Raw genomic sequence first — 144,179 nt, 5'->3', positions numbered from 1 at the left:
ATGGTTGTTGGAGGATGATCCAGATTGCTTCCATGAGCATTATGCAGCTTGTCCATCACATGTGCTTGTGGATTGCATAAATGCAGTGCAGTCTTTGGTCAGACAGGCTACGTGTAAGCTGAGCTTTGTTCAACCGGTATTACAGATATGGTCAGATTTTTTACACCCAGCCTCAGTCAGCTTGCAAAAATCCAGTCCTGCTTCTAATCTATTTTTTCAAAGCTCTATTCCTGCATTTCCGACAGCACCTCCAGCTCCAGCCCAGTACACCCTCCTATCAACCACATGTTAGTTCCCTGCTCCCACTTGCTGCACCTATCCTGCCTTTAACCCTGTAAAGAAGTCCTGTGTAGCAACTGCTCCCTCCCCTGTTCCATCCTCTGGCTCTTCTCTGTCTTCAGCTGCTCCATCCGTTTACAGACCTGCATTTACTTACAGTGCTTCAGTAACTAAACCCAAGAAGAAGTGAAAATTCTTTCCAACCAGTACCATCCTGCCAGTATCCAAACCGGTCAGCCTGCTGTCTGAGAACCCGCCTTCCGTTGTCCAGCCTGGTGCCCCGGTACCCGCTGTTCAGCCTGATGCCCTGATGCCTGATGACCTGGTGTACGCTATAAGCTACCCAGCCTGATGACCCGACCCAGCCTGATGATCCTATCCAGCTTGATGATCTGGTGCCCGCTACCCAGCCTGATGACCCGACCCAGCCTGATGACCCAACCCAGCCTGTTGACCTGACCCAGCCTGATGATCCTATCCAGCTTGGTGATCTGGTGCCCGCTACCCAGCCTGATGACCCGACTCAGCTTGATGACCCGACCCAGCCTGATGAACCGACCCAGCCTGATGATCCTATCCAGCTTGATGATCTGTTGCCCGCTACCCAGCCGGGTGACCCAAGCCAGCTGGATGACCCTAACCAGCCGGATGACCTGATCCAGCCTGGTGCCCCGGTGCCCATGGTCCAGTCTGGTGTCTCGGTGCCCGCTGTCCTGTCTGATGACTCAGTGCCTGCTGTCGAGCTTGGTGACCCGGTGCCCGCTGTCGTGCCAGATGACTCGGTGCCCGCTGTCATGCCAGATGACTCGGTGCCCGCTGTCAAGCTTGGTGACCCGGTGCCCGTTGTTCTGCCAGATGACTCGGTGCCCGTTGTTCTGCCAGATGACTCGGTGCCCGCTGTTCTGCCAGATAACTCGGTGCTTGCCGTCGTGCCAGATGACTCAGTGCCCGCTGTCGCGCAGGTGATTCGGTGCCCACTGCCCAGCCTGATGTCCCGGTGCCCGCTGTCCAGCCTGATGTGCCCGCTGCCCAGCCTGATGTCCCAGTGCCTGCTGCCCAGCCTGACGTCCCGGTGCCCACTGCCCAGCCTGACGTGCCTCTGTCCGCTGCCCAGTCTGCTTCTGGAACTCCTGTGTCCAGCAACCTGCCTTCCTGCGGTCTCCTGCAAAAAGATAGGCCTATCAGCAGGAGACCCAGTCAGTTGCTTAATTCCGACAGTGGGATGTCCAGCCAGTTACCGGACCCAGGCGGTGGAACATTTGTGCCATTACGGACTGTTTGGAGCGTCCTGAGGCCGCTCCTTGAGGGGGGGGGACTGTCAGGAATGGGCTCAGCACAGGTGGTGCTGGGTCTCACCTGCCTTGTTGGCTGCAGTACCAGTGCTGGCCAGTGAGTGCTCTCAGCAGCCAGAATCTCACTCCTGCAATCAAGCCATCACCTGAGGCTGATTGCAGGAGGTGTATTTAAGCAATGGCCAGGCCTGCAGTCAGTGCCTTGGTGTTTGTTCCCCATGAGCCCCTGTGCCTGAACCTGATCCTGTCGTCTGCCTGCCTGCCTACCTTCCTTCCTGATCGCTCTGCCTGACTCCTGACATTGATAGAACTCTGCCTGCTCAGACCCCGGATATTCCTGACCACTCTCCTGCCTGCTCCTCTGGTATCTTGTCTGCCTGATTGTTGCTGACCCAACCCGTCTGACTACGCTCTGCCTCCTCCTTTGTACCTTGTCTGCCTGATGGTTCCTGACCCGGCCTGCCTGACCACTCCACCTCACCAGCCCTGACTACTCTTGTCTGTGTGCTTGTATATTCTGTTATCAGTTGGAGGTTTGGTTTTGTTTACATTGTGCATTTATATTTTGGTATAGCCTTTAATAAATTATATTGTTTACACCATACTTGAGCCTGTGTTTCCCTGTGTCAGTCCATACATCTCTGGTCATACCTGGATCTCTGACATTACACCAAGGTCAATCCTGACCAGAAGTGGCTGCACAGGGAAGCCATCTTGGCTTGTTGTTGTGAAGGATGCATCCTTAGGAGGTTGTGTACTTGTCGCTGTTAGTCTTAGAAGACAGAGAATATGGCAATCAGATTCTGAAGGAGTATACCAGGGATCAGCTGCTAGAGTGCATGCAAGTTGCTCATTCCCTAGTAGATCAGGGCACGGAGTTTTCTGAGGTGCAGCCATTGATCCAGGTTTGTGCTGAGTTGGCTCTGTCCTGTACCCCTGAAAGCAGGAATTACTTTTTTCCCCCATTTAGTGCAGATCAATTAGAGTCACTGGTATGGTTGTTGGAGGATGATCCAGATTGCTTCCATGAGCATTATGCAGCTTGTCCATCACATGTGCTTGTGGATTGTATAAATGCAGTGCAGTCTTTGGTCAGACAGGCTACGTGTAAGCTGAGCTTTGTTCAACCGGTATTACAGATATGGTCAGATTTTTTACACCCAGCCTCAGTCAGCTTGCAAAAACCCAGTCCTGCTTCTAATCTATTTTTTCAAAGCTCTATTCCTGCATTTCCGACAGCACCTCCAGTTACAGCCCAGTATACCCTCCTATCAACCACATGTCAGTCCCCTGTTCCCACTCGCTGCACCTATCCTGCCTTTAACCCTGTAAAGAAGTCCTGTGTAGCAACTGCTCCCTCCTCTGTTCCATCCTCCAGCTCTTCTCTGTCTTCAGCTGCTCCATCCATTTACAGACCTGCATTTACTTACAGTACTTCAGTAACTAAACCCAAGAAGAAGTGAAATTTCTTTCCAACCAGTACCATCCTGCCAGTATCCAAACCAGTCAGTCTGCTGTCTGAGAACCCGCCTTCCGTTGTCCAACCTGGTGCCCCGGTACCCGCTGTTCAGCCTGATGCCCTGATGCCTGATGACCTGGTGTACGCTATACGCTACCCAGCCTGATGACCCGACCCAGCCTGATGATCCTATCCAGCTTGATGATCTGGTGCCCGCTACCCAGCCTGATGACCCGACCCAGCCTGATGACCCGACCCAGCCTGATGACCTGACCCAGCCTGATGATCCTATCCAGCTTGATGATCTGTTGCCCGCTACCCAGCCGGGTGACCCAAGCCAGCCGGATGATCCTAACCAGCTGGATGACCCGATCCAGCCTGGCGCCCCGGTGCCCATGGTCCAGTCTGGTGCCCCGGTGCCCGCTTTCCTGTCTGATGACTCGGTGCCCGCTGTCGAGCTTGGTGACCCGGTGTCCGCTGTCGTGCCAGATGACTAGGTGCCCGCTGTCGTGCCAGATGACTCGGTGCCCGCTGTCAAGCTTAGTGACCCGTGCCCGTTGTTCTGCTAGATGACTCGGTGCCCACTGTTCTGCCAGATGACTCGGTGCCCGCCGTCGTGCCAGATGACTCGTTGCCCGCCGTCGTGCCAGGTGACTCGTTACCCACCGTTGTGCCAGGTGACTCGGTGCACGCTGTCGTGCAGGTGACTCGGTGCCCACCGCCCAGCCTGATGTCCCGGTGCCCGCTGTCCAGCCTGATGTGCCCCGCTGCCCAGCCTGATGTGCCAGTGCCCGCTGCCCAGCCTGATGTGCCGGTGCCTGCTGCCCAGCCTGATGTGCCGGTGCCTGCTGCCCAGCCTGACGTCCCGGTGCCCACTGCCCAGCCGGACATGCCTCTGTCCGCTGCCCAGCCTGACGTGCCTCTGTCCGCTGCCCACTCTGCTTCTGGAACTCCTGTGTCCAGCAACCTGCCTTCCTGCGGTCTCCTGCAAAAAGATAGGCCTATCAGCAGGAGACCCAGTCAGTCGCTTGATTCCGACAGTGGGATGTCCAGCCAGTTACCGGACCCAGGCGGTGGAACATTTGTGCCATTACGGACTGTTTGGAGCGTCCTGAGGCCACTCCTTGAAGGGGGGGGGGAACTGTCAGGAATGGGCTCAGCACAGGTGGTGCTGGGGCTCACCTGCCTTGTGGGCTGCAGTACCAGTGCTGGCCAGCGAGTGCTCTCAGCAGCCAGAATCTCACTCCTGCAATCAAGCTATCACCTGAGGCTGAATGCAGGAGGTGTATTTAAGCAATGGCCAGGCCTGCAGTCAGTGCCTTGGTGTTTGTTCCTCATGAGCCCCTGTGCCTGAACCTGATCCTGTCGTCTGCCTGCCTGCCTACCTTCCTTCCTGATCGCTCTGCCTGACTCCTGACATTGATAGAACTCTGCCTGCTCAGACCCCGGATATTCCTGACCACTCTCCTGCCTGCTCCTCTGGTACCTTGTCTGCCTGATTGTTCCTGACCCGACCCGTCTGACTACGCTCTGCCTGCTCCTTTGTACCTTGTCTGCCCAATGGTTCCTGACTCGGCCTGCCTGACCACTCCACCTCACCAGCCCTGACTACTCTTGTCTGTGTGCTTGTATATTCCGTTATCAGTTGGAGGTTTGGTTTTGTTTACATTGTGCGTTTATATTTTGGTATAGCCTTTAATAAATTATATTGTTTACACCATACGTGAGCCTGTGTTTCCCTGTGTCAGTCCATACATCTCTGGTCATACCTGGATCTCTGACATTACACCAAGGTCAATCCTGAGCAGAAGTGGCTGCACAGGGAAGCCATTTTGGCTTGTTGTTGTGAAGGATGCATCCTGAGGAGGTTGTGTACTTGTCGCTGTTAGTCTTAGAAGACAGAGAATATGGCAATCAGATTCTGAAGGAGTATACCAGGGATCAGCTGCTAGAGTGCATGCAAGTTGCTCATTCCCTAGTAGATCAGGGCACGGAGTTTTCTGAGGTGCAGCCATTGATCCAGGTTTGTGCTGAGTTGGCTCTGTCCTGTACCCCTGAAAGCAGGGATGACTTTTTTCCACCATTTAGTGCAGATCAATTAGAGTCACTGGTATGGTTGTTGGAGGATGATCCAGATTGCTTCCATGAGCATTATGCAGCTTGTCCATCACATGTGCTTGTGGATTGTATAAATGCAGTGCAGTCTTTGGTCAGACAGGCTACGTGTAAGCTGAGCTTTGTTCAACCGGTAATACAGATATGGTCAGATTTGTTACACCCAGCCTCAGTCAGCTTGCAAAAACCCAGTCCTGCTTCTAATCTATTTTTTCAAAGCTCTATTCCTGCATTTCCGACAGCACCTCCAGTTCCAGCCCAGTATACCCTCCTATCAACCACATGTCAGTCCCCTGTTCCCACTCGCTGCACCTACCCTGCCTTTAACCCTGTAAAGAAGCCCTATGTAGCAACTGTTCCCTCCTCTGTTCCATCCTCCAGCTCTTCTCTGTCTTCAGCTGCTCCATCCATTTACAGACCTGCATTTACTTACAGTGCTTCAGTAACTAAACCCAAGAAGAAGCGAAAATTCTTTCCAATCAGTACCATCCTGCCAGTATCCAAACCGGTCAGCCTGCTGTCTGAGAACCCACCTTCTGTTGTCCAGCCTGACTCCCCGGTACCCGCTGTTCAGCCTGATGCCCTGATGCCTGATGACCCAGTGTACGCTACCCAGCCTGATGACCCGACCCAGCCTGATGATTCTATCCAGCTTGATGATCTGGTGCCCGCTACCCAGCCTGATGACCCAACCCAGCCTGATGACCCGACCCAGCCTGATGATCCTATCCAGCTTGATGATCTGGTGCCCGCTACCCAGCCTGATGACCTGACCCAGCCTGATGACCCAACACAGCCTGATGACCCAACCCAGCCTGATGACCCGACCCAGCCTTATGATCCTATCCAGCTTGATGATCTGGTGCCCGCTACCCAGCCGGATGACCCGATCCAGCCGGATGACCCGAACCAGCCGGATGACCCGATCCAGCCTGGTGCCCGGTGCCCGTGGTCCAGCCTGGTGCCCTGGTGCCCGCTGTCCTCTCTGATGACTCGGTGCCCGCTGTCGAGCTTGGTGACCCGATGCCCGCTGTCGTGCCAGATGACTCGGTGCCCTTTGTTCTGCCAGATGACTCGGTGCCCGCTGTCGTGACAGATGACTCGGTGCCCGCTGTTCTGCCAGATGACTCGGTGCCCGCCGTCATGCCAGATAACTCGGTGCCCGCTGTCGTGCCAGATGACTCGTTGCCCGCCGTCGTGCCAGGTGATTCGGTGCCCGCTGTCGTGCCAGGTGACTCGGTGCCCGCTGCCCAGCCTGATGTACCGGTGCCCGCTGTCCAGCCTGATGTGCCCGCTGCCCAGCCTGAAGCTGATTGCAGGAGGTGTATTTAAGCAATGGCCAGACCTGCAGTCAGTGCCTTGGTGTTTGTTCCCCATGAGCCCCTGTACCTGAACCTGATCCTGTCGTCTGCCTGCCTGCCTACCTTCCTTCCTTCCTTCCTTCTGCTCCGCCACTCTGCCATTGGACTCTTGATAGTCGACGACTTTCAAGAGTCCAATGGCAGAGTGGTGGAGCAGAAGCAGCTTCAATTGAAGGCCATACACAGGCCTAGGTTTAAAAGTCCCTCACAGTTAATTCCAATAACGAACTCTACTCCTCCGTGCAATCTACTTACGAGACCCTGGGCAGGTCTGGGTCCAATTTGTGGTAGAGACTGGTTTTGTTCAGCCATGCTTGAGCGAGTAATAACAGGTCTGTGCTGCCCTTTGGTGTCTGGCTTAATGCGCACAACACTGAACGTCCCAGCGTTTGTCAATGATTTGCCGTTAAGTGATGCAAACCCGCTGAACCACGTTCATGAGGAGCCGGTACAGGGGGCCATGAATCAGTATGGACCTGGCAGCAGCGTGAGCAGACGACAGAGGCACATGGCGCAGGGTGGCGGTGTAGGCAGCATTATTCTGAAGCCATACACAGGCCTAGGTTAAAAAGCGGAAGCCGTCAGCAGCGTGAGCAGATGACAGAGACACATGGCGCAGGGTGGCGGTGGATGCAGCAGTATTCGGAAGCCAAACACAGGCCTCGGTTAAAAAGCGGAAGCCGTCAGCAGCGTGAGCAGACGACAGAGGCACATGGCGCAGGGTGGCGGTGGAGGCAGCAGCAATGGAAGGCCATACAGCACCCTATCACAAAATGGAACCCACCAACAGTGTAAGGAGACCTGAAAGTGGCACATGGCAGAGTGTGGCGATGGAGACAGCAGCAATGGGAGGCCGTACAGGGACCCATGACACACTCTGGACCTGGCAGCAGCAAGAGGAGGCGGTACAGGGGCCCATGGCAGAGTGGCGAAGCGTAAGCAGCTTAAATTGAAGGCCATACAGAGGCCTATGTTAAAAATAATAACATGTTTGGGGCATGATTCATGGCGGATTTAGTCAGTTGTGTCAGGAACTGGTGGTTTGAAATCCAGACTAATCCACGCCTGATTCATTTTCACAAACGTGAGTCTCTCCACACTTTGGGTGGACAGTCGTGTCCTCCGCGGAGTTACAATACCTCCTGCCGCACTAAACACACGCTCCGATGCCACGCTACTGGCCGGGCATGACAGCCTTTCAAGGGCAAATTCAGCTAGTTGGGGCCAAAGGTCAAGTTTCGTTGCCCAGTAGTCAAGGGGATTGTCTACCTCGGTTGGCAGGGTGCTGTCCAAGTAGGCCCAAGCCTGTTGTTTGAGGTCCTGCTCCAGGTCCACCTGATGCTGCTGCTGCTGCGGCTGGTTAGTAGTTTCCTCACTGCGCTGGTGAAGAAAGCTACTCATCATCGACTGCAGACTGAGGCAGCCGCTGCTGGTGGAGCTGCCACTGCTCCTACCACCCCACCCCTCCCCTGCTGGCATGGCAGCGGAAAGCGAGCGCACAGGGCCCACAGTGTCTGAGGATGGACGTTGGCGCAGAAAGGCAGAGACCAACTGACTACATAGGTGGTTTTTATAGTACGTTATTTTGGCCTCCCTCTCAGCAGGTGTGAAAAAGGCCACCATTCTTGAACGGTAGCGAGGGTCCAACAAGGTGGACAGCCAAAAGTCATCCCTCTGTCTGATGGTTATTATTCGGCTGTCGCTACGCAAGCAACCGAGCATGCTATGGGCCATTTGTGCCAAGGAATGCGAGGGACTCCCTGCCTCCATCTCCACAGCATACTGCCACGGTGCGTCTGGGTCCTCTGTCTCCTCCTCCTCCTCTACCAGATGCTCCTGCTCCTCCACTCCTGTCCGCTGAGTGGAAAAACCACCCATTTCACTCAATAATTCCTGAGCACCAATGTCCTCCTCTACCTCCTCCTCTTCTTCCTGTCCTGCCCCCACAGGGGTCATGTGGCTTTGAGATCTGTGCTCCACGTCTACCGCACCCTGACCAGCCATTGTTAACAGCATTTGTTCCAGGACGTGCAACAGAGGAATGACGTCGTTCATCCCATAGTCCTGCCGACTCACGAATAGCGTGGCCTCCTCAAAGGGCCTGAGCAAGCGGCAGGTGTCACGCATGAGCTGCCAATGGCTGACATCGAAGTTACACAGGGGAGTACCTTTATCCGCTTGTAACATCAGGAAATCGGTGATGGCCTTTCGCTGTTCGTAAAGGCGGTCTAACATGTGTAGGGTTGAATTCCACCTTGTTGCAACGTCGCAGATCAGGCGATGCTGTGGAATTCCGTTCTGCCGCTGCAGCTCAAGGAGGGTGTGCTTTGCGGTGTAGGAATGGCTGAAATGCATGCAAAGTTTACGTGACATTTTAAGGATGTCTTGCAGTGGGATGGTGGATTTTAGGAACCGCTTGACAACCAGATTGAACACGTGAGCCATGCATGGCGCATGGCACAACCTTCCTTGACGCAGAGCAGACACCATGTTCTTTCCGTTGTCGGTCAACATGGTTCCGATTTTCAGTTTGCGCGGAGACAGCCATCTGTCGATTTCTCTGTTCATTACACTCAGAAGTTCCTCCCCTGTGTGACTACGTTCGCCAAGGCATACCAGGTGCAGCACAGCGTGACACCGTTGCGCCCTGCACATGTGATATGCCAGTCGGGTAATGGGACTTGGCACAGGGGTGGCGGCTGAGGACACGGCGGAAGAAGAGGTGGTAGAGGCGGACATCTTTGCTGGACCAAGGACGTGCAAACGTGGAGGCAAAAGCGGCGTGACCTGTCCAAGTTGCTGGTGCGGCTGTGTTGGCACCACGTTCACCCAGTGGGCCGTAAATGACATGTACTGTCCCTGACCGTAGTTACAGCTCCACACGTTGGCGCTGCCGTGCACTTTGGCAGAGACCGACATGCTCAAAGACTGGCCCACCATCTCTTCTACATGTGAATGCAGGGCTGGCACTGCTTTTTTGGCGAAGAAATGCCGGCTTGGCACTCTCCACCGCAGCTCGGCACAAGCCATCATTTCTCGGAAAGGTGCTGAGTCCACCACTTGGAAAGGGAGGGACTGCAGCACCAGCAACTTGGACAGGAGGACGTTCAGCTTTTGCACAGTCGGGTGCGTGCTCGCAAACTGTTGTCTCTTGGAAACGGATTCCAAGAAAGACTGCTGACGGAATCCGTGAAGAGGAGTAGCAGGAGAAGGAGCATCTGAATGAGCGGAAGATGCCAACGAGCGACAACTCCCCTCAGCAGAGGTGTTGGAGCCTTGACTGGCTGATAGAGGGCGATTGACGTTGGGTGACGGAGCAAGTAACGGAGCGGGTGATGGAGCGGGGGCTGGGGCAGGCAGAACCGCCGTATCTTTATCACGGTTTTCCCAGGCCACCGAATGGCGACGCTGCATATGCTGACGCAACGCTGTAGTCCCAACATTGGCCCCCTGGCCACGCTTGACTTTCTGGCCACATAGTCGACATACGGCTACGTTTACTTCCTCGGGCGGCTTGACGAAAAATTGCCACACCGCGGAGTAGGAAACTTTGCCCCCGCTACTCCTCACTGGCTGACTGCTACTTCCTCCGTGCACACCGGCACCACTACTGGCCGTGGTGGTAGGCTGCAGTGGAGCTGGTGCTCTACTCCGTGGCCGTTTGGCTCCACTGACACTGCTGCGACCCTGCTGCCTCCTGGGCAACCCACCGACTGTTTTGCTCGCTGGCAAGCTGCCACCCTCTTCTCCTGATGATGCGGAAGCAATAGCCTGATGACGACGAGGCTGCCAAGTGCGATCAGCCTCATCATCATCAATTAGGGTCTCCGCGTCACTACTAGCCCCCTCGGCTGCGTGTGGGTCAGGAGACAGACCTGTCTCTAGACCGGCTACCGAGCCACTCTCCTCGCTAGTACTTCTTCGCCTGGCTGCTGAAGAGGCGGATGTCTCCCCCCGTTCCTGACCGCCCTCTGTTAGCTCTTCCTCACTGTACAGTGGGGCTGAGCCCACAGCATGCGATACTTCGCTTGGTGAGGGAACACCAAAGGACAGGGGCAGGTAGAGGACACGTGATTTCAGTGGGCTTGCCAACTAACGGTTGTGTCTGACGTACCCACCGACCGTTGGCTGTAGGTGTCAGAGGTGACCTGGGAAGAGAAAGACGACCGAGTCAACCAATCGATGACGGCAGGGTTGTCGGTGGAGACATGACCGCTGGATGACACCGGGAGCACTGGCCTCTGGCTGCGACTAGTGCTGCCTCGACCCCTTCCTCTGCTGCCACGTCTGCTCGCTCCTGAAACATTGCCTCCTCTGCCACTCCTCTGCGTGTTGTCTGACATACTCTTTAATTCAATAAGCACCCCAAAAATAAAACCGGATTTAACTCTTTGAACGTACAATAGTGGTTGTGAAGCAGAAAGTCAGTTTATTTAGCACAATCGGTCAATTGCAGCTTGCCGTTGGCTGGAAACTGTACGTTTGTGTCACTGGAATGCACTAATCACCCAAAAAATATTACCGCCAGCCGGCGTGTAAATGGATTTAACTCTTTGAACGTACAATAGTGGTTGTGAAGCAGAAAGTCAGTTTATTTTGCACAATCGGCAAACTGCAGCACCAACTGTGCACGACAGCCACCAAAAAAAAAAAGGGTGTATGTCACTTTAAATTTTCGATTCTTTGATAGCTGTGGCCCTGAGTAACGATTCTGTGTCCCTGAGTAACAATTCTGTGTCCCTGAGTAACGATTCTGTGTCCCTGAGTAACGATTCTGTGTCCCTGAGTAACAATTCTGTGTCCCTGAGTAACAATTCTGTGTCCCTGAGTAACGATTCTGTGGCCCTAAAGTCTCTGTGGCCCTAACTCTGTCCCTTCATACACACAGGTCTGTCTCTCTTGAATGACCGGAGGCTAATGGAGAATTCTAAGATGGCCGCGATTTATAGCTCCACCATTACACAGTGCTGGCTGGCTGGCTGCTGATTGGCTAATGCGATCACATGTCATGAATGAATGCATTATGGGTCAGCGCGCCTTGTCTGCGCGCCTTCCCAGAGATCCCCGCTCTGTCGCCACACATGTCGCCGCCATTTTTTGGAAAATTCGATTCGTGCATCCAAAGTGTGCTAATCTTCGGATTCGGCGCGAATCGAATTTTTCCAAATCTTCGGAACGAATTCCACTTCGTCATGTTCGATTCGCTCATCTCTAGTGGCGACCATTAATGTCACCAGCATTAAATCTGCAAGAGCTCGTGATATGGCCTTATTATAGCTCAGCGAGTTTGATGCTGATCTCTTTCTAGCAAAAAGGGAGTGGAGATGTGGTCCCTCCTTTTGGTCTCTGTTGGGGGGTAGGACCTGTGCCTGATCAATATTTACGGGCCACAGTCAAAAAGATCAAGCCCTTCCTTTTTGCATCCCATCAGGTTGTCTTTGGAGGTAACTTTAAAACCATAATTAGGCCTGAAGACAGGAGAGGCTCCATAGACAGGTTGGGTTATGATAGTTGAGGGTAGTGGAGTTCTCTGACCACCGTATGCTCTTTGTGACTCTGAAAGCCTCGGACACTCCATCCAGGGGAAGGGGTGTCTGGAAACTGAATTTGGCTCTCCTGGAAGATGTAGAGGTAAGACCATCATTTGAGGATTTTTTTCAGGCACAAACAAAAGGCGATTTTTCAAGGTCATAAATACAGAAAGAAGAAGCAGCTTGGTATGTAAATTGCCTACCAGCATTTGCGGAGGAAGCTTGATCTTTTTGTCTCGTATGGAGGAGATCCAGGGGAGATCTCCGAAGTGAAACTTCTTCTTAGGAAGTGTCAATACGACCGGCATGCCTCCTTGGTTCTGGAGAGGGATTATGGGAATTATCACTCGCCTGATCGTTACCAGAACTGTAAGCAAGGCATAGCAGATAAAACGGTCGTTGGCCAGAAAGACAGTACGGGTTCCCTGATGAAGTCCAGATCAGAGATCTTGGACATCTTCGGGTCATATTATGCAGACCTTCTGAGAAAAAAGGACCTTAGCCGGGACAGGATTGAAAGCTCTCTGGATTCTACTCCAGGACATTTCTTTTGATTAATTTGACAGAACCAATTTCAGCAGATGAGAGAGTTCATGCTATAGACAAGCTGGCTACCAAAAATCGCCTGGGCCAGATGGATTGATAGCTGAATTTTACAAGTGTTTTAAGTCCATTCTGGCTCCCTTTTTAGATGAGGTTTTTAACAGCTGTCTAAAAGAAGATTCCCTCCCTCCATGAGACAATCCATTGTGATTCTTCTGTCAAAAGGTAAAGACCCCTTAATGATTGAGAACTGGCGCCCCATCAGTCTTCTCTATGTTTATAGAAAGATCTTGGCAAAGATTATTTTTTGGCGCTTGTCGTTAGTAGCAGATTTGTTGCCCAGCCATCAGCACTGTTCGGTCCAAGGTAGAAGCACCTTTTCAGCAGTTTCAGCTGTCCGGGAGGCTATGGAGCAATGCAGGGCTGTTGGATGAAGAAAATACTTGCTGGCATTGGATCAGGCAAAAGCTTTTGATCAAGTGAATCATGAATATCTGTGGTTGCTACTAGGTAGATACAGCCTGCAGGGGAGGTTTATAGATTGGCTGAAGACATTATATAGAGGGGCTGAGAGCTTCCCACTTGTTAATGGTTGGGTTGGACGGCCTTTTGAGGTCGGCTCTGCTGTGCACCAGGGATGTCCTTTTGAGCACAGTGGTGCCAGGTACACATGAATGAACTGACCCTCCAAACTCAAAAATGGCCGCCGGGCCTCCAGGTGGCACCGGCGGCGTGACGTCACGACGTCCTGGTCTCCACCTGACACGTTTCGTGCGCATGCACTTCTTCAGAGGTAGAGACAGAGGAACGCCATGACTATAGCGCCATCCTTATATACAGGAATTGGTGCATGCGCACTTAATCGGCGCCATTTTGCCGGAGTCGGAGCGGCTGTATTGACTCAGTGCACATGTGCGGCGCCATTTTACCATGGGCATGAAAACGATTTCTCATCACTGCTGATGTGATGAGAATTACAACTGACAAATCACTAATGATAAATGGGGGTGCGATGTTAATAATCGGTAATACAAAAATTACCGTTAAAACATACAATCTGGTCACTTGAATATTAAAAATGTGATGGAGTTTAATGAACTATAATAATGATGGTAAAAAGAATTGATACTGTATAGATTAGAGAGGGGAAAGAATATCTATATAATTCATTATATATGGAAAAAATATTTTATGTATGGAAAAATTTTTTATATATGAAACAATTTATTATTTAAATGTACATAATAAAGAATATTGTTTATTTGTGACCGATGTTGATAATTAATCAGTATAGCACCCAAAAAATGTTTGTTATATATATGAAATGAGTAAAATTACATAATAAAACTAAAAAATAAATAATAAATAGTCAAAATAGATATATAAAAACATATTAAATATGAAAAAAAGAGAGAGAGGGGGGGCCTCATGGTAAAGGGCATAGCATGAAAATATATGTATAATAAGTACAACATAATCGCATAAAATAATTAAAACGAATATAAAGCGACAGGGATAAAGTAAGTGGCTAAAAGGCTTGAATATATATGAAACGAGCATACATAATAAATAGATAATACGTATAAATAAGTAAAATGTCGCTCATAATGGTTAAATAAGATTATGTAAAATATAGAACAAGGTATGAGGAAGAAAAAATGAACTCAACTATTGTCTATAAAACAATTGACGTCCAATTCAATATTGAGTCCTGCTGGGTGAAACGTGTCCAATTCATAAATAAATCTCGTCTCTAGTTGTGAGACGGCCCTAGTCTTAAAAGTTCCTCTCCAATGGGGAGTAACAGTATCAATGCCAATAATTTTCAAACTGGTAGGATCTCTATTATGGCATCTCCTATAATGAAGGGACAAAGAGGGATCTTTGTATCCTCTTTTAATGTTGTTAATATGTTCCCGGAGACGGTCCCTAAGCCTCCTAGTTGTTCTCCCCATGTACTGCTTGGAACAAGGGCACTCCAGCAAATACACCACATATTTGCTGTTACAACAGATAAATTTATCAATTTTATATGATCTGTTGGTTTAGTTAGAGATAAAAGTATCTACTTTTTTTTCTCTTACGGTTACATTTACAGGCAATGCATCTATTACATGGGTAGAATCCAGCATAATCAAAAAGAGTCGGGGGTGGAGTAGGTATTGAGACAACGTTGGGGGCTATTTTGTCCCTCAAAGTAGCAGACTTACGAAAAATGACTTCCGGTTTATCCTGAATTCCTAGAACCAATATTGCTATCCGAAAGACCTGATAAAGGTTGGTATTTATTGTGTGTGGGTAGGTTATATCCCATGTCATTAACTGTTCTATTGGGTCTATTGGGGGGTCCTTGTTTCGGGATGTGTGGTTTGTTGATAGGTCTAGAACAGGGGTGGACAAACTTTTTGACTTGAGGGCCGCAATGGGTTCATATATTGCACCCGGGGGCCGGACCAAGAGTAGATGAATGATGTGTATGTGTCATCCATAGTAAGTATAGTAATATTCCCCCATAGTAAGCATAGTAATTAATCCCCCATATAGTAATTCATCCCCCATAGTAATTCATCCCCCATATAGTAATTCATCCCCCATAGTAATTCATCCCCCATAGTAATTCATCCCCCATAGTAATTCATCCCCCATATAGTAATTCATCCCCCATAGTAATTCATCCCCCATATAGTAATTCATCCCCCATAGTAATTCATCCCCCATAGTAATTCATCCCCCCATATAGTAATTCATCCCCCATATAGTAATTCATCCCCCATATAGTAATTCATCCCCCATAGTAATTCATCCCCCATAGTAATACATCCCCTATAGTAATTCATCCCCCATATAGTAATTTATCCCCCCATATAGTAATTCATCCCCCATATAGTAATTCATCCCCCCTATAGTAATTCATCCCCCATATAGTAATTCATCCCCCATAGTAATTCATCCCCCATAGTAATACATCACCCATATAGAAATTCATTCCCCATATTAATTCATCCCCCATAGTAATTCATTCCCCATATTAATTCATCCCCCATATTAAGTCCCCAAGTCCCCCCTGTGTCAATTCACTTACCTTTGCTCCGCGCGTTCCTCTCGCCGTGTTCTCGCGCCGTTCCGGTGTAGCATGAAAATCTGTCTCCTATGAGGATCTGTCCCCCTCGACGTATCTGCGCATGTGCCAGTTTCAGGCATTAGCAGCCGATCGGCGATCTCCGGCACATGCGCAGATACGTCGAGGGGGACAGATCCTCATAGGAGACAGATTTTCATGCTACACCGGTCTTCAGGGCGGACTGTGAGAGGAGCCTAGTGGGAGCCTAGCTCCGCGGGCCGGATTAAAAGGTCCGCCGGGCCGTATACGGCCCGCGGGCCGTAGTTTGCCCATTGCTGGTCTAGAAGCAAAACTTTGTTTATGAGTAGGTGTGGGGGGTGGATAAGGTCCTCCACTCTCTCCTGTGTTACTCAGTTTCAATTCCTGCCACTTAAAAACCTGTTTGGCTTGATAATCAGCCAAATCCCTGTTTATTAATTCTAGGAATTCAGGATGGCATCCGAACACCTGTCATAAACCCAGAAACTCTTCCTCATACCACACTAATAATAACTACAATTCAGGTGTACGTAAACCATACTATCAGAATACTAAACATAAATCTGGCCCATTTTCAGGCATATTCTCCATATACTCCGAGGAATTATCATCATAATCCTCATAATCCTTCTCAAAAGAATTATTATAGTGATCATTATAGCCAGGAATATCCTTCTCATTGGAGGCCTCCGTATGAGGACTACTATACACCTCCCACCCCTAGAACCCCCGATGCCCGTTCTAACAATAGAAATCATTTTTTAGAGAAAGGCCGGGTGCGGAAACGAAGCGACAATATAGAGGCAAGAGGGGAGGGAGGAGAGTTAACAGACCCCACAAAACGAAGGAGAATATAATAGGGAGAGGCATTTGTAACCTTAGCACTACTACCCTTACTGCTAATGAATTGAAACTCCTGGATAAGGGATTGGAATTCGCTCCAGCTAAGCCAATGAGTACGTTTCAAGCTTTTATCGATGTCCAAAAATTTGCTAGGAAACTGTCCATAAAAAGATATTTCCTCAATAATCCTATCACAGGAAGTTCTACGAGACATTATACCTCCTTCTCCAATGCATCTACTTTTAATCCCCCCCCCACAGAATAATTCAGCAGTGGGTCTATTTAAGGATCAAGTCCTTAACCGCATGCCGCCCAGCCACTGTACATATACGGCGGCAGGGTGGCACTCACAGGCAAAACCATGTTTTAAAACGTGTGTTTTATAAACAAATAGGGGGCGCGCCCTATTTGTCCTGTGGATCACCGCTGCAGATGTCAGTTGCCGGGTCACAGCCACTCATTAGCGGCTATGTCCCGGCGATCGGCGGTAAACGGTGACAGACAGCACAGCTGCAGTAGCTGTGCTGTCTGTCACCTCCCTGTCAGCTCGAGGATGAGCTGATCAAGAAAGAACAGTTTCTCTCCCTCGATCAGCCTTGTCCCGCCCAGTACACACCCCGCCCCCTAGTAAAACACTCCCCCTCACTCCTATAACCCTTCCCTGCAAAATAAAGTTAACCCCTTCCTCTCCTTTGCCATTAGTACAGTGTCAGTTTTTTTTTTTTGCACTGATCACTGTATTAGTGTTTTTGGGGATGTCAGTGACCCCAAGTCAGTACCCCCCAATGTCAGAATGTCCGTCGCAGTCCTGCAGTCCCGCCATAAGTCGCTGGTCGCTGCCATAAGTCACTGATCGCCGCCATTATTAGTATAAAAAAAAACCCTAAAAATCCCAGTATCTTTCCCGCCATTTGTAAACACTATAACTTTCACGTAAACCAATTAATTTACACGTATTGGGGTTTTTTAGCAAAGACATGTCGCAGAATGCATTTTGGCAGAAATTTAGGACTAAATTTGATTTTTGCATTTTTTTTTACTGGACATGTTTTATAGCAAAAAGTCCAAAATATTGTTTTTTTTTCCTCAAAATTGTCAGCCTTTTTTTTTTATAGCACAAAAAATAAAAACCGCACAGGTGATCAAATACCACCAAAAGAAAGCTCAATTTGTGGGGGAAAAAAGGATGTAAATTTCATTTATGTACCGTATTGCATGACCGCGCAACTGTCCGTTAAACTAGCGCAGCGCTGTATAGCAGAAAAATGGCGTAAATTGCAGTATCTATACCATAGTTTGTAGACGCTATAACTTCCACACAAAGCAATCAATATACACTTATTGGGATTTTTTTTACCAAAAACATGGAGCAGAATACATTTTGGCCTAAATTTATAACCAACTTTGAGTTTACTATATATTTTTTATAGCTGAAAATAAAAAAAATTGTTTTTCTTCAAAATTTTTGGCGTTTTTTTGTTTATAGCGTGAAAAATAAAAAGCGCACAGGTGATCAAATTACACCGAAAGAAAGCTCTATTTGTGTGAAAAAAAGGACGTAAATTTCGTTTGGGTGCAGCATTGCATGACCGCGCAATTATCAGTTGAATTAGTGCAGCGCTGAGTAGCAAAAAGAGGCGTGGTCATTAAGGGGGGTAAATCCTCTGGAGCTCAAGTGGTTAAAGATTTAAAAAATCTTCCCACTAAGAAAGTATATAGGGACCCTGATACAGATGCGGCCATAAAGCCTCTTTTGGAGAAAAAAGCCCTAGTAGTCAGACCAGCGGACAAGGGTGGTGGAGTGGTAGTCTTAAACAAAGGTGACTACATGACAGAGGTGTATAACATTCTCAAGGACACATCCACCTACCGGCCATTAAATAAAAACCCATTATCTGAATATAAACGTACTCTTAAAACTATTATCAAATCCGGGTATGATAAACAAATTGTGAATAAAAAAGAGAAGGAATGTTTGGGCCCCAAAGCTCCCCGACTACCGGTTCTATACATTCTGCCTAAAATACATAAAAATCCGGTAAAGCCTCCTGGTAGGCCGATAGTTAGTGGCATTAATTCATTGTGCTCCAGAATAGGCGTTTATATTGATCATTACCTCCAGCCACTTGTAGTACAAACACCGTCATACTTGAAAGACACCAAGCATGTTCTTAATTCTATTAAAGATATTACTACCACCCCGTCCATGTATTTGGTAACAGCAGATGTGGAGGCACTTTACAGCGACATCAACCACACTGATGGAATGATAGCAGCCAAATACTATCTTACAAATGACAATACTCTAACTCCGTCACATATTGATTTAATAGTGGAACTTTTAAATTTCGCCATGACTAACAATTACGTGTGGTTCGATAAGAATTATTATCTAGTTCCCTGGTCTCCTCCTCCCATGCCCGCCTCCAGGACTTCTCCAGGGTGTCACCCATCCTCTGGAACTCCCTGCCCCAACCCATCAGACTATCACCTACTCTCCTCTCCTTTAGGCGCACCCTCAAAACCCATCTCTTCAGGGAAGCCTACCCTACCCCCTGCTAACCTGCCGACCTCCTCCACTCTTCCTACCACTCCATCCCCTACAGCTATCTCCTCCTGTACCACCATCCCCTCCCTCCTAGATTGTAAGCTCCAAGGAGCAGGGCCCTCAATCCCCTCATGTTCTGCATTGTATTGGTATTGTTCTGTCACATGTTCTGTTCCCCTTTGTAATGTACAGCGCTGAGCGAACTTTTGGCGCTTTATAAATACTGTATAATAATAATAATTATTTACAGGTCAGAGGAGTTGCCATGGGGGCAAAATTTGCCCCCAGCTTGGCGAACCTCTTTATGTGCTACTGGGAGGAGGACAATATCTATGCCATGGAATGGCCTGAATTAGCCTTCTATAAACGATATATAGATGATATCCTCCTTTTTTGGAACGGTACTAAACAGTCACTTTTAAATTTTTTTAAAACCCTTAATAACAACACTAATAATATCATATTATCTTTTAATTACAGTATTACCGAAATTGACTTTTTAGATCTTACTTTAGTAAATTTGAATGGACGCATTATCACTAAATCCTTTTTTAAGGCAACGGACCGTAATAGCTATATTCCCCTAGAGAGCTGCCACCACCCTAGTTGGCTCTCAGGTATCCCTAGGGGGCAATTCCTCAGGCTTAGAAGGAATTGCACAGAAGTTAATGCTTACTATTCACAGGCTAATATACTGAAAGAAACATTCCTTGAGAAAGGTTATAGCAAAGAAGTCTTAACTGCGTCTTGGAATCTGTAGCAAATATGAATAGGGATGATCTACTGGAGACTCAAGCTAAACCACCTAATACTTTGGTCTGTCCCTTTATTACCTCCTTTTCAGTCCAGTATAGATCTATTAGACATATCATTAATAAAAATTGGGGTATCCTAAAAGCTGATTCCACTCTAGCCAGAATACTCCCGGATAAACCGGAAGTCATTTTTCGTAAGTCTGCTACTTTGAGGGACAAAATAGCCCCCAACGTTGTCTCAATACCTACTCCACCCCCCCTAGCGCCATCAATTTACGCAGCGATTTTACATATATATTGTACATTCACATCTGTCCCTAACCCTCAAGGGGCGTTCAATCTAAGGTCCCTAACTCACATTCATACATACACATACTAGGGCCAATTTAGACAGGAGCCAATTCACCTCCCAGCATGTCTTTGGAGTATAATACATTGTATACATACAGGGTACATTATATATAATACATTGTATATGTACAGGATATATTATATAATACATTGTATACATACAGGACCCATTATATAATACATTGTATACATACAGGATCCATTATATTATACATTGTATACATACAGGACACATTATATAATACATTGTATACATACAGGATCCATTATATTATACATTGTATACATACAGGACACATTATATAATACATTGTATACATACAGGATCCATTATATAATACATTGTATACATACAGGATCCATTATATTATACATTGTATACATACAGGACCCATTATATAATACATTGTATACATACAGGATCCATTATATTATACATTGTATACATACAGGACACATTATATAATACATTGTATACATACAGGATCCATTATATAATACATTGTATACATACAGGATCCATTATATTATACATTGTATACATACAGGATCCATTATATCATACATGGTATAGTACAAGATCCATTATAAAATACATTGTATACATACAGGGCTATAAAATACATTGTATACATAGAGGATCCATTATATAATACATTGTATACATACAGGGCACATTAAAGATAATACATTGTATACATAGTGGATCCATTATATCATACATTGTATACATACAGGATCCATTTGTCAAGGTCCTACCTTTTCCCAGAGGTTATGTTACTCCATGTGCTGGCATCCATCTTGGATTTCTGCTGAGCATGATGGGAATCTTTTATGCCTTCAGGTCTCTGAGGTCCATCCCCCAGAGGGGTGTGGCTGAGTACATATAAGCCTGGGATCTGCACATGCTCTTTGCACTTGTGTCTTGTGTCTTTGTCTTGCTACAGCTCTGTGTATATGCTTGTGACTCTTCTGGTATTCTGACTCGGCTTGTGACTAAGACCATTCTCTGTGTTTTCCTTCGATCTGACCTTCCGTTGCTGAACCCGGCCCGTGACCTGTGATTCTCTGTCTACTGTTCTGTACTGTTTTGTCCCGTTGTTGTTGACCCGGCTTGCCTGACTACGCTATTGTCATTCTCACCAGCTACACGCCATTGGCGGCGGCCATTACCGCAGCCGGGGTGTCTCGGGGGCCGCGACCTGGTTCCTGGCTGTGTCAAGTCCATCCCCACCATCAGGGGCCCTGGTGAAGGGCAGCCTGGGACTTAGACTCCGCGCCCTGAGGGACTTCGGGCTGTTGGTGGTGGTTGTCGTCAGCCAGCGCGTTACCCTGCCACTAGGCCTACCTGTCCGTTCCACAGCCCTGCCCTGACACCATTATATAATACATTGTATACATACAGGATCCATTATATCATACATTGTATACATACAGGGTATATTATATCATACATTGTATACATACAGGACACATTATATAATACATTGTATACATACAGGACACATTATATAATACATTGTATACATAGAGGATCCATTATAGAATACATTGTATACATACAGGACCCGTTATATAATACATTGAATACATACAGGACCCGTTATATAATACATTGAATACATACAGGACCCATTATATCATACATTGTATACATACAGGACACATTATATCATACATTGTATACATACAGGATATATTATATAATACATTGTATACATAAAGTCTTCACGGGACTGAGATTGAGCTCTGCAGTCACGTTTGCAGCAGTGGTTTTCTTATGTCGGGTCACAATCCTGTGCAATGTCCTTTTGTCTCTTTCCGTCAGTTGACCATGGCGATCATGCTTATGCTTATAACGTTTTCCTGGAAACTGTATATGCCGATATATACTGTACCTCCTGACATGGCAAATTAATTGGCAACCTCATTCACGGAGGTACCAGCTAAGCAGCACCAAAAATGTTCCCTCTTTGAAGGTCAGTAAGCTCTGACATGACTCGGTATGACTAGCAGTAAATGATGGTGTCTCATCATACAGCGTAAGCAAATGAATGTTACATCACTTCCACTTTCACAGCGAAACATGGCATCACTTTCACTCCTGCAAATCATGGAGTGTTTCAATATTTTTGTGCAGCCCCCTGTATTTTAACCACTTGAAAATTTTGAACTTAATAGATTTGTCTTAAAAAAAAACATAAGCAGACTTTTCAGTCCAAATTTCTTAGGTCCAGCTCCTCTGCCCCTGCTCTGCCCACTAATATTTTATTCATATGTAGGTATGACATTAGTTAAAGACACCTTACCCCTTAGTTATCATTTTTCTACTGATTTGTTTTATTCTTTTTTACCATTATTTTCTTTCAATTTTCGTTAAAAAAGAAAATGTGTAAAATAAAAAAATAAAATCCATACTTTTCTTTATTTACAAGGGGTCTAGCTGCTCTCTCAGTGGTGCCACTTCCTCCACTGCTATGTCATCCATTTGTAGTGTTGTAAAAAGTATTTGCTCCCCTTTCTTATTTTTTTTTTTACTGGTGGTTGTGGGGGTCTGTGGGCGGGGGGCTTATCAGAATCTGGAAGCCCCCTTTAACAAGGGGGCCCCCCCCCTACGTGAATGAGTCTGCGGTACATGGTCCCCCTACTCATTCACAAAAAAACAAAGTGTGGTGTAAAAAAAACACAGTACAGGGTCTTTGACAAGTCCTTTAATAAAACAATGTGGCCCAGCTTTATGCAGGAGACAGTCTGACAGTTCTTATATAGGTAAGGGGCAGGACAGCAAGCATCTGACATGGGGCGGGGTCACTCGGATGATGTCCCCTGCTGGTCCCGCCCCTAACCTATTTAAGAGCTGTCAGCGAGACTTTTTTTCATAAGGCTGGAAGCCTCCGACGGGACCGGAACTTTTTTTTTCTTTTTTTGGTCGCCGCCGTGATTGACGTTGGATTACCTGAACATGCAGATACCGCATGCCTTCAAAGATTTATTTCCTTTGTTGAATTGTCTGCTTGGTTCACACTAGATGTGATTTAAAATTGTGCTTTTTGTTGGCAATTTCACCGTGTTTTCTGTAGATTTACCAATGAGTTATTGCGTTTTCAATTGTGTTTTGCATTGTGATTTCTATTGTAGTCTATATGTGAAAATGCTGAAAAAGTTAGACGAGAACTACTTTTGAAATTGTGCTACAGCAAATCGCTTATGTTAATTCCCAAATCGCACCTGAAATCGTGCACCATGGATTCGACTTGGCATGCGATTTGCATGGCATGCGACTTGCAAATCGCATGCCAAGTCGCACACTATTGTCTGCTATTAGAGCAGTCACATGGGTGCGTTTCCGACACTGGTTTCTATAGTAATACATGTACTACTTTTGTGACGATTTGCATAGATATCTGTGTCAGATGTCTTGCAAATCATAAGAAAATCAGCATCTTCACTGTACGTCGCACAATTTCTAAATCGGCTTTGATGTGACCGGGGTGTAAGGCCTTTTTATGTTTGATTTCCTGAGTGTTTTTACGATTTATACTAGCAAATGTGAATTGACATTTTCAGTATTGCATGCGAGATGTGGTCATGTGACTGCCTTAACTCATGCGATAATCTGGAGTGAATTGTGCCCATAGGGCCAAGAAATATTGCCAATAGGGTTCCCTTTCACATCCCTGTTCAATGTTCTGTTGTATGCTGCACATGTACACTTGACTGTGGCTTTCTTTCTGACTCTGATTTGTGTGTCCTGTATACCAAGGGTTAACACAGGTGGGAAGAGAATTAATCAGGTGCAAACATTTTCTCTGACCAAATGAATGACAGTGGTGGGTGTGGCCTACCTTATATAAAGAGATGCAGTTGTGGCTGATTTTTGCCTTGTACAGGCACATTATTTCTGCAGGTCCTTGTCTGTGGTGGTTTGGGGAGGAGGAGATATTGTGGTGAATTGCCCCAGGCCACACTCACGCTGTGTTTGGGGAGGAGGAGATATTGTGGTGAATTGCCCCAGGCCACACTCACGCTGGGTTTTGATGTGGGCTGTAAATGTTTTTGCATGTTCATCCTTCTAAGGTGTGTTTGTGTGTTATTGTACAATGATTGTGTTTATTATCTTTGCATTGTAATCCTAACACATGTCCATTGCTCTGCTCTTCCAAGTTAGAATGAAATGCAGTTTTCAGACAAACCTGATGAGAAATGTATGTGTGGGGGATTTGGGGAGGTGGGAGGTGTTTTTATTTTGGCACGTATGTATTTTTATATTGATATTTCGATCTGCAGCTTGTTTTGTAAATAAGCCCAAGTGATTCATATTACCCGTTTGTTTCCTGCTGTAACCTGTGAAAGCACAGCTCATTAGAAGTATAATCTTTTAGATTGTAAGCTCTTATGAGCAGGACCGTTCTATTTTAGCAACATCAATCTGCTTCTTTTTTTTTTTTTTTACACCAAGATATTGAATGTAGCTTTTTGTTGCTGTCCAAATAAATGTGAAATGTGTATTTGATCAATAAACATTTGTACTATGTATTTTTTGGGGGGATTATTTCATGTTCTAGTTGAATGTTGCACAGTGGCTAAATGGTTAGCACTTCCACCTGGCAGTGCTAGGGTCATTGGTTCAAATCCCAGCCACGGCACCTCCTGCCTGGAGTTTGCATGTTCTCCCTGTGCCTGTGTTTCCTCCGGGTACTACTTTCCTCCCACACTCTAAAGACATGCTGGTAGGTTAATTGATTCCTGTCAAATTTGGCCCTAATATATGTATGAATGTAAGTTAGGGCTCTTAGTATGCCCCTTGAGGGTTAGGGACTGATGTGAATTTACCACATCTATATGTAAAGCGCTGCGTAAATTGACAGCGCTATATAAGTATCTGAAATGTACTAGCAACCCTAACACTTATTTTTGCTAGCTATATAATATGCCCAAATCTTCCTTGTTAGAGCGCACATGTGCAAGTATGTCCAAAATAACAAACCAAAAGCCCCCTATTGCACCACAAGACCATGTTATGTACCAATGAATAGGTCCTGTTCAATGTGCAGCTAGCTATTCTTTTTCTACAATCCTCTTAACAGTAATAAATTGGGCCCCCAATTTATGTTGACTTTGGGCCTTTACTGGCAAATATATATTCGCCAATGTCATATACACAGTATAGCTGCAAGCATACATTCACCAATGTCATATACACAGTATAGCTGCAAGCATACATTCACCAATGTCATATACACAGTATAGCTGCAAGCATACATTCACCAATGTCATATACACAGTAGAGCTGCTAACATACATTCACCAATGTCATATACACAGTAGAGCTGCAAACATACATTCACCAATGTCATATACACAGTATAGCTGCAAACATACATTCACCAATGTCATTTACACAGCAGAGCTGCAAGCAAACATTCACCAATGTCATATACACAGCAGAGCTGCAAGCATACATTCACCAATGTCATATTCACAGCAGAACTGCAAGCATACATTCACCAATGTCATATACACAGTATAGCTGCAAGCATACATTCATCAATGTCATATACACAGTATAGCTGCAAGCATACATTCATCAATGCCAAATCTACAATAGAACTGCAAACATATATTTGCGAATGTCATATACACAATGGAGCCGCATGTAAAATTGCTATGATGCACAAATAAACGCCAAGACGGCTGTTGGAGGATGCACTAGAGCAGCTGTCATACTGGAAATACGTCATGAGGTTTGCGGAAGGACGTTTGCACACACCCGGAAGTGGAAGTGGGGAGTGTGAGTGGATGGGAGTGTAGTTAGGAGAGTTTAGTGGTAATTTGCAAGTCTATTTTTTAGTTTTGTGAATTGTTCTTTTGTGGAATTCCAGATCACATCTGGACATGGCGAGATCGCTGTTCTCCACCGAGGAGCTGATCCTCATTTGCTGGGGAAACATTACTAATAATTGTTGTATTTTCAGTTGAAAACATGTCCAATTCATAGATCCATTGAAGTACATAGCAGAGGTTCAAGGTTCTTCCTAACTATACAGGTGGCACAGACACAAGCATACACCCAGGGCCACTGTTAGATATCACGGGGCCCCGTACAGCATACCTGACAGCCCCGCACCGCCATAGAAAATATCCAAATTATATTTATGGTAAAAATACACTAAAAACATTATTAATGGACACAATCCCAACCATATTCCTGTGAAATCTAAAGGATAAAACTGTACTGAGTTCATAAATAAAGCTGTGTGTGTAATTGAGGTGTAATTGAGGTTTTGGGGCTCATGGGTGCTGTGGCCTGTAGAGTGGGAATCAGTGGTTGGTTTTTGTGGCTATTGCCATTTGCAGGCAACCTATGTTACACTATGGAATTGCTGCAGGTCATAATTTGACAAACATATGGGTGCAGGTGTACAGCCCTGAACACAGACAGTGAGCATTCAGGGCCACTTCCCCACGCCTTCACACCTGTCAGATTAAAACCTGTGTTCATACAGCTGCTGTGTCCCCATAGTGTAACAGGTGGCTCTAGCCACATAAACAACCCACTCATTCATGCTGTACAGGCCAGAGGACCTGTGTGAATGGGGCATTTTTTACTTTTTTTTTCCTCAGCTCGTTAAGTTCAATGGGCTGCCTAATGTGTGGGAACATGCAAAAATACTGCAGGCATATTATTCTAAAAGTGTGTTGCACCTAACCGCGCACATCTGCAAAGGGCATTGCATTTCTTTGCTGTGCTGGAAAATGTGTGTTCTTGCATGCGTTTCTGCACCACCAATGGTGTGAACAAGTCCAAAGGGCCAGTTCACACTATAGAAACAGTCTAGATGTGTTCCTGATGCGTTTTTGCATGCCCTTTTGGCATGCATGTTTAGTGTGTTCCAGTACATTTTGGATGCGTTTTGGACACGTTGCATTTTTGTATCCCTTCCAGTTAGTTTTTTTCTACTTTCTTTTTATACAATTTAATTAGGGACATGTGCGTTTTAGTACATTCAAGGACGTTTCAACATGTTCCAGTACAGTTCTGTGCAGAAACAATGTAGCGTGGTCAACTTTGTTTACAGCACCTGCAATGCACTGAAAATGCAAGCGCTGATGTGAACTATGACATTGACAACCATATAACCTTCTTTCTGTGCGTTTGTGATGCCAGCAACTGAAACACATTTAGTGCGAACTGGCCCTAAAGGTTATTAGAGGTAAGGGAACGGGACTGACCAGAAATTGTGAATTCAATCAGACTAGTGGTGATATACAATCACCAATCGTATAATAATGTGAGATCTGAGCTGTAGGTGATAGGAAATGAGACACATTCACTTGATCAGTAAATAGATAGTTAAAAAGAGTGGGGCGGTGATCCATAGATTTGCATATGGGACAGGTGATGATGGGGTGGGGGAGGGGGTCAAGTTGTATAAGGAGACAGATTTAAAAGAAGATAAAAAATTTACAATGAAATATACACAGCATGAAACTTGCACATTTACAACTTGGCAGAAGAACAGGACACAGGTAACATTCATCCACTTTCTAGTCATTAGGCAAAATCATAATTGATTGATCAATATTCCTGCTGACACAACCCAGAAAATTTTTCGCCATTTTGTTGACATTCATAAATGTTATTTTTTAACATTAACACAGGCCCAATGAACCTAACAACGTGTATTTTGAGTGTTGGCAGAAACACATCCATTCAGGGAAAGCATGCAAACTGGGATGCAGCCATCACTGGGATTAGAACCCATGACCCAAGTGCTGTAAGTTCTGAGCTCTAACCACTAAACCACTGTGGGAGACACAGTTTGAGCTCTAATGTAGAATGGTTACATTGTTTAAAAATGATAAAGCGAGCGCTGGTCAAATTACATAGACTACTAAAATGGTATTACACAAGATAAATATAACCACGAACAGTAGTGCATGAACTCGTGAAAGGTCATCCACCCCTGTGACAGTGTACTACACTATTAAAGCACCTTTCTGGCTCCTGTGGCTGAGCTAATTCCTCCCCAGGACTATTTGGGCACCCACCCTGATGGATGGATGGAGCTGGATGACTAACCCATAGCTGCCAGCATACCGCTGCACCCCCCAGATGTGTGATGTGTATAACCCATGCGCATTAATACTTTTTTTCTGGTGAGTGTAGACCAGTCCCAAGGGTGTTTTACCTTTCACGAGTTCATGCACTACTGTCTATCATGGAGAGACCACACGTGCCATTCATAGGCACTCTCTGAGTTGGTACTCTCACACCAAGGACATTCCATTATCCAGGAATGATTATATGAACTTATTTTAGCACCAATTACCGTTTTACATCATTATTGCAATTATTTGCACTTTTTGGTTTTTACATGCGTTCATTATTGATCACATGCATTTATAGCGCTGCACTATGACTTTAACATAGAATAGTTACGTGATTAAAGAGAAGGAAGCTATATCATTATATTGGGAACTTAGAACTAGACATTCCAAATTATTTGAGATATAAGTGTGAAAATGTTTAACATTTGAAAATAGAATGTATGACATTCATTAGTAAATGCATTAGTTGTCTGATCATTTTGGAGAAACAGTAAAAAAAAAAAAAAAAAAAAAAATTTTTAATATAGGTGTACTATTTGTTACATTCTAAGTATTCTCTTATGCTAAACAGTGTTTCTCAACTCCAGTCCTCATGGACCCCCAACAGGTCATGTTTTCAGGATTTCCATTATTTTGCACAGGTGATTTGATCAGTTTCACTGCCTTAGTAATTACCACAGCTGTTTCATCGGAGGGAAATCCTGAAAACATGACCTGTTGGGGGTCCATGAGGACTGGAGTTGAGAAACACTGTGCTAACACAAAAACACCAAAGCTACAAAGTCCGCGCTTGTGCGCCATCTAGCGAACATATCTGGTATTGCACCTAAAATTGTGCCAGACGCGATTCCACATTTACTAATAGCAAAGTAGACGTTCGTCAATGAGATTGCTAGACGCAGCTCAGAAGACTGACAGGTCTTGATTGATTTAATTGAGGGTGCCTGAATGTTCAGAGTCTGCTGGTAGACTCAAGTCTTAGTAAATAAGGGCCTAAGTGTCTTAAGCCAAGGCAAGGGAGACTCGCCTTGAGAGATTCTAACCAATTAGCTAAGCATGGCACACATTCTCATTCATTTCTAAGTTTATTTCCAATCCCCACAGAACCTTCATACATACTTTTTTTGTTACTAGTTTCTGCTGTATTTTTATGTAAAAAGTTAAATCACAAAAAATGATTGCCCAGGTAGCTTAAACTATGGCTCACTGGATGGTAAGCTTCTGTGTGGATCCTGTGAGGAAAGCACAAAATAATATACTGTATACGAGGAGCATTTAAGTCAAACCAGGACTTTTGAGTTTATATAATAAAAGAACACATTTTAAGGATTGGAAACTGCATTTATTTTTTGACATACTCCCCTGCTACATTTATGCACGTATCCCAGCGTTTCACAAATGACAGGAAAGCTTTGGCATGTGTTCACCGTTCCCACAGAAAGATTTGTCTCTTGTGCAATTTCACAACACGTTTTACATCGATAATCCAGGATCAGGCGTTCCACATGCTGAATGTTCACAGGAAAGGCTGCTGTGGGCTGGGAACCACCACGGCCGGGATTGTCACTGAAGGACATCTGGCCATCTTTGAAATGTTTCCATCATTCAAAGGACTTAGTGCGGTTGAGCATCTCATCACCGTACTGCGCTTGAAGTCTCCTATAGCCTTCGCTACATAAAAAAATTGCACAATTCCTATGAATTAAAAAAATGTAAAATTAAAAATATATAGAATATAATATAAAAAACAAAAATCACACCAACAAAACAAAAAAAATATTATTATGAATCAACCGAAAGTCATTATAAACTCGTGTCCAATCAAAATAGTGTTCTTTTGTGGATCCCTTTGATGAAGTCACGTGAGTAGTGATGAAACGCGTCGGGGAGGAGCGTGCGGATGACGTCACAATGTTTCCATTCATCGGGACAGCACTTATAGTATTCTGGAAATGGCTCCAGGAATGGCATTATAACAGGCAATTGCATTCACAGAGAGGGCCCGTGGTTTGTCTTGCAATACATTTTGTATGGAGACAGTTTTTTGAGCTTGTACAGGACTTCTGCTGTTCAAATGATACTGCCATCTTGTACTTAATAGTACATTGCCGGATGTTCATCATACGTGGTGCAGATATACACCTAGTGAACGTGAGTGCATTTCCTATGTTTTATTGCTTAATAAAAGTATAAAAGGATTTTATATCTATGTGGAGTTCTTTTTAACCACTTGAGCTCCTGAGGATTTACCCCCCTTAATGACCACGCCTCTTTTTGCTACTCGGCGCTGCACTAATTCAACTGACATTGCGCGGTCATGCAAAGCTGCACCCAAACGAAATTTACGTCCTTTTTTTCACACAAATAGAGCTTTCTTTCGGTGTAATTTGATCACCTGTGCGCTTTTTATTTTTCACGCTATAAACAAAAAACGCCAAACATTTTGAAGAAAAACAATATTTTTTATTTTCAGTTATAAAAAATATATAGTAAACTCAAAGTTGGTTATAAATTTAGGCCAAAATGTATTCTGCTCCATGTTTTTGGTAAAAAAAATCCCAATAAGTGTATATTGATTGCTTTGTGTGGAAGTTATAGCGTCTACAAACTGTGGTATAAATACTGCAATTTACGCCATTTTTCTGCTATACAGCGCTGCGCTAGTTTAACGGACAATTGCGCGGTCATGCAATACGGTACATAAATGAAATTTACATCTTTTTTTCCCCCACAAATTGAGCTTTCTTTCGGTGGTATTTGATCGCCTGTGCGGTTTTTATTTTTTGCGCTATAAAAAAAAAGGGCTGACAATTTTGAGGAGAAAAAACAATATTTTGGACTTTTTGCTATAAAACATGTCCAGTAAAAAAAAATGCAAAAATCTAATTTAGTCATAAATTTCTGCCAAAATGCATTCTGCGACATGTCTTTGCTAAAAAAAAAACCAATACGTGTAAATTAATTGGTTTACGTGAAAGTTATAGCGTTTACAAATGGCGGGAAAGATACTGGGATTTTTAGGGGTTTTTTTTATACTAATAATGGCGGTGATCAGTGAATTATGGCGGGACTGCGGCGGACATTCTGACATTGGGGGGTACTGACTTGGGGTCACTGACATCCCCAAAACACTAATACAGTGATCAGTGCAAAAAAAAAAAAACTGACACTGTACTAATGGCACTGGGGAGGAAGTGGTTAACTTTATTTAGCAGGGAAGGGTTATAGGAGTGAGGGGAGTGTTTTACTAGGGGGCGGGGTGTGTGCTGGGCGGGACAAGGCTGATCGAGAAAGTGAAACTATTCTTTCTCGATCAGCTCATCCTCGAGCTGCCATAGAGGTGACAGACAGCACAGCTACTGCAGCTGTACTCTCTGTCACTGTTTATCGCCGATCGCTGGGACATAGCCGCTAATGAGCGGCTGTGACCCAGCAACTGACATCTGCGGCGGTGATCCACAGGACAAATAGGGCGGCAGCGCGCCTCGCGCGCGCCCCCTATTTGTTTACAAAACACACGTTTTAAAACGTGGTTTTGCCTGTGAGTGCCGCCCTGCCACCGTATATGTACAGTGGCTGGGCGGCATGCGGTTAACGGTCTCAGGACTGGCCCGCGACATGTGTGCCACCTATCACTAATAGGACACACTTGCCGCTTACCACTGCATGTAGTACCGCCGCTGCTAGTATCCTTTTTATACCTGGAAAAATAAAAGCCTTCGACTTGAATGTCCCACATTTGTTATTTGTTCTACCGTCCATTTTGTTTCTTTATTGGAGTGTTCACAATTTCCTATCTCTTTTTTATGATGTTTCCTTTCTCTTTTACGATCACACTGGTCATCATCAGGGGCAGACTGACAACTCCTGGGGCCCCCCGGGCAATAGGGGATTATGGGGACCCTGTGTCCTTGCCCAAACTCAAAACACACCCAAAAAAGCCTATAACAGGTACCAGCAGCATTTCATGGTGTCTCCTACTGACCTCGGTAGTGCCCGAGTGCTCGAATGGTCAGTCCGCCCCTGGTCATCATTGATTATAACACACATTGTTCTTAGTATTGCACACTGATATTATAATGTAACAGATTCCTGCTCTTGCATCTCTCAGCCCTGATCCCGGCTCCCTGTGACAGTGGGCTGGGGGTCTTCTCCCCGCACCCACAGTTCCAATTTTTTTAAAAATCAGAGAACTACAACTACCATCAGCCTTTGCAGATGTCGGCTTGTAGTTCTCACTGAACTACCAGGGTACTGGTGAGCACTCTAGTAGTTCATCGATTCTTCCTGTCATTGTGTAACTGCCTGCCCATAAGAGGTACGAGCAGACAGCTTACACTGGACAGTCTGCAGGAACCTTGCATTGCACCTGCAATCTGTTGATCACAGGTGCAATGCTTTGAAGGCTCCTAATAAAAAAAATAATGCACATTTTTCTGTGCAAAAAGATGTGAAATTACTATTTTTTTTAACCACTTCCTGTCCAGGGCAATTTTCAGCTTTCAGCGCTATCACACTTTGAATGACAATTGTGCGGTCATGCAATACTGTACCCATATGAATTTTTTACCATTTTTTTGAGACAGATAAAGCTTTATTTTGGTGGTATTTTTTCACCACTGGGATTTGTATTTTTTTTACTATGTAAATGAAAAAGTCCAAAAATTTTGAAAAAAAGTGTCTTTTTTTAATAAAATTTTGCAAATAAATAATATTTCATCATAAATCTTGGCCAAAATGTATTCCGTTATTTTTTTAGTAAAAAAAAAAAATCAAAATTAGTTTATAACCAAAAATTATAATTTTTAAACATTGTTTTTTACATTTTTATTTTATTTTTTTATATTATTATTATTTTTTTTTTTTTGGACATACTGTCACCCTAGCAGTACAGTGTCACCATGGTGACACTGTACTACTTGTGGAGGGTGAGGAAGATTTTTTTTTACACTGATTGCTTTTACACCCATATAGGATGTAAAAGCAATCATTTCTCCTCTCTGGCTGCATTCTTGCAGTCATTGAGAAATACTGAGTGAGCTGTGATTGGTCACAGCTTGTCACATGGTACAAGGCTGTTGTGAATAGCCTTGTACCATGTGACTTCTGTGATCATTCACAGATTTCACACGTAGTAAGCAATGATGTCAGAAGTGACATCTTGCTTAATACTTTGCATGTGATCAGTGATTGGCCAATCAGTGATCACATGATCGGGACCTCGTACAGAGGTCCCGTCCGACGATCGGTGTTTCACTGTGTCCGGAGGACACAGTGGGCACCGGATTGCGGTGCTGTGCGCTCCCAGGGAGCGCGCACAGCTAGAAAAGGCGGGTGCCGTTTAGGAACGGCAACCCGCCCCTGGCCGTTTATAAACAGCAGGCGGACGGCAAGAGGTTAAAAGATGAACTTATCCCTTAAGCCATGTCTCTGGACTTCTTATCTGTGGATTATTATGTTCTCTTCAGCTGATATCTTGCTCCTTTGCATACCTGCAGCTGTCCTCCTGTCCATTACAACTCATTCCCAACCGTTGACTTGTTCCTCTACTATGCTTCCACTTGACCCCAACTTACAAAGGAACAAGATATCAGCACTTGTACTTTATATTTGGCTTGTTTAGGCTTCTGTTTGATCTCTACTTGCTATATTGGCTACTGGACGCCAGCTTGGGCACCTCATGGAGGGACGATCCTGAGAACCATGACCTGGTACTAACACAGAGCAAAATTCATCTCCACCATCAGGAGTTCCGGTGAACACTGGTTACTGCTTTGACCCTACACCTCAGATGAGCTCACATCATCCACCATGGTGACCTGCTTGTGTGTTTATCCAGCTGGTTGATGGGACCCTCTCTACTGCTATAGCTACCGGTCTCTGGGCCTGACTCCTGACCGTGACAAATGAGTACAGGTCTTTCCAGTTAATGGTACTGTTAAAACTATAACACACAATACTATAGACAATTGTGTTTTTCCAACCTCATGATAACAATTTAGGAAATATTCTTTTTTGTTCCAGCAAAACTTTGCCCCTGTGCACAAAGCCAGCTCCATAAAGATATGGTTTGGCCAGCTTGGTGTGAGGACCTCAATCCTACTGAACACCTTTAGGTTGAATTGAAATTCTGATTGTGAGCCAGGCCTTCTCATCAAATCTAACCTCACAAACCAGGCCCGGATCTGAGGGGATGCTGGTTTGGGCTGTGCTCCCCAGATTTTAGTTGTGCCCATCCAGATCTTTAGGAGTGCATCCTAAGGCATGGATGTAAGGGGGACTCTGATGGGGATAGTTGAAGTAAGGGGGACTCTGATGGGGAAAATTGATGTAAGGGGGGCTCTGATGGGGACAATTGATGTAAGGGGGACAATGATGGGGATAGTTGATGTAAGTGGGACTCTGACGGCGATAGTTAATGTAAGGGGGGCTCTGATGGGGACAATTGATGTATGGGGGACTCTGATGGGGATAGTTACTGTAAGGGGGACTCTGATGGGGATAGTTGATTTAAGGGGGCATTTGGATAGGACAGCTGATGTAAGGAACTACTCTAATTCAGATGCAAGGGGTGTGACGGGAGTGACTTTTGGGGGTGGGGGGACCTCTGTATCATCTCCCCAAATCATTATGTTTAACCCACCCTGTGCCTGTTTAAGGGGTACAGGGTGTGTATGTGAATGTCTGAGTCTTGTGTATAGTGTGTGTTCCTTTGTCTAGGCCACATGGCTGTCCATTGCCTGTTTGCCATGTGCTACCCCCCATTGTGCTGGGTCTTCCTGTCCAGCCAACTATTATGGGATGTACTGTTTGTGTATTGGTGTGGGGGTTGGTCAATGTCCTTTGCCATGTGCTTCATCCCATTGTTCTGTGTCTTGGTGGGATGGGGAGGGCTGATGATGTATTTCCTTTTCTTGGTTGTGTTTCCCCGCCCTCTGTATATATCCTGGGTGCTGTCTTTTTCCTGAGGGATTTCAAGGGCGTGGTCCGTGGATGGTGTTCGGACAGGGGAAGTTGTGCTATAACGGAAAAACTCAGTGCGGTCTGGGTTCCGGTTCCGTTACAAGGGGGCACCCTGATGGGGACACCTGATGTAAAAAGGGACTCTTATGAGAACCCTGATGTGAGGGAGGACTTTAATAGGGACACCTGATGTAAAGGGGCAATTGATTAAACGATACACAGGTTCTGTTTAATCCCTGCCATACCGGGCACTTTTATCCCCTTCCTGCCCAGGCCAATTTTCAGGTTTCAGCGTTCGAACAATTTGAATGACAATTGCGCAGTCATGCAACACTATATCCATACTAAAATTTTATAATTTTGTTCACACAACTAGAGCTTTCTTTTGGTGGTATTTAATCACCGCTGGGGTTTTTATTTTTTGCTAAATTAACAAAAAAAAGGCCGAACATTTTGAAAAAAAAAAAAACAAGTTTCTTTGTTTCTGTTATGAAAGTTTGCAAATAAAATATTGTTATTCATAAATTTAGGCCGAGATGTATTCTGCTACATGTCTTTGGTGAAAATAACTCAAATCAGTATTTATCATTTAGTCTGTAGGAAAGTTATAGAGTTCACAAACTATGGGATATATCTGAAAATTGATCAATCCTGAAGTAATCTAATTTCTTGAGGCCCAAAAAATGTCAGAACAGTACAGATATCCCCCAAATGACAGTACAGTACAGATATCCCCCAAATGTCAGAACAGTACAGATATCCCCCAAATGTCAGGACATTACAGATATCCCCCAAATGACAGTACAGTACAGATATCCCCCAAATGTCAGAACAGTACAGATATCCCCCAAATGTCAGGACATTACAGATATCCCCCAAATGACAGTACAGTACAGATATTCCCCAAATGTCAGGACAGTACAGATATCCCCCAAATGACAGTACAGTACAGATATTCCCCAAATGTCAGGACATTACAGATATCCCCCAAATGACAGTACAGTACAGATATTCCCCAAATGTCAGAACAGTACAGATATCCCCCAAATGACAGTACAGTACAGATATCCCCCAAATGTCAGAACAGTACAGATATCCCCCAAATGTCAGGACATTACAGATATCCCCCAAATGTCAGAACAGGACAGATATCCCCCAAATGTCAGGACAGGACAGATATCCCCCAAATGTTAGGACAGTACAGATATCCCCAAATGTCAGGACAGTACAGATACCCCCAAATGTCAGAACAGTATAGATACCCCCAAATGTCAGGACAGGACAGATATCCCCCAAATGACAGGACAGTGCATATGTCCCCCAAATGTCAGGACAGTACAGATATCCCCCAAATGTCAGGACAGGACAGATATCCCCCAAATGTCAGGACAGTACAGATATCCTCCAAATGTGAGGACAGTACAGATATCCCCTAAATGTCAGGACAGTACAAATACCCCCAAATGTCAGGATGGTACAAAGCCCCCCAAATGTCAGGACGGTACAAATACCCCCAAATGCCAGGACAGTACAGATATCCCCCAAATGTCAGGACAGTACAGATATCCCCCAAATGTCAGGACAGGACAGATATCCCCCAAATGTCAGAACAGTACAGATATCCCCCAAATGATCCCTTTTGGCAAAGTAGACAGTCCGACGCATTTCATAAGAGGCATGGCGAGTTTTTTGAAGTTGTATTTTTTTTGTCATATTTGTTTGGAAAATTAAGAAATTTAAAGTTTTTTTTTCACACTGTCACCAGTGAAGTACAGCATCATCATATGACTGGTGTGGCGGTGATCAGGGGCACTGACTGGTGACAGTATGAAAAAAAATTATAATTTTTAAAAATTCGATTTATTTTTTTATTTATTTTATATTTTTACATTTTTTTTCTATTTGTTTTTTTTTTTTAAAGATTTTTTTTTTCATATTACACTATGACCAAAGTAGTATAATGTTACCATAGTAACATTGTACTACTTTGGGGAAGTGATCAGTATTTTTTTTACACAATTGGATTGCTTATAGCAAAGAATTTCAAATAACTGAATGAAATTGATTCATTCAGGTTTTTTGTTGTGATTAGCTGTGATTGGCCCAGCCTGTGCATGTGATCTCTGTGACCATTCACAGCTAGACACACTTGTATACAATGGATGGCATGAATGAAGCCGTCTATTGTATACAACTGTCATGTGACCTGCTGTGATTGGTCAAAGCAGGACTCATGGTACTGGCAATGGGGCTGGTATACAGATTTGTCATCGGCCGTGTCCGAGGTACACGGCTGATGACAGATCTCGCCACAGTGCAGCTTGCGGGCACGCGAAAACTGAGATCCAGGAAGGATGTCATATGACGCCCTACCGGAGACGTGCTGCGCATCCAGCCATCATTTGACTATAGGCCGGGCGCAGGGGTGGACTGCCCATTCGAGCACTCGGGCACTGCCTGAGGGCCCGGGGTCAGTAGGGGGCCCCATGAGATGCCCCTGGTATCTTTCATAGTGTTTTTTTGGGTGTGTTTTTAGTGTGGGCAAGGACACAGGGGCCCCATGATCCCCTATTGCCCGGGGGTCCCATGAGTTGTCAGTCTGCCCCTGCGGCAACTGGTTAATAATACTGGTGTAATGACAGCCTAATACATACTAGCGTTCACTGTTCACCCCTGCACCATCTCTGCACTACTTGTCAGGCGTTATTTCCAGGTTGTGACTTGTGATACAGAGGTGTGCTGAGTGAATGGGTAATATTGATTCCCTGCATCTCTGTCCCACTATTGACATTAGGCCCCCAAACTTTTTATAATGCACCCCCAGATCAGATAGGCTGGATCTGGCCCTGTCATGAATGAGTGAAAATTCCCCCACAGACACTCTCCAAAATCTTTGGAAAGCCTTCCAGAAGAGTGGAGGATGTTAGGCCTTTAATGAGGGCAACTCTCTATTAACTGGGGCACTTTTTTACATTTTTTGTGAAATGGCAACAAACTACAATACCTATTTTTGCACAAAGGTGACACTTTAAAAACCTTTACAGGTTATCAGTTTCAAGTCTATCTTGCATTATTGCCCTAAAATGACTGCTCTCACTTGACATTTGTGGTAATGCTTCACTTTATTACAGGTACTCACATGTTCATTCAACTTTATTGCTATCACAAGGGGTGAACAAGTCTTCTTGTGATAGCTTTGGGTGCTGATATGTCCTCTTTATGGAGACATCAGGGGTTTATTTACTAAAGCTGGAGAGTCCAAAATCAGACTCACTTCTGCATAGAAACCAATCAGCTTCCAGGTTTCATTGCCAAAGCTTCATTGAACAAGCTGCGGTTAGAAGCTGATTGGTTTCTATGCAGAAGGGAGTCTGATTTTGGACTCTCCAGCTTTAGTAAATAAACCCCCAGGGGTCTGTTAGACCCCTGATGTTTCCCCTGCCCTCAAAAGCTACTAACCAAGCATGGATTGCTCTTGTCTAGATGCTTCCCTGGCTGCAACAGCTTGTTAATAACGGCTCTGAAATTGGAAGCAATTAAATCCTCACTGATCCTGGGATCATCCATCACAGAGAAGACTGGATTTTCCTCCTTCTCCTCCATGGGCAGCCACCCTGACTGCTTACCATAATCCTGGGCTGCGAGGGACAGAAGAGCCAGGGAACCATTGTGGCCAGTGGCAGGAAGGTTTAGAACACTGTAAAAGTCCTACAGCCACCTTGATCACTTTTACATGACAGACAATCACCTGATGAAAATAACTACTGGGAGGCAGCTGCAGCCATGATCCAGACATTACCACTTACTGTCAGGACCTTTATATACTGTGTGTACATCAGATGGGAAGTTGATAATGACCATGGTTTTGGAATGAGATGGCCAACTCATATACACTATATTGCCAAAAGTATTGGGACTCCTGCCTTAGTCCGTAGGGTTCAATATTGAGTTGGCCCCGCCCTTTGCAGCTATAACAGCTTCAACTCTTCTGGAAAGGCCGTCCACAAGGTTTAGGAGGGTGTCTATGTGAAGGTTTAATCATGTTTGACCATCTGCACTAATGTCGGACGAGAAGACCTGGCTTGCAGTCTCCACTCTAATTCATTCCAAAGGTGTTCTATGGGGTTGAGGTCAGGACTCTGTGCAGGCAAGTTAAGTTCCTCCACCCCAAACTGGCTCCTCCATGTCTTTATGGACCTTGCTTTGTGCACTGGTGCGCAGTCATGTTGGAACAGGAAGGGGCCATCCCCAAACTCTTCCCACAAAGTTGGGAGCATGAAATTGTTCAACATGTCTTGGTAAGATGATGCCTTGAGAGTTCCCTTTCTCTGGAACTAGAGGGCCAAGCCCAACCCCTGAAAGACAACCCCACACCATAATCCCCCCTCCACCAAACTTTACACTTGGCACAATGCAGTCAGGAAAGTGTCGTTCTCCTGGCAACCGCCAAACTCAGACATGTCTATCGGATTACCAGACAAGGAAGTGTGATTGGTCACTTCAGAGAACACGTCTCCACTGCTCTAGAGTCCAGTGGCGGCGTGCTTTACACCACGGCATTCCGGCATTCAACGCTTTACATTGCACATGGTGATGGAAGGCTTGGATGCAGCTGCTCGGCCATGGAAACCCATTCCATGAAATGTTCTATGCACTGTTGTGCTCATCTGAATGCCACACCAATTTTGGATGTCTTTAGCTATTGACTCTGCAGACAGTTGGCAACTTCAGCGCACTGTGCGCTTCAGCATGCGCTGACCTCGCTCTGTCATGTGACATGGCCTACCACTTGGTGGCTGAGTGGCTGTTATTCCCAGTGGCTTCCACTTTGTTATAATCCCACTAACAGTTGAGTGTGGAATATTTAGTAGCCAGGAAATGTCACGGATGGACTTATTGCCCAGGTGGCCACCTATCACGGGACCACGCTTGGAGTCACTGAGCTCCTGAGAGCGACCCATTCTTTTACCAATGTTTGTAGAAGCCGTCTGCATGCCTAGGGGCTTGATTGTATACACCTGTGTCCATGGAGGGGATTGGAACACCTGAATCACATGATTTGGAGGGCGGGCCTAATACTTTTGGCAATATAGTGTATGTGTAATGGTCAGGTCTAAGTAATATATATTTATTTACCTGTCTAAAAATTTTAATAAATACTTTTAAAAATTAAAGTAATATACAGTATGAAAAAACACTCTACAAGCAGGGGATGGTTTTGATATAAATTTTGCTTCCTGGGGTTCTTTTTAAGACATCTTGTGTAACATTGTCTCCTCTCCATTTTTCATGTATGTTCTGCTCTGCAGTGGCTGTTCAGATGGTGGTTGATTGCAGCGGTGATCCTGACATCCATGGTCCTAGCAGTCATTAGCAATTTCTTATCGCAGGAAGATCCCCGCCTGGAGCTGCAGGAGATTCTGGACAAAAAAATAACCAATCACAGCTCCATCCCAGTTCTCCGCCAATCATCATTTTTGTACAACAAGACATTTTACTTGAATCTGTCTGAATACTCTCGGCAGTACCCAGGTCTTCAGGAGTATCGATGCCGAACCTTTATAGATCTCTCTGGATATTGCCGGACACCAGATCCTCTGATCATCTTGGCGGTGAAATCTCACCCAGCATCCCCTGAGAGGAGAAGCATCTTACGTCACACTTGGGCTCAGGAGAGGAAGATTCTGGGATATAGGTTCCTCCCTGTGTTCCTCCTCGCCAACTCTAGCCATCAGGTAGAGATGGAGAGATTGGTGGAGGAAGCCGCATTTTATGGTGACATTGTACTGTGGGACTTCATGGAGAACCGGTATAACTTATCCCTGAAAGAACACTGCTTCCTGGAGTGGCTGCATTACCGATGTCCAGAGGCCAAGTACATACTTAAAGGTAAAATTAGGTCCTGCAATTAAAGAACCATTCCACTCAAAAAGTGATATTTTATTTATAGGTGGAGACAGAGATCTACCTGCCATTGTCCCTGCAGGTGTTTGTACCTATTTTGGATCCTACTCCTGTTGAATTCTCCATGAAGAAGAAAAAATGGTTCTATGCTGCAGTTTTCCTAAAGAGGAACTTCAGTCTCCTCTAATTTTGGGCCTGCCCCCCCACCCCCGAGCCTCCATCTATATTATTTTGGTCCTGAACAGATGTGCCGAAAGTTCAGCCAGGCCTATGGGTCCCATCAGAGCCTTGCAGTTTATCTGTGCACACCTGGAGGTGTGGGCACTCCAAGCTTTGGGAATTCCATACCAGCCCCATCTTCGCGCTTGTGTGGGAAACCCAAGTGTGCACATGCAGAATCTGCCCCATTGGGTACCACGCTTCATGGCAGGCTGACACTTTACACTAGTACTTGGTTACCCATGACAACTGCACACCTCTGCCACGTGTCATGTCAAGTTAACCCTTTAAGTAGTGACCTGGCTTCATACTCTGTGTGCTGTACTGTAAAGTTCTATTATATCCCAAGAACTATTATACACCCCTTTGAATAACTTCAGACCAGGCTTAGCATAGTTGAGGCAACTTTTACTTGAGTTATCAAAACCATACAGTCCAACATGCACCTCTGTTTTTGTATGTCCCTAACTATTCCTAGCAGACTGCCCAGGTGTACCGCTACAAGGTAGTAGTCCATGCTTGGCGATCTCCAACAGCTGGTTGCTTTTCAGACTCCCGGTATCTCTGACAGACAGCAAAGCACAGCAGTCCTTCTTTATAGAGATCATATCCATCTTTTCCTGCGAGGGCTGAGAATTATGGGACCCAGCCTTCCCCCCCGTATTTATATTAAAGCAGTTAGGTTGGATCCCAAAAGCTCGGGAAAAGCATTAACCTACCCCCAGTCTGGGTCAGCTGCTGTCTAGCTAAATAACCTGTAGGCAACCTGCCTACACACCTTTCATTCATTTTTCTTTCCTTGGGCATCTTCATGACAAAATACACTGGACTGTGGCTCTTCCCCCTCAACCCGATAGGACTGGTTAGCTTTAAGTTTGAGGTGTATTGTCAGGGATGCGGGTGTGACCAGAAGTGTGTGGACTGACACAGGGAAACGCAGGCTTCAGATATGGTATAAATAAGACGCTTTAATAAAGACTAACAATACAAACATAAACGCAGTGCACCAAACCCCAAGCTAACACAAATACATACAACAAGGTGAAACAAATCCAAACCTAAACTGATACAGATACACAGGTACATACACATATAGACCACAACGTAATCAGGCAGGCCGGGTCGATAACTATCGGGCAGGTAGGTACAGGAGGAGCAGGCGGAGAGAATGGTCAAGGTCACAAGCCAGGGATCAAAACAGGAGAAGTCAGCAGAGGTCAGGATCAGGCAGGGTCGGCAACAAGTCAGGCAGAGGCAGAAACAGGAACAGGAACGCAGGTTACAAGATACAGGGGCCCATGGAAAAACACACACCAAGGCCCAGACTGCAGGTCTGGCCATCCCTTAAATACACCTCCGTAATCAGCTTCAGGTGTTTGGCTGACTGCAGGGTTGAGTCTCTGATTGCTGAGAGCACCCGCTGGCCAGCCCAGGTACTGCAGCCCACAAGGCAGGTGAGTCCCACCATTATTGGCAAGTCCATTCCTGACATGTATCCTACCTGCAGCATTCTATGTAACTATTACCACTATGGTGGGAGTCGGTATGCTACCATGGAGATGAATTACAGAAGGGGGACTTTACATTTTTCCCTTTCCTGGCACATCATGGCACCATATCCTGGGAATTAACTTGAAGGCTCTGAAATTCCAAGATAGCACAACCCCCCCCCCCCCTCAAATGACCCCTTTTTGGAAAGTAGACACCCCAGACTATTTGCTAAGAGGCATGTTGAGTCAATGGAATACTTTATTTTTTTACCAAGTTTTTATAAAATGACACACATTTTTTTTTTTAACACAAAGTTGTCAATTAAATGATATATTGCTCACACAAGCCATGGGTATATGTGGAATTACACCCCAAAAAACATTCTGCTACTTCTACCGAGTATGGGGATACCACATGTGTGAGACTTTTTGGAAGCCTAGCCTCAGACAGGAGCCCGAAATCCAATGACCCCCTTTGACAGCCTGATGACACCTTTTTGGAAAGTAGACACCCCAATGAATTTAAAGAGGCATGGTGAGTACTTTGCAGATCTAATTTTTTCTCACAAGGTTTTGAGAGAGGGAAAAAAAGAGAAGAAAAAATAAAAGTTTTAATTTTCTTTCTTCATATTCAAAAAACTTGTGGCAACAAATGAAATCTGCAAAATACTCACCATGCCTCTGATCAAATTTCCTGTGGTGTCTACTTTCCTGAAAGTGGTCATTTAGGGGGGTTGTACTATCCTGGCATTTCAGGACCTCCAAAACTGTGATAGGAAGTGATATAAGGAAATATGCCCTTTAAAAGCCTAAAGGTGCTTATTGAATTTTGGGGTCCTGTACTTGGCTATACTGACAAAAAGTCTCACATATCTGGTACCCCCATACTCGGGAGAAGTAGCAGAATGTATCTTGGGGAGTAATTCCACATATACCCATGGCATGTGAGTAATAAATCATTTAAGTGACAACTTTGTGTAAAAAAAAAAAATCCAAAAAATGTTTCCAAACACTTGTGGTAAACAAATTCTTCTATTGATTCAACATGCCTCTCAGCAAATAGTTTGGGGTGTCTACTTTCTAAAAAAGGGGTCATGGGGGGGCACTTCATGCCCAGCATTAGAAGCTTGTTCACTCACTCTTCTAACCATTTGGAGACCAAGCCTTTTCTGACACTTTTTGTTCACATTATTATTATTATTATTATTATTATTATACAGTATTTATAAAGCACCAATAGTTCGCTCAGCACTGTACATTACAATGGGGGACAGAACATGTGACAGAACAATACCAATACAATGCAAACCATGAGGGGATCGAGGGCCCTGCTCTTTCGAGCTTACAATCTAGGAGGGAGGGGATGGTGGCACAGGAGGAGATAGCTGTGGGGGATGGAGTGGTAGGAAGAGTGGAGGAGGTCGGCAAGTTAGCAGGGGGTGGGGTAGGCTTCCCTGAAGAGATGGGTTTTCAGGGTGCGCCTAAAGGAGAGGAGAGTAGGTGATAATCTGATGGGTTGGGGCAGGGAGTTCCAGAGGATGGGTGACACCCTGGAGAAGTCCTGGAGGCGGGCATGGGAGGAGGAGACCAGGAAAATAATCTGATTTTTTTGCTATAAATTTACTTTGAACCCTCAAACATTATATATTTTTTAAAAACAGACTCCTTGCAGGTGGGCGTTGCATTTTGTTTATTTCACACAGTACTTTTGCAGCGATTTATCAAATGTAGATTTCTTTGAACAAAATACACTCTTTTGAATTTTAATGCAAAAAAAAACAATATATTGGCCAATTATTTGGTAAAATATAAAAGATGATGGTATGCCGAGTAAATAGATACCAAACATAACATGCTTTAAATCTGTGCACACCCCCTGCAATGGCGACAAATTACATACATTTTTATTATCCATAGGCAACGCTTTAAAAGCCTTTACAGGCTGCCATTTTAAGTTTTCACAGGAGGTCTAGAGCTATAATCACTGCCCTTGATCTGATGTTTGTGGCAATGCCTCTCATGCATGATGCAACCGCTGTTTACATACCGACATGGGGCTAATGCTTGCATATGCCATTGAGCGTGCGGGGGGGGGGGGGGTGAGAGTGTTTTTTATTTATTTGGATATTTTTTTTTACACTCTCTTTCATTTTTGAATCACTTTTATTGTTTTCGCAGCAGTGCCAGGTATTCTTTTCTGCGAAATCTGGGGCCTATTAGACTCTAGATCTGTTCTCTGCCCTTAAATCATCTGATCATACCAAGATCGGTGTGGTGAGCTGCTTTCCCAATTTTAAAATGGCGCTGTTTATATCTTGCAAAACAGAAATGATTACATTCTTGTAGCTTCTGGTCTTTTAGACTATAGAGACGATTGGAGCTATTCTGGTCTCCGAACAGCTCTATTGTCTTCTGGCTGAACCACTGGCTGCATTCTTGGGTTCCCCCAGTGGGATAGGAGAGCCTGAGAAAGCAGTAGAAGGCAGAAGGAGGGGGGGAGGGAGGCATCCCTTCTCACTGCTTGTAAAAGCTAATTAGCCACTTGGATTGCTTTTACATGACAGCTGACCACCAGCTGAAAAAATACTATACCAGGATGAATACTGTACCTGCAGCCACCATCCCGGTATAACCACTCAAAGTCCGGCGACGTACCAGTACATTACTGGTCCATGTTGGGCATATGTGTAACAGCAGAGAATAGGGGCATATGATGAATCGGGTCTGTGGACAGATATGACAGCAATTCATTCTTTTTTGTAATGCCCATGTTGAGGGTTCAGCCCAAAAAAGTTTCAAATTCAGAAGCCGTTATGGGTTTCCATGCGAATTGTCTGGCAAGAGCTGAATTTGGGTGGGCGGCAATGTATTGTTGTGCGTATAAAATGCCTTGGCCCACAATCAGTTGGTACAAATCTTTCATGAGAAACAGCAGAGGGTCTAAACGCTAGTGCTGGTAGCGAACGGGTCTGATTCTGCTAACACTGCGTCTTTGGGGACACTATACTAAGGAGGCACTAGTATAGTTCTGTTCATTATTGTATTGATCCGTACAAACACTATACTAGTAATGGCGGTGATCAGCGACCTATAGCGTGAGTGCCACAGTGTGCAGGCAATCTAACACTAGCTGACCCTGGCTGGGAGGGGTGCTAACTGACCCTGATGCTATCTGATGTCACTAGTGGCAGTAATACAGTGAACAGCAGGCCTGGACTAGCCATAGGGCACACTGGGAATTTGCCCCATGGGCCGGGGCTGCCTGGACAGGAGGGGCGGCCAGGTGGCACATATAGGGACTGGATTGTGCATTTCTCGGCTCCTATCCATCTCCTGCAAGCCGTGAACTCCTGCATGCTCCCCCCCCCTCCCCATCTCCTGCAGCACTGCCCCTGGGTTCCCCCCTCTCTGCAGCATATTCTTTTTTTTTCCCTCTTTATTACATTTTCCAATACAATAGGGTACAACCACCCATTATATTTAACATACACCCATGTCATAAATCACTTTTATATTTTCTTACCTCCCACCCCACCTCCCGCAGACTCCCCTCCCAAAATTACCCCGGTCCATATCTTAATTAACTTAAGTAACTTAGTTTTGACTCCTCTTATATTTATCTATCCTTATCTGTATTTTTTTCCCTTTCTCACTCATTTTCACTTTTCATATTCTCTGTCATATTCTCTCTGGATTTTTCTCCTCCTAACTCCCGATCCATTCTAGATATCTCTTAGATGTTTTAAATTCTAACCAACAACCCCACACTATCCCAAGTTCTTCCTTTTTATCTTCCACCGCATGACGCAGCTCCTCCATCCTAAAAATATTTTCCACTCTGTTTCACCAATCCTTAATTCTTGGTGGCTCCAACACTTGACAGAACTTAGGGGATCAGGTCCTTGGCTGCGCTAATTAGATGATATGATATCCTATTTTTACTATTAGTAGCTACAGGCTCTAGAAAAAATGAACACATCCACGGGTCTGTTTGTATAATATTCCCACTGATTTCCTGAATGCCGTGAATTATTTTCTTCCAAACCTCTTTTACATTTGGGCAGTCCCACCAAATGTGTGCCATTGTACCCTTTTTACCACAACCTCTCCAACACAAAGGTGAAGCATCAACTTGCTGCTTGTGCACCACACTCGGTGTAATATACCATCTCGTCAGACATTTATAATTCATTTCTACTGTGCTCATATCTGTTACCTCATGTGTAAAATTAACCGTTTCCATACCGTGCAATTTTACCCCCTTCCTGCCCAGGCCAGTTTTCAGGTTTCAGTGCTCTCACACTTTGAATGACAATTGCGCGGTCATACAACATTGTACCCAAACTAAAATTTTATCATTTTCTTCACATAACTAGAGCTTTCTTTTGGTGGTATTTAATCACCGCTGGGGTTTTTATTTTTTGCTAAATTAACAAAAAAAGACCAAAAATTTTGAAAAAAAACCACATTTTCTTTGTTTCTGTTATAAAAGTTTACAAATAAATAATTGTTCTTCATACATTTAGGCCGAGATGTATTCTGCTCCATGTCTTTGGTGAAAATAACCCAAATTAGGATGTATTATTTAGTTTGTAGGAAAGTTATAGAGTTCACAAACTATGGGATAGATCTGAATATTGATCAATCCTGAAGTACTGACAGCCAATCTAATTTCTTGAGGTCCAAGAATGTCAGAACAGGACAGATATCCCCCAAATGTCAGGACGGTACAGATATCCCCCAAATGACCCCTTTTTGCAGAGTAGACAGTCCGACGTACTTCATAAGAGGCATGGCGAGTTTTTTGAAGTTGTATTTTTTTGTCATAATTTTTCGGAAAATGAAAAAATTAAAAAAATAATTTTCACTATTTTTTTTTTTACATACTGTCACCAGTGCAGTACAGCGTCATCATATAACTGGCATGGCGGTTAACAGGGACACTGACTGGTGACAGTATGAAAAAAAAAAATATATATATATATTTTTTATTTTTTTTTATTTTTTTATTATATTTAATTTTTTATTACATTTTTTTTTATTTTTTTTAAGATTTTTTTTTCATATTTTACTTTGACCAAAGTAGTGCAATGTTACCATAGTAACATTGTACTACTTTGGGGAAGTGATCAGTATTTTTTTTTTTTTTTTTTTTACACAATTTGCTTATAGCAAAGAATTACTTTGCTATAAGCAGACATTTACCTGAATGAAATCGATTCATTCAGCTTTTTTTTTTTTTTTGTGCTTAGCTGTGATTTGGTCACAGCTAATCACATGACATGTGCATGTGATTAGCTGTGACCATTCACAGCTAGGCACTAGTATACAATGGATGGCATCATGAATGAAGCCATCCATTGTATACAACTGTCATGTGACCTGCTGTGATTGGTCACAGCAGGTCACATGGTACCAGCAACGGGAGCCGGTACTCGGATCTGTCATCGGCCGTGTCCGAGGTGCACGGCCGGTGACAGATCGCACTGCTGCGCCGCTCTGCATTACCAACGGCGCATGTGCGGGAGCACGCCAAATGGCGTGCACCCGGAATGCAGGGACACAATTGAAGCCGCCAAACGGCCATTGGCCGGGCGGCTAATGGTTAAATATTTTATTCCATTGTTGTACCTCCAATTTTGTTCCTAACTCCCTTTCACATTTTTACGAAACCCAGGAAGATCTACTCCCTCCATATCTATAAGGATCTTATATATCCTACAAGTAGATTGTTTCGGAGCTATGTTAACATTCATCAGTTTTTCAAATGGATACATATCCTCCCCAATCCTCAATGGATGGGGGAGCAATGAAACACAATGTCTTAGTTGCCCATACCTCCACTCATCTAATGTGACTAATAAATAACTTTTCTCCCTTAACTCTTGATACGTGTATAATTTTTCCTTAGTCAAAATATCCTTCAAATGTGTGCTTCTGTCCTTAATCCATGACTATTGCACCAGAGATAGGCTCGTCCACTTCCCCATTACCACCATTACCACCATTACCGTTCCGCACCAACCCCCTTCCCCTTAACCAATTATACTAACAAAAGACATGACACCAATTTTGGAGTAAATGGCCAACATGGCCTTTTATTAACAACTCAAGTTACAATACACCAACCATTCCTTATAACAGAAACCCCCAGAATTGTTGTTGGTCTTCGAAGGCACCCCAAACGATCCAAAATGCACCTGCAGACAACCATATACACTAGGCCTCCAGCCGCAACCAACCAGCTCGGAGACAACCATACCGTCCGCAGTGCAGCACCACCACCTTACAGTTAAACCTTGGTTAACTGGGAATGTCCCCGGGCATCCCATACCACGGATGGGTCCCACACCATTGTTGTTTACCTTCCAAATAAGAACCGCCTCCAAAGACCAACAACCGCCCATGAACCAACATAATCCCCCCTCTACCTGGAGGGACCCAAAACCCACCCAAACAGGGAGGGCGGGAGGGAAGCTCACACTCTTGCCGTCCAGCTAACTGACGCCCCCTCACAGAACCTCCCACCCTAAGGTGCTGCAAAACCCCACCTACACCAACCTCTACCAATCAGCTACCCCCCACTAACAATAACAAATCCCCCTGGAGCTACCTTAACCCTTTCTGCTCTTCCTTCCCCCACTCTGGGCCTAGTCATGTATGCCCTGCGCTATTTCTTCTTTATTTCGCTACGGGCATTTCTTTTACCAAAAACTGTATCTTTTCCCGGGGGAAAATACTCCATGCCCACCAAAGGAATCAATACTGAATTATATTTCCATCCATTCTGCTTATACATTCTATCCCAAACCCTTAGTACTTTTTGTGTGAGAGGACTCATACCTTCATCTAATGAACTAAATGTATGTGGTATCCATACCATCTTCCCTAATGGTGCCTTGCTTAGTGCTCCTTCCATGTTTACCCAGCCTTTCCCTTATGAACTATTCGTGAAAATAAAAGCACTAAATAATATTTTCTAAGATTAGGCAACCCCATTCCCCCCTTCTCTTTTACCCTACACAGTACCTCATATCTAATTCTCAGTTTCTTATTTGCCCATATAAACCTGCGCATCAACTTCTTTATTACCTTGAAAAAAGACTGGCAAACTTATTGGGAGCATGTGGAACCGGTATAGAATTTTTGGAACTTTCACTACTTTTACCAAGTTTATACGACCTATCCAAGAAGCGCCCCCCTTTGAGTCTCTTCAGCTCCTCCTTTATTTCATTTGTTAAGGGGATATAATTTGCCTGATATAAATTTTTTATTGCGGGCATTAGTTTTATTCCCAAATAGTTTATTTCCTTCCACGTGAATGGAAACTCCATTTGAAGATTCAACATCTCTTGTTTTGGGATGCTAATATTTAGGATCTCTGATTTTTCTGGATTTATTTTCAAATTTGATAGCTCTCTGTATTGTTTTAAGAGTCTCATTATATTGGGGAATGTTATTCTAGGATTTACTATATAAATAACATGTCGTCAGCATATGCTGCCACTTGGTGCTCCACCTCCCCCATCTTTATTCCTGCTATATCTACAGTGAAGGAAATAAGTATTTGATCCCCTGGTGATTTTGAATATTCGCCCCTCACAAAGAAATGATCGGTCTAAAAATCGAATGTTCGGTGTATTGTAACACTGAGAGACAGAGTACAACAACAAATTCAGCAGAAATGCGTCTAACAAATTGATCAGACGGGAAATACAGAGTTACAAAGTAACATTGTTTATAAACAATGATCAGACGGGAGATAGAGAGATACAAAGTAACATTGTTTATAAACATCGATCAGACGGGAGATGGAGAGATACAAAGTAACATTGTTTATAAACATCGATCAGACGGGAGATGGAGAGATACAAAGTAACATTGTTTATAAACATCGATCAGACGGGAGATGGAGAGATACAAAGTAACATTGTTTATAAACATCGATCAGACGGGAGATAGAGAGATACAAAGTAACATTGTTTATAAACATCGATCAGACGGGAGATGGAGAGATACAAAGTAACATTGTTTATAAACATCGATCAGACGGGAGATGGAGAGATACAAAGTAACATTGTTTATAAACATTGATCAGACGGGAGATAGAGAGATACAAAGTAACATTGTTTATAAACATCGATCAGACGGGAGATGGAGAGATACAAAGTAACATCGTTTATAAACATCGATCAGACGGGAGATAGAGAGATACAAAGTAACATCGTTTATAAACATCAATCAGACGGGAGATAGAGAGATACAAAGTAACATTGTTTATAAACATCGATCAGACGGGAGATAGAGAGATACAAAGTAACATTGTTTATAAACATCGATCAGACGGGAGATGGAGAGATACAAAGTAACATCGTTTATAAACATCGATCAGACGGGAGATAGAGAGATACAAAGTAACATCGTTTATAAACATCAATCAGACGGGAGATAGAGAGATACAAAGTAACATCGTTTATAAACATCGATCAGACGGGAGATAAAGAGATACAAAGTAACATTGTTTATAAACATCGATCAGACGGGAGATAGATACAAAGTAACATTGTTTATAAATATTGATCAGACAGGATATAGAGATACAAACAATGTTACTTTGTATCTCTCTATTTCCCATCTGATCGATGTTTATAAACAATGTTACTTTGTATCTCTCTATCTCCTGTCTGATCAATGTTTATAAACAATGTTACTTTGTTTCTCTCTTTTTCCCATCTGATCGATGTTTATAAACAATGTTACTTTGTATCTCTCTATCTTTCCTGTGTGTAAAGATAAGGTACTACACAAAGTTTGTGCAATAACGTTTTTCACACATGTGTAGCATGCTCATTGTCCCTAGCTATAATTTTTTGTCAACATTTTAATTTTTTTTGTTCCTAAAAAAGAAACAAATGGTTTAAGATCACCAACCAACAACCGCTTCTATTGAACCTCTGTAAGGTCTGGTGCGTTGCCTTCATCCATTTGATTGCTTTAGTGACTGAAAGTTGGTTGATTGAGAAATGTGTGTGAACGGAGTGAGCTAAAACTATTTTCATCTCTACCCAAATGTTTCCTCCATGACAGCTGACGATGATGAGTTTGTGAACCCCCACGCTTTGGCCTCCTACATCTCCACCACTGCCAAGAAGTTTCCTCTCCAAGTCCATGGATTCTGCCAGCTTCGCTGCCCAGTGGACCGCTCGGGTAAATACGGCATTCCCATCAGTGTCTTCCCGTATGATTTCTACCCCCCATTTGTATCTGGTGGGGGATTCCTTTTTTCTGCCGAGGTGGTCCCCTCGCTCCTCAAAGCCTCGTCCACCATTCCTGTCTTCCCCCTGGATGATGTGTACTTTGGTCTATTGGCTCTAGCTGTCAACATCTCCTTCCACCATGAGTTTCGCTTCTGTACTTTTGGGCTGAAGTCCTCAGATATTTGTCGCTTCCGGGACGTCCTGGTGGTCCATGGTTTATCAAGTCATCGCCTACTAGAGATCTGGGATGCCCTTCCTTACACCACACCGTGTCCGCCCAGCGAAATAGAAATGCAAGAGTATGAAAGGAAATTTAAAAGTGTACAATGAAGTGACAGCAGAAACACAGTCACCTCCTAAATCTGACTTCATAGACGTATGGCAGTGTTAAAGTGGACCTGTCATCAGATATATTTTTCATGTGTGTCCATACATACTAAGTAATGTGTAATGCTTGCACGCATTTATTACCTCTTACAGAGAGCAAAGTACTTTCCATGAGAATGCTTTCTGCTAGGAAGTTTGAACTATTAATTAAATCAGCGATATTGATTATTTACTCATTCGATAAATGACAGTGCCTCCTATATGAAATAAATGATTAAATATAATTACGCTAACCCAATTCATTATTTCCTGAATCTGTGCTCTATTTTAGATATTTTAGGCACAATTGTGTGAAAGTATGGACTACTGAAATAAGAAAATAAATTAAGATTCACTGAAAAATTAAGTCACTAACAATCACAGATTTCAGCAGGAATAATGGTTGGACATACCCAAATATTCTCCCCAAATATATTGCCATATATTTGAAATGCTACAATTTCAATCTGTTTCAAAATATATTTTAATAAATTATATTTTATATAAATATATATATATATATTGCATGTTGAAATGTGTTTTTGTTACAAAATATATGAAAAATATATTTCAAATATACTGTATGTCTAAAAATATATATATATTTTTTAAATATATACTTCAGATTTTTACATGCCGTTTTCATAGTGATAATAATACATGTACAGTGCCTTGAAAGTATTCACACCCCTTGAAATGTCCCCCATGTTGTCATGTTACAATGTATCCCCTCTCCATGTTGTCATGTTACAATGTATCCCCTCTCCATGTTGTCATGTTACAATGTATTTATTGGGATTGGATGTGATGGACCGACACAAAGTGGCACATAATTGTGCAGTGGAAGGAAAATGAGAAATGGTTTCCAACATTTGTGACCAAAAAATCTGTTAAAACTGTGGCGGCATTTGTATTCAGCCCCCCCCCCCCCCCCCCCCGGAGTCAATAATTTCTAGGACCCCATTTGGTTGCCATTCCAGCTGCAAGTCTTTTTGGGGATGTCTCTTTGCACATCTAGAGAGGGACATTTCTGCCCGTTCTTCTTTGCAGAATCCCTCAAGCTCTGTCAGATTGGATGGAGAGCGTCTGGGAACAGCAATTTTCAGGTCTGGCCACAGATTCTCCATTGGATTTCGGTCTGGACTGTGACTGGGCCATTCTAACACATGAAGATGCTTTGATCTGAACCATTCCATTGTAGCTCTGGCTGGATGTTTTAGGTCATTATCCTGCTGGAAGGGGAACCTCCGCCCCGGTCTCAAGTCTTCTGCAGACTCGAACAGGTTTCTTCTAAGATTGCCCTGTATTTGGCTCCATACATTTTCCCATTAACTCCGACCAGCTTCCCTGTCCCTGCTGAAGAAAAGCATCCCCACCACATGATGCTGCCACCACCATGTTTCATGGTGGGGATGGTGTGTTTAGAGTGATGTGCAGTGTTAGTTTTCCCCCACACATAGCATTTTGCTTTTAGGCTAAAAAGTTCCATGTTGGTCTCCTCTGACCAGAGCCCCTTCTTCCACATGTTTGCTGTGCCCACCACATGGCTTCCCACAAACTGAAACGGGACTTCTTATGGCTTTCCTCCAACAATGGCATTCTTCTTGCCACTCTTCCATAAAGGCCAGATTTGTGGAGTGACGACTAATAGTTGTCCTGTGGGCGGATTCTCCCACCTGAGCTGTGGATCTCTGCAGCTCCTCCAGAGTTCCCATGGGCCTCTTGGCTGCTTCTCTGATGAATGCTCTCCTTGCCCGGCCGGTCAGTTTAGGTGGACGGCCATGTCTTGGTAGGTTTGCAGTTGTGCCATACTCTTTCCATTTTTGGATGATGGATTGAACAGTGCTCCGTAAGATGGTCAAAGCTTGGCAGATTTTTTTTATAATTTAACCCTGCATTAAACTTCTCCACAACATTATCCCTGACCTGTCTGGTGTGTTCCTTGGCCTTCATGAGGCTGTTTGTTCACTAATGTTCTCTAACAAACCTCTGAGGGCTTCACAGAACAGCTGTATTTATACTGAGATTAAATCACACACTGGTGGACTCTGTTAACTAATTAGGTGACTTCTGAAGGCAATTGGTTCCACTAGATTGTAGTTAGGGGTGTTAGAGTAAAGGGGGCTGAATACAAATGCACACCACACTTTTCAGATATTTATTTGTAAAAAAAATGTTGAAAATCGTTTCTCATTTTCCTTCCACTTCACAATGATGTTCCGCTTTGTGTCGGTCTATCACATCCAATCCCAATAAAATACATTGACGGTTCTGGTTGTAACATGACAACATGGGGAACATTTCAAGGGGGAGGAGGACTTATTTAAGGCGCTGTATATCTCTTCTCATTGTCTATACTATATATAAAATGAGAAGTGTTCTAATATTTTAAAGTTATGATTTGCAATAGGGTCCACAAGGCTTGAGTTATTATGTTTTCATATTGTAAAAGAAATTTGTAAATTGTGAATATAACTGTATTCTATTTTCTTTGCCTACGTAATGCCCCTTGTTACCAAAAACATAAAATTGTGACTTTAACCCCTTCATGCCCTAAGGGTAAAACAAATCTTAATGCCTAAGCACAATTTTGCAACGTTGACATGTGATAGTAAAACCGTACATATCACCACACTGTACTTTGTACATCCAGGTGGATTATACCGCGTTTTTTTCAGGACAAATTGGGCTTTCATTTGGTGGTAAATGGTAATAAATATCTCCTTTTTTTTTTATTATCAAAGGAAAACTGTCTTAAAATAGTAAAAAAAAAATCTTTTTTTTTTAATTTAGCTGTGTGTTTCTTGTCACTACCATGACCTACCACCAAAGAGCAACTCATAAATAAATTTTCCAGCTCTTGACGATCACAGCGATACCATCTATGTGTGTTATTTGTTGTTTGTACCCGTAGTACAGCCCAGAAATATTAATGCGCATTTTGTTTTTTGGTTTTTTTTTTTTTACCTAAAACACACTGACACTAAGACCCTGATTTACTATTGTGCCTAGGCGCATTTCCGTGTGCTAACTTCTATTGTTTAACCGTTTCAATACCGTGCAATTTTACACCTTCCTGCCCAGGCCATTCTTCAGGTTTCAGCGCTCTCACACTTTGAATAACAATTGCGCGGTCATACAACACTGTACCCAAACTCAAATTTTATCATTTTCTTCACACAACTAGAGATTTATTTTGATGGTATTTAATCACCGCTGGGGTTTTTATTTTTTGCTAAATTAACAAAAAAAGACCAAAAATTTTGAAAAAAAAACACATTTTTCTTTGTTTCTGTTTTAAAAGTTTACAAATAAATAATTGTTCTTCATACATTTAGGCCGAGATGTATTCTGCTACATGTCTTTGGTGAAAATAACCCAAATTAGGATGTATTTTTTAGTTTGTAGGAAAGTTATAGAGTTCACAAACTATGGGATAGATCTGAATATTGATCAATCCTGAAGTACTGACAGCCAATCTAATTTCTTGAGGTCCAAGAATGTCAGAACAGTACAGATATCCCCCAAATGACCCCTTTTTGCAGAGTAGACAGTCCGACGTACTTCATAAGACGCATGGCGAGTTTTTTGAAGTTGTATTTTTTTGTCATAATTTTTCGGAAAATGAAAAAATTAAAAAAATTATTTTCACAATTTTTTTTTTACATACTGTCACCAGTGCAGTACAGCGTCATCATATAACTGGCATGGCGGTGAACAGGGACACTGACTGGTGACAGTATGACAAAAAAATATATATATTTTTTTTTTTTAATTTTTTAATTTTTTTATTATATTTAATTTTTTATTACATTTTTTTTTTTTTTTAAGATTTTTTTTTCATATTTTACTATGACCAAAGTAGTACAATGTTACCATAGTAACACTGTACTACTTTGGGGAAGTGATCAGTATTTTTTTTTTTTTTTACACAATTTGCTTATAGCAAAGAATTACTTTGCTATAAGCAAGCATTTACCTGAATGAAATCGATTCATTCAGCTTTTTTTTTTTTTATGTGCTTAGCTGTGATTTGGTCACAGCTAATCACATGACAAGTGCATGGGATTAGCTGTGACCATTCACAGCTAGGCACTAGTATACAATGGATGGCATCATGAATGAAGCCATCCATTGTATACAACTGTCATGTGACCTGCTGTGATTGGTCACAGCAGGTCACATGGTACCAGCAACGGGAGTCGGTACTCGGATCTGTCATTGGCCGTGTCCGAGGTGCACGGCCGGTGACAGATCGCACTGCTGCGCCGCTCTGCATTAGCGCAAACAGCGCATGTGCGGGAGCACGCCAAATGGCGTGCACCCAGAGTGCAGAGACACTTCTGAAGCCACCAAATGGCCATTGGCCGGGCGGCTAATGGTTAAACATTATCTTACATTTCAAAAAATGTTTAAAATGTGTAAAAAATTGTTTTTTAAAGCAAGTCGTGACAGTGAAGAACTAGATGCTTTTCCAGTGTCTATATATAAATGGGCATGTGCAGAACACATTTTAGTCGTCTGCCGTGGGCGCTTTCTTTTTAGACGCTGTTCAATAGTAAATCTCTGTGTGGAGTTCACTGACAGACGGCACTCGGTCACGTCTACTGTGTGTGACAACCAGCACCATTTTTAGCCAGGCATATCTTTATGTATTCTAATTTGATTTCCTTAGTTCTGTTGATTCTGTTTTTGTTTCTTATCCTTTATAATTATTTCTGTAATGATTTTACATATTTCCAAGGTCTAGATAATATTTATTTTGACAGCTGAATCTTAAAATAAACGTCTGCAAAAAAAAAAAAAAAAAAAAACGGCATGGGGTCCTCCCTCCCATCCATACCAAGCCCTTTGGGTCTGGTATGGATATTAAGGGATAACTCCATGCCAAAATTAAAAAAAAAAAACAGTGTGGGGTTCCCTCCAAAATCCATACCAGACCCTTATCTGAGCATGCAGCCTGGCAGGTCAGGAAAGGGGGGGGGGGTGAGCGAGCGCCATCCCCCCCCTCCTGAACCATACCAGGCCACATGCCCCCAACATGGGGGGTGATTTTGGGCAAGGGGGCTCCCCCCCAAAGCACCTTGTCCCCATGTTGATGGGGACAAGGGCCTCTTCCCCACAACCCTGGACGGTGGTTGTGGGGGTCTGCGGGCGGGGGGCTTATCAGAATCTGGAAGCCCCCTTTAACAAGGAGGCCCCCAGATCCCGCCCCCCCCTCTACATGAATGAGTATAGGGTACATGGTACAGCTACTAATTCACAAAAAAAAACAAAAAGTGTAGTGTAAAAAAACACAGGACACAGTCTTTGACAAGTCCTTTAATAAAAGAATGTCCCCTGAAGTAGATCCAACATCAATCACAGTGTCAGGCTCTGGCGACCTGAAAAAAGAAAAAAAAAAAACGTTCTGCTTCCGACGGTGGCTCCCCATCCTTCTGTAGTGAGGTTCAGTGACAGCTCTTAAATATGTAATGGGCGGGGCCAGCCGGGGACATCATCCCAGTGACCCTGCCCCATGTGACATCATTGATGACGGCTTTGCTTTCTGTTTAAATGATCTCTAGAATGTGGATTAATATGAGACCTTGTCTGTTCAAACACCTTTAACATCAATCCTGATTTTTTTTTCACCAAGAAATTGAATGTACCTACTTGTTGTTGCTGTCCAAATAAGTGCGGAATATGTGTGAATAGGTCGTGTTCAATGTGCAGCTAGCTATTCTTTTTATAATAAATAAATTAGGCCCCCAATTTATGTTGACTTGGGCCTTTATCAGCAAATATATATTTGCCAATGTCATATACACAGTAGAGCTGCAACCATACATTCACCAATGTCATATACACAGTATAGCTGCAAGCATACATTCACCAATGTCATATACACAGTATAGCTGCAAGCATACATTCACCAATGTCATATACACAGTAGAGCTGCAAGCATACATTCACCAATGTCATATACACAGTATAGCTGCAAGCATACATTCACCAATGTCATATACACAGTAGAGCTGCAAGCATACATTCACCAATGCCAAATCCACAATAGAACTGCAAACATATATTTGCGAATGTCATATATACAATGCAGCCGCATGGAAAATTGCTATGGTGCACAAATATATGCCAAGATGGCTGTTAGAGCAGCTGTCATACCGGAAACACGTCATGACGTTTGCGGAAGGACGTTTGCACACACCCGGAAGTGGTAGTAGGGAGTGTGAGTGGATGGGAGTGTAGTTAGGAGAGTTTAGTGGTAATTTGCAAGTCTATTTTTTTAGTTTTGTGAATTGTTCTTTTGTGGAATTCCAGACCACATCTGGACATGGCGAGATCGCTGTTCTCCACCGAGGAGCTGATCCTCATTTGCCGGGGAAACATTATTAATAATTGTTGTATTTTCAGTTGAAAACATGTCCAATTCCTAGATACATTGAGGTACATAGCAGAGGTTCAAGGGATTCCATAAAAGAAGTTATTGTTCTTCCTAACTATACAGGTGGCACAGACACAGCATACACCCAGGGCCACTGTTAGATATCACAGGGCCCCGTACAGCATACCTGACAGCCTCCCACCACCAGAGAAAATATCCAAATTATATTTATGGTAAAAATACACTAAAAAAAATTATTAATGGACATAATCCCAACCATATTCCTGTGAAATCTAAATGATAAAACTGTACTGAGGTCATAAATAAAGCTGTGTGTGTAATGGAGGTCTTGGGGCTCATTCACATGGGTGCTGTGGCCTGTAGAGTGGGAATCAGTGGTTTGTTTTTGTGGCTATCGCCGTTTGCAGGCAACCTATGTTACACAATGGAAATGCTGCAGGTCATAATTTGACAAGCATATGGGTGCAGGTGTACAGCCCTGAACACAGACAGTGAGCATTCAGGGCCACTTCCCCATAGCGTAACAACCCTCTCATTCATGCTGTACAGGACAGAGGACCTGTGTGAATTGAGCATTTTTTACTTTTTTTTCCCCTCAGCTCATTAATTTCGGAGCCAGGGGACCCATGATCCCCTATTGCCCGGGGGCCCATGAGTTGTCAGTCTGCCCCTGGTGTATACTCACCAGAACAATAGTATTTATGCGCATGGGATATACACTTCACACATCTGGGAGTGCAGTGGTATTCTGGCAGCTATGGGTTAGTCATCCAGCTCCATCCATCCATCAGGGTGGGTGCCAAAAGGGTGGATTACCTTTCACGAGTTCATGCACTACTGTCCATCACAGATAAACCACACGTGCCATTCATAGGCACTCTCTGAGTTGGTACTCTCGCACGAAGGACATTCCATTATTCAGGAATGATTATATAAACTTTTTTTTAGCACCATTTACCAGTTTACATCATTATTGCACTTATTTGCACTTTTTTGATTTTACATGCGTTTATTAGAGATGAGCGAATTATTCAAAAATTCGATTCGGCTGATTCGCCGAATTTGCGGGAGAAATTCTATTCGATGCAAATTTATTCGCCGCGAATTTAACTTATTTAAAGGGTTTCTAGGCTTCAGAGAGCCTTTATATTAGTGCAGAACACTGTACCTTTAATTTAAATGCCCTTGGAGTCTGCTTGGGAAGAGAATACTGTCAGTCAGTATGACATGCAGATGAGTGCCGTCGATCTTAGAATCACCGCACACTTCACTCATTTGGGCAGTCACGGGGCACGGTGAAGAAGAAGAAGAAGAATGAAAAGAAGAATGAAAAGAAGAATGAGAAGAAGAATGAAAAGAAGAAGAAGAAGAATGAAAAGAAGAATGAAAAGAAGAAGAAGAAGAATGAAAAGAAGAAGAAGAAGAATGAAAATAAGAAGAATGAAAAGAAGAATGAAAAGAAGAAGAATAATGAAAAGAAGAAGAAGAAGAATGAAAAGAAGAAGAAGAAGAATGAAAAGAAGAAGAAGAAGAATGAAAAGAAGAATGAAAAGAAGAAGAAGAAGAATGAAAAGAAGAAGAAGAAGAATGAAAAGAAGAATGAAAAGAAGAAGAAGAAGAATGAAAAGAAGAAGAAGAAGAATGAAAAGAAGAAGAATGAAAAGAAGAAGAAGAATGAAAAGAAGAAGAAGAAGAATGAAAAGAAGAATGAAAAGAAGAAGAAGAAGAATGAAAAGAAGAAGAAGAAGAATGAAAAGAAGAATGAAAAGAAGAAGAATGAAAAGAAGAAGAAGAATGAAAAGAAGAAGAATTCCAGTACAGCAAAAAGTGTATCTGCAGAGAGCTCCGCTATTTCTGACAGTTCTCTGACAGTTCCTTCACATTTACAGCGGTTGAAACATTGTATCTATTTATTTCCGAATAAAAACATCTGTATCCTAAATGGAAACAAATAGATACAATGTTTCAACCGCTGTAAATGAACTGTCAGAACTGTCAGAAATAGCGGAGCTCTCTGCAGTGACACTTTTGCCGGCTGATCGGGAAAAATTCGATTAGTGCACCCGAAGTTTGCTAAAATTCGGATTCGATGCGAATCGAATTTTTCCTGATATTCGAAACGAATTCCACTTCGCCAGGTTCGATTCGCTCATCTCTAGCGTTTATGATTGATCACATGCATTTATAGCGCTGCACTATTACTTTAACATAGAATAGTTACATGATTAAAGAGAAGGAAGCTATATCATTATATTAGGAAATTAGAACTAGACATTCACAATTATTTGAGATATAAGTGTGAAAATATTTGACATTTGAAAATAGAATGTATGGCATTCATTAAGAAATGCATTAGTTGTCTGATCATTTTGGAGAAACAGCAACCCAAAAAAAAAAAATATAAGTTTACTTTTTACTTTAAATTTAAGTATTCTCATATGCAAACAGAAAAACGCCAACAGGACAAAGCCTGCAGTTGTGCGCCACCTAGTGAACATATCCGGTATTGCATCTAGAAATGTGCCTGACCTGATTCTGGATTTACTAACAGGAAAAGAGTCTACAAGTAGACTCTTTTCAATGAGTTTGCTAGACGCCTTTCTGAAGACTGACAGGTCTTGATTGATTGAATTGAGTCTGCCTGAATGTTCAGCGTCTGCTGGTAGACTCAATTCTTAGTAAATCAGGGCCTAACTGACATCAATACCAATTTTTTTCTAAATCCTGACATTTGACCCTGACCTTTTGACTTTGACCTTGGACCCTGACCTTGACCCAAACAATTACCCTGGCACTGAAACTAAATCCACCCTTGATCTAGGTATTTTTTGTTTATTTTTTTCTTTTATTTTTTATTATTTATTTATCTTTTGTTTTCTTTTTTTTTTTTTTTTTTTACAAACATTTTTTTCCCTCTATGCCAGGAGTTAGAGAGATACAATGTACCTCTCTCCTCCATTCATAGAGGAAAAAAAAATAATAAGGGGGCCGGGCTGTACAGTGACTGATCACTGTGATAGCCAATCAGAGTGATCATGTGACCTGGAATCAGGAGTCCCAGGTCCCGATCATTAGAATGGGACCCGGGGGTCTCAGTGACACCCTGGTCTTTATGCTGGGAGCGCGCTGTACGGCACACTCCCAGCAGAAAGATAGGTACACAAATATGTGGCCCCATGGAAAAAAAGCCCAGTTCTGTGAAACCGCATATTTGTGTGAAGTCGCCATCAAGTGGTTAATGTAATAAATAAATAGAATCTTGTGCGCTTCTATGAATCAAAAACAAACATACTCGTAGTGACCGTGAAAATACTGTAGCTTAACTAGTTGCCGACCGCAGATAGCCGAATGACGTCTGCACTGTGGCCGGCCAGTTCTGGGTGGACGTCATATGACGTCCACCCAGAACGCGCTCTCCAGGGGGCGCGCACTCGGCGATCTCCGTGATCGCTGTGTCCTACGGACACAGCTGATCACGTGATGTGGTAAAAGGCCAATCACAGCGGCCTTTTACCACGTGATCAGCGGTGTCCAATGACACGCTGATCACAGGGAAATGCAATTGCCGGTTCTCGGCTGCACTTTCCTCACGTTGTCAGATTGTGAGGAAAGTACTGCCGAGAGCGGGGATCGGCACCGATCATCAGGGCACTGATGATCAGTGCCCTGATGATCGGTGCCCAGCAGTGCCACCCACAAGTTCCGCCCACCTGTGCACAGCAGTGCGCCCACTAGCTCCGCCCACCTGTGCCCAGCAGATCACCCACCTGTGCCCAGCAGTGCACCCACCTGTGCCCAGCAATGAACCCACCTGTGCCACTCTGCAGTGTCACACACCTGTGCCCAGAAGTGCCACCTACCTGTGCCCAGCAGTGCCACCCACCTGTGCCCACCCACCTGTGCCCACCAGTGCCACCCACCTGTGCCCACCCACCAGTGCTGCCCACCAGTGCCACCCACCAGTGCAGCCCAGCAGTGCTGCCTGTCAGTGCCACCAGTCAGTGCCCAGCGGTTGTGCCAGTCAGTGCCGCCAGTCAGTGCCCAGCAGTGATGCCAGTCAGTGCCATCTATCAGTACTCATCATCAGTGTCACCTATCAGTGCCGCCTATCAGTGCCGCCTATCAGTGCTGCATATTAGTGCCGCCTATCCGTGACACCTCATTAGTGCTGCCTATCAGTGCCGCTTATACGTGCCACCTCATTAGTACTGCCTATCAGTGCCCTTTAGTGCTGCCTATCAGTGCCCATCAGTGCCGCCTACCAGTGCTCATCAGTGCTGCCTCATCAACGCACATCAGTGAAGGAGAAAAATTACCTTTTGAAAAATTTTATAATAGAAACAAAGAAACTTTTTTTTTTTTTCAAATTTTTTGCACTTTTTTTGTTTATAGCGCAAAAAGTAAAGTGCCCAGTGGCGATTAAATACCACCAAAAGAAAGCTCTATTTGTGAGAAAAAAATGATCAAAATTTCATATGGGTACAATGTTGCATGACCGTGCATTTGTCAATCAAAGTGCGGCAGCGCTGAAAGCTGAAAATTGGCCTGGTAAATAAGGGGGTATAAGTGCCCGGTAGGCAAGTGGTTAAACAGATTTGTAGCCATTATTACATACAAGCCCTATCTCATATAAGGCAAAATCAATCATATAGTGAAACCGGAGCAGCGCTGAAAACCAAACCCGACCTAAATCCAAGTCATGTTCCCTTGAGAAAGTCAAATGAGTGACAAAACGCATCAGGGAGGAGCTTTGGATGACGTCATGACGCAATACGGAGCTGGTGATTACTGAAGCGGTAGCGCACATTGACGTTCATACCGGAGAACACACTGCTATCTAAGCCGGTGAAAATTACAGAGGTTCATGTTATTTCGCACATGGAAGGATGATTATATCGGAGTGCAGTTCTATTATAGCTGACTCCCCACGGCACAGTTTCTCCAGATTGCGGAGCAATAATAGAGGCTTTTCACACTTGGTACGGTTAGGCACCTTACATGTGAATATATTTTTTGCCAATAAAAATGTTTTTAAAGTTTTACGCAGTGAAGTTTATTTATTTATCAGGTGAATTGGTGGTGAGAGTTGTACTCTGAAGGAGGGTGTTAACAGCTGAAATCCATCAAGTTGATCTTCACCCACCTGGATGAAAAATATATTTGAAATGCTACAATTTTGGCCGTATTCAATATATTTCAAAATATATTTCGAAGCATTTGGAATGCATTTACAAATATACTGTATGTAAACATATATGTTAAAATGACTTTTATATGTTAAAAACAAAATCTGAAGAATATATTTAAAAAAATATATATTTTTTTAAAATATATATTTTTAAAATATATTCTTCAGAGTTCTCCCTTGCGCTGTAAAGGGGAACTCTGCAGACTCTGATGTAAGATGGAATGCTGGGTTATACCAACTTAACCTTCATGTAGATGGAGAAATATGTTGTTTTTTTAACTTTTGTTATACCATAAACACATTGCTAACAGCACTAGCTACATGTTTGCAGCTTAAATATTTATATTTTCACTGAAAACGTGTCATTTTTATGTATTTTTTGAAGTGTCAGTAGAAAATGTGACTGACAGTAAATTTTATGAGTTTTGCCAGCCAAAAAGTGGTGTTGTCAGCAGGGGCGGACTGACCATTTGGAAATTCGGGCACTGCCCGAGGGCCCGGGGTCAGTAGGGGGCCCCATGAGATGCTCCTGGTACCTTTTTCATAGGCTTTTTTTGAGTTTGGGCAAGGACACAGGGGCCCCATGATCCCCTATTGCCCGGGGACCCCATGAGTTGTCAGTCCGCCCCTGGTTGTCAGTAAATGTTTGCCATCCTGTCTGTAAGCTTTCACTTACGGAGGCTGACAACACTGCCTGACATGTCAACCACTTTTCTCTCCAGAAGGATGAAGCCATCTTTGTTCAGGCGCCATCCAGTGTCACCATCTACTTTCTGAAATGAGATGCCAGCTCACAGATGACCCTGTTATGTAAATTGTGATGTTCACAAACATCTGACACAGATCAGCCCCTGCTACAGGTTCCCACTTTGTAACTCATTACAAAGCTACAATTTTTCAGTCTGATAACCGGGGGGGGGGGGGGGACTGAGGAAATTCTTCCTCCAGCTTGCAGCATACTGATGACATCATTTTAGCCTAGCCAGACTCACTAGACCAGAGAATTGCTTTCTAATAGTAGTCTGTGGAGATTTTCTGAAAATGATACTGTTGCTGTATATTGTTTCATGTCAGAAATGTATTCATAACAATTTCAGTTTCTGCCAGGTACACTTTAAAGACCCAGTAACCTCAGGAAAATGTTTGTCAGTGTAATGAATACAATGGATATTTTTTTTATTTATTTTATTTTACGACCCATCGATACTATTTTGGGGTCTCTATATAAAACAATCACTGTGTGAATGTATCACCATTCAAATTTTCACCATAAATATTTGTACAGGCGTACCTCAGTTTACTAATTTAATGCATTCTGCAGGACTTTTTTCGTAGTGCGAAAAATTCCTAAACCAAAACGCAGTTTCCCATAGGAATGCATTGAAAACCAATTAATCCATTCCGGAGGCCAGAAAAAAGTAAAAAAAAAAAGTCTTTTATCTGTTCAAAACTCTTTATAAAGTGCACTTTAAAGGCATAAATACTGTACAGGGACATGAAAAAAACAAATTCATAAATGCATTGAGAACCAATTTTTAATCCATCCCAGAGGTCAGAAAAAAGTAAAAAAAAGTATTTTATCTGTTCAAAACTCTTTATAAAGTGTACTTTGACCCCTCGCCTACTAGGCACTCCCCCTCCCCTTCCTGCCCAGGCCAATTTTCAGCTTTCAGCACTGTCGCACTTTGAATGACAATTGTGCGGTCATGCAACACTGCACCCATATGAAACTTTTATCATTTTTTTCACACAAATAGAGCTTTCTTTTGGTGGTATTTACTTTTATTTTTGTGCTATAAACAAAACAATAGCAAAAAATTTGAAAAAAAAAGTTTTTCTTTGTTTCTATTATAAAATTTAGCAAACAGATAACTTTTCTTCTTCATTGACGTGCGTTGATTCAGCAGCACTGATAGGTGGCACTGATAAGCGCACTGATGGGCACAGGTGGGTGGCACTTCTGGGCACTTATGGGAGGCACTGCTAGGCACTGATCATCAGGGCACGGATCATCAGTGTCCTGATGATCAGTGCCGATCCCTCTCTGACAATTGCCAGTTAATTGGCAGTACTTTCCTTATGCTGTGACAGGATGAGGAGATTGCAGTCGATAACCGGCAACTGCATTTTCCTGTGATCTGCAGTGTCATTGGACAGGGCTGATCATGTGAGAAAAGGCCACTGTGATTGGCCTTTTACCACATCATGTGGTCAGCTGTGTCCGTAGGATCGCCGGGTGTGCGCCCCTGAGGGCTTGTGGGAGGGTGCGTTCTGAGAGGATGTCATATGACGCCCTCCCAGAACTGGCCGTCCACAGTGAAGCCGTCATTCGGCTATCTGCAGTTGGCAAGTGGTTAAAGGCATAAATACTGTACAGGGACATGATACAAAAAATGTGTAAATGTATTGAAAATCAATTAATCCGTTCTGGAGGTCAGAAAAAAGTAAAAAGAAGTCTTATCTGTTCAAAACTCTTTATAAAGTGCATTTGTAATGTGATTATCTACCATCATTACCAGCTCCATCTAGTGGCCATAATGCAGTATTTTTTATTGTGGCAGTTCAGGAAAATACTGCATTATGGCCACCAGATGGAGCTGATGGTCATAGGGGATTGTAGCAACTTTGCTCATCAGAAATGGATGCAGAGTCCCCCTTTTTATTAAAAAGATTCATTTATCCTTTATTCTCCTTCCCCCTCCCTTCCTGAGAGGCACAGTGACAAATGTGTGTGTGTTAAAAAAAGTCACTGGCAAGTAGAGCAGCAGGGGGCCCAGAGCTTCAAAGCCCCCCCATAGAGACAGAGTCTGATTGTCCACAGACATGTGTAAACTCTCACCTCATAACAGAGATAAGGTAGTTTTTCCCAGGACTTAAAAGAAATTGTAACCTCATAAAACCTAGCAGCTTAAGGTGACAGAATTAAATGAACATTCCTCAAGTCAGTTTGTCCCCTATGTTTCATATCATGGATTATGAAGCTGTTGGTTTCAATGCAGAGTCCATCCGATGGTCCCTCCCTAAACAGGGTATTGGCCAGTTACTCAGAGCCATCCCTCCTGCTGGGGGACTTGAAAACACAGGCTAGCAGGCCTACAAAGTTAAGCTAAACATATCTCCCAATTTTACCATCAATTTACCACCTGGGAAGACCCTTCCGCTCTGCAATGTGGATCTGCTTACAAACCAAGGCATACTGGCAAGTAACTTAACCCTTTAACTTCCTTCCTATTATCTCTTTGCTGTGCTGTGGTTCTTTATATATATATGTATATATATATCTTAGTTACATCTTCTTTGTAAATATTTCTTTTATTGCACCTGTTTGACTCTTTTAGTAAAAAATATTTCTTTCTGAGAGTGTTGAACTGTTCCTATAGTTTTTAATTGCAATTTACGAATTCCTGTCTTTGAAGAGACGCTACTGTTTGTTTTAATCTCTGTATAACGGGCCTGCAGACTGTGTTATACAGACCATTATTCCAATCATTTTAGTGCATTAACTGATTACAAGAGTTTCCCCTTTCTCTGTGCAAAAAGGGGTGGTGGCAGTAGAGGGTTAGTTGCGTAATTAACCTGACCCAGTAACAAGCGCATTCAGGCTGACGGCACATCGATCGGTTGACCATTAGCTGGAAAATCATTGTGCAGGGTGCAGCTGGGTGTGGTATTGTTACGCACATCACACCGCGGTTTTAGATCGGCCAGTCCTTCGGTCACGAGTTTGGTGAGAAGGTCTGGGGTCTGACGCCACGATCGTGACGTATTGGTGGTCGCGGTTGTGAGATTGTCGCATGTTGGTGGCGGCGATCCGGCGATCGTGACAGGGATAACCAAACTACAAACAATATGGCAAACGTAGACCCCATTATGTACAGTTCCAGGCCTTGTGGTGGTCTCCTCTTACTTTTTTTTAACCTAACACAACTTTGGTAGAAGAATGATCTTGCTTCTCACACAAACCAGTGTTATATTTCTACAGGGACAGTGCCAGGGTAGCAATATCTTTTTGTGACCCTAATTTGTATTCAAAAATTTGAAGGGAACATATTGATTCACTGGCCAAGCTGTGAGAATGTGAAGGGGTCATGCTGGCAGTTCAATTTCCTATTGATAATTCCTCTGTCACAAATCAATATTGGGTCATCAGCAATAAAGAGTGACAGATTTATATTTTATTAATGAATTATTTCTTCTTTGTGTCTCAAAGCAGTTTGTGTGTGAAGAAAATTTTGTGACTCCACAAATGACATGGTCAATACACGTTAAGCTGTGTGTGTATTCTGAGAGCCTGAAATTCAAGTCTGCAGTAAACCAGAAGCCCTGGAATACTGCCACCTGAAGTGTAGCTATTTACTCTGAATGACCCAAAGTATGAGGACAACCCTCTAAATGATTCAGTTCTGGTGTTTCCAGTGAAGGAAACTGTGAAATCTACGGCATACAAAGACATTTTAGACAACTGAGCTGTTCCAAACCTTGGGGTAAGGCCCTCATCTGTTGTAATAGGTGCCCCAGCACACTAAGCCAGCTCCATAAAGACATGACTTGACCAGTTTGGTGGAGGAACTCGAATGTCCTATATGAAGCCTTAACCTCAACTCTACTGAACACCTTCCTGGTGAATTGTGAGCCAAGTCTTCCCATCCAACATCACTACCTGACCTCACAAATGGGCAAATATTTCCACAGACATAGTCCAAAATTTTGTGGAAAGGCTTCCTGGGAGAATGGAGGTTGTTGTAGCCGCAAGGAGGGACAACTCCATATTAATAGTCATGGGTGGAGAGGGGCAAGTCTATATTAATGGCCATGGTTGCTTTCTTTACAAAAACAAAACTTCTGCTCACGGTGAAGGTTCTAAAAGTTTATTTAGAAGAAAAGAGTTTCAAAGAAAAAGTCAAGATTAAAAAGTAGAGATTAATGTGCATGGAGGTCCTTAGACAAGGTAAGTGTATCGGGGGCCTAATGTTTTGTCAAAATGGGAGGCTTTTAAAATTCCGTTCAGGTCAGTTGCCATTTGGGAGCAAACAAATATGACCATTTTACATACTGGAGGTGTCAGCTTGGCACATGGAGCTGTAAAGAGATCCCATTCTCACCTGCACAAGCGGGCACTCCAGCAGGGTAGTTGCACCCAGGTGGCACAGATGGCCAGGTCACATCTCAAGGAGGAAATTGAGCAGTGTGGTGCACACATCCAGAGTAATAGACTAGTTTTTACCTGTTCTTCTTCTCCTGCCCCCCCCCCCCCCCAAGAACCATACCAGAAGCTTATCCGAGCATGCAGCTCAGGAAAGGGAGGGACAAGCAAGCTAGCTGTGATTGGCCGCAGTGGGTGCCAATGACAGAGAGAGTCCCAGGAGAGCTGCTGCTCTCATGCACATCACTGGATCGAGATGTGACTCAGGTAAGTATTAGAGGGGGGCTGCGGGGAGGCTCTACACTGAAGGTTTTTTATTTTTATGCATAGAAGGTATGAAGGTAAAAAACCTCCAACCTGGATTGAGGAAGTCTCTGACTATCTTTGGGGATCAATAAGAAATTATTTCCCTGTTAAAGGATATTAGACCATCTTTTATATGGGATTTTATCTTCCTCTGTGTCAACTGCATGTTTAGGGATCTGAGCATACAAGGTTTGGCCATTGAACCCCATTTATATTTGTTCTTGGTTGAACTCCTTGAGTTCCTGGCCTACAATCGCCTAAGCGCCAACCTCACTGACAACAACCTCCCCCCTACAGTCTGGCTTCCATCCCCTACACTCCACCGAAACTGCCCTACTCAAATCAATAATGACCTGCTAACCACCAAAGCTAATGGCCATTACTCTGTCCTTCTGCTCCTTGATCTCTCCGCGGCCTTCGACACAGTCGACCACCCTCTCCTCCTTACTAAACTGCACTCCTTTGGCATCAGGGATGCTGCTCTCTCCTGGTTCTCCTCCTACCTATCCCAACGCTCCTTCAGCATCACCTATAACACTGCCACCTCCCCCTCTCTGTCGGAGTCCCCCAAGGCTCTGTCCTCGGACCCCTCCTCTTCTCCATCTACACCTCCTCCCTTGGCAAACTGATACACTCCCACGGCTTCAATTACCACCTCTATTCTGATGACACACAAATTTACCTCTCCACCCCCCACCTCACCCCCTCACTCTCCGCCCGCATCGCCCACCTCCTGAACGACATATCAGACTGGATATCGCTCCATTTCCTCAAATTAAACCTGTCCAAAACCGAGCTCCTGGTCTTCCTCCCCCCCCCCCCCCGCGCCCCCCCCCCCCATTCTCTCCATCACTGCTAACAATGCCACCATCAATCCCACCCCACATGCCAAAGTCCTGGTTGTCACCCTGGACTCAAACCTTTCCTTCCAACCTCATGTCCAATTACTATCAAGGTCATGCAGGCTCCACCTCTGCAACATCTCCAAGATACGAACGTTCCTCACCCCAGACACCACCAAACAACTCGTACACTCCCTCATCATCTCACGCCTGGACTACTGCAACTCCCTTCTCACTGGCCTACCCAAACGAACGCTATGCCCACTCCAGTCTATCCTGAACTCAGCGGCTAGACTCATCCACCTCACCAACCGCTACACATCCGCCACCCCCCTCTGCCAATCCCTTCATTGGCTCCTGATTGCCCAGCGCATCAAATTCAAACTGCTAACTCTGACCTACAAAGCCATTCACAACGCTGCCCCAAACTACATAACCGACCTGATACCCAAATACCACCCTACCCATGCCCTCCGCTCCTCACAGGACCTCCTACTCTCAAGCTCCCTGGTCTCCTCCTCCCACGCCTGATTGCAGGACTTCTCCAGGACTTCCCCCATCCTATGGAACTCCCTACCCCAATCCATTAGACTGTCGCCTACCCTCCTCACCTTCAGGTGCACCCTGAAAACCCACCTCTTCAGTGAAGCCTACCCCACCCTCACCTAACAACTGACCTCCTCCACTTCTCCTACCACTCTGTCCCCCACAGCCATTTCCTCCTGTACCACTTTCCCCTCCCTCCTAGATTGTAAGCTCGAAAGAGCAGGGCCCTAGAACCCCTCGTGTATTGTATTGTTACTGTCTTGTCTCATGTTCTGTCCCCCTTGCTAATGTACAGCGCTGAGCAAACCCTTTGGCGCTATATAAATACTGTATAATAATAATAATAATAATAACTCTATTGACAAATCTTTTTCTTTCAACCCAATACACTACTATGTAGGAGAATTCCATTCCTTCCTCTATAACTCTCCTCTCCTGAAATACTCTGCGCTGCTGGAGGACTCCTCTCCTTCCTCTATAACTCTCCTCTCCTGAAATACTCTGCACTGCTGGAGGACTCCGCTCCTTCCTCTATAACTCTCCTCTCCAGAAATACTCTGCACTGCTGGAGGACTCCGCTCCTTCCTCTATAACTCTCCTCTCCAGAAATACTCTGCACTGCTGGAGGACTCCGCTCCTTCCTCTATAACTCTCCTCTCCAGAAATACTCTGCACTGCCGGAGGACTCCGCTCCTTCCTCTATAACTCTCCTCTCCTGAAATACTCTGCACTGCCGGAGGACTCCACTCCTTCCTCTATAACTCTCCTCTCCAGAAATACTCTGCACTGCCGGAGGACTCCGCTCCTTCCTCTATAACTCTCCTCTCATCCTCTGCACTGCTGGAGGACTCCGCTCCTTCCTCTATAACTCCTCTCCTGAAATACTCTGCGCTGCTGGAGGACTCCGCTCCTTCCTCTGTAACTCTCCTCTCCTGAAATACTCTGCACTGCTGGAGGACTCCGCTCCTTCCTCTATAACTCTCCTCTCCTGAAATACTCTGCACTGCTGGAGGACTCCGCTCCTTCCTCTATAACTCTCCTCTCCTGAAATACTCTGCACTGCTGGAGGACTCCGCTCCTTCCTCTATAACTCTCCTCTCCTGAAATACTCTGCACTGCCGGAGGACTCCGCTCCTTCCTCTATAACTCTCCTCTCATCCTCTGCACTGCTGGAGGACTCCGCTCCTTCCTCTATAACTCCTCTCCTGAAATACTCTGCGCTGCTGGAGGACTCCGCTCCTTCCTCTATAACTCTCATCTCCTGAAATACTCTGCGCTGCTGGAGGACTCCGCTCCTTCCTCTATAACTCTCCTCTCATCCTCTGCACTGCTGGAGGACTCTGCTCCTTCCTCTATCACTCTCCTCTCATCCTCTGCACTGCTGGGAATGCTGAGTTGCTCCCTATGTTGGGATCACACACACAATACACACATATATGAAGGAAGGTCGGACACATTGGAGGAGGAAGCTCTTCTATTTAATAAGAAATGTTGCTTTCAGTGACACATTGTTACATTGTACAGATACGACTTGTGTGTGAAGGGAACAGCAAGGTACAGTTCTACTGATCACTGTCAGTGATAAACCGTATTGAGAACATCTTTTAACCCACACTCAATGAAATCTTATGCGTATAGCTCCGCCCTTTTAATAAACCTGATTGTTTAATTCAGGGATCAAATCAACAACTTTTATACAGTATTTGTTCCTTTTCATTTTCTTTTACACTCGAGAAAGCTTTTAAATAATAGACGGTGTGCAGAGATACATAGTAACATTGTCCTTCATTCCTTCATGATTGAAACATCAGCCAACGTGTTTCGGGGTCTGAGCGCTCCTTCTTCAAGCCTTGGAGGTTGTATTCTGTATCTAAGATGTATCAAAACGTTTTGCTGCTGGATCCTTTTCAGATATTCTATCACATACATAAACTTCATAGAAATCCAGTTTGCTATTTGAGATCGACTTCAGAAGAATATACATAAAATTAAATCCCTGATGGGGGGGGGGGGGGTGTTCAGACCCCAAAACAAATTGGATGTTTTCTTTTTGTTTTGTTCTTTTTTTGTATCTTGTGTGTATTTGATCTTTTTGTATTTAAAGAAAACCCTAATAAAATATATAAAAAAACAAACAAACTGGATGTTTTATTCACTTATTGCTGGGAAATTAAACTTTCCTTGGACTTCTGGTGATCTTTCTCTTTCAGAAAGTGGTTTCCATCACTTCCACACACCATCCAAAAAAAAAAAAAAAAAAAAACATGGATGTTGGTTATGTATGCGCTTTAAAGTGCCCTGTCCGGGGGGGTTAGAAAAATTCCAAAGGTATTACCTTGTAAAGAAAACAGCTTTAGACTTACCTGTCGTCCATCAGCCAGTTTGAAGGAACTTCACTACCTAGTCGAACACCCTGTGCCGATTTGTTTGACTCCTCAGGGAGGTTCAATAGCGATTCTCCCCATTGGCTGCTGTGGTTCCTCCTGCTGACCCCTGGTCACTGCAGGACACAGTAGTGATGTAGGAGTCATTGGGAGGAACCACAGTAGCCAGCGGGGGGACATGCTGTTCTTCACACCCAGAAGTGCAGGATAGGATCTATCCCAGGAGCTGTGCTACAGAGCAAATGTTCTGCAAACTGGCCGATGGACAGGTAAGTATGAAGATCTTTTTATCACAGGGTTCTGTTTTTTTTACTTTTTCTACACCCCTGATAGGGTCACCTTAACATCCTGCTTGTTGCTGTGTAGTAACTGTAGACACATGGTTGTAAAGACAACTGTAGTCAGCTATAGACGCACACACCCCTTCTATACCATTTCTCATTGAGCACAAATGGACACTTCTAGAACCTGTCCAGGTCTCCTGGAGCAAAACACAAATACTATTTAAAAGGTTGTTGATTTTGGAGCCCTGCCTCACAATATGAGCGCAATCAGGAAGGCGGAGTTGTATTTCTAGGCAGCATTTTCCCAGAAGTCCTAGCAAAAGCCATGCAAGCAGTGTATGGGGTTAAGTGAGCACCAGGTAATAAAGCTGTAACAGTAATTTATATCGAGCACTGTCGATGATAACGATTACATTGTCCTAGACGGAGATAATGGTAAGGTGGTAAAGTGAAGAACAGCCAGCGGTCATGATATCTCAAAGGGGCCTATTTATAAAAGTTTAAAGCTGAAATGTAATCAATATGCTAATAAAAATAAAAAAAAACTTTCTATTTGCATCTCATACGTTACTTTATTCACTAGGTTCCATCATTGTTTGACCAATTATGAGCAGAACAGAACATGAACTCCTGTAATTTTCAGCCTCTCCAGTGGTGAAGAAGACACCAGCTCTATCGGGGAGGTCAGAGGAGAATGGCCAGTTATGTCCAAGCTGTAAGAAGGTGCTGTGCACGAGACCATCCAGGGGTGGATTGAAATCCCTTGGCCTGGGGCACAAACACAACATACTGGTCCCTTCACGTTTGTGGGCTAATACACATTGAGGGACATGGTGTCACTGAGATTGGGGAAAGGTAGATGTCGTTAAAAGACATGGCTTATAACATCTTCTAGCATTGACTTCCTTTGTGGTTCTTGGTATTTAGTCACATGACGTAAGATGGTCCTGGAAGACTTCCCTCTGCCGGATTGCAGGTCAAAATGTGGAGCAGCATGGCTAGCGTGTGGCCAGTCCTGCTCTTATCAATGGAAAAATGGTGAAGTATCTGAACTTGGGTCCACCAGACTAGCATATCTTACTAGTACTGGCGAAATCCCTCTCGTCCAGTCCTCCCCTAAAGTCATCTGAAAACACACAATAAGGGGAACCTTGAAGAGCAAAGGACTACTGAACCAGAAGACCAGACCATCCCGGGGTCCTCGGGCATTGACTTCCTTTACGGTTCTTGGTATTTAGTCACATCTCAGAGCCACGAAGTAAGATGGTGCTGGAAGACTTCCCTCTGCCGGATTGCAGGTTAGAATGTGGAGCAGTATGGCTAGCATGTGGCCGGTCCTGCTCTTATCAATGGAAAAATGGTGAAGTGTCTGAACTTAGGTCCACCAGACCAGCATATCTTACTAGTAATGGTGAAAGCTCTCTAGTCCAGTCCTCCCCTAAAGTCATCTGAGAACACACAATAAGGGGAACCTTGAAAAGCAAAGGACTACTGGACAAGAAGACCAGACCAGCCCGGGTCCTTTTATGTCCAACAAAAATAAGTATGTGAAGCTACAATAGATACAGGATCATCAAAATTAGTGAACAAAAGATTGCAGAACTGTTGCCTCCTCTGACAATCTTGCTACCTACAATATGCAGATGGTAGGGCCAAAACTTGATTAGAATTCATGGAACCTATCCTATTTCATGGCGGTCCTTTAAGAAAGGCTGAGCATCATATTAATTATATAATGTACACAAGTATTGCTGTTCACCATGTAAAACCCTTTATGGGTACTAGGTAGGTGAACCTAATGTAGTGCCCTCTGGTGTACATAGTTCTTGAAAGTAGTTAGAGGCTTGCTAGAAGTTTGGATTTAGACAGAGGGTTACTTCAGGTCAAGCTGGTGGGCTCTACAGATCAGCCTTCTGGTACCTCCCCCTGCTCTAAGAGCTTGGAGAACCTTCTAGAAGTCAGTAGGTGAAGGTAAGGAAGGGCTGATCTGCATATCTATGGGAGTCTGACCAATCCTAGGCAGGAGGCCTGGCAGTGTCGTAGACCAGCCCATAAATATCACAGAGCCTGGCTAGCAGGGGAGTCTGGTGGAAGGAGTGCTGCTGTGTAGCTGGGGAGCCCTGGAGAAGGAGGGTTCTGCCTCCAGGCTGGAAGTTGGAGGAAAGCTGAAAGAGGAAGCTTCACTGTCCTGTAGTGGGCATAGCTTGGAGAGGAACCAGCCCAGTGGAAGGCTGGAAAGCAGTGCTATCCATAGCTTCAGAAGAAGGACAGTGTGAGCACCTCTACACCCACAGGGTCTATAAGTAAGACGTCTGCTGGATGCAAGTTCTTGGGAAGAATTCAGGGGAAAAGGTCATAGCTTACCTAATCCCTTGTACTGGGATCTGATACCATAGCCAGGAGGGCTGGTATTTTGTTCACTTAGGGGACTATGAGCTCCTACAAGTTGGGACTAAAAATCCACTCAAGGGGACTCAGAGCTCCTGCAAGCTGTCACTTTGCTAAATACAGTCATGGTTCCAGCTGGAACACAGTCACATAACTGCCATTTTTGTAGCAGTTTAGAGAAGGAAATTGCCCTCATTTGTTGTTCTTCAATCACGTTGGGCATCCCAGATCCCTCTTACCCTATCCAAGTTAAATTCCCTAATAAAAATAAAAGCTCATGGCCTGTTACTTGCGTCTGGAAAATACATGTTACCTGGCTGTGCAGGAAGTAAAGGAGGACCCAAAACCAGCGGTTCTCAAGAGGGTATCCCGACACTAATAAGTGCCAATTGTGGGAATTTTTCAAATGGACTCTAAAACTTTATCCTTATTTTGTATAGAGTTTAAACCAACCTAAACCAGGAGGAAAACTAGGAATGGAGTTATTGGAACTGTGATGTTTTTTTCTTCCACCTTGCACAAGTTTTGCACCTCTCCATTTATAGATTTTGAAATGAGACAAAAGTGTCGCGCCAGATTAAAAAAAAATGTGAAAAAAAGTGAAACAATTATTTGGTGGATATTTATAAATAGGCCCCTTTAAGTAGTCCTTCCCAAAATTTAAAGCAAAAGCTGCTCAAGCACGAAGTGGGTCCAGGTAGCACCGGGTAATTAAGTCATAACAGTAATTTATAGCGAGCCCTGTCGCTGATAAACGTTACTTCGTCCTGGCACTTGCCTATAGCAAAGCAGCAGCAACATGACGAGCAGCCAGCAGATACAAAAAAAGACAAAACGTTTATAGTGATCACTGTCACTGATAAATTATGAAGACATAAGCAGCTCTGTGACTGGCTGGCAGATGAGATGTAGGAAAAGGTCCAGCATTGAGCTCTAGCAGCCTAGAGGTGCGTAGAGGTGCGTAGAGGAGCTCCCTGGATCTAGAAATTCCTTTGGACTTCCCAAACCTCCCCGCTCAAGGCATTGGCTGCTCCCACCAGGGTCCAAGTGAAGAGGGCGATCTGCTTGTGCACCTCACTGCTGTCAATTTGGTCCCGGCCAAGCTGTTCCATCAAGGCTTCTAGGGTGTGCTCGCCTCGCCCAATGAGGATATGGCGGTACGGGTAATTGATGGCGGACACATACTGGGACAGGAAGTAGAATTCCACCTTCAAGAGAAAAACATCAGAGTACATAATATGACTTCAAATGCTATTAAAAACTATTATAAACTGCACACTTACTCTCCTTGAGGCCTACTTCCTGATAATACGTAGATTTTTCAGTTTTAATCTATTGAGTTGATGAAATATTAATCTGTCCATTTTGGCCTCCTAAATTGGTATACCATTGATCTTTCCATTTTGGCCTCCTAATATGGTAATACGCTGATCTGTCCATTTTGGCCTCCTAAGTTTCTAATCCATTGATCTGTCCATTTTGGCCTCCTAAGTTTTTTAATCCATTGATCTGTCCATTTTGGCTTCCTATATTGGTAATACATTGATCTGTCCATTTTGGCTTCCTATATTGGTAATACATTGATCTGTCCATTTTGGCCTCCTAAATTGGTAATCTGTTGATCTGTCCATTTTGGTCTCCTAAATTGGTAATCCGTTGAATTGTCCATTTTGACCTCCTAAATTGGTAATCCTTTGATTTGTCCATTTTGGCATCCTAAATTTCTAATTCATTGATCTGTCCATTTTGGCCTCCTAAAATTGGTAATCCATTTCTCTGTCCATTTTAGCCTCCTCAATTGGTAATCTGTTGATCTGTCCATTTTGGCCTCCTAAGTAGATAATCCATTGATCTGTCAATTTTGGCCTCCTAAATTGGTATCTGTTGATCAATCCACTTTGGTCTCCTTAATTGGTTATACGTTGCTCTTTACAATTTAGCCTCTTGAATTGATGATATATTGATCTGCCCTTGGTAACGTGTTTGTCTGCCCATTATGTACTGTATGGGGTGAATTTAAGAGGTCAGAATGGACAGATCAATGTGCTATCAGGAAACAGGCCTCAAGAAGTGGAGGTGGCAGGCATTGAGCAGTTATACAGGGAGAGACGCCATTACTCACCCTCATGATCCTCACGTTGAAGAACTGGATCATCCTCTCGTTGTGGAGGTCCGAATGTCCAATTGCCTTCTTCAGTCTGTCCGTTGCTCGCGCATAGTCCCCTCGTGCAGAATACAACCAGGAAAGGGTCAGACCTCGTGGCTGAAATACACATACAGCATTATGGTAACCCATTGTCCAGTGTGACTGTCAATGTGTGGTCACACGACCGTCCTGTAGGAGGACAAACTGACTGAACCATTAAGTGTGCCATTCGTCCCCATAACCCCCATTACTGGAAGCACAGATCAAACATTAGAAGGCTCACCTCTAGTTTGCTGGTGTACTTTTTCAGACTGATCAGATGTTCCAGGAGCAGCGTGTTATAGGCTGTGTAGTCCAGTGGAAGGATTCGGTCATGGGAAAGTTTCATCAGAGACAGTCCAGCGGCCTGTGCCAATGTCAGAGCCACTGCCGGTAGACGACCGTCCATAATACTGTTCAGGTTTTCATACGTGTCCATCTTGGTGTCCAGATACTTGTATGGGTTTGATCGCTGGAAGAAAAGGCCAACATGAGTACTGTGGAGCCAAACGTTGTCTACAATTTATAAATACACAAATGACCTTAACCGGATTAAAATGGTAAAAGTTGTGGGACTGGGTGGAGGAGGTTGCAGCAATATTCCGAGAATACAGCAGAGTGGGTGGAGGAGGTTGCAGCAATATTCCGAGAATACAGCAGAGTGGGTGGAGGAGGTTGCAGCAATATTCCGAGAATACAGCAGAGTGGGTGGAGGAGGTTGCAGCAATATTCCGAGAATACAGCAGAGTGGGTGGAGGGGGTTGCAGCAATATTCCGAGAATACAGCAGAGTGGGTGGAGGAGGTTGCAGCAATATTCCGAGAATACAGCAGAGTGGGTGGAGGAGGTTGCAGCAATATTCCGAGAATACATCAGAGTGGGTGGAGGAGGTTGTCGCAATATTCCGAGAATACAGCAGAGTGGGTGGAGGAGGTTGCAGCAATATTCCGGGAATACAGCAGAGTGGGTGGAGAAGGTTGCAGCAATATTCCGGGAATACAGCAGAGTGGGTGGAGGAGGTTGTCGCAATATTCTGAGAATACAGCAGAGTGGGTGGAGGAGGTTGTCGCAATATTCCGAGAATACAGCAGGGTGGGTGGAGGAGGTTGTCGCAATATTCTGAGAATACAGCAGAGTGGGTGGAGGAGGTTGCAGCAATATTCCGGGAATACAGCAGAGTGGGTGGAGGAGGTTGCAGCAATATTCCGAGAATACAGCAGAGTGGGTGGAGGAGGTTGCAGCAATATTCCGAGAATACAGCAGGGTGGGTGGAGGAGGTTGTCGCAATATTCTGAGAATACAGCAGAGTGGGTGGAGGAGGTTGCAGCAATATTCCGGGAATACAGCAGAGTGGGTGGAGGAGGTTGCAGCAATATTCCGAGAATACAGCAGAGTGGGTGGAGGACATCCTTTAGCTCTTTCCTTCCAGCTTGATTGACCCTGGACCAAGGGTGGACTGACAACTCATGGGGCCCCCGGGCAATAGGGGATGATGGGGCCCCTGTGTCCTTGCCCAAACTCAAAAAAGCCTATGAAAGGTACCAGGGGCATCTCATGGGACCCCCTACTGACCCTGGGTCCACGGGCAGTGCCCGGGTTTCCAAATGGTCAGTCCACCCCTGCCCTGGACCTCCCTTTCCATTCATTGGGTTTCAGTGCTTTCAATCCTGGAGGCCTAGCGTAACATGAAGGAGTTACCATAGGTGGCCCTCCTAGGAATGTCCATTCCTCCAGACTGAAACCCACCCATCAAGGCATTGATAAGTCCTCCCAAGAGCCAGCCTACAGTTGCATCATGGCTGAAGACTCTTAAGAGCAGAACTGAGGCAGGGTGCTTCGATGTTTTCAGGAACCTACGAAGAACACCCTGCTGGTCCCTCCCACCAGCCATGATCTGCTTGTATTGCATAGAGAAGAACAGAGACCCAATGATGATGTCACCGGGTGTAATGAAATAGGAAAGCACATTAAACTTCAGATTTAAGTGTTTGTATTAGAGTAAAGTGTATATCACACCAAAAATATTTTTGTTCTAGATTTTCAGTACCCACAACAAATATACTGACAGCAGGGCGTCACGATAAGAGTACCTCCACAAATGAGAACTCCAGCGCAGGAACTCCGGCAAAGGCAGTGAAGGCAAAGCTGCCCGTGTCCATGGCCAGTGGGGCAAATCTTAGGATAAAAAGCACAAAAATAAGGGTCAGAGACTGCTATTGTTACTGTTACTCTGTGACCAGAGACTGCTGTTATTACTGTTACTCTGTGTGCAGAGACTGCTATTATTACTGTTACTCTGTGTGCAGAGACTGCTGTTATTACTGTTACTCTGTGTGCAGAGACTGCTGTTATTACTGTTACTCTGTGTGCAGAGACTGCTGTTATTACTGTTACTCTGTGTGCAGAGACTGCTGTTATTACTGTTACTCTGTGTGCAGAGACTGCTGTTATTACTGTTACTCTGTGTGCAGAGACTGCTATTATTACTGTTACTCTGTGTGCAGAGACTGCTATTGTTACTGTTACTCTGTGTGCAGAGACTGCTGTTATTACTGTTACTCTGTGTGCAGAGACTGCTATTGTTACTGTTACTCTGTGACCAGAGACTGCTGTTATTACTGTTACTCTGTGTGCAGAGACTGCTATTATTACTGTTACTCTGTGTGCAGAGACTGCTATTGTTACTGTTACTCTGTGTGCAGAGACTGCTGTTATTACTGTTACTCTGTGTGCAGAGACTGCTATTATTACTGTTACTCTGTGTGCAGAGACTGCTATTGTTACTGTTACTCTGTGTGCAGAGACTGCTGTTATTACTGTTACTCTGTGTGCAGAGACTGCTATTGTTACTGTTACTCTGTGTGCAGAGACTGCTGTTATTACTGTTACTCTGTGTGCAGAGACTGCTATTATTACTGTTACTCTGTGTGCAGAGACTGCTATTATTACTGTTACTCTGTGTGCAGAGACTGCTGTTATTACTGTTACTCTGTGACCAGAGACTGCTGTTATTACTGTTACTCTGTGTGCAGAGACTGCTATTGTTACTGTTACTCTGTGTGCAGAGACTGCTATTGTTACTGTTACTCTGTGTGCAGAGACTGCTATTGTTACTGTTACTCTGTGTGCAGAGACTGCTGTTATTACTGTTACTCTGTGTGCAGAGACTGCTGTTATTACTGTTACTCTGTGTGCAGAGACTGCTATTATTACTGTTACTCTGTGTGCAGAGACTGCTGTTATTACTGTTACTCTGTGTGCAGAGACTGCTGTTATTACTGTTACTCTGTGTGCAGAGACTGGTACAATTACAGTGGTACTCCCGCTCCAGACACTTGTCAGTCACTTACACCTCTGATTTCCTGTTCCCGTACGATTTTGCATTTTCATAGATGCTTTGCTTGCTCTGACGCGGGTTGTCTACCTGGAAGAGACAGAAGGAAAGTGAAGAATGACTTTGTCCCTGTATATTGTGACCTATCAGGAATGGAGTGATGAAGGCTTGTAGGTAATGAAAGGTCCACTTCAAGGAGTATGGAGACGTAGGGAGGAAGGAGATGATGGCATGGAGGACAGGAGGTCATTGCACGTGCTTGAAGGTCTCCACCAATAATCATCTGGAGGTCACCAGTTCTGGTGGTGTGGGTATCTTTTCTCCACCAATATTTATTTGGAGGTCACAAGTTCTGGTGGTGTGGGTATCTTTTCTCCACCAATAATCATCTGGAGGTCACCAGTTCTGGTGGTGTGGGTATCTTTTCTCCACCAATAATCATCTGGAGGTCACCAGTTCTGGTGGTGTGGGTATCTTTTCTCCACCAATAATCATCTGGAGGTCACCAGTTCTGGTGGTGTGGGTATCTTTTCTCCACCAATATTTATTTGGAGGTCACAAGTTCTGGTGGTGTGGGTATCTTTTCTCCACCAATAATCATCTGGAGGTCACAAGTTCTGGTGGTGTGGGTATCTTTTCTCCACCAATAATCATCTGGAGGTCACTAATTCCGGTGGTGTGGGTATCTTTTCTCCACCAATATTATTTTGGAGGTTAGTCATTTCGGTGGTGTGGGTATCTTTTCTCCACCAATAATTATTTGGAGGTCACCAATTCCGGTGGTGTGGGTATCTTTTCTCCACCAATAATTATTTGGAGGTCACAAGTTCTGGTGGTGTGGGTATCTTTTCTCCACCAATATTTTTTTGGAGGTCACTAATTCTGGTGGTGTGGGTATCTTTTCTCCACCAATAATTATTTGGAGGTCACTAATTCTGGTGGTGTGGGTATCTTTTCTCCACCAATATTTGCAGACACTGGGATGGTCTCCATGTGTACATGGTGAACTATGATCATAGACATTATATATATCTCATTTCCCAGATGTCACCACAGCCAATCAGGAGAGGATACAGTCACAACCAGTCCTCTTCACTGAGCCGCCTTGGCTGCCCCCTGTGCAGGAGAGGAGTACACAGACTCTTCTCCACCCTTAGCTGTGTCCTCTCCTCCACTCACCTGTTTGATGATATTCTCTATTAGGGTCCTGAACATGGGGCTGGACTTTGCTACAAACTTTTCATCACCTGAAAGAATGAAAGAGGTCATGTGACACGGTCCATTCCACGCCATTTATGGCAAACGGCGGTCACTTCCATTTCAACAACAATTTAAAGGTTCAATCCACCAAAGTGTGAAAGGTGGGCGGTGTTACCTAGAAGGGGGGTGTCCAGGCTCATGTATGTGGCGGCCTTGAGGTGCAGCATGCTGAGGTACCCCTGCAATGTAACAACAGTGCGTTACAATGTATTATTAGAGGGATACAATGTATTATTAGATGAATACAATATATTATTAGATGGATACAATGTATTATTAGAGGGATACAATGTATTATTAGATGAATACAATGTATTATTAGAGGGATACAAGGTATTATTAGATGAATACAATATATTATTAGATGGATACAATGTATTATTAGATGAATACAATGTATTATTAGAGGGATACAATATATTATTAGATGGATACAATGTATTATTAGATGGATACAATGTATTATTAGAGGGATACAATGTATTATTAGATGGATACAGTGAATTATTAGATGGATACAATATATTATTAGAGGGATACAATGTATTATTAGAGGGATACAATGTATTATTAGATGGATACAATATATTATTAGAGGGATACAATGTATTATTAGAGGGATACAATGTATTATTAGATGAATACAATATATTATTAGCGGGATACAATGTATTATTAGATGGATACAATGTATTATTAGAGGGATACAATATATTATTAGATGGATACAATGTATTATTAGATGGATACAATGTATTATTAGAGGGATACAATGTATTATTAGATGGATACAATGTATTATTAGATGGATACAATGTATTATTAGGGGGATACAATGTATTATTAGAGGGATACAATGTATTATTAGAGGGATACAATGTATTATTAGAGGGATACAATGTATTATTAGATGGATACAATGTATTATTAGAGGGATACAATATATTATTAGAGGGATACAATGTATTATTAGAGGGATACAATGTATTATTAGATGGATACAATGTATTATTAGATGGATACAATGTATTATTAGAGGGATACAATGTATTATTAGATGGATACAATGTATTATTAGAGGGATACAATATATTATTAGAGGGATACAATGTATTATTAGAGGGATACAATGTATTATTAGAGGGATACAATGTATTATTAGATGGATACAATGTATTATTAGAGGGACACAATATATTATTAGATGGATACAATGTATTATTAGAGGGATACAATGTATTATTAGATGGATACAATGTATTATTAGATGGATACAATGTATTATTAGAGGGATACAATATATTATTAGAGGGATACAATGTATTATTAGAGGGATACAATGTATTATTAGAGGGATACAATGTATTATTAGATGGATACAATGTATTATTAGAGGGACACAATATATTATTAGATGGATACAATGTATTATTAGAGGGACACAATATATTATTAGAGGGATACAGTGAATTATTGGAGGGATACAATGTATTATTATATATCATGAGGTCTCTCACCTCCAGCCATTCTGTGGCTCCAATACTTCCAAAATCTCCTCCGTCCCAACTCACAAACAGAATACTGCGCCGAGGCTGGAACCCTGGAACACATATGGAACATTACTATATGGAACTCCGACCTTCCCTCCAGTCGTGCACAGTTGCCCTGCCCAATCAGCAACAGCTGGGCCATTCTCCACCCATCAGCTGTACATGGACAAATAAGAGGGGATGCTTGTGATATCAATGACCTAATCTTAGCCATATGGTCATATGAGGTCAATGATGTCACAAGCAGGGGCGGACTGACCATTTGGAAACTCGGGCACTGCCTGAGGGCCCGGGGTCAGTAGGGGGGCCCCATGAGATGCCCCTGGTACCTTTTTCATAGGCTTTTTTGATTTTGGGCAAGGACACAGGGGCCCCATGATCCCCTATTGCCCGGGGGGCCCCATGAGTTGTCAGTCCGCCCCTGGTCACAAGCATCCCTGCCCACTTTGTGTACATGCGGCCGTTGGGTGGGGCAGCCACAGTTCTGAACACATACCCATGCCTACTTACCCTAACCTGCCTTGTTTGTACATATTTAAGTGTTCCTGCATGGCGACCACTTCCTGTTATCTCACATATATATTCTTATTATTATAGCCAAATTTACCCCCCTAACTCCTCCCACAGTTTTTACACTACATAGACAGTAATATACGGAAACGTGCGGATTGTTCCCGATTGGTGTGCTATTACTTTGTGGAACATTTCGCCAAATAGTTCATGAAATATCAACGTTTTTGTGGTGAAATTGGTCCCATAGGAATGAATGGCGGAATGTTCAAAACTAGAGTTGGAGCTGACAAAAGCTAGAGTGTGAGCTGAAAAATCAGGACATGATTTCTAAACTGCCATCACTCCCTCATTTTGAAGCCCACCTACACAAATCTTGTATCAACACGTTCAGCTATCCCTGCTGCCACTAAAAATGTCCACGGCTAAGCCATAGTCCTGATAGTTTTCACAATATGACCATTTGTTTGCAACTCACCCCTCCCATTGACATTTATTGAAACTGCACTCTAGCCACCTCAAATTTGAAGGGCAATTTCTAACCTGCAACTGTGCCTTCATTTTTAATAATTCAGAGACATACTATGCATCAAAATGTAGGTCTGGGTCTTGTGATTCTCACAATATAAAGCTCTTCCATGTAGAATTTATAATTTTTAAACTACAACCGTTTGAAGATGGCAACCGCCAGTGAAGTGAGCAAGTTGGAGCAGTTTGTTTTTAACCGCTCTTCTCTGCCCTTGCTGTAGAGTGAGTTGCCATAGGAACCCAGGTGTGTGAGCAGCCAGCAGAGTGACAAAAGCTAGAGTGTGAGCTGAAAAATAAAAGTTGAAATACATTTCTCACTCTATCAAGCTTGCCATGGGCACTTTTTACATTTGATCAATCAATTGGTTAGTGTAATGTTTACTATCTTTACTCACTCCAAACACTCCACACAGTTACTCCGCCCACTCCAAGAAGTTACTCCGCCCACTCCATAAAGATAGTCTGCCCAGTCCAACCTTTTCAGAGTTAATCCGCCCACTCCAAGAAGTTACTCCGCCCACTCCATAAAGATACTCTGCCCAGTCCAACCTTTTCACAGTTACTCCAGCCAGTCCAACCACACAACAGTTACCCCGCCCACTCCACCCAGTTACTCCGCCCACTCCACCCAGTTACTCCGCCCACTCCAGTTGTAGACTACTGGTGGAGGCAAGAACACTTCACACAATTTCCCCAGAAATTGGAGCTTTTCTACTTTCCTTCTATAGTTACTATGGTCAGGGCTAAACATTTAGATTAAAAAAAATTTTTTTACTTTTTGGTGAATATAAAATATTGAACACGCACATTTAGCGTGAGTGCTATGCAGTGACTATTGTATTAAAGGACCAATGTTGTTTTTTATGTTTACACACCAGAGTTGTGTTTGCATTGTAAAATACAAATTGCCCCTAGTGCAGTTCCCTTTAAAAATGCTCTTTGTAAACTATATTGCCCCAAGTATTGGGCCGCCGGCCTTTCCACACACATGACCTTTAATGGCCTCCCAGTCTTAGTCCGTAGGGTTCAATATTGAGTTGGCCCCGCCCTTGCCACACACATGACCTTTAATGGCCTCCCAGTCTTAGCCCGTAGGGTTCAATATTGAGTTGGCCCCGCCTTTTCCACACACATGACCTTTAGTGGCCTCCCAGTCTTAGTCCGTAGGGTTCAATATTGAGTTGGCCCCGCCCTTTCCACACACATGACCTTTAATGGCCTCCCAGTCTTAGTCCATAGGGTTCAATATTGAGTTGGCCCCGCCCTTTGCAGCTATAACAGCTTCAACTCTTCTGGGAAGGCCGTCTTGGTACGCTGATGCATTAAGAGTTCCCTTCACTGGAACTAGGGGGCCAAGCCCAACCCCTGAAAAACAACCCCACACCATAATCCCCCTCCACTAAACTTTACACTTGGCACAATGCAGTCAGGCAAGTACCGTTCTCCTGGCAACCGCCAAACCCAGACATGTCCATCGGATTGCCAGACAGAGAAGTGTGATTGGTCACTCCAGAGAACACGTCTCCACTGCTCTAGAGTCCAGTGGTGGCGTGCTTTACACCACGGCATCCGATGCTTTGCATTGCACTTGGTGATGGAAGGCTTGGATGCAGCTGCTCGGCCATGGAAACCCATTCCATGAAGCTCTCTATGCACATTGTTGTTGGGCTCATCTGAAGGCCACACCAAGTTTGGAGGTCTTTAGCTATTGACTCTGCAGACAGTTGGCGACTTCTGCGCACTGTGCGCTTCAGCATGCGCTGACCCCGCCCTGTCATGTGACGTGGCCTACCACTTGGTGGCTGAGTTGCTGTTGTTCCCAGTTGCTTCCACTTTGTTATACTCCCACTAACAGTTGAGCGTGGAATATTTAGTAGCCAGGAAATGTCACGGATGGACTTATTGCCCAGGTGGCCACCTATCACGGGACCACGCTTGGAGTCACTGAGCTCCTGAGAGCGACCCATTCTTTCACCAATGTTTGTAGAAGCAGTCTGCATGCCTAGGGGCTTGATTGTATACACCTGTGTCCATGGAAGGGATTGGAACACCTGAATCACATGATATAGAGGGGATTGGAACACCTGAATCACATGATATGGAGGGGATTGGAACACCTGAATCACATGATATGGAGGGGATTGGAACACCTGAATCACATGATTGGGAGGGGATTTGAACACCTGAATCACATGATTTGGAGGGGGTCCCAATACTTTTAGCAATATAGTGTATTTCCTTGTTCCCACACTCTGACCTCATAGTTCTGTGGTGCCCTATACACCAATACTCACCGCTTTGCACCATCATGGTCATTGAACGCATAAGCTCCAACAAGATGGCCGTACCCACTCCGGACTTGGCTGCCCCCGGCCCCCAGGAATCACGTTGGGCACCCACCACGATGTAATGTTCTGAATACATGGAGGAAATGCAGAAGTAAATAGATATAAAGGCAAATAAACAGGCATGCCCCCAGTACCCCTCTAGAACAAAAGAGATAGGTTAAACGATCCTTTTTCTGGATTTGTTATAGCAGTCACATGACCTGGCCACAATATTTGAGGGCTGCGGGCAATGTTGCTAACCTCCCAAAGCATGTGTTTACTGACAAAATATGGAAAATTTACTGACGAAGCCCTTTTTTTTTTTTAATTGACAACCCAAAAAATGACATTAACTTAGACAATCAATATTTAAACAGTATAGCACAATATGAAAACACCGAAAGTACCAAAAAACAAGTAATTTGCCTGGTTTACACTTACAAAAGTCAACACAGCACAATAAATTATCAGCTTCTGATATTTACAGACAGTTGTAAAAGTCACCGATTTGTACATACTGGCCCTAAATTTACTGACGGTTGGCAACCCTGGCTGTGGGCAGGGTCCACAGTGTAGTCACATGCTTGTGGCATCACTGTGGCATCCCATCTCAGCAGAGACAGGGCATGGCCAGGTTGCATTGGCCAAGGTCCACCATCGATGTTGTTGATTTGAGTTTTTTTTTTATCGATTTGCTGGGTCAATCAAATTGGAGCCAATTTGCTCTTCAATAGCTGTCATTTATCATGGTGGATTGTCATATGTCTGTCCAGATATTTAACTTGAATGATTGACACATGCCCCAGACTTCATACAAGTGTTTGGATTATGTCATTGGAACAGGGTGGTGTCACAAATCTTCACACCTCCCATCATGTTCTTGAGCAGTCCACATCTTCCTTGACACATTTCAGAGTTACCCCTGTTATTCATAAAGTAGGGTATGCTCCTGACACTCATTACAGCTGAGGAACCTGTTTGGATGATCAGTGAAATGTCTTTACCATTAACTAATTAACTATGTACACCCAAAAAAACTTAATCTAAGTACACAGAACATACGTAGTCCCTCTCCCCCCGCTCCCTCCATAAGTACTGTCAAATGACAGCCAGGACTTGCTGAGTCTTATTGTCAAATGACAGCCGGGACTTGCTGAGTCTTATTGTCAGATGACAGCCGGGACTTGCTGAGTCTTATTGTCAGATGACAGCCGAGACTTGCTGAGTCTTATTGTCAAATGACAGCCGGGACTTGCTGAGTCTTATTGTCAGATGACAGCCGGGACTTGCTGAGTCTTATTGTCAGATGACAGCCGAGACTTGCTGAGTCTTATTGTCAAACGACAGCCAGGACTTGCTGAGTCTTATTGTCAGATGACAGCCGAGACTTGCTGAGTCTTATTGTCAAATGACAGCCGGGACTTGCTGAGTCTTATTGTCAGATGACAGCCGGGACTTGCTGAGTCTTATTGTCAGATGACAGCCAGGACTTGCTGAGTCTTATTGTCAAATGACAGCCAGGACTTGCTGAGTTTTATTGTCAGATGACAGCCGGGACTTGCTGAGTCTTATTATCAAACGACAGTTGGGAATTGATGAGTCTTATTGTCAGATAACAGCCGAGACTTGCTGAGCCTTAATTGTTTAGATGACAGCCGGGACTTGCTGAGTCTTATTGTCAAATGACAGCCAGGACTTGCTGAGTCTTATTGTCAGATGACAGCCAGGACTTGCTGAGTCTTATTATCAAATGACAGTTGGGTATTGCTGAGTCTTATTGTCAGATAACAGCCGGGACTTGCTGAGTCTTATTGTTAAATGACAGCCGGGACTTGCTGAGACTTATTGTCAGATGACAGCCGGGACTTGCTGAATCTTATTATCAAACGACAGCCAGGACTTGCTGAGTCTTATTGTCAGATGACAGCCAGGACTTGCTGAGTCTTATTATCAAATGACAGTTGGGTATTGCTAAGTCTTATTGTCAGATAACAGCCGGGACTTGCTGAGTCTTATTATCAAATGACAGCCGGGACTTGCTGAGTCTTATTGTCAGATAACAGCCGGGACTTGCTGAGTCTTATTATCAAATGACAGTTGGGAATTGATGAGTCTTATTGTCAGATAACAGCCGGGACTTGCTGAGTCTTATTGTTAAATGACAGCCGAGACTTGCTGAGCCTTATTGTCAGATGACAGCCGGGACTTGCTGAGTCTTATTGTCAAAAGACAGCCAGGACTTGCTGAGTCTTATTGTCAGATGACAGCCAGGACTTGCTGAGTCTTATTGTCAAATGACAGCCAGGACTTGCTGAGTCTTATTATCAAATGACAGTTGGGTATTGCTAAGTCTTATTGTCAGATAACAGCCGGGACTTGCTGAGTCTTATTATCAAATGACAGTTGGGAATTGCTGAGTCTTATTGTCAGATAACAGCCGGGACTTGCTGAGTCTTATTGTCAGATAACAGCCGGGACTTGCTGAGTCTTATTACCAAATGACAGTTGGGAATTGATGAGTCTTATTGTCAGATAACAGCCGGGACTTGCTGAGTCTTATTGTTAAATGACAGCCGAGACTTGCTGAGTCTTATTGTCAGATGACAGCAAGGACTTGCTGAGTCTTATTGTCAAACAACAGCCAGGACTTGCTGAGTCTTATTGTCAAACGACAGCCGGGACTTGCTGAGAGTTATTGTCAAATGACAGCCGGGACTTGCTGAGTCTTATTGTCAAACGACAGCCGGGACTTTCTGAGTCTTATTGTCAAATGACAGCCAGGACTTGCTGAGTCTTATTGTCAGATGACAGTCGGGACTTGCTGAGTCTTATTGTCAGATGACAGTCAGGACTTGCTGAGTCTTATTGTCAGATGACAGCCGGGACTTGCTGAGTCTTATTGTGAAACGACAGCCGTGACTTGCTGAGTTTTATTGTCAAATGACAGTTGGGAATTGCTGAGTCTTATTGTCAGATAACAGCCGGGACTTGCTGAGTCTTATTGTCAGATGACAGCCAGGACTTGCTGAGTCTTATTATCAAATGACAGTTGGGAATTGCTAAGTCTTATTGTCAGATAACAGCCAGGACTTGTTGAGTCTTATTGTCAGATGACAGCCAGGACTTGCTGAGTCTTATTGTCAAACGACAGCCGGGACTTGCTGAGTCTTATTATCAAATGACAGCTGGGAATTGCTAAGTCTTATTGTCAGATAACAGCCAGGACTTGTTGAGTCTTATTGTCAAACAACTGCCGGGACTTGCTGAGTTTTATTGTCAAATGACAGTTGGGAATTGCTGAGTCTTATTATCAAATGACAGTTGGGTATTGCTGAGTCTTATTGTCAGATAACAGCCGGGACTTGCTGAGTCTTATTGTTAAATGACAGCCGGGACTTGCTGAGTCTTATTGTCAGATGACAGCCGGGACTTGCTGAATCTTATTATCAAACGACAGCCAGGACTTGCTGAGTCTTATTGTCAGATGACAGCCAGGACTTGCTGAGTCTTATTATCAAATGACAGTTGGGTATTGCTAAGTCTTATTGTCAGATAACAGCCGGGACTTGCTGAGTCTTATTATCAAATGACAGCCGGGACTTGCTGAGTCTTATTGTCAGATAACAGCCGGGACTTGCTGAGTCCTATTATCAAATGACAGTTGGGAATTGATGAGTCTTATTGTCAGATAACAGCCGGGACTTGCTGAGTCTTATTGTTAAATGACAGCCGAGACTTGCTGAGCCTTATTGTCAGATGACAGCCGGGACTTGCTGAGTCTTATTGTCAAAAGACAGCCAGGACTTGCTGAGTCTTATTGTCAGATGACAGCCAGGACTTGCTGAGTCTTATTGTCAAATGACAGCCAGGACTTGCTGAGTCTTATTATCAAATGACAGTTGGGTATTGCTAAGTCTTATTGTCAGATAACAGCCGGGACTTGCTGAGTCTTATTATCAAATGACAGTTGGGAATTGCTGAGTCTTATTGTCAGATAACAGCCGGGACTTGCTGAGTCTTATTGTCAGATAACAGCCGGGACTTGCTGAGTCTTATTATCAAATGACAGTTGGGAATTGATGAGTCTTATTGTCAGATAACAGCCGGGACTTGCTGAGTCTTATTGTTAAATGACAGCCGAGACTTGCTGAGTCTTATTGTCAGATGACAGCCGGGACTTGCTGAGTCTTATTGTCAAACAACAGCCAGGACTTGCTGAGTCTTATTGTCAAACGACAGCCGAGACTTGCTGAGAGTTATTGTCAAATGACAGCCGGGACTTGCTGAGTCTTATTGTCAAACGACAGCCGGGACTTTCTGAGTCTTATTGTCAAATGACAGCCAGGACTTGCTGAGTCTTATTGTCAGATGACAGTCGGGACTTGCTGAGTCTTATTGTCAGATGACAGTCAGGACTTGCTGAGTCTTATTGTCAGATGACAGCCGGGACTTGCTGAGTCTTATTGTGAAACGACAGCCGTGACTTGCTGAGTTTTATTGTCAAATGACAGTTGGGAATTGCTGAGTCTTATTGTCAGATAACAGCCGGGACTTGCTGAGTCTTATTGTCAGATGACAGCCAGGACTTGCTGAGTCTTATTATCAAATGACAGTTGGGAATTGCTAAGTCTTATTGTCAGATAACAGCCAGGACTTGTTGAGTCTTATTGTCAGACGACAGCCGGGACTTGCTGAGTCTTATTGTCAGATAACAGCCGGGACTTGCTGAGTCTTATTGTCAGATGACAGCCAGGACTTGCTGAGCCTTATTGTCAAACGACAGCCGGGACTTGCTGAGTCTTATTATCAAATGACAGCCGGGAATTGCTAAGTCTTATTGTCAGATAACAGCCAGGACTTGTTGAGTCTTATTGTCAAACAACTGCCGGGACTTGCTGAGTTTTATTGTCAAATGACAGTTGGGAATTGCTGAGTCTTATTATCAAATGACAGTTGGGTATTGCTGAGTCTTATTGTCAGATAACAGCCGGGACTTGCTGAGTCTTATTGTTAAATGACACCCGGGACTTGCTGAGTCTTATTGTCAGATGACAGCCGGGACTTGCTGAATCTTATTATCAAACGACAGCCAGGACTTGCTGAGTCTTATTGTCAGATGACAGCCAGGACTTGCTGAGTCTTATTATCAAATGACAGTTGGGTATTGCTAAGTCTTATTGTCAGATAACAGCCGGGACTTGCTGAGTCTTATTATCAAATGACAGCCGGGACTTGCTGAGTCTTATTGTCAGATAACAGCTGGGACTTGCTGAGTCCTATTATCAAATGACAGTTGGGAATTGATGAGTCTTATTGTCAGATAACAGCCGGGACTTGCTGAGTCTTATTGTTAAATGACAGCCGAGACTTGCTGAGCCTTATTGTCAGATGACAGCCGGGACTTGCTGAGTCTTATTGTCAAAAGACAGCCAGGACTTGCTGAGTCTTATTGTCAGATGACAGCCAGGACTTGCTGAGTCTTATTGTCAAATGACAGCCAGGACTTGCTGAGTCTTATTATCAAATGACAGTTGGGTATTGCTAAGTCTTATTGTCAGATAACAGCCGGGACTTGCTGAGTCTTATTATCAAATGACAGTTGGGAATTGCTGAGTCTTATTGTCAGATAACAGCCGGGACTTGCTGAGTCTTATTGTCAGATAACAGCCGGGACTTGCTGAGTCTTATTATCAAATGACAGTTGGGAATTGATGAGTCTTATTGTCAGATAACAGCCGGGACTTGCTGAGTCTTATTGTTAAATGACAGCCGAGACTTGCTGAGTCTTATTGTCAGATGACAGCCGGGACTTGCTGAGTCTTATTGTCAAACAACAGCCAGGACTTGCTGAGTCTTATTGTCAAACGACAGCCGGGACTTGCTGAGAGTTATTGTCAAATGACAGCCGGGACTTGCTGAGTCTTATTGTCAAACGACAGCCGGGACTTTCTGAGTCTTATTGTCAAATGACAGCCAGGACTTGCTGAGTCTTATTGTCAGATGACAGTCGGGACTTGCTGAGTCTTATTGTCAGATGACAGTCAGGACTTGCTGAGTCTTATTGTCAGATGACAGCCGGGACTTGCTGAGTCTTATTATAAAATGACAGTTGGGAATTGCTAAGTCTTATTGTCAGATAACAGCCAGGACTTGTTGAGTCTTATTGTCAGACGACAGCCGGGACTTGCTGAGTCTTATTGTCAGATAACAGCCGGGACTTGCTGAGTCTTATTGTCAGATGACAGCCAGGACTTGCTGAGCCTTATTGTCAAACGACAGCCGGGACTTGCTGAGTCTTATTATCAAATGACAGCCGGGAATTGCTAAGTCTTATTGTCAGATAACAGCCAGGACTTGTTGAGTCTTATTGTCAAACGACTGCCGGGACTTGCTGAGTTTTATTGTCAAATGACAGTTGGGAATTGCTGAGTCTTATTATCAAATGACAGTTGGGTATTGCTGAGTCTTATTGTCAGATAACAGCCGGGACTTGCTGAGTCTTATTGTTAAATGACAGCCGGGACTTGCTGAGCCTTATTGTCAGATGACAGCCGGGACTTGCTGAATCTTATTATCAAACGACAGCCAGGACTTGCTGAGTCTTATTGTCAGATGACAGCCAGGACTTGCTGAGTCTTATTATCAAATGACAGTTGGGTATTGCTAAGTCTTATTGTCAGATAACAGCCGGGACTTGCTGAGTCTTATTATCAAATGACAGCCGGGACTTGCTGAGTCTTATTGTCAGATAACAGCCGGGACTTGCTGAGTCTTATTATCAAATGACAGTTGGGAATTGATGAGTCTTATTGTCAGATAACAGCCGGGACTTGCTGAGTCTTATTGTTAAATGACAGCCGAGACTTGCTGAGCCTTATTGTCAGATGACAGCCGGGACTTGCTGAGTCTTATTGTCAAAAGACAGCCAGGACTTGCTGAGTCTTATTGTCAGATGACAGCCAGGACTTGCTGAGTCTTATTGTCAAATGACAGCCAGGACTTGCTGAGTCTTATTGTCAAAAGACAGCCAGGACTTGCTGAGTCTTATTGTCAGATGACAGCCAGGACTTGCTGAGTCTTATTATCAAATGACAGTTGGGTATTGCTAAGTCTTATTGTCAGATAACAGCCGGGACTTGCTGAGTCTTATTATCAAATGACAGTTGGGAATTGCTGAGTCTTATTGTCAGATAACAGCCGGGACTTGCTGAGTCTTATTGTCAGATAACAGCCGGGACTTGCTGAGTCTTATTATCAAATGACAGTTGGGAATTGATGAGTCTTATTGTCAGATAACAGCCGGGACTTGCTGAGTCTTATTGTTAAATGACAGCCGAGACTTGCTGAGTCTTATTGTCAGATGACAGCCAGGACTTGCTGAGTCTTATTGTCAAACAACAGCCAGGACTTGCTGAGTCTTATTGTCAAACGACAGCCGGGACTTGCTGAGAGTTATTGTCAAATGACAGCCGGGACTTGCTGAGTCTTATTGTCAGATGACAGCCGGGACTTTCTGAGTCTTATTGTCAAATGACAGCCAGGACTTGCTGAGTCTTATTGTCAAACGACAGCCGTGACTTGCTGAGTTTTATTGTCAAATGACAGTTGGGAATTGCTGAGTCTTATTGTCAGATAACAGCCGGGACTTGCTGAGTCTTATTGTCAGATGACAGCCAGGACTTGCTGAGTCTTATTATCAAATGACAGTTGGGAATTGCTAAGTCTTATTGTCAGATAACAGCCGGGACTTGTTGAGTCTTATTGTCAGACGACAGCCGGGACTTGCTGAGTCTTATTGTCAGATAACAGCCGGGACTTGCTGAGTCTTATTGTCAGATGACAGCCAGGACTTGCTGAGCCTTATTGTCAAACGACAGCCGGGACTTGCTGAGTCTTATTATCAAATGACAGCTGGGAATTGCTAAGTCTTATTGTCAGATAACAGCCAGGACTTGTTGAGTCTTATTGTCAAACGACTGCCGGGACTTGCTGAGTTTTATTGTCAAATGACAGTTGGGAATTGCTGAGTCTTATTATCAAATGACAGTTGAGAATTGCTAACTCTTATTGTCAGATAACAGTCGGGACTTGCTGAGTCTTATTGTTAAATGACAGGCGGGACTTGCTGAGTTTTAATGTCAGATAACAGTTGGGACTTGCTGAGTCTTATTGTCAGATGACAGCCGGGACTTACTGAATGTTACAGCAGATGCTGTTGTCAAAAATGGGGCTTTTAAACAATATTTGTAAAGAATGTTTAAATGTTTGAATTAGAAATACAATATCACATTATTGTTACTTTATATTTACTCATTTTATTGTTACTCACTGTATTGTTACTTTGTTTTGTTCATATGAAGATCAAAAGGGTGACATTTGATCTATATATGAGTAAAAGCAACACTACAAGCAAAAAAGTTCCTATGTAACCCCTTAATTACTCTAATTCATTCTTACTTGGTCCTAATTAACTTCTTATACCCCTTCTCCCCTTAACTAATATTTTCTGCCATTGTATTCTTAATTACAGTTTTTAAAACCATAAACATTTAAACATTTTTTTTTATTTCTTTTTAAAAGCACTTTTAAAAAAATGTGCAAAATTGAAAATAAAACGTCCTTTATTGTACTGGTAAATAACTTTGCAATGCCTTTTGTCATAAATGTAATTTTAGGGTCCTTTCACAGGGAGCGGATCCGTTTAGTGGATCCTTTGCTCAGCGGGGATCTCTCCACTGATCCTTGTTGAGCAAGTGGATGACAGCTCTGTGTCTGTGCAGAGCAGACACAGAGCTGCTCACTCTCCTCAATGAGCGGTCGGATGAAAATGGACCACTTGTCTGTTTTTCATCCGAACCAATCTGATGGACGGAAGAGGAATTGGATCCCCATCCATCCTTTATTGGCGAATCGGATGTCAGCGGGTGTAAATGGACACATGTCCGTTTATACCCGCCGCTCCATATAGGAGAATGGAGGTTCCGATCGGGTCCACCTGAAGAACAGGCAGGCAGACCCGATTGGACCGTGCGTGTGAAAGAGCCCTTAGACAGTGGCGTCCATCGTAATTGACACTGGATTTACTTCAGGGGACATTGTTTGTTTTTTAATAAAGGTCAAAAACTGTCTTTGTGGGGTTTGTTTTCTTTTGACAATTTTTGGTATATAAGAAGGGGTAAAATGTACCCCATACTCATTCACATCTGGGCCAGATTCTGATAAGCCCCCCGCCCACAGAAACCCACAACCACCGGCCAGGGTTGTGAGAAAGAGACCCTTGTCCCCATCAACAAGGGAACAAGGTGCTTTGGGGGCACCCTCCTATGTTGAGGTCATGGTTTCTGATAGGAGGAGAGATTGGAGGGATTTATACTATGAGGGGGGATTTGTGCTAGGAGGAGGGATTGGAGGGATTTATACTAGGGGGGGGGTTGTGCTAGGAGGAGGGATTAGAGGGATTTATACTAGGAGGGGGGATTTGTGCTAGGAGGAGGGATTGGAGGGATTTATACTAGGGGGGGGATTTGTGCTAGGAGGAGGGATTGGAGGGATTTATACTAGGAGGGGGGATTTGTCCCAGGAGGAGGAATTGGAGGGATTTATACTAGGAAGGGGGGATTTGTGCTAGGAGGAGGGATTGGAGGGATTTATACTAGGAGGGGGGATTTGTCCTAGCTAGGAGGAGGGATTGGAGGAATTTATACTAGGAGGGGGGATTTGTGCTAGCAGGAGGGATTGGCAGGATTTATACTAGGAGCGGGGATTTGTGTTAGGAGGAGGGATTGGCGGGATTTATACCAAGAGGGGGGATTTGTGCTAGGATGAGGGAATGGAGGGATTTATACTCGGAGGGTGGATTTGTGTTCTAGGAGGAATTGGCGGGATTTATACTAGGAGGGGGGATTTGTGGGAGAGGATTTGTTCTGGGAGCGGGGGGGGGGGGTTGGTCTAAGAGGGGGAATGGGGGGGTTGAGCTAGGAAGGGGTGGGGGGATTTGAGCTAAGAGGAGGGATTGGGGGATTTATGCTAGGAGGGGGGATATGTGGGAGAGAATTTGTGCTGGGAGGGAAATTGATTTGGGGGTGAGGATTTCAGCTGGGAGGGGGGATGAGGTGGAATTGGTCTAAGAGGGGGAATGGGGGGGGGTTGTGCTAGGAATGGGTGGGGGATTTGGGCTAGGATGGGGAGAGTTATGCTAGGAGGGGGAATTTTGGGGGGAAGATTTGTGCTGGGAGGAGGGATTTGTGGGTAAGGATCAGGGGCAGACTGACAACTCATGGGGCCCCTGGGCAATAGGGGATCATGGATCCCCTGTGTCCTCGCCCACACCAAAAAAGTACCAGGGGCATCTCATGGGGCCCCCTACGGACCCCAGGCCCATCGGGAAGTGCCCGAGTGCTTGAATGGTCAGTCCGCCCCTGGTAAGGATCTGTGCTAGGATGAGAAATTTGAGGAGAAAGAGGATGTGTGTGTGGGGGGGGGGTGATTTATTTCGGCGAGGTAGATTAATGCTGGGTGGAATATGGGGGGATTTGAGCTAAGAGGTGGGATGGGGGGGGGGCAAACATCAGTATTTCTGTTTGGGGAGAATTATAGCTTGCAGAGGTGAGTGTGCTGAGAAGTGCTGTTTTTTTATGCTGAGATATGATGCTCGAGTGCACGGGCTGTGAGCAGCGCAGGGAAGGAGGAGCTCTGCTGAGTGCCCGGGCTGTGAGCAGCGCAGGGAAGGAGGAGCTCTGCTGAGTGCCCGGGCTGTGAGCAGCGCAGGGAAGGAGGAGCTCTGCTGAGTGCCCGGGCTGTGAGCATTGCAGGGAAGGAGGAGCTCTGCTGAGTGCCCGGGCTGTGAGCAGCGCAGGGAAGGAGGAGCTCTGCTGAGTGCCCGGGCTGTGAGCAGGGAAGGAGGAGCTCTGCTGAGTGCCCGGGCTGTGAGCAGGGAAGGAGGAGCTCTGCTGAGTGCCCGGGCTGTGAGCAGGGAAGGAGGAGGTCTGCTGAGTGCCCGGGCTGTGAGCTGCGCAGGGAAGGAGGAGCTCTGCTGAGTGCCCGGGCTGTGAGCAGGGAAGGAGGAGCTCTGCTGAGTGCCCGGGCTGTGAGCAGGGAAGGAGGAGGTCTGCTGAGTGCCCGGGCTGTGAGCTGCGCAGGGAAGGAGGAGCTCTGCTGAGTGCCCGGGCTGTGAGCAGCGCAGGGAAGGAGGAGCTCTGCTGAGTGCCCGGGTTGTGAGCAGCGCAGGGAAGGAGGAGCTCTGCTGAGTGCTCTGCCAGACGTGATCCTATCCTTCCTTTCTGACTTTCCCTGTTCTCTTACCTGCTAACCCCCTGTGCCCTGCCCTGCTGACCCTTGTTGTCCGTCTTACTGACCCCTGTCTTCTTCCCTGCTGACACCTATCCTCTGACCTCCTGTACTCTGTCCTACTGACTCTTCTATACTGCACTACATCTCATCCTCTGCCCTTCTGACCCACTGCACACTGCCCTGCTGCCTCCTATACACTGCTTTGTTAACCATCTGTACACTGCCCTACAGACTGCTGACCCTATCCTCTGCCCCGCTGACCTCACATCCTCTGCCCCCCTGACATTTATTACTGCACCCCCACAGCAGACAGGCTAGAACCGGCCCTGGGCCTTATACCTCAAAAGTAAGAAAAACTGTTCTGGCATGACTGCTCATTAATATATGGTTTAGGGAATTCCATTGGCCATTTTGTTCTGAACACATCAAGGCTTCGTGTGTGCCCACATTGGCCATAGCAGCTCAGGTAAATTTCAGTAGAGTCCATGGGGGTGATCTTTGCAGGTGTGGTCATTCTAGCATCTTACCAGGCTCGAAGCGTCCAGTTATACTTCCGAACACGTTGACCAGCTCTACACTGCGCTCCAGATTGTTGACCTCCAACTGGACCACGTGACCATCAGTCATAATGGGGCCCATGTCATGAGAAGGAAAAGCAGGATTCCTCCAGTCTGAAGGTGCCTCCCTTCCTTTGAGTTTACTGTAAAGGACCAAAAAAGCATCACATGACCCTAGTGTACCCAAGACCATCATAAAGCAAATTATTACAGAACACCATATTTAGAAGAATTCAGAACGAAAAGTCACAGGAACCTTGTGTACCCAAAACCATTGTAAAAACTGTCATTAGTGATGACCAAATTCAGGAGAATCCAAAACTTCTCGTTTGGCTGATTTACTTGATCTACCAGTTGAGTAATTCGCTAGTCATAGACCACATTCTGATCGTCGGCCAATTGTTTTTACGAATGCACTCGCTTGTATTGGCCAACCACACATATTCATGGGAAGGAGCTTACGGAGCCAAAACCCCGACCCTGAGACCTGCAAATGGCCACAAAAAAATGGCTGACTGCCTGTTTCCCCAAAGGACAATTGTCTTCTGGTCTCTGCTAAGCTCAAACGCGGAGCAATCAGTAAAAAAAAAATGAAAGCTGTAATCAAGAATAGGAAAAATTAATGAAAGCATAACTTCATCTAGTTTTTTTTGTCCTAGGTAGGGTGGGGAATATTTAAAAACTAGGTCAAGGATTGTATTTCTGTCTTTCATCCCGTTGGTTAGATTTTTCCTCCCTTCCAGTGACACCCATACATTGAATAAGGCGAGTGGTTGTCAACAGGACTGGAAACAGCAAGTTTTAACCCTTCCCCACTTCACTTCCTGCACAAAGCAACCAATCAGGCTACTGGATTTATTGGCTTGCAGAAATGGCAGCTGGATACTGATTGGTGGCACATTTCTTTTTTGTTGCTCGTTTTTCATACATCAGTCAGCCCCCGAAAGTGTCTCATATTTGTAATGCATGCATTCCATACCTGAGTAATGATAGAGCTGTGGTTTTATCTATTGGCTGAGCTGGTATTTTGGGCAGTCCCGAAGATTTGAAAGGAGGAAATTGGGTGTGGTTAAATGATGGAAATCCGGGAGTTTCGGGGTCTCCGGTACCCAAGTGAACCTGGAAGAGAAGAGCAGGGGGTGGAGTTAATTGGAGTAATATGTATTCTTGTGCTTTCTGAATTGGCTCAGGGGCTTGTGGGGTTTAAAAATAAAATTTTCAGAACGTGTGGTTTCTACACCATTAAATGTTTAATGGAGTAACGTTTCTTCAATGTTGCTTCTACAAACATTGGTGAAAGAATGGGTCGCTCTCAGGAGCTCAGTGACTCCAAGCGTGGTCCCGTGATAGGTGGCCACCTGTGCAATAAGTCCATCCGTGACATTTCCTGGCTACTAAATATTCCACGCTCAACTGTTAGTGGGATTATAACAAAGTGGAAGCAACTGGGAACAACAGCCACTCAGCCACCAAGTGGTAGGCCACGTCACATGACAGGGCGGGGTCAGCGCATGCTGAAGCGCACAGTGCGCAGAAGTCACCAACTGTCTGCAGAGTCAATAGCTAAAGACCTCCAAACTTGGTGTGGCCTTCAGATGAGCTCAACAACAGTGTGTAGAGAGCTTCATGGAATGGGTTTCCATGGCCGTGCAGCTGCATCCAAGCCTTCCATCACCAAGTGCAATGCGAAGCGTCAGATGCCATGGTGTAAAGCACACCGCCACTGGACTCTAGATCAATGGAGATGTGTTCTCTGGAGTGACCAATCACGCTGTCTGGCAATCCGATGGACGTGTCTTGGTTTGGCGGTGGCCAGGAGAACGGTACTTGCCTGACTGCATTGTGCCAAGTGTAAAGTTTGGTGGAGAGGGGATTATGGTGTGGGGTTGTTTTTCAGGGGTTGCCTCCTAGTTTCAGTGAAGGGAACTCTTAAGGCATCAGCGTACCAAGACATTTTGGACAATTCCATGCTCCCAACTTTGTGGGAAGAGTTTGGGGATGGCCCCTTCCTGTTCCAACATGACTGGGACCCAGTGTACAAAGCAAGGTCCATAAAGACATGGAGGAGCCAGTTTGGGGTGGAGGAACTTGACTGGCCTGCACAGAGTCCTGACCTCAACCCCATAGAACACCTTTGGGATGAATTAGAGCGGAGACTGCGAGCCAGGCCTCCTCCCCCGACATCAGTGCCTGACCTGACAAATGTGCTTCTGGAAGAATGGTCCAACCTTCCCATAGACACCCTCCTAAACCTTGTGGACGGCCTTCCTCAGAAGAGGTGAAGCTGTTATAGCTGCAAAGAGCGGGGCCAACTCAATACTGAACCCTACGGACTAAGACTGGGGGGCCATTAAAGGTCATGTGTGTGGAAAGGGCGGGGCCAACTCAATATTGAACCCTACGGACTAAGACTGGGGGGCCATTAAAGGTCATGTGCGTGGAAAGGGCGGGGCCAACTCAATATTGAACCCTACGGACTAAGACTGGGGGCCATTAAAGGTCATGTGCGTGGGAAGGCCGGCGGCCCAATAGTTTTGGTAACATAACGTATATGTAACGTGCTGCGTAAATTGATGGCCCTATAGAAGTACCTGTAATAAATATGCATCTTGTCCTAACCCAAGTTCTAATCTCACTCCTTTCCCTTAGCTTCACCTGAACCCTTAGCTCTAAGCCTAACACCTTCATCTCTGACTAACCCCAAAATGTAACCATAAACATAACAGCTATACCCGACTCTAAGCTGTATGCCAGTCCATAAACTTGTATCCTTACGTAGCACTACCACCTTAGGAGTCGCTGAATTTTGGGTCCCCCTATAGTCCTGCACGGCCAAGCAACAAACATTTTCCACCATCCCGCAGACAGTAGCCAGTCCTTGAGCTTGTTGTTTTGGATTTTGTTAGAGGAATTAGAACTTGGATGGGGTAAGGGGTGTATGGGATGTCCAAGGATAATGGCAACATAGGACAACTCCTTAACAACTATGTGCAAGTCTTCTCAATAGCTAGCCATCAGTACACCCCAGACCCCAGATGAATCATCTCCTCATCCAGCTGTACTGGGTGAATCCCTGGGCAGGGGATCCAGTGCCGGCCATTGCAGCGTGAACAGTCCCAGGTAAAAAGCTATTCCAGTTTCTCACCAGAGTGCCTCTTTCCCTTTTCTGGCCCAGGGGGTGCAGGTCTACTTACTCAGTCCTTCTCCTGTGCTGCTGATGGGTCAGTGGCTTCTACCAGGCTTTCTAACTGGGCAGTTCCTTCCCTACCGCACAGGTGGTCCTCTTTCTGGGGGCCAGTGAAGTGCCAAGCTTTCCTCCCTCCAAGGTCCTCTGCCTGTAGGTGGGCCCCTCTCCATCTGGGCCCCCTCCCAGGATCCTGCTCTCCAGTCTCACTTCCTCTCCATATTCCGCCCTAACTCCTGGCTGTCCTGGCTCCTTCCAGGATCCTCTAAGAGTGCAGACCAGCCTCTCCCCACCTCCACCTACTACTGCTAGATCTTTCTCCAAAGTTCTAGTGCAGGGGGAAGTCTCAGAGAGTTGGTCTTCAGAGCCTCTCAGCTCTGACCAAAATTTGACCTCCCTCTGACTATCACATCCAGACGGCTCACTAACAACTGAACTAGAGCTCCCCCTAGCTGACTAGAAAGGTGCTACACTTAGTTTTACATGGAGTGGGGAAGCATTAGAACCCATGTTGGGGGAATTAGGCTATTTCCTGTGCTGCTTGAATGTTTTTCATTGGTTTATGCCAAATGCATTTGGCCACTAGATGGTGCACAGTATCAAATTCATTTTCTATGATAAAAACCACCTAGTGGTTAAAAGCAGTATTTTCCATTTTAAATCAATGAGAAACATTCAACCAGAACAGGAAATAACCTAACAACTAGAGATGAACATGACGAAGTGGAATTCGTTCCGAAGATTTGGAAAAATTCTATTCGCGACGAATCCGAAGATTAGCAAACTTCGGATGCACGAATCGAATTTTCCCAAAAATGGCGGCGACATGTGTGGCGACGGAGAAAATGGACAGAGAAGATGGGGCGGGGATCTCTGGGAAGGCGCGCAGACAAGGCGCGCTGACCCATAATGCATTCATGACATGTGATCGCATTAGCCAATCAGCAGCCAGCCAGCACTGTGCAATGGTGGAGCTATAAATCGCGGCCATCTTAGAATTCTCCATTAGCCTCCGGTCATTCAAGAGAGACAGACCTGTGTGTATTAAGGGACAGAGTTAGGGCCACAGAGACTTTAGGGCCACAGAATCGTTACTCAGGGACACAGAATCGTTACTCAGGGACACAGAATCGTTACTTTGGACTCTTGATAGTCGTCTCCCCACACTGCTGCTGGGGGGACTTTTTAACCTAGGCCTGTGTATGGCCTTCAATTGAAGCTGCTTCCGCTCCGCCACTCTGCCATTGGACTCTTGATAGTCGTCTCCCCACGCTGCTGCTGGGGGGACTTTTTAACCTAGGCCTGTGTATGGCCTTCAATTGAAGCTGCTTTTGCTCCGCCACTCTGCCATTGGACTCTTGATAGTCGACTCCCCACACTGCTGCTGGGGGGACTTTTTAACATAGGCCTCTGTATGGCCTTCAATTTAAGCTGCTTACGCTTTGCCACTCTGCCATGGGCCCCTGCACCGCCTCCTCTTGCTGCTGCCAGGTCCAGAGTGTGTCATGGGTCCCTGTACGGCCTCCCATTGCTGCTGACTTCATCGCCAGACTCTGCCATGTGCCACTTTCAGGTCTCCTTACACTGTTGGTGGGTTCCATTTTGTGATAGGGTGCTGTATGGCCTTCCATTGCTGCTGCCTCCACCGCCACCCTGCGCCATGTGTCTCTGTCGTCTGCTCACGCTGCTGACGGCTTCCGCTTTTTAACCGAGGCCTGTGTATGGCTTCCGAATAATGCTGCCTACACCGCCACCCTGCGCCATGTGCCTCTGTCGTCTGCTCACGCTGCTGCCAGGTCCATACTGATTCATGGCCCCCTGTACCGGCTCCTCATGAACGTGGTTCAGCGGGTTTGCATCACTTAACGGCAAATCGTTGACAAACGCTGGGACGTTCAGTGTTGTGCGCATTAAGCCAGACACCAAAGGGCAGTACAGACCTGTTATTACTCGCTCAAGCATGGCTGAACAAAACCAGTCTCTACCACAAATTGGACCCAGACCTGCCCAGGGTCTCGTAAGTAGATTGCACGGAGGAGTAGAGTTCGTTATTGGAATTAACTGTGAGGGACTTTTAAACCTAGGCCTGTGTATGGCCTTCAATTGAAGCTGCTTCTGCTCCGCCACTCTGCCATTGGACTCTTGATAGTCGTCTCCCCACGCTGCTGCTGGGGGGACTTTTTAACATAGGCCTCTGTATGGCCTTCAATTTTAGCTGCTTACGCTCCGCCACTCTGCCATGGGCCCCTGTACCGCCTCCTCATGCTGCTGCCAGGCCCGTAATCTGCCATGGGCCCCCGTACCGACTCCTCATGCTGCTGCCAGGCCCGTAATCTGCCATGGGCCCCCGTACCGACTCCTCATGCTGCTGCCAGGTCCAGAGTGTGTCATGGGTCCCTGTACGGCCTCCCATTGCTGCTGTCTCCATCGCCACACTCTGCCATGTGCCACTTTCAGGTCTCCTCACACTGCTGGTGGGTTCCATTTTTGTCATAGGGTGCTGTATGGCCTCCCATTGCTGCTGCCTCCACCGCCACACTGTGGCTCCACACTCTGGTTTTGGCCCCGTGACTGCCCAAATGAGTGAAGTGTGCGGTGATTCTAAGATCGACGGCACTCATCTGCATGTCATACTGACTGACAGTATTATTTCTCTTCCCCAGCAGACTCCAAGGGCATTTAAATTAAAGGTACAGTGTTCTGCACTAATATAAAGGCTCTCTGAAGCCTAGAAACACCCTTTTTATACGTTAAATTCGCAGCGAATATATTCGGCTCAAAGCGAATTTATTCGGCGAATTCGGCGAATCAGCCGAACCGAATTTTTGAATAATTCGCTCATCTCTACTAACAACATTCATTTATTCCCTGTTCACACAGAACCAACGTGCATAAACTTTCACTGGGCGAATAGCTAGGCATTTTTTTAATAATAAATACTCCAATTAGCGTAGAACTCACATGTCCATACACTGCAGTGTCCAACATGTCCGTGAATATCAGGACACCCGTGGCTCCGGCCCGCTCAGCATTGTACACCTAAAAGTCACAATGAGGGGAAATCAATGTGTGTGCGGTGCGAATATATTTGTGGATCCTCGGGAACACAGCTCACCTTCTCCGCAAAGGTAATATATCCGGTCTTCACGATCACCAGATTGTCTGTGACATTCACTCCCCAAGTTCTCAGGGACTCGAAGTCCTCCTTCCTCCCATAGTTCACGTACACCAGCCCTGCCTGAAGGTATACAAAGAGACGTATATAATACACAGGTTTGGTGTGTGTGGAGACAGACATATGGCTGCTGTACACTCAGATGACCAGTATATAATATGGAGCTCAGTCCCTCATGGCTTATATACAGTGCAGGGACCAGTCATTGGTTGCAGTACACAGCCTGTTACCTTATGGAAAGTGTCAGTGTGCAATACAGAGAGCAGCTCCAACTTGTCCTCCGTCCACTAGGTGGTGCTGATGAAGCAGAATCTCTACAGGAAAATTGTTCCTTAAGAGACTGTCTGATTGGATGCGGCTACTTCTGATGATCTCTGGAAGCCATCTTGGTGTGAGACTCTGTGTATTAGGGTGCCTGCCCCATCCAGGGGCCCCTGAATCACCACAGTGAGTTACTTGGGAACTAATGTCTGAAACAACTTACTGTAGATGTACAATACAGAGACCAGTCCCCGGTGGGTGATGTACAATACAGAGACCAGTCCCCAGTGGGTGATGTGCAATACAGAGACCAGTCCACAGTGGGTGATGTACAATACAGAGACCAGTCCCCAGTGGGTGATGTGCAATACAGAGACCAGTCCCCAGTGGGTGATGTGCAATACGGAGACCAGTCCCCGGTGGGTGATGTGCAATACGGAGACCAGTCCCCGGTGGGTGATGTGCAATGTGGAGACCAGTCCCCGGTGGGTGATGTGCAATGCGGAGACCAGTCCCCGGTGGGTGATGTGCAATGCGGAGACCAGTCCCCGGTGGGTGATGTCCAACGCGGAGACCAGTCCCCGGTGGGTGATGTCCAACACGGAGACCAGTCCCCGGTGGGTGATGTGCAATGCGGAGACCAGTCTCCGGTGGGTGATGTGCAATGCGGAGACCAGTCTCCGGTGAGTGAAGTCTAATGCGGAGACCAGTCCCCGGTGGGTGATGTGCAATGCGGAGACCAGTCCCCGGTGGGTGATGTGCAATGCGGAGACCAGTCCCCGGTGGGTGATGTGCAATACAGAGACCAGTCCCCAGTGGGTGATGTGGAATGCAGAGACCAGTTCTTGGTTAGTGAAGTGCAATACAGAGGCTAATCCCTGCTGGGTCATGTACAATACAGATAACAATCCCTGGTGGGTGATGTGCAATAGAGAGACCAGTCTCTGGTGAGTGAACTCAAATACAGAGACCATTCCCTGGTGGATGATGTGCAGTACATTGACTAGTCCCTGGTGGATGATGTGCAATACATTGACCAGTCCCTGGTGGATGATGTGCAATACATTGACCAGTCCCTGGTGGATGATGTGCAATACAGAGACCAGTCCCCGGTGGATGATGTGCAATACATTGACCAGTCCCTGGTGGATGATGTGCAATACAGAGACCAGTCCCTGGTGGGTGATGTGTGCAATACAGAGACCAGTTCCTGGTGAGTGATGTGCAATACAGAGACCAATTCCTGGTGGGTGATGTGAAATACAGAGACCAATTCCTGGTGGGTGATGTGCAATGCAGAGACCAGTCCCTGGTGGGTGATGTTCAATACAGAGATTAGTCCCTGTGGGTGATGTTCAATACAGAGACCAGTCCCTGGTGGGTGATGTGTGCAATACAGAGACTAGTTCCTGGTGGGTGATGTGTGCAATACAGAGACCAGTCCCTGGTGGGTGATGTGCAGTACATTGATCAGTTCCTGGTGGGTGATGTGCAATAAATGCAGATTCACTGGACGAATGGCTATACACACCCCATATATATATATAATTGGGCCTCATTCACCTTCACAGAGCCCACAGCACTGTATGGACAGTACGCATCCTGGTCCTTAAACTGGAAGTCCTCGATAAGTTTGTTGTCAGCACCAATGATCTGCAGTCTGTTGGGGCGAGTCCTATGGGGAGAGCAGAGACATGTGACGTACGGAGCGGGGTCACTGTCCAGAGGGGTCACCAGGGGTGCAATAATTACCTGTCAGGAAACTGCAGCTTGGCGTAGTGGCTCTCCACCCAGGTGTGGTCCAGGGTGTAAGTCCGGAACTGCTGGAGGATATCGTCCGCCAATTTCTGATTCTCCGAGGATCCGGCTGGATGAGGACTTCTCGAGAGTCTCCTGCATGGAACACAATACAGATACATTCTACTGAGCAATCCGATGGATATCCGTAGGAGGAGTACAGACTCACAGCCCCTTCTATATGTGTCACCCTGCAGGAGGAGGACAGACTCATAGCCCCTTCTATAGGTGTCACCCTGCAGGAGGAGGACAGACTCATAGCCCCTTCTATAGGTGTCACCCTGCAGGAGGAGGACAGACTCATAGCCCCTTCTATAGGTGTCACCCTGCAGGAGGAGGACAGACTCATAGCCCCTTCTATAGGTGTCACCCTGCAGGAGGAGGACAGACTCATAGCCCCTTCTATAGGTGTCACCCTGCCGGAGGAGGACAGACTTGTAGCCCCTTCTATAGGTGTCACCCTGCAGGAGGAGGACAGACTCATAGCTCCTTCTATAGGTGTCACCCTGCAGGAGGAGGACAGACTCATAGCCCCTTCTATAGGTGTCACCCTGCAGGAGGAGGACAGACTCACAGCCCCTTCTATATGTGTCACCCTGCAGGAGGAGGACAGACTCGTAGCCCCTTCTATAGGTGTCACCATGAAGGAGGAGGACAGACTCATAGCCCCTTCTATAGGTGTTACCCTGCAGGAGGAGGACAGACTCACGGCCCCTTCTATAGGTGTCACCCTGCAGGAGGAGGACAGACTCACTGCCCCTTCAATATGTGTCACCCTGCAGGAGGAGGACAGACTCACGGCCCCTTCTATAGGTGTCACCCTGCAGGAGGAGGACAGACTCACGGCCCCTTCTATATGTGTCACCCTGCAGGAGGAGGACACACTCACGGCCCCTTCTATATGTGTCACCCTGCAGGAGGAGGACAGACTCGTAGCCCCTTCTATATGTGTCACCCTGCAGGAGGAGGACAGACTCATAGCCCCTTCTATATGTGTCACCCTGCAGGAGGAGGACAGACACATAGCCCCTTCTATATGTGTCACCCTGCAGGAGGAGGACAGACTCGTAGCCCCTTCTATATGTGTCACCCTGCAGGAGGAGGACAGACTCGTAGCCCCTTCTCTAGGTGTCACCCTGCAGGAGGAGGACAGACTCATAGCCCCTTCTATATGTGTCACCCTGCAGGAGGAGGACAGACTCATAGCCCCTTCTATATGTGTCGCCCTGCAGGAGGAGGACAGACTCATAGCCCCTTCTCTAGGTGCCTCCCTGCAGGAGGAGTACAGACTCATAGCCCACCGTAGGTTTGGGTTGCTGTGTTACCTTACTGTGCTCTCGATCTGTTGTCCATCCCTTAGGAATTTGTTGAATAAATCCTTCAGCTCTGTCCAATCCATTGTCAGTGTTTCCTGCTCCAGGAAGTCTTCAGGTATCTCTTCATTCTGGTCTCCGTCAGTCACGCATGCGGCACATGGTCTGCGTGTGGCCAGGAATCCCAGGATAAAAGCTGAGGGGACATAATGGAGAGACGTCTTATGTTCGGAGGATTTATCTTTGCTGGTCTCCTCTGTATATCTAACTCTTTTTACTTTGTTCCTATGTTCCAGATAAGACCCTCTAGGGACCCCCAAAATCTCCCCTCCTGTACTCTCTTCAAATGCTTGCCAAAACTACCACTGTCATAAAAATCGGTCAGCCCAACGAGCCAACAAGGAGCTTCAAACTGGATTTCACACCGGAGACCCATCTGTCATTTTTATCCCTAGCCTTGGGACTGACCTAAGCAGCTCCATCCCTCATGTCCTCCTTTAGGTGAGACAATTGGATCATCTACAGCTACATGCACATTCAATGGGTGTTGAGCTGATACCTGGCTAGGTTCCTCTTTGAATCACAAGCATGACGCAAGTGAAGTCATCTCCTGCTCTGCTTACTTATTCTGGTTCAGTGACTCGGAAAGGAAGAAGTGAAGCTACAGGATCAAGGTAGCAACTCAGATTTTTGATGTGAATGGAACAGGCCAAAAATTGGTCTCAGGATTGAAGGTCCTGCACAGTGGCGGAACTGCCAGGGTTGCAAAGGTCTCACTTGTGACCGGGCCATGGTATTCCACCACCGTGGGGGGGACTCCATGACGTCAGGAAGGGGGTCTTCGGCAGAACATGTGAAAGGGTTCCACTGCGGAACCATAAAAAAGTTCCCGTGATGGTAGTGAAGAGCCCCAGAATCATTGGTAAGAGCTCCGGGCCTAGTGGGAAGGGTCCCAGGGTCGGGTCAGGGAGGCCCTTTATGGTTTCTTGCACTGGGGCCCTGAAGGCTCTAGTTATACCTCTGGTCATGCCCTTCTGCAACCAACCCACGCTGAAGCACCCAAGGTGGTGGCCCTCTTGCCTACCTCTCAGCCAGGCCCCGAGCACAGAAGAAGAATGTTAGATTGAGCTCTTCGTGTGCAAAGAACCCTCCTGAGCTGCTGGAAGGAAGCTCCATGTCCCGATCTCCCCTTCCATTTTTATATTATAAAAAAAAGTTTGAAAATTTTTTGTAAAGTTTGAAATAAATTGGTACAATCGTTAAAGTGAAGCCAAGATCCCATCTACAGCCCCGGATTCTGCCCCTCAAAAATTAAGTCAGCAGTGACAGCTGCTGGAAGTCTCTCTTTAATCCCCGTTGGAGCAGCTCTCACCGATGCTTGCCGTGACGATGACGGCGATGGCGATTTTCTGCCACGTTGGGAGGTCCCAGAGCTTGGAGGTCCTCGAAACCGGCTTCCTCATGGCCCCAGGGGTGTCCTCTACATGCAGCTCGGCCTCGTCCTCTTCCACCGACCGGTAGATGGTAAATGAGTTCTGTGACACCATCTGTGGGGCAAAAGCAAGACGATGAGCTGCATCTCGGCGTAGAAAAGCGCAATTTATGGCAGCAATGAAATTTGAAGCAAGGGGGGGGGGGTAAGATCAGTGACTCCCATACTCCACGGCTCCTTTAGCAGAAAGAGTGACAACATTTTCTGAGTCTGCAGTTGTCACAGCTCCGCCTCCTGACACATCAATGAGCTCTGCGTTGTCTAAGTACCTCCCACACTTTCTCTGAGGTCTCCAATGGCAGTGCTGCAGATGAACGTGACTACAGGTCGGAACTTTCACTCCTGCTCTTCTCTCACATTTTGGTACCAGTGCAGCCACTTCCACCCATTCCAGTTCATTAAGTTTTATGCTGCACTTAAGGTATCCTCAAGTGCGCTTAAGGCATGCTGAAGTGCAAAACCATTTCCAAGAGAAAGGGAAAGATGTTTTTTTCTTTTTGCAAAACTCTACCTGTTAGTAATTTATTTAAAGATTTAGTTCTGTTTTAAAGCTCAACTCTGGGCTGCAGGTCCCCCCAGTGTGTAGCAGTACCCCCTTAGGAGTCGCTGAAGTTATTGGGTTCCCCTATAGTCCTGCACAGCCAGGCAACACACATTTTCTTAGACTTGTACTCTGGAAACAGTAAACAGTCCTTGAGCTTTTTTGGTTTTATTAGGGGTATTGAACTTGGATGGGGTTACATAGATTGTTATTATCAGAGTGCCTCCTTACATCAACTGTCTGTAGCAGACTGGTTCATGGATTGGTGGATGCACTTTCATAGACCTGCCTGGGGGGGCATAGCTAAATCTGGAGAGGGGGCACAGCCCACCTCAGCATCCCCTTAGATTCGGCCCCATCACATGCAAACAAAATGCACTTTTGCTTGCACATGATTGGATGATGGAAGTCAGCAGAGCTTCTGCTCACTCACTGAGCTCTGGAGCAACTGCACTTTGCAAAGTGCAGAGTCTATTTGCCTTTAGTAAATCCCCCCCCCCCCCCAGTGTACCTGTGTTTTGTCTCTATTAGGTCTGTCCTGTTTAGAGCAGATCATTCATTGGCCGCCCTATACACAGCAATTGCACAGAAGAAGCGCAGCACCTTTTTTCTGTAAAATCGCAGTACATCACAATATGTTGGCTGGTGAGTCTGGGGTGCCATGTAGAACAAACGGCACATTCTCTGGAGTTTGTAATCTTTTACATTACTCAAAATGTTCAACATAACAAAAAAAAATTCAAAATTGAATAATTGTCACCACAGGTCAAGAACATGCGTTTTCATGCACTGCAGGAACTGGCGCGATATCGTACAGGCTCCTGCATGACATAAAGACCTTCTCTAGAACTCTTACTTTTATTTTAGTAACCATCTGTGCCATAACATTTTATTTTACCGAATATTAGATGGGGGATCCATGAATTTTCACAGGTGCAACTCCACATTATTATTATTATACAGGATTTAGGGCGCCAACAGTTTGCTCAGCGCTTTACAATATAACAGGAGACAATACAGCAACAATACAGTTCAATACAAGAGGGTTAGGAGGGCCCTGATCCTGGGAGCTTACAATCTAGGAGGGAGGGGCTAGTGGTACAAAAGGTAGTAACTGTGGGGGATGGACTGGTAGGAGGAATAGAAGATAGGTTTTCAGAGATCAGATTGGGGTAGAGAGTTCCAGAGGATGGAAGAAGCTCTGGAGAAGTCCTGGAGATGAGCATGGGAGGAGGAGACAAGGGAGCTAGAGAGCAGGAGGTTATGGTAGGAGCGGAGAGGACGGTTTGGGTGATACTTGCAGACAAGATCGGTGATGTAATTTGGGGTTATAGATGGCTTTATATGTGATTGTTAATGTTTTGAATTGTATTCATTGTGCAACGGGAAGCCAGTGGAGGGATTGTCAGAGAGGGGTGGAGGACACTGAGTGGAGGTCAGTGGAGGGATTGGCAGAGAGGGGTGGAGGCCAGTGGAGGGATTGGCAGAGAGAGATGGAGGAAACTGAGTGGAGGCCAGTTATGGGATTGGCAGAGAGGGATGGAGGACACTGAGTGGAGGCCAGTGGAGGGATTGGCAGAGATGGATGGAGGACACTGAGTGGAGGCCAGTGGAGGGATTGGCAGAGAGGGATGGAGGACACTGAGTGGAGGCCAGTGGAGGGATTGGCAGAGAGGGGTGGAGGACACTGAGTGGAGGCCAGTGGGGGGATTGGCAGAGAGGGGTGGAGACCAGTGGAGGGATTGGCAGAGAGGGATGGCAGATATGGAACGGTTAGTAAGGCGGATGAGTCTGGCAGCAGCATTCATGATAGCCTGAAGAGCGGATATCCTGCGATGAGGTCGGCCAATGAGGAGGGAGTTACAATAGTCAAGGTGAGATATAAGGGAGTGAATAAGTTGCTTAGTACTTTCTGAGGTTAAGAACGGGCATATCTTCGAGATGTTGCGGAGGTGAAGTCTACAAGATTTGGCCAGTGATTGGATTTGGGGCAGAAAGGACAGATGGGAGTCTAGGATTACATCTCGTACCCTGGCATGAGGGGAGGGACTGATGGTTGTATTAGTGATCTTGATGGAGAAGTCAGGGGAGGGGGCACAGGCTGGAGGGAATAGCATGAGCTCCATTTTGGAAAGAATGAGTTTGAGGGAGTGGAGTGACATCCATGCCAATATGTCACTTAGTAGGTTAGTAATGCGAGAGGAGACTGAAAGATAGATTTGTGTGTCATCAGCATAGAGATGGTGCTTAAAACCATGGGAGTTTATCAAGTGACCAGGGGAGGAGGTATAGATGGAGAAGAGAAGGGGTCCATGGACAGAACCTTGAGGGACCCCTACAGAAAGAGGGAGAGGAGGAGACAGAGTTATAGGTAACGCTGAAGGAGTGCTGCCATAGGTAGAAGAACCAGGAGAGAGCAGAGTCTCAGAGCTCAAGAGAGTGGAGTTTTTTGAGGAGGAAGGGATGGTTAACTGTATCAAAAGCCGCAGAGAGGTCAAGTAGTAAGAGTATGGAGTAGTGGCCATTGGTTGGGATGAGTACGGAGTAGCGGCCATTGGTTGGGATGAGTACGGAGTAGTGGCCATTGGTTGGGATGAGTACGGAGTAGCGGCCATTGGTTGGGATGAGTACGGAGTAGTGGCCATTGGTTGGGATGAGTACGGAGTAGTGGCCATTGGTTGGGATGAGTACGGAGTAGTGGCCATTGGTTGGGATGAGTACGGAGTAGTTGCCATTGGTTGGGATGAGTACGGAGGAGTGCCCATTGGTTGGGATGAGTACAGATTAGTGGCCATTGGTTGAGATGAGTACGGAGTAGTGGCCATTGGTTGAGATGAGTACGGAGTAGTGGCCATTGGTTGGGATAAGTACGGAGTAGTGGCCATTGGTTGGGATGAGTACGAAGTAGTGGCCATTGGTTGGGATGAGTACGAAGTAGTGGTCATTGGTTGGGATGAGTACAGAGTAGTGGTCATTGGTTGGGATGAGTACGGAGTAGTGGCCATTGGTTGGGATGAGTACAGAGTAGTGGCCATTGGTTGGGATGAGTACGGAGCAGTGGCCATTGGTTGGGATGAGTACGGAGTAGTTGCCATTGGTTGGGATGAGTACGGAGTAGTGACCATTGGTTGGGATTAGTACGGAGTAGTGGCCATTGGTAAGGATGAGTACGGAGTAGTGGCCATTGGTTGGGATGAGTACGGAGTAGTGGCCATTGGTTGGGATGAGTACGGAGGAGTGGCCATTGGTAAGGATGAGTAAGGAGTAGTGGCCATTGGTTGGGATGAGTATGGAGGAGTGGCCATTGGTTGGGATGAGTTCGGAGTAGTAGCCATGGGTTGGGATGAATACGGGGTAGTGTTGTTAGGGATTCAGGTATGACCAGAGATGTGTGGACTGACACAAGGAAGTAGCAGACTTCAGGAATGATGTAATAATAATAATAATATTTATTATTAGCCGTCCAAATATACAAAGAACACAGTAAACAAAACCAACCTTCAACTAGTATCAATATGTGCAGGAACACAGGCGTAGTCAGGGCTGGAGAGGTGGAATGGTCAGGCAAGCCATAAGGAACTGCCAGGCACCGCCCGTCGGGATCTCTAGTGACCCACAGAACGGCAGTGGCCATTGGTTGGGATGAGTACGGAGTAGTGGCCATTGGTTGGGATGAGTACGGAGCAGTGGCCATTGGTTGGGATGAGTACAGAGCAGTGGCCATTGGTTGAGATGAGTATGGAGTAGTGGCCATTGCTTGGGATGAGTACGGAGCAGTGGGCATTGGTTGGGATGAGTACGGAGCAGTAGCCATTGGTTGGGATGAGTACAGAGCAGTGGCCATTGGTTGGGATGAGTACGGAGTAGTGGCCATTGGTTGGGATGAGTACGGAGTAGTGGCCATTGGTTGGGATGAGTACGGAGCAGTGGCCATTGGTTGGGATGAGTACGGAGCAGCGGCCATTGGTTGGGATGAGTACGGAGTAGCGGCCATTGGTTGGGATGAGTACGGAGTAGCGGCCATTGGTTGGGATGAGTACGGAGTAGCGGCCATTGGTTGGGATGAGTACGGAGTAGTGGCTATTGGTTTTAGCAGTTAGTAGATCATTAGTGAGTTTAAGTAGGGCGGTGTCAGTGTAGTGAGCGAAAGCCAGACTGTGAAGGGTGAAGAAGGTTGTTGGTGAGGTGGGAGCTCAGATGATTGTAGACTAAGAGTTCTAGGAGTTTAGAGGTAAATGGCAGCAGGGAGATGGGTCTTCAGTTGTTCAGGCTGGTGGGGTCCAGGGAGGGCTTTGTAAGTATGGGAGTGATGTGTGCGTGCTTCAGAGGGGGAGGGGAAGGCACCAATAGAGAGAGATTGAAGATGTGAGTGAGGGAGCATAGGATGGAAGAAGAGGGGGACCGTAGGAGTTGTGAGGGGACAGGATCCAGTGGGCAGGTAGTGAGATGGGCTTCTGAGAAAACCTTAGTGACCTCATCGGTAGTAGCGAGGTCAGAAGAGGAAAGTGTTGAGGGAGGTTTAGTATAAGGTATGCTAAGTGGGATGGATGTCTGTGCAGTGGAGATGCCCCTAGGAATTGCGTCAATCTTGCATTCCTAGTCACTACTTTTTACAAACAATAGGCGTCACCCTATACTGTTTGGTGTCACAGGCAGCATTATATTTCTTTACTACAAAAAATATTCAGCCATAGAATTCAGAATTCAAAATTAAATGCAAAATTCAGAATTCAAAATTAAATGCGGTCCAATATAAAATGCATTTTGGTATGTATGTTACAGCCTCCAGGTATCAAGTGTGATCAGAGGGGAAATGCTGACATTTTCCTTCTTGGTAGGACGGTAGACACATGGGAACGAGCAAAATTTAAACATCTCCAATGTAAAGAATAAAGAGAATTTGCAGATAAAGAAAAAAATTTAAAAAAATAAAGAAAAAAAAAAAATCTCCAATGTGCACAAAAATATATCAAGAGCCTGTTCAATGCCGACCATACGTGGGTCAAATTCCGAACAAATTTTCTTTAGAAAATCAGACATTTTCTGCGTTTTGTAATGCGATGGTTCGAAATTCAACCAACCGAGCCTTCAATTTCTCCTCGTGTTGCTACAGAAAAGAATTTTCGTGGCCAAGAATTTTCTTTCCTTTCCAGGTCACATCTCACGGCTCATTTCTCTTTCGTTTATATTTCCCACATAATTCTCCCACCATTGATTCGAAACTCATTCTTTTTTTAAAAAAATTTCCAACATGCCCGATCGCTCAAATTCGATGGTTACATGAAAATCGGCCATTTCTGTGACCTGCTAATGGTGCGAAATTTGAACAAAAATTTTAGAAAGAAAGTTCTTTCAGAATTTGACCCACATATGGCCGGCTTAAGACTACAGGCGACAATGAGCAATAAACAGAATATTCAAAAAATGAAAATAACAATCGCACAGAAAATAAAATATGAAGTACTCACCGCGTCTTGGAGAAAGTCCCTGACAGCATGCATATCTCCACCTGCAGACTGAAATGAGGAGATATCAGAGTTCCAAATATGAATCCGCCCAAACCACAGACTGCGCCCACCCACAGCGAGGACACGAGAGACGGCGTGATGGCGGGAGAATCGTCCAATCAGTATACTGTATATACACCGCACTGCATAATAATACCCAGTATACACCAACCATGATCACACTGCACGGCCAGCAGCAAATGCATGGAAATGGCACCTTTAGCAAGATCTGAAAATCCCCCTCCCCCCCCCCAACCCTGACTCCCATATTTTAGAAGACTATCAAAATGTAAACTAAAAAATTCAAACAAGTAATGCAGAATGCAGGGGTCAGCTGTATGTAAAGCAAGCTTCAGAGGTCCGGAGTAAGTAACAGAGTGCGGGGGTCAGTAGTGTTTATGCAGAGTGCAGGGGTCAGTAGTATTTATGCAGAGTGCAGGGGTCGGTAGTATTTATGCAGAGTACAGGGGTCAGTAGTATTTATGCAGAGTGCAGGGGTCAGTAGTATTTATGCAGAGTGCAGGGGTCGGTAGTATTTATTTAGAGTACAGGGATCGGGAGTATTTATGCAGAGTGCAGGGATCAGTAGTATTTATGCAGAGTGCAGGGGTCAGTAGTGTTTATGCAGAGTGCAGGGATCGGGAGTATTTATGCAGAGTGCAGGGATCAGTAGTATTTATGCAGAGTGCAGGGGTCAGTAGTGTTTATGCAGAGTGCAGGGATCGGGAGTATTTATGCAGAGTGCAGGGATCAGTAGTATTTATGCAGAGTGCAGGGGTCAGTAGTATTTATGCAGAGTACAGGGGGCAGTAGTAGTTATGCAGAGTGCAGGGGGCAGTAGTAGTCATGCAGAGTGCAGGGGTCAGTAGTATTTATGCAGAGTGCAGGGGTCAGTAGTAGTTATGCACAGTGCAGGGATCAGTAGTATTAATGCAGGGATCAGTAGTATTTATGCAGTGTGCAGGGGTCAGTAGTATATATGTAGAGTGCAGGGGTCAGTAGTATTTATGCAGTGTGCAGGGGTCAGTAGTAGTTATGCAGAGTACAGGGGTCAGTAGTATTAATGCAGAGTGCAGGGATCGGGAGTATTTATGCAGAGTGCAGGGGTCAGTAGTATTTATGCAGAGTGCAGGGGTCGATAGTATTTATGCAGAGTGCAGGGGTCAGTAGTGTTTATGCAGAGTACAGGGGTCGTTAGTATTTATGCAGAGTGCAGGGGTCAGTAGTATTAATGCAGGGGTCAGTAGTATTTATGCAGAGTGCAGGAGTCGGTAGTAGTTTTGCAGAGTGCAGGGATCAGTAGTGTTTATGCAGAGTGCAGGAGTCAGTAGTATTTATGCAGAGTGCAGGGGTCAGTAGTATTTATGCAGAGTGCAGGAGTCAGTAGTATTTATGCAGAGTGCAGGGATCAGTAGTATTAATGCAGGGGTCAGTAGTATTTATGCAGAGTGCAGGAGTCGGTAGTAGTTTTGCAGAGTGCAGGGATCAGTAGTGTTTATGCAGAGTGCAGGAGTCAGTAGTATTTATGCAGAGTGCAGGGATCAGTAGTATTAATGCAGGGGTCAGTAGTATTTATGCAGAGTTCAGAGGTCAGTAGTATTTATGCAGTGTGCAGGGGTCAGTAGTAGTTATGCAGTGTGCAGGGGTCAGTAGTAGTTATACAGAATGCAGGGATCAGTAGTATTTATGCAGAGTGCAGGGGTCAGTAGTATTTATGCAGAGTGCAGGGGTCAGGACTGCATAACGCACAGGGTGTTCAGGGTTCAGGAGAGCATAACACGCAGATGCATTGGTCAGACCTAGATAACACACACAATGCAGAGCTCAGAAGAGCATGATACTTAAGGTGAAGGGGTCAGGAGTGCACAACACTCAAAGTGCAGGGGTCAGAAGTGAATTCATCTCAATGCAGGGGTCAAGAGTGCATAAGGCTCAGAATGTAGAGGTCAGGAGTGTATAACGTCCAATAGACCCCAGATCACTTCATAAAGACTACCTGTCACTGCCTATTGCTGTCACAATGAAAGAAACAGTGTAAGAAATAAATAAATAAAAAATAAAATAAAAATAAACATTTAAAGCACCCCTATCCCCCCCCCCCCCCGCGTTCGTGTGAGGAGGCGAACACACGTATCGATCCCGCATGCATACGTAAACAGCGATCGCAGTGCACAGGTGAGGTATTGCCATGATCAGAGTGAGAGCAATACTTCTTCACCTGACAGCCGCTGTAACTCTGAACTGGTAACCTGTGAAGGCGTATATAGCATTGCATGAGGCGTTTGGCACCATTCCACAAACGTGCGCAAATTTCAGATATGACGTGTTTGGTATCTATTCACTCGATCTAGCACCATGTTTATTATTTTACAAAATAAATTGTGTATTATATTGTGTTTGTGTGCATTAAGATTCATGAAAGTGTATTTTTTCCACACTATTTTATTCTCTAGGGCCTCTGCTAACAAATACACTATATTGTCAAAACTATTAGGCTGCCGGCCTTTCCACGCACATGACCTTTAATGGCCCCCCAGTCTTAGTCCGTAGGGTTCAATATTGAGTTGGCTCCGCCCTTTCCACACACATGACCTTTAATGGCCCCCCAGTCTTAGTCCGTAGGGTTCAATATTGAGTTGGCCCCGCCCTTTCCACACACATGACCTTTAATGGCCTCCCAGTCTTAGTCCGTAGCGTACAGTATTGAGTTGGCCCCGCCCTTCCCACACACATGACCTTTAATGGCCCCTCCCAGTCTTAGTCCGTAGGGTTCAATATTGAGTTGGCCCCGCCCTTTGCAGCTATAACAGCTTCAACTCTTCTGGGAAGGCCGTCCACAAGGTTTAGGAGGGTGTCTATGGGAAGGTTGGACCATTCTTCCAGAAGCACATTTGTCAAGTCAGGCACTGATGTCGGGGGAGGAGGTCTGGCTCACAGTCTCCGCTCTAATTCATCCCAAAGGTGTTCTATGGGGTTGAGGTCAGGACTCTGTGCAGGACAGTCAAGTTCCTCCACCCCAAACTGGCCCCTCCATGTCTTTATGGACCTTGCTTTGTGCACTGGTGGGCAGTCATGTTGGAACAGGAAGGGGACATCCCCAAACTCTTCCCACAAAGTTAGGAGCATGAAATTGTCCAAAATGTCGCCTTAAGAGTTCCCTTCACTGAAACTAGGGGGCCAAGCCCAACCCCTGAAAAACAACCCCACACCATAATCCCCCCTCCACCAAACTTTACACTTGGCACAATGCAGTCAGGCAAGTACAGTTCTCCTGGCAACCACCAAACCCAGACACGTCCATCGGATTGCCAGACAGAGAAGCGTGATTGGTCACTCCAGAGAGTCCAGTGGCGGCGTGCTTTACACCACAGCATCCGACACTTTGCAATGCACTTGGTGATGGAAGGCTTGGATGCAGCTGCTCGGCCATGGAAACCCATTCCATGAAGCTCTCTACGCACTGTTGTTGGGCTCATCTGAAGGCCACACAAAGTTTGGAGGTCTTTAGCTATTGACTCTGCAGACAGTTGGCGACTTCTGCGCACTGTGCGCTTCAGCATGCGCTGACCCCGCCCTGTCATGTGACGTGGCCTACCACTTGGTGGCTGAGTGGCTGTTGTTCCCAGTAGCTTCCACTTTGTTATAATCCCACTAACAGTTGAGCGTGGAATATTTAGTAGCCAGGAAATGTCACGGATGGACTTATTGCCCAGGTGGCCACCTATCACGGGACCACGCTTGGAGTCACTGAGCTCCTGAGAGCGACCCATTCTTTCACCAATGTTTGTAGAAGCTACATTGAAGAAACGTTACTCCATTAAACATTTAATGGTGTAGAAACCACACGTTCCGAAAATTTTATTTTTAAACCCCACAAGCCCCTGAGCCAATTCAGAAAGGACAAGAATACATATTACTCCAATTAACTCCACCCCCTGATCTTCTCTTCCAGGTTCACTTGGGTACCGGAGACCCCGAAACTCCCAGATTTCCATCATTTAACCACACCCAGAAGTGCATAAAACACAGAGAGTAGGGCACCCGGAGTGCAGGGGTCAGAAGTGTGAAATGCTGCAAATGCAGAGGTCAGAAGTGCATAATGCACAGAGTGCAGGGCTTAGGAATGCATAATACACACCGTGCAGGGGTAAGAAGTGCCTAATGTTTAAAGTGTGGGTCAGGAGCGCATACAGCACAGAGTGCAGGGATCAGGAGCGCATACAGCACAGAGTGCAGGGATCAGGAGCGCATACAGCACAGAGTGCAGGGATCAGGAGCGCATACAGCACAGAGTGCAGGGATCAGGAGCGCAAACAGCACAGAGTGCAGGGGTCAGGAGGGCATACAGCACAGAGTGCAGGGGTCAGGAGCGCATACAGCACAGAGTGCAGGGGTCAGGAGGGCATACAGCACAGAGTGCAGGGGTCAGGAGCGCATACAGCACAGAGTGCAGGGATCAGGAGCGCATACAGCACAGAGTGCAGGGATCAGGAGCGCATACAGCACAGAGTGCAGGGGTCAGGAGGGCATACAGCACAGAGTGCAGGGGTCATGAGGGCATACATCACAGAGTGCAGGGGTCATGAGGGCATGGATCAGGAGCGCATACAGCACAGAGTGCAGGGGTCAGGAGGGCATAGAGCACAGAGTGCAGGGGTCATGAGGGCATACATCACAGAGTGCAGGGGTCAGGAGGGCATACATCACAGAGTGCAGGGGTCATGAGGGCATGGATCAGGAGCGCATACAGCACAGAGTGCAGGGGTCAGGAGGGCATAGAGCACAGGGTGCAGGGGTCATGAGGGCATACATCACAGAGTGCAGGGGTCATGAGGGCATGGATCAGGAGCGCATACAGCACAGAGTGCAGGGGTCAGGAGCGCATACAGCACAAAGATCATGGGTCAGGAGGGCATATAGCACAGAGTGCAGGGATCATGAGCGCATACAGCACAGAATGCAGGGGTCAGGAGGGCATACAGCACAGAGTGCAGGGATCATGAGCGCATACAGCACAGGGTGCAGGGGTCAGGAGCGCATACAGCACAGAGTGCAGGGATCATGAGCGCATACAGCACAGGGTGCAGGGGTCAGGAGCGCATACAGCACAGAGTGCAGGGGTCAGGAGCGCATACAGCACAGAGTGCAGGGATCATGAGCGCATACAGCACAGGGTGCAGGGGTCAGGAGCGCATACAGCACAGGGTGCAGGGGTCAGGAGCGCATACAGCACAGAGTGCAGGGATCATGAGCGCATACAGCACAGGGTGCAGGGGTCAGGAGCGCATACAGCACAGAGTGCAGGGGTCAGGAGCGCATACAGCACAGAGTGCAGGGGTCAGGAGCGCATACAGCACAGAGTGCAGGGGTCAGGAGCGCATACAGCACAGAGTGCAGGGGTCAGGAGTGCATACAGCACAGAGTGCAGGGATCATGAGCGCATACAGCACAGAGTGCAGGGGTCAGGAGCGCATACAGCACAGAGTGCAGGGGTCAGGAGCGCATACAGCACAGAGTGCAGGGGTCAGAAGCGCATAGATCTCAAAGTGCAAGAGTAAAAAGTGCATCATTCTTAGAGTTCAGCAGTAAGGAGTGCATAACTCAAAGTGCAGGGGTCAGGAGTACTTAATGCAGAGCTCATTGGTCAGTAGAAAGTACAGGGGCCAGTAATGTGTAATGCACAGAGTGCAGGGAGCGGGAAAGTGATGGCCAAAAATATTGGCACCCCGGCATTTCTGTCAGATAACGCACCACTTCGCCCATACAATTGTTGCAATTACAAATGTTTCGGCATTCTCATGTTTATTTCTTTGGTTTGTATTGGTATGACACAAAAAAGTGGAGAAACGAAAAGCCAAATCTGACCCATTCCATGCAAAACCCAAAAAATGGACTGGAGAAAATTATTGGCATCCTCATGTAATATTTGGTAGCACACCCCTTACAAAAAAATTACTGAATTCAATGGCCTCCTGTAACCATCAGTGAATTTCTTCCACCTCTCTCCTGGAATTTTGGATCGCTCTTTTTCACCAACTGCTCCGGGTCTCTCAGATTGGAAGGGTTCCTTTTCCCAACTGCTGTTCTGAGATCTCTTTGCAGGAGCTCTATGGGATTGAGATCTGGACTCATTGCTGGCCAGTTCAGTCCTCTCCAGCGATTTGTCTGAAACCATTTCTGGGCTTTTTGATGTGTGCTTTGGGGTCATTGTCCTGCTGTAAGACCCTTGACCTCTGACACTGGAGACCCAACTTTCTGACACCGGGCCCTTCATTGCACCTCAGAATTCTTTGGTAGTCTTCAGATTTCATAATGCCATGCGTATGGCCAAGACATCCAGCGCCTGAAGCAGCAAAGGAACCTCAAAACATCAGTGACCCCCCCTACCATGTGTGACTAGAGGGACTGGATTCTTTTCTGTAAAGGCCTCATTGCTTTCCCTGAAAACAGTAGAATGATGGGCTTTACCAAAAAGCTGCCATTTTGTTTTGTCTGTCCCCAGCACATTCTCCCAGAAGGATTTTGGCTTCCTAAGGTAGGTTTTGGCAAACTCCAATCTGGCTTTTTCATGCTCCTGTGTCAGCAGTGGGGTCCTCCTGGGTCTCCTACCATATTTCTGTGTCAGCAGTGGGGTCCTCCTGGGTCTCCTACCATATTTCTGTGTCAGCGGTGGGGTCCTCCTGAGTCTCCTACCATATTTCTGTGTCAGCGGTGGGGTCCTCCTGGGTCTCCACCCATATTTCTGTGTCAGCAGTGGAGTCCTCCTGGGTCTCCTACCATATTTCTGTGTCAGCAGTGGGGTCCTCTTGGGTCTCCTACCATATTTCTGTATCAGCAGTGGGGTCCTCCTGGGTCTCCTCCCATATTTCTGTGTCAGCAGTGGGGTCCTCCTGGGTCTCCTACCATATTTCTGTGTCAGCAGTGGGGTCCTCTTGGGTCTCTCACCATATTTCTGTGTCAGCAGTGGGGTCCTCCTGGGTCTCCTCCCATATTTCTATGTCAGCAGTGGGGTCCTCCTGGGTCTCCTACCATATTTCTGTGTCAGCAGTGGGGTCCTCTTGGGTCTCTCACCATATTTCTGTGTCAGCAGTGGGGTCCTCCTGGGTCTCCTACCATATTTCTGTGTCAGCAGTGGGGTCCTCCTGGGTCTCTCACCATATTTCTGTGTCAGCAGTGGGGTCCTCTTGGGTCTCCTACCATATTTCTGTATCAGCAGTGGGGTCCTCCTGGGTCTCCTACCATATTTCTGTGTCAGCAGTGGGGTCCTCTTGGGTCTCTCACCATATTTCTGTGTCAGCGGTGGGGTCCTCCTGGGTCTCCACCCATATTTCTGTGTCAGCAGTGGGGTCCTCCTGGGTCTCCTACCATATTTCTGTGTCAGCAGTGGGGTCCTCCTGGGTCTCCTACCATATTTCTGTGTCAGCAGTGGGGTCCTCCTGGGTCTCCTACCATATTTCTGTGTCAGCAGTGGGGTCCTCCTGGACCTCCTACCATAGTGTCCCTGTTCATTCAGATGGTGACGTATACTGCGAGCGGACACAGTTGTACCCTGTGCCTGAAGGTCAGCTTGAATTTGTCTGGAAGTTGATTGAGGTTCTTTATCCACCATCCCAACAATCCTTTGTTGCAATCTTTGATCAATTTTTCTCTTTTGTCCACACCCAGGGAGATTAGCTACAGTGACATGGGTTGTAAACCTCTTGACAATGTTGTGCACAGTGGACACAGGAACATTAAGATCTGTTAATTGATACAGGTGAGTTTAATTACAAATTACAGGAGTAAACTTGGAATGCAATTATTTCTTACAATTTTGAGAAGGTGCCAATACTTTTGTCCAGTTTGTGCTGAAGACTGCGCTGGACTGACTAGATCAGTTACTGGTCGTAGGTAGGTGGTTGCGTGGGTGGGTAGGGAGAAGCCCCTCCAGTCAGTTGTACCCAATGGTGGATATTGGCAGTAAACCCTCTTAGAGGTTTTGGCTGCTGCCTTTCTGGTATGGCCTTGAGGTCATCTCCACACGTATATTTGGACTAGTAGAAAAGAAGCAGCAACCCATGTCCAAAAGAATGCACCTTTGATGGTAGATTAGGAGACATTTATAGAGAGTAACGACAAGTACATCAAGCCAACGCATTTCGGGAGGAAAGACTCCCTTCTTCAGGACTGTTGCTGCGCACTATTAAATTGGAAAAACTCCCACATTTTGAATGGGAAAAACATGGGAATTTTTACAATAGTAGAGGTATACACAGAGTACAATCACACCGTTCTATATAATACCGAGTACAAATCGATAATGATCGCACCGGGTTGTATTTTAATACTTTGTATCCACCATGAATATGTTTTTTTCTCTCGGATCATCTCCCTCCCTGCCGGCACATTGTAGTACGGAGTATTGTGATTCTGGGAATCCGCTGGATCAGCATGTTCAGTGCGGAGACGGTGGGAGAGGTGTGGAGGGGGCGGCCGTTATTTCTGGGAAACGATTCGAGATACGGAGTGTTTATCTGCGACTGCACTCGTGTTGGAGGAGATCTGTACATGTCAGTGTGGAGTCTGATCTCTGTCACAAAGTTACCAGAAAAGAAACCATATCCTCTAACCTCTTTTTGCTTTCTTCCAGAGACAAACAAACAAAACCCCCAGCCCCAGCTTTGCCTGATGGTGTAAAAAACCCGTCCGGTCCTCCCAGACGACAGCTAGATAATTCCCATCCCTTCAGCATCTACACTACTGTGCAAAAGTTTTAGGCGGGCGTGAAAAAATGCTGTAAACGAAGAATAATTTCAGAAATCGAAGTGTTAATTGTTAATTTTTATCAATGAACAAAAAGGAAAGTAAATGAAGAGAAGAGAAATCCAAATCCAATCCATATTTGGTGTGACTGCCCTTTGCCTTCTTCTAGGTAGACTTGCACACAGTTTTTGAAGGCACTCGGCAGGTAGGTCATCCTCTGTACATCTTGGAGAACTAAGCCCAGATCTTGCATCTATGCTCCTCAACATTACCCAACCATTGCGTCTATGGTATTCAACGTTACCCAACCACTGTGTCTACGCTCCTCAATGTTACCCAACCATTGCGTCTACAGTCCTCAATATTACCCAACCACTGTGTCTACGTTCCTCAACATTACCCAACCATTGCGTCTACAGTCCTCAATATTACCCAACCACTGTGTCTACGTTCCTCAACGTTACCCAACCACTGTGTCTATGCTCCTCAACATTACCCAACCACTGCATCTACACTCCTCAACGTTACCCAACCACTGCGTCTAGGCTCGTTAACGTTACTCAACCACTGTGTCTATGCTCCTCAACATTACCCAACCACTGCATCTACACTCCTCAACGTTACCCAACCACTGCATCTAGGCTCGTCAACGTTACCCAACCACTGCGTCTATGGTTCTCAATGTTACCCAACCACTGCGTCTATTCTCCTCAACATTATTCAACAACTGCATCTAGGCTCCTCAAAATTACCCAACCACTGCATCTATGTTCTTCAATTTTACCCAACCACTGTGTCTACGGTTCTCAAAGTTACCCAACCACTGCGTCTAGGCTCCTCAACATTACCCAACCACTGTGTCTACGGTTCTCAACATTACCCAACCACTGCGTCTAGGCTCCTCAACGTTACCCAACCACTGCGTCTATGGTCCTCAATGTTACCCAACCACTGCATCTACACTCCTCAATGTTACCAAACCACTGAGTCTATGCTCCTCAACGTTACCCAACCACTGTGTCTACGCTCCTCAACGTTACCCAACCACTGTGTCTACGCTCCTCAACGTTACCCAACCATTGCATCTATGGTCCTCAATGTTACCCAACCACTGTGTCTACGGTTCTCAATGTTACCCAACGACTGTGTCTACGGTTCTCAACGTTACCCAACCACTGCATCTACGGTCCTCAACGTTACCCAACCACTGTGTCTACGGTTCACAACGTTACCCAACCACTGTGTCTACGGTCCTCAACTTTACCCAACCACTGCGTCTAGGCTCCTCAACATTACCTAACCACTGCGTCTACAGTCCTCAACGTTACCCAACCACTGTGTCTACGCTCCTCAACGTTACCCAACCACTGTGTCTACGCTCCTCAACATTACCCAACCACTGCATCTACACTCCTCATCGTTACCCAACCACTGCGTCTAGGCTCGTCAACGTTACCCAACCACTGCATTTATGCTCCTCAACATTACCCAACCACTGCATTTACACTCCTCAAGGTTACCCAACCACTGCGTCTAGGCTCGTCAACGTTACCCAACCACTGCATTTATGCTCCTCAACAATACCCAACCACTGCGTCTACACTTCTCAACGTTACCCATTTCTTTGTGCTTCTACAAAAGAGCTTGAACAGCACATCTGGAAATCCCAGTCTGCTTTAAAATCTTTACCTTGTTGATGCAGTATAACTACCTTGTGTCTTGTTGCTGTGCTCAGTCTTGCCATGGTGTATGACCTGTGACATGAAACTGTCTTCCACACCCTTACCTTAGTAGCAGAGTTTGGCTGTTCCTCACCCAGTGATAAGCCTCCTACACAGCTGTTTATTTCAGGTAATGACTGTGTTTCAACTACATATGAAATTGATGATCATTAGCCCCTGCTTGGTATAATTAGTTAATCTTACACCTGACTCTAATCCTACAAAACCCCCGACTTTGTGCAAGTGTACAAATTGCACAAGAGTAAAGCTGGCCATAGAAGGGTCGAATTCTGAAAGAATTTTCTTTTGAAAATCTTTTTTAAGAATTGTCGTTTGAATTTTGCACCATTAGTGGGCCACAGAAACAGCCAATTTTCGTGCGGCTATTGAATTTGAGTGATCAGGTATGTTGGAAATTTTTTGAAAAACAAACAAATTTCTAATCAATGATGGCGCAAGAAATATAAAAAATTAATTATCGTGAGCTATGACTTGGAAAGAAAAGAAAAAGCTTGACCAGAAAAATTCTTTTCTGTAGCTACATGAGGTGAAATTGAAGGCTTGGTTGGTCGAATTTTGAAATCAATGGTGGTGCCATCGGATTACAAAACGCATGAAATTTCAGATTTTCTAAAGAAAATTTGTTCAGAATTCGACCCTTGTATGGCAGGCATTAGAATTGATGGTGGTTTGAAGCCACCAAATATTGATTGGATTTAGGTTTTTCTTCTGTTGCGTTTTGTAAATTGGTAAAAATAAACAAAACAGATTTTTTTTTTTTTTTTAAAGAATGTTTACATTACAGCATTTCTTCGCACCTGCCTAAAACTTTTGCACAGTACTGTATATCTGTGATCCTAATCACCATGAGAAACTCATTCTTTGATTTTCCACCATTTATTTTGTCATAAATGCCGCACTCAATAAGGAATTCCACAGCTAAACTGCTGTTACTGCAAAGAATCCCTCCCTAAACTCTTTGTAACATTCTCCATATGCAGTTGAAATCCTCTCTTTCATTACTACTGCCTTCAGGAACTATTAGGTGCCAGTTATATATATTTGTGTGCATCGCCTCACCTTTACCCTCCGGTTGCACTGGATGCGAATTGGCATGTGATCTGCATGTCATGCAAATTGCAAATCGCATGCCAAGTCGCGCCCTATTGTCCGGAATTAAAGCGATCATATCGGTGCGGTTCCGGAGCCACACCAATTTCTAAAGTAGTACTGTAACGGAACCGGACCCTGACTGCTCCAGGGTATTTCCGTTAGATTACCGCTTCCCTGTCCGAACACAGATCCAGGGACACCACCGCTGACCATACAAGACGAGACAGCCCCAGACTTGTCTTAAAACAGGAAGTGGACTGCTTTATTTTAACATAGATACAAGATATATACACAGGGCGGGGAAATACACCCAGTAACAGGAAACACATCAGCAGGCCGTCCCATCAGGGGGAAGGGCTGCCAGAAACACCCCCCACCAAGCCAGTACAATTACATATATCCCATAATAGTTTGCTCCCAAGCAAGACACACAGTAGAACAATGGGATACACCACGTGGCAGTAGACAATACACAAACCCATACATCCCTCAATAGTTTGCTCCCAAGCAAGACACACAATAGAACAATGGGATGCAGCCACATGGCAGTGAACAATGAACACCCCCCACCCCAATATTAGAACATTCCACCCTGTATCCCTAACAGGCACTGGGTGACTTACACATAATAGGGATATGGGGAGCTGAGACAGGGGTCCCCCCACCCCCAAAAGTCACTCCCGTCACAAGTACATGCACTACTTTTGGTGCGATTTGCATAGACATCCATGTCAGATGTCTTGCGAATCGCACCAGAAATCAGCATGTCCCCTGACTTTGAAATCGTGCGACTTCATTGTAAGTCGCGCGATTTCAAAGTGGAGTTTGATATGACCGGGATGTTAAAGCGTCTTTATTTTTTTTTAAAGCCCAGTTTCCTAAACCTTTATTATATGTGGGCCCTTATTGAGTGCCAAAGTCTTCTGAACTGTCAGAAATTTTGAGGGGCCCATTACCACCTCTGTACTGTGTTACCCTAGGCACAGTCCATTTAACATGGTTCCCTATGGGAAAGGTTCACATCTCCGTGTTGTCACCCAGTGCGTTTTTTGGAAAGGGTCGGGGACTTTTTTTAACGCAAATAGTTGCGTTTCTGGTTTTATAGATTTCAATGGAAATGCTGCAGAAAACCATGTACTGCGTTTTTTATGTGTTTTGCCTAGCAAGAAGAAAATAGTTTTTAGAACATAAAAAAAACGCAAAGCGCATCAAAAATGCTTAAAAAATGCAGGTGCAAAAACGCAAAGCAGAAACAGCTCAAAAGCGAACTGCATAGGTGTGAACCTAGCCTTAGCGCATGTGTGTTCTGCCATGCAATAAAATTCGCTGTGTTACCTTTTCCCGTCTCTATTGAGACTCCTTCAGCCATTCCCATTGGACAGCAGAATGGTACTTGGTGAAGTTCGGAAAAGTCAGGCGGGTTTTTTTTTCTGGCATTTATTTTTATTTTTTAAAAAGCGTTTAAAGGGTAACTCCACTTTTGTGGACAACTAAATAGAAATGGATATTAAAAAAAAAAAAGAAATAATATATCATAAACAGTTGCTAATTAGATGTTCTTAAAAATTACCTTTTCTTTTCAAACTGCAGCCGCTGTAATTTTTTGTAAAATGCAATATGGCCGCCTGGAGGCGTTGTGTACACAGAACCGTGACGGGAGTGACATTTGGGGGTGGGGGGACCCCTGTCTCCGCTCTCCATATCCCTCTTATGTGTGAGTCACCCTGTGCCTGTTAGGGGTACAGGGTGATCTGTCCTAATATTGTGTAGACATGAATAGGTGGGGTGTGGGGGTTGTTCATTGTTCAATGCCATGTGGCTGCATCCCATTGTTCTATTGTGTGTGTATTGTCTACTGCCATGTGGTGTATCTTTGTGTTCTATTGTGTGTCTTGGTTTGGTGGGGAGTGTTTCAGGCAGCCCTTCCCCCTGATGGGACAGCCTGCTGATGTGTTTCCTGTTCCTGGTTGTATTTCCCCGCCCTGTGTATATATCTTGTGTTTGTGTTAAAATAAAGCAGTTTTACTTCTTGTCTTAAGAAGCCTGGTGCTGTCTCGTCTTGTATGGTCAGCGGTGGTGTCCGTGGATCTGTGTTCGGACAGGAAAGCGGGAGTCTAACAGACCCTAGCGCAGTCGGGGGCCGGTTCTGTTACAAGAACGCCCCCCAGAAGTGTCATTTCCTGCTCGTGTGATGGGCTTACTGATTTTCCCAGAAGTCTGCACTAAGACGACAAGTCAGATTTTGGGCATCCCCTGCAACAAACATGTCACTTTTGGTAAGATAATCCAAAAAAAAAGGGAAATTGTGTCTAAAGGGATGCAGACCCTGCCACTTTCTTCATTAGAGCTCTGCAGGTGCAGCAGCCAATTGATAATTATAAGGTCACTCCCATTCACATTCACGCTGCACAAACAGCTCTTTCTTCAGAATACCAAAAGGCAGGGAGGAGTGTGTTAAATTCCCCGCAATGTACATAGATCACCCAGAGGGGAAGGATTTCTCCCAACAAAAGCGGAGTTACTCTTTAGGAAGGCAACTAGAGGGGGTGAGCAGGCAGAGATGGCGGGAAGGCAGGCAGAGATGGCGGGAAGGCAGGCACAGAAAAAAAGAAGCAGGAAGAGCGTGAAGGCAAGGAGAAAAAAGGCCAGCAGACAAGAAGTGGAGGAAGGTAAAGAATTGAGAAAGGTGGGCAGAGAGAAGGCAGGGAGACAGAAGGGCGAGGTTGCCAAGCATCCTTCCTTCACCCCAGAATCATTGCCACCCTTTTGATTCTCCATTTCTCAGGTTAGAATGGCTTGGCAAAATGGGGACTTCCTCACCCCCAAAATGGCGCCACTCTTTTGGTTCTCCAGTTCTCAGGTGAGAATGGATTGGTAAAGGGGATATTTCCTCAATTCCAAAATGTTGACACCATTTTGGTTTTCAGATTCTATGGTTAGAAAAGCTTGATAAAGGAAGTCTTTCTTCACCCCTCAAACACTGCCACTCTTTTTGTTTTCCACTGCTTAGGCAAGAATGGATAGACAGAAGGAAGGATTACCTAACCCCCAAAATGTTGTCACCCTTTTTCAGGTCTCCAGTTATCAAATGGAATCTTCCTTAACCCCCGAAAATATTTTCTGGTTCTCCAGGCTTTCACTGGAGGTATTCCTTCACCTCCGAATTGTTGACTACATTTTGGTTCCCCTGTTCTCAGGTGAGAACAGTTTGACAAAGGGGGTCTTCCTTCACCCCTGAAACATTGTCACTGTTTTGGTTCTCCAGTTCTAAGGTGAGAACAGCTTAACAAGAGGGGTCTTTGTTCACCCTAGAAACATTGCCACCCTTCTGGTTCTCCAGGCTCTCACTGGTGATCTTCCTTCACCTCCAAAATGTTGACTACCTTTTGGTTACCCTGTTCTCAGGTGAGAACAGCTTGACAAAGGGGGTCTTCCTTCACCCAGAAACATTGTCACTCTTTTAGTTCTCCAGTTCTAAGGCGAGAACAGTTTGACAAGAAGGGTCTTCCTTCACCCCCAAAACATTGTCTCCCTTTTTGTTCTCCATTTCGCAGGCTAGAATGGCTTGACAAAAGGGAAACTCCCTCACTCCCAAAATGAAGGCACCCTTTTGGTTCTCTAGTTCTCTGGTGAGGATGGATTGACAAAGAAAGAATTTCCTCATCCCCAAAGTGTTGATATTCTTTAATTTCTCTGGTTCTCAGGTGAGAATGGTTTGGCAAAGGGGGTATTTCCTCACTCTCAAAGTGTTGCCACCCTTTTCGGTTCTCTGGTTATCAAAGGGAGTCTTCCTTCACCTCCCAAAATGTGGCCACCCTTCTGGTTCTTTTTTTTCTCAATAGTGTTCCTACTTCACCCCAAAATCTTTGCCACCCTTTTGGTCCCCTGGTTCTTAGATGAGAATGGATTGAAAAAGGGTGAATTTCCACCCCCCCCCCCCAAAACATTGCCACCTTTTGTTTCCTCAGTTATCAAAGGGAGTCCTCCTTCATACCCCAAAATGTTGCCACCCTTCTTGTTCTCAGTCGTGTTTTCTCATCGACAAATTACTATCACCCTTTTTGTGAATGGCTTAATCATGGGGTCTTTTCTCACCCCCAAAATGTTGAAACCATTTTGGTTCTCAGGTAAGAAGGGCTTGACAATGGGGTATTTCCTCACCCCCAAAATGTTGCCATCCTTTTTTTCCTCTTAGTCATAGCTGAGATTGGGTTGACAAAGGGGGTATTTCCTTACCCTTAAAATGTTGACACCCTTTTCGGCTTTTAGACTATCAAAGGCTGTCTTCCCTAGTACCCCCCTCCCCCATCCGAAATGTTTTCACCTTTCTGGCTCTTTTTTTTCAATAGTGTTCTTCCTTCACCCCAAAAACTTTGCCACCCTTTTGGTCCACTGGTTCTGGGAGTGGATTGAAAAAGTTAATGATCTGTCCCCAAAACATTACTTTTTGGGTCCCCAGTTATCAAAGGGGGTCCTCATTTATACCCCAAAATGTTGCCACCCTTCCAGTTCTCAATCATGTTTTCTCATGTTGAAACCATTTTGGCTCTCAGGTAAGAATGACTTGACAATGGGATATTTCCTCACCCCAAAATGTTTCCATCCTTTTGTTTCTTTTGGTATCAGCTGAGAAAAGATTAGCGAAGGGGATATTTCCTCACCCCTAAAATGTTGCCACCCCTTTCGGTTGTCAGGTCAAAGGGGGTCTAACTCCCCTCCCCCTTGAAATGTTGCCATCTTTCTGGTTTTCCAGTTCTCAGTGATGGTCTTCCTTCACCTCTGAAACATTGCCACCTTTTTGGCTCTCTGGTTCCCATGTGAGAAAGAATGGCTTAAAAATGGAGGTAATGCCTCACCCACAAAATGGTGCCACTCTTTTGGCCCTATGGTTTTCAGGTGAGAATGGATTGACAAAGGGGTCCTCACCCCCCCCCCCCCCAAACCTTGCCACCCTTCTGGTTCTCCAGTTCTCAATGATGGTTTCTCATCCACATAAAGGTATTACCCTTTTGGTTCTCAGGTGAGTATGGATTGACAAAGGGGTCCTCACCCCCCCAAAACTTTGCCTTTCTCTGGTTCTCCAGTTCTCAATGATGGTCCTTCATCCGTAAAAAAGTACCACCCTTTTTGTTCTCAGGTGAGAATGGATTGCAAAAGGGGTCCCCACCCCACAAAACCTTGCCACCCTTCTGGTTCTCCAGTTCTCAATGATTGTCCTTCATCCACAAAAAGGTATCACCCTTTTGGTTCTCTGGTGAGAATGGATTGGCAAAGGGGTCCTCACCCCACAAAACCTTGCCACCCTTCTGGTTCTCAGTTCTCAATGATCATCCTTCATCCAAAAAAGCTATCACCCTCTTGGTTCTCAGGTGAGAACAGCTTGATAAAGGGGGTGTGCTCTTACCCCCAAATGTTGGAAAAGTTCTCTGGTTCTTAGAAAGGAGAGTCTTGACACGGGATCTCCTTCACCCTGGAAATGTTGCCACACTTTTGGTTCTCGGGTGAGACCAGCATGATAAAGGGGGAACATCTGATAATGGTGATATACGTTGTGGACATTATGATGAAGGAGTTCTGCAGGATGTTGGGACAGGAGAAGTAGTCCATCCATACAGAATGAGGTCAGACCCCGAGACGTAGTAGTACTGTGCAGAGACCATTCATAGGGCCCCGTACACAGTGACATTAGACTGGATCCTGAGCACTGTGCTGGACGGGGTGAGTGGGGTGTGATCTGGCCGCCTTCCCACTCTCATGCGTGTCTTCTGCTGATTAGGGCTGTCAGTGTATAGATCAGGTCATGTGACGCAGATATGTTCCCCTCCGGCGTGTACCGTCATCTCCTGTCATTGGGCTCTTCATCCTTCCATATATTACCTTCATTTTTCTAAATGTAATATCATTAAGCCTCCCCCCCCCTTCCCCTGGGCTGGACACCCCCAGATCACTGACCCTCCATCAGCACTGCCAGAGAAAACCTTTGAAATGGATTGAGGGGCATCTGACCCCCTGCTGGGGTACTTCATAGACCTACAGCATGCCCAGGCTGAGATATTGGCATTTCCTCAGTCTCCCCTCCCCCAGTGATCAGACTGTACATTGTAACTTTGTAGAAGGAGGAGGAGTCATTTCCTCTGTCTCCCCTCCCCCAGTGATCAGACTGTACATTGTAACTTTGTAGAAGGAGGAGGAGTCATTTCCTCAGTCTCCCCTCCTCCAGTGATCAGACTGTACATTGTAACTTTGTAGAAGGGAGGAGGAGGAGTTTCCTCAGTCCCCCCTCCCCCAGTGATCAGACTTTACATTGTAACTTTGTAGAAGGAGGAGGAGGCGTTTCCTCAGTTTCTCCTCCCCCAGTGATGAGACTGTACATTGTAACTTTGTAGAAGGAGGAGGAGGCGTTTCCTCAGTTTCCCCTCCCCCAGTGATCAGACTTTACATTGTAACTTTGTAGAAGGAGGAGCATTTCCTCAGTCTCCCCTTCCCCAGTGATCAGACTGTACATTGTAACTTTGTAGAAGGAGGAGGAGGCATTTCCTCAGTCTCTTCTCCCCCAGTGATCAGACTGTACATTGTAACTTTGTAGAAGGAGGAGGAGCCATTTCCTCAGTCTCCCCTCCCCCAGTGATCAGACTGTACATTGTAACTTTGTAGAAGGAGGAGGCGTTTCCTCAGTCTCCCCTCCCCCAGTGATCAGACTTTACATTGTAACTTTGTAGAAGGAGGAGCATTTCCTCAGTCTCCCCTCCCCCAGTGATCAGACTGTACATTGTAACTTTGTAGAAGGAGGAGGAGGCATTTCCTCAGTCTCCCCTTCCCCAGTGATCAGACTGTACATTGTAACTTTGTAGAAGGAGGAGGAAGCATTTCCTCAGTCTCCTCCCCCAGTGATCAGAATGCACATTGTAACTTTGTAGAAGGAGGAGGAGGCATTTCCTCAGTCTCCTCCCCCCTTGATCAGACTGTACATTGTAACTTTGTAGAAGGAGGAGGAGCCATTTCCTCAGTCTCCCCTCCCCCAGTGATCAGACTGTACATTGTAACTTTGTAGCAAGTCATGAAGTGAGCGGCTGCAGCAGAGGCTGATCTGTGTCAGACATTTATGAACACCACCAATGACTGCATGTCTGAGCTGACATCTCTGTCCAGGAAGTAGATAGGGACCCGGGATGATGCCTGAACACAGGTGGTGCTGCACTTCTTGAGAAAAGGGTATTGTCAGGGGTGATAATCTCTCAATACATGGAAGTGTTACATAGCATGCTGCACTTAATATAAGAACCTTTATCCAATGACAGGTCCACTTTAGATGGTGCATTATATAGAGAACTCATTATAAATTCAGTGACATCATCACTGGATCTCTGTGCTTCTCTATGCAATGCAGGCAGATCGTGGCTTGTGGGAGGGGCCAGCAGGGTACTGTACATAGCTTTCTGGAATCATCACAGCACCCTGGCTCAGTACTCCTCTCAAGGGCCCTCGGTTCTGATGCAAGAAGTGGTCCGGCTCATGGGAGGAGTTATGCAAATATCAAATGCCTTGTTGGGTGGGAGGAGTCATTCTAGCGGAGTGGGCGTTCCTAGGGAGGCGTTACCTGCATGTGATGCTGATCTTCCATGATTGGAAGAACTGAAATCCAATTATTGAAAGGGGTGGGGCCAGGGACTGTCTGACTGGGGAGGAAAGACCTGGATGATGTTGGACGTCCTCCTGACTTCCCTCTGATCACATACAATGTATCCCACGTCTCCTCCTGACTTCCCTCCGATCTCATACAATGTATCCCACGTCTCCTCCTGACTTCCCTCCGATCTCATACAATGTATCCACGTCTGCTCCTGACTTCCCTCCGATCTCATACAATGTATCCACGTCTCCTCCTGACTTCCCTCCGATCGCATACAATGTATCCCACGTCTCCTCCTGACTTCCCTCCGATCGCATACAATGTATCCCACGTCTCCTCCTGACTTCCCTCCGATCGCATACAATGTATCCCACGTCTCCTCCTGACTTCCCTCCGATCGCATACAATGTATCCCACGTCTCCTCCTGACTTCCCTCCGATCGCATACAATGTATCCACGTCTCCTCCTGACTTCCCTCTGATCGCATACAATGTATCCCACGTCTCCTCCTGACTTCCCTCCGATCGCATACAATGTATCCACGTCTCCTCCTGACTTCCCTCCGATCGCATACAATGTATCCACGTCTCCTCCTGACTTCCCTCTGATCGCATACAATGTATCCCACGTCTCCTCCTGACTTCCCTCTGATCGCATACAATGTATCCACGTCTCCTCCTGACTTCCCTCTGATCGCATACAATGTATCCACGTCTCCTCCTGACTTCCCTCCGATCGCATACAATGTATCCACGTCTCCTCCTGACTTCCCTCCGATCTCATACAATGTATCCACGTCTCCTCCTGACTTCCCTCCGATCGCATACAATGTATCCACGTCTCCTCCTGACTTCCCTCCGATCGCATACAATGTATCCCACGTCTCCTCCTGACTTCCCTCTGATCGCATACAATGTCCACAAACAGATGTGCAGGCGATAAAATGATGAAAATACAGATATAGAATTTTTTATGAGGGGTTCCCACCATCCCTGTGCTGAGTTCCCGGGTCTATACACCCGCTGTTCCCATTATGAGGGGTTCCCACCATCCCTGTGCTGAGTTCCTGGGTCTGTACGCCCGCCGTGCCCATTATGAGGGGTTCCCACCATCCCTGTGCCGAGTTCCCGGGTCTGCACACCCGCCGCGCCCATTATGAGGGGCTCCCGCCATCCGCGTGCTGAGTTCCCGGGTCTGCACGCCCACCGTGCCCATTATGAGGGGTTCCCACCATCCCTGTGCTGAGTTCCCGGGTCTGTACACCCGCTGTGCCCATTATGAGGGGTTCCCACCATCCCTGTGCCGAGTTCCCGGGTCTGTACGCCCGCTGTGCCCATTATGAGGGGTTCCCACCATCCCTGTATTCTGTCACACTATGAGGAGGAGGAGCGAGGACACATAGGACTGCCCTGGTCACTATACAGTTGTGCCCCCTATAGACGCAGCGCTCACCTCTCCTGCGGTCTCCTCGGTATTGGCTCCTCTCCCCTCACTCATCCTCGCCTCTCCTCCTCTTCGTACAAATAAATCAAAGTCCACACACAAAACTTTCCTAAACTCAGAGAATTTCGTAATAATAATTAAATAGAGAAGAGACGATCGATGTGGCCAGAGGCGTTCGTCTGCCTGGCAACTTCCTCCTCGCCCCATGACTGGCGCCATGGGCACCCCGGAGGGGGAGGGGGGGCGGCATCCTTCCTTGTTATTGCTGCTGACCTTCTGAAAATGATGGATCCTTGGCTGTCCTGTCCAACCTTTGTCTTCTGCACCCAGACCAGGAGGAAACCGGCAATACCAGATGTCCTGGGGTCACTGGGAGACATGGGACGATCTGGGGTCACTGGGGGACACGGGATGATCTGGGGTCACTGGGTGACACGAGACAATCTAGGGTCACTGGGAGACATGGGACGATCTGGGGTCACTGGGTGACACGGGACGATCTGGGGTCACTGGGTGACACGAGAAAATCTGGGGTCACTGGGAGACACGGGATGATCTGGGGTCACTGGGGGACACGGGACGATCTGGGGTCACTGGGTGACACGAGACAATCTGGGGTCACTGGGAGACACGAGACAATCTGGGGTCACTGGGAGACACGGGACGATCTGGGGTCACTTGGTGACACGAGAAAATCTGGGGTCACTGGGAGACACGGGATGATCTGGGGTCACTGGGGGACACGGGACGATCTGGGGTCACTGGGGGACACGGGACGATCTGGGGTCACTGGGAGACACAGGACAATCTGGGGTAACTGGGAGACACGGGATGATCTGGGGCAACTAGGAGACACGGGATGATCTGGGGTAACTGGGAGACATGGGATGATCTGGGGTAACTGGGAGACACGGGATGATCTGGGGTCACTGGGAGACACGGATGATCTGGGGTCACTGGAAGACAGGGGACGATATGGGGTCACTGGGAGACAGGGGACGATCTGGGGTCACTGGGGGACACGGGACGATCTGGGGTCACTGAGAGACACGGGACGATCGGGGGTCACTGGGAGACACGGGACGATCTGGGGTCACTGGGAGACACAGGATAATCTGGGGTCACTGGGAGACACGGGATGATCTGGGGTCACTGGGAGACACGGGATGATCTGGGGTAACTTGGTGACACAGGATGATTCTGACCCCTGCACTCTGTGAGCTGAACACTCCTGACCCCTGCATTTGGTCTTATGTGTTATGTACTCCTAAACCCACATGTGAACTCAGCACTGTGTATGTTACATAGAGACCCCTGACCCCTGTGCTGTGTTTGGCATACTGCTCAATTCAACCCTGACCACAGTAGTCTATATTGTACATTACACTCTCCTGCACTATATACACTATATTGTACATTACACTCTCCTCTACTATATACACTATATTGTACATTACACTCTCCTGCACTGTATACACTATATTGTACATTACACACTCCTGCACTATGAACACTATCTTGTACATTACACTCTCCTGCACTATGAACACTATCTTGTACATTACACTCTCCTGCACTATATACACTATATTGTACATTACACACTCCTGCACTATGAACACTATCTTGTACATTACACTCTCCTGCACTATACATACTATATAGTACATTACACTCTCCTGCACTATATACACTATATTGTACATTACACTCTCCTGCACTATATACACTATATTGTACATTACACTCTCCTCTACTATATACACTATATTGTACATTACACTCTCCTGCACTATACACACTATATTGTACATTACACTCTCCTGCACTATATACACTATATTGTACATTACACTCTCCTGCACTATACACTATATTGTACATTACACTCTCCTGCACTATACACACTATATTGTACATTACACTCTCCTCTACTATATACACTATATTGTACATTACACTCTCCTGCACTATATATACTATATTGTACATTACACTCTCCTGCACTATATACACTATATTGTACATTACACTCTCCTGCATTATATACACTATATTGTACATTACACTCTCCTGCACTATACACTATATTGTACATTACACTCTCCTGCACTATACACGCTATATTGTACATTACACTCTCCTGCACTATACACACTATATTGTACATTACACTCTCCTCTACTATATACACTATATTGTACATTACACTCTCCTGCACTATATACACTATATTGTACATTACACTCTCCTGCACTATATACACTATATTGTACATTACACTCTCCTGCACTATATACACTATATTGTACATTACACTCTCCTGCACTATATACACTATATTGTACATTACACTCTCCTCTACTATATACACTATATTGTACATTACACTCTCCTGCACTATACACTATATTGTACATTACACTCTCCTGCACTATATACACTATATTGTACATTACACTCTCCTCTACTATATACACTATATTGTACATTACACTCTCCTGCACTATATACACTATATTGTACATTACACTCTCCTCTACTATATACACTATATTGTACATTACACTCTCCTGCACTATACACACTATATTGTACATTACACTCTCCTGCCTGCACTATGCACACTATATTGTACATTACACTCTCCTGCACTATATACACTATATTGTACATTACACTCTCCTGCACTATATACACTATATTGTACATTACACTCTCCTGCACTATATACACTATATTGTACATTACATTCTCCTCTACTATATACACTATATTGTACATTACACTCTCCTGCACTATATACACTATATTGTACATTACACTCTCCTCTACTATATACACTATATTGTACATTACACTCTCCTGCCTGCACTATGCACACTATATTGTACATTACACTCTCCTGCACTATATACACTATATTGTACATTACACTCTCCTCTACTATATACACTATATTGTACATTACACTCTCCTGCACTATATACACTATATTGTACATTACACTCTCCTGCACTATATACACTATATTGTACATTACACTCTCCTGCACTATGAACACTATATTGTACATTACACTCTCCTCTACTATATACACTATATTGTACATTACACTCTCCTGCACTATATACACTATATTGTACATTACACTCTCCTGCACTATATACACTATATTGTACATTACACTCTCCTGCACTATATACACTATATTGTACATTACACTCTCCTGCACTATACACTATATTGTACATTACACTCTCCTGCACTATATACACTATATTGTACATTACACTCTCCTCTACTATATACACTATATTGTACATTACACTCTCCTGCATTATATACACTATATTGTACATTACACTCTCCTCTACTATATACACTATATTGTACATTACACTCTCCTGCATTATATACACTATATTGTACATTACACTCTCCTGCACTATATACACTATATTGTACATTACACTCTCCTCTACTATACACACTATATTGTACATTACACTCTCCTGCCTGCACTATGCACACTATATTGTACATTACACTCTCCTGCACTATATACACTATATTGTACATAACACTCTCCTGCACTATATACACTATATTGTACATTACACTCTCTTGCACTATATACACTATATTGTACATTACATACTCCTGCACTATATACACTATATTGTACATTACACACTCCTGCACTATGAACACTATCTTGTACATTACACTCTCCTGCACTATGAACACTATCTTGTACATTACACTCTCTTGCACTATATACACTATATTGTACATTACACTCTCCTGCACTATACACACTATATTGTACATTACACTCTCCTGCCTGCACTATGCACACTATATTGTACATTACACTCTCCTGCACTATATACACTATATTGTACATAACACTCTCCTGCACTATATACACTATATTGTACATTACACTCTCTTGCACTATATACACTATATTGTACATTACATACTCCTGCACTATATACACTATATTGTACATTACACACTCCTGCACTATGAACACTATCTTGTACATTACACTCTCCTGCACTATGAACACTATCTTGTACATTACACTCTCTTGCACTATATACACTATATTGTACATTACACTCTCCTGCACTATACATACTATATAGTACATTACACTCTCCTGCACTATATACACTATATTGTACATTACACTCTCCTGCACTATACATACTATATTGTACATTACACTCTCCTGCACTATATACACTATACTGTACATTACACTCTACTGCACTATACACACTATATTGTACATTACACTCTCCTGCACTATATACACTATACTGTACATTACACTCTACTGCACTATACACACTATATTGTTCATTACACTCTCCTGCACTATACATACTATATAGTACATTACACTCTCCTCTACTATATACACTATATTGTACATTACACTCTCCTGCACTATACATACTATATAGTACATTACACTCTCCTCTACTATATACACTATATTGTACATTACACTCTCCTGCACTATATACACTATATTGTACATTACACTCTCCTGTATTATACACTATATTGTACATTACACTCTCCTGCACTATGAACACTATATTGTACATTACACTCTCCTGCACTATATAAACTATATTGTACATTACACTCTCCTGCACTATGAACACTATATTGTACATTACACTCTCCTGCACTATACACTATATTGTACATTACACACTCCTGCACTATATACACTATACTGTACATTACACTCTCCTGCACTATATACACTATATTGTACATTACACTCTCCTGCACTATGAACACTATATTGTACATTACACTCTCCTGCACTATACACTATATTGTACATTACACTCTCCTGCACTATACACACTATATAGTACATTACACTCTCCTGCACTATGAACATTATATTGTATGTGACAGACTCCTGCACTATATTGTACATTACATACCACTTACCAATTGTCGTTGTCTCAACATTTGCTGGTTGTTAAGCAACCCATGGTTTTTTAATGAAGTTCGTCTGTAAGGTAGACCCAGGATGACCCTTAGTGACCCCAGAGCACCCTGTGATCCTCAGTGAACAAGGTGCTCTGGGGTCACTAAGGGTCACAGGGTGCTCTGGGGTCATTGAGCGTTTCAAGGTGCTCTGGAGTCACTGAGGGTCTCACGGTGCTCTGGGGTCATTGAGTGTCTCAGAGTGCTTTAGGGTAACTGAGAGTATCAGGGTACTCTGGGGTCACTGGGCATCTCAGAGTGCTTTGGGGTAACTAAGGATCACAGGGTGCTTAGGGGTCACTGAGGCTCTCAGGGTGCTGTAGGGTCATTGAGGGTCTCAGGGTACTCTGGGGTCACTGATGGTCACAGGGTGCTCTGGGGTAACAAAAAGTCACAGGGTGCTCTGGGGTAACTGAGGATCACAGGGTGCTCTGGGTCACTAAGGGTCAGAAGGTGCTCTGGGGTCATTAAGGGTCTTAAGGTATTCTGGGGTCATTGAGGGTATCAAGGTGCTCTGGGGTCATCAAGTGTTTCAGGGTGCTCTGGGGTCATTAAAGGTCTCAGGGTGATCTGAGGTAACTGAGGATCACAGGATGTTCTGGGGTCACTAAGGGTCTCCGGGGGCTCTGGGGCAACTGAGGATATCAGGGTGCTCTGGGGTTATTGAGGGCCTCAGAGTGCTTTTGGATAACTGGGAATGTCAGAGTTCTCTGGGGTCACTGAGGGTCTAAGGGTGTTCAGGGGTCATTAAGGGTTCCAGGGTGTTCTGAGGTAACTGAGAGTCTGAGTGTTCTGGGGTAACTGAGGATCACAGGCTGTTCTGGGGTCATAGAGGATTTCAGGGTGCTCTGGGGTAACTGAGGATCACAGGGTGCTCTGGGGTTATTGAGGGTCTCAGGGTGCTTTTGGGCAACTGGGAATGTCAGAGTACTCTGGGGTCACTGAGGGTCTCAGGGTGCTCTGGGGTCATTAAGGGTCCCAGTGTGCTCTGAAGTTACTGAAAGTCTGAGGTAACTGAAGATCACAGGGTGCTCTGGGGTCGCAGAGGATCACAGGATGTTCTGGGGTCACAGAGGGTCTCCGGGTGCTCTGGGGTAACTGAGGATCACAGGATGTTCTGAGGTCACAGGGTGCTCTGGGGCCATTGAGGGTCTCAGGGTGCTCTGGGGTCATTGAAGGCCTCAGGGTGCTCTGTGGTAAGTGAGGATCACAGGAGGTTCTTTAGTCACAGGATGTTCTGGGGTCACTGAGGGTCTCAGGGTGCTCTGTGGTAAGTGAGGATCACAGGATGTTTTGGGGTCACTGAGGGTCACAGGATGTTCTGTGGTCATTGAAGGTCTCAGGGTGCTCTGTGGTAAGTGAGGATCACAGGATGTTCTGGGGTCACTGAGGGTCACAGGGTGCTTTGGGGTCATTGAGCGTCTCAAGATGCTTTGGGGTCACTGAGGGTCTCAAGTACTCTGGAATCCCAGAGACGTAAACCTGGAGCCATGCAATTTAATCCTGCACCAATCAGGAGAGCGGCTTCCTCATTGGCCCTTCCCCAGAGAGGAGACCCCGCTCTCTCTCGGAGAGGAGATGAGTGTGACATTTGGAATCTCCTCCATCCTAGTCCCAGGGTTCCAGAAGACTATCACATTATTTATGCTGCTGAGCAAGAGCTGCTCCAATGCCTTCCCAGGACCCCACAGACAAAGTGCCTGAGCTGGTCGGGGGCTCC

At 45.2% G+C, this 144,179-nt stretch overlaps 2 protein-coding genes across 2 annotated transcripts in view; one reads left to right on the top strand and one right to left on the bottom strand.

The window, feature by feature from the left end:
• LOC149449295 (beta-1,3-galactosyltransferase 5-like) overlaps positions 1 to 53,209 on the top strand; it is a 56,916-nt gene extending 3,707 nt beyond the window's left edge. The window contains exons 2-3 of the mRNA XM_089693415.1: positions 40,562 to 41,141; positions 51,953 to 53,209. Coding sequence (XP_089549541.1) covers positions 40,562 to 41,141; positions 51,953 to 52,452 — 1,080 coding nt within the window. The 3' untranslated portion in view covers positions 52,453 to 53,209. The remainder of the gene's footprint in view (positions 1 to 40,561; positions 41,142 to 51,952) is intronic.
• A 19,163-nt stretch (positions 53,210 to 72,372) lies between these two features.
• TFR2 (transferrin receptor 2) lies at positions 72,373 to 137,553 on the bottom strand. Its single transcript, XM_089693429.1, has 19 exons — positions 137,441 to 137,553; positions 116,743 to 116,790; positions 110,614 to 110,788; positions 109,254 to 109,437; positions 107,884 to 108,024; positions 107,695 to 107,806; positions 105,811 to 105,933; positions 105,657 to 105,734; positions 100,491 to 100,630; positions 99,482 to 99,654; positions 87,633 to 87,752; positions 84,268 to 84,350; positions 82,866 to 82,929; positions 82,670 to 82,737; positions 81,507 to 81,580; positions 80,247 to 80,331; positions 78,402 to 78,629; positions 78,095 to 78,235; positions 72,373 to 77,180 (listed from the first exon to the last, which is right to left on the bottom strand). The coding sequence occupies exons 1-19, from the start codon at positions 137,483 to 137,485 to the stop codon at positions 76,953 to 76,955; spliced, it is 2,310 nt and encodes a 769-aa protein (XP_089549555.1). The 5' UTR covers positions 137,486 to 137,553; the 3' UTR covers positions 72,373 to 76,952.
• Between the last annotated feature and the right edge of the window lie 6,626 nt (positions 137,554 to 144,179).

Source organism: Staurois parvus, unplaced genomic scaffold (genome assembly GCF_062004578.1).
Source record: "Staurois parvus isolate SC_StPar_1 unplaced genomic scaffold, SC_StPar_1.0 ptg000633l, whole genome shotgun sequence".
In the NCBI taxonomy this organism is placed as follows: domain Eukaryota; kingdom Metazoa; phylum Chordata; class Amphibia; order Anura; family Ranidae; genus Staurois; species Staurois parvus.
Note: the sequence above shows the minus strand (reverse complement) of the source record. Positions and strands in the feature narration are given on the sequence as shown.

Coding starts and splice junctions, on each gene's coding strand:
- TFR2 (XM_089693429.1), bottom strand. CDS start 137,485: ATGAGTGAGGGGAGAGGAGCCAATACCGAGGAGACCGCAGGAGAG. Junction 116,791..137,440: donor CCGAGGAGACCGCAGGAGAG/GTGAGCGCTGCG, acceptor TCCTCATTTCAG/TCTGCAGGTGGAGATATGCA. Junction 78,630..80,246: donor TGGAGTTCTCATTTGTGGAG/GTACTCTTATCG, acceptor CTTTTCTTCCAG/CGATCAAACCCATACAAGTA.